This window comes from Balaenoptera musculus, chromosome 12 (genome assembly GCF_009873245.2).
Source record: "Balaenoptera musculus isolate JJ_BM4_2016_0621 chromosome 12, mBalMus1.pri.v3, whole genome shotgun sequence".
Classification (NCBI taxonomy): domain Eukaryota; kingdom Metazoa; phylum Chordata; class Mammalia; order Artiodactyla; family Balaenopteridae; genus Balaenoptera; species Balaenoptera musculus.
In genome coordinates, this window is record NC_045796.1 from 29,240,984 (window position 1) to 29,385,162 (window position 144,179).

Here is a 144,179-nt window from a genome sequence, read left to right on the forward strand (position 1 = left end):
ATTTTTGATCATTTACATTTCATTTCTCTATATGTTAAGAAGTGGCCTTCTTAATATGTGGAGGCAGGGCAATGGTGGGTTTGCATCGAGGAATACTGTTCTGATTTTACATGAGTTATGATCATTCTCAACAAACAGGCTGAACTCCTTGCTGTTGGCTAAAGATCAGGGAGACCAGACCTTCCCAGCAGGGTTGACCTGGAATAAACGGGTCCTTGGCACTTGCTGCATCAGTGGAGCAAAGTCAAAGTTGGAGGCACTTTGAGGTGATATGTTTCTCCAAAGTCAGGGTGTATTGTATATCAGAGAAGCAGGAGAAGGTGGTGGTGTGTTTTTTAGGCACAGCATTCTCCACTGTTGATTGGTTACACTCTTAGAATTAACCATGTTCTATGCCAGTTTCTGCCAAGCATATGCAATATCACCGTGGAAGTGAAGTGAGTCACTAGTATTTTGCACCTAAGGGACATATAGTTAAGTAATGGGAACCTTGAACCTCATCCCTTGATCTAAGTAGAGCTTCAGTAATAGAAGTCTGCCTCTAGACACACAGTTATATAACTTTGCTGCTTGAACCTCTTTGCATGTGATTGTTTTGTTAATCCAAGACATCACCATGGTTACCTCCTCAACTTGGACGTTACATAGAGCTCTGTATGGCAAAGGTGCTATATTACATGTCTTAAACTCTGGGTTCCAGCACTGATTGAATGTTTAGGAAAAATAAAACTGAAAGTTTATATCTCTGCTAAATTTTTATGTTGAAACCTAACCCCCAACGTGACAGTGTTTGGAGATGGGGATGGGGGCCTTTGGGAGATGATTAGGTCATGAGGGTGGAGTCCTCATGAATGGGATTAGTGCTCTTATAAAAGAGACCCCAGCAAGTTCCCTTGCCCCTTCCATCATTGAGGAAACTGCAAAAAGACAGCCACCTATGAACCAGGAAGCAGGCTGTCTCTCACCAGACATCTTGATCTTGGACTTCCAGCCTCTAGAACTGCGAGAAATAAATTTCTGTTTTTTATGAAAAAAATAAAAAAGAAAACTTGAGGAAGCATCTGAGACAGAGAGGAGAGAGAGAGAGAGAGAGAAGACAAGCGATGGCAACAGCAAAAGAAAGTAGAGTAAGAATCAGCACCAGGTAGTTCTCAGTTTATAGACTGAATAGATCCAATCAGACAACTCAATGGAGCCAAGTCACTTAGGGATTTAGGAACATTCCAGGGTTTCTTTATCAATTGGGCCAAACATACAAATTCTTTCCACTTAAGTAAACTGTGCTTATCCCAAGGCTCTGAAAGGCAAGTCAGATTTCTTCCACTTAAGGAGATATACCTCATATTTGGTATATTTCTCTAGTTACATAAATGTTTACTGAAATTCCTTCCAGGATTATGGGTTGAAAACTTGGAGAGACCCTTTATTACGTGACAAGTTGCTACTCCAAAGATAGAAAACTTTACTTAAGATTTAAATTCCTGACCAAAAATGCCTGTAAGAGATAAGGATAGATATATACATTGAAACCACAAATACTAGAGCTACGGTAGGTGGTTTGGGGGAAAGGGTATGGACTGGGAAGAAATGTTTGAGATACTAGAAAATGCACTGTAATGCATTAGCTTCCAGCCCCAACTTTTATTCAGTCTTTCTCGGTATATAAACATAATAAACTGTGGTAGGCTTTAAATGATCCCATTTTGTATTCATTCTTGGTTGAGAGGGCCCTGAGGTTGAGGAAGGGAAAGGAGAAACTCCAAGTCCTCTATCTATGAAACTTGGAGTGGGAGAGAACAATGGGAGTGATCCTGTTCCACATTTCAGACAAAGTCACAGCCTCACAGTTTAGCTCTCTCCTAGGCAGAGGGAGGGATACTCTCCGAGCAGAGTGAAGGGTAAACGAAGGGATGAGGGAGATTGGATAAGGTGGAGAGGGGACAGTTTTCATAGAGCATCACTCTAAATCTCCTCCATATTGGGCATCGTGATTACTATGAATTCCTTCACTATTACCAGTCACATCCAGGACGTGGTCAGATGACCGAATATTTGAGTGTGGACCAAAGCAAAGATAGGGTGCCTCGGTCTAAAGACTCACCTATTAGTATATAACTCAACATATAACTCTCAAATCTCCATGTGAAATGTAGAAAAACAATAAATAAATTGCTGTGGGTGTGTTTTAAATGACATAGTACAGAGCGATACAAGGCACTCCTTTTTAATGATTGGCAAGCCAAAGTGATAAGTAGACAGTAAACCCGTGAGTCATCCTTTACTCCTCCTTTCCTTCCTCCCCCATCAAATAGATGAACTGGCTCTACTAATGTGCATCTTAGAGTTCTGTCCAGACTCTCCCCCCGTCCCCGACCTCCCATTGTTCTAGTTCAGGTTCTCATCACCTCTTGTCTAAACAGTTGCACCACAGAATAACCATTGAATGTCTACCTTGTGTCTTACCCTCTGCCAGGTGCTCAGAGTTAATTTAAGAAGATGTAAATGGGTACCTGCTTTCATGAAGCTTATGTTTTGGCAGGGAAAAGAGAAAACAAGCAACCAATTGCACAATTCATTAATAAAATGTTGACGAATGCAACAAAGGGTAAGTGTAAGGTGTTGGGGAACATCCAAAAGGCCCCTAAGGAAGGTTTCCTTGAGAAACTAATAGATGAGCTGAGCTTTAAGGAATAGGTAAGAATGAACCTGATGTAGATGGAAGCTCCAGACACAGAGAAGAAAGAGCATGCCAGCTGGCCCTTAGGCATGAAGGAGAACTGGAAAAGCTAAGAATGCCATCAGTGCTGGAGCAAGGAGAAAAGCAGGAGGAGGCAAGGGCTAGAACCCAGGAAAGGATGAAGGAGGCAGGGCTAGAACCCAGGGAACTTGAAAAGGATTCTGGTTTCTTCTTGGATAATGCACATCCTTTGGAGTGTAATACATCCTTTGGAGATCAGTTCACATGTCTTCTCCTCCAGGCAGCCTTCTTGATGCTCTCTCTCTTCCCCACCTCCCTTCATTGGGCTGTTTGGTGCCCATGGTTTATCATTGCCCACGAGGTAATGCAATTATTTGCTATGTGTCTCTACCTTGCATTTGATGGTGAGCTTCTTGAGGTCAGGAACCGTGTACTATTCATCTCCATATAACCCCAAATTAAAGCTTTCCCAATATTCCACTGAAAGGAGACAGTTTGGTTCCAGTAAACACATAACTATAGTCCAGGGGGAAAAAAATCATGAATGATAGGAATAATCTGAGGTGTTAAGAGATTGTTTTTAATTTTAATTTTTAAAGTTGTTTTTCAAGAAAGTGTGCACAGGATTTCAGAATTTGTTTTTAAGAAAATATTTATGGGTTTTTAGAATTTTTTTATCATAATCATTCCCTACCCCTCCCAACACACATGGGTATCTAGTAGTAAAGGAGAGAGAATCTTTATGAGTATGTAGTGAAGTAGGGAATTTCTTTTAAATCATGTGACTAAGAAATTGTGTTTGAAAGATAGTGGGTACTAGACCAGACCAGCATAGACAAAGACATTGTGTGAGAGCCTCAGCCCTCGCTATTTGCTGTCAACTTGATAGGCTTCTCCACTTCACCTGTGTGTTCTGTCTGAGTCTCACTCAACACGGGCTTCCTAGTGGCCACCACCAAGAAGTGGACTAAGATGAGACTCATTGATCAATGTGCATAGAGAGTCTGGGGTCATTACTCACATACCTTGACAAAACCCCTGCATTTTCTTTTTTATTTATTTATTTATTTATTTTAAATTATTATTATTTTTTTAATCAGTCATCAATTTTATACACATCAGTGTATACATGTCAATCCCAATCGCCCAATTCAGCACACCACCATCCCCACCCCACCGCGGTTTTTCCCCCCTTGGTGTCCATACATTTGTTCTCTACATCTGTATCTCAACTTCTGCCCTGCAAACCGATTCATCTGTACCATTTTTCTAGGTTCCACATACATGCGTTAATATACGATATTTGTTTTTCTCTTTCTGACTTACTTCACTCTGTATGACAGTCTCTAGATTCATCCACGTCTCAACAAATGACTCAATTTCGTTCCTTTTTATGGCTGAGTAATATTCCATTGTATATATGTACCACAACTTCTTTATCCATTCGTCTGTCGATGGGCATTTAGGTGGCTTCCATGACCTGGCTATTGTAAATAGTGCTGCAATGAACATTGGGGTGCATGTGTCGTTTTGAATTACGGTTTTCTCTGGGTATATGCCCAGTAGTGGGATTGCTGGGTCATATGGTAATTCTATTTTTAGTTTTTTAAGGAACCTCCATACTGTTCTCCATAGTGACTGTATCAATTTACATTCCCACCAACAGTGCAAGAGGGTTCCCTTTTCTCCACACCCTCTCCAGCATTTGTTGTTTGTAGATTTTCTGATGATGCCCATTCTAACTGGTGTGAGGTGATACCTCATTGTAGTTTTGATTTGCATTTCTCTAATAATTAGTGATGTTGAGCATCTTTTCATGTGCTTCTTGGCCATCTGTATGTCTTCTTTGGAGAAATGTCTATTTAGGTCTTCTGCCTATTTTTGGATTGAAAACCCCTGCATTTTCTAAGTGTATTAGAAAAGGGCTCCAATTCTAATAACAAGGCATTTCTGGATCCCATGTCATAGAGTCGGCCATATTTGCCGCTGGGAACATATTATAACCAGAGATTAATTTTCTTTCAAAAACTTTATAAGCAAATTGTGCCTATTTCTACTAGGCTTTACTAAAACTGAAAATATAACAGTTTTAAACTTCTATAATCACTTAAAATATTAAAATGACTTTGGAGCCTCTAATAAGTGTTTGCTAGTAAACCATTCATTCTGATGGTACAAAAGGCTCTGATCTGCTGGAGAGATAACATGAGACACACCACGGGTATGGTTTTACTTCACCATAAATCAGTGTAAAGCAAATGTGCTGGCTCTAACAAGGCGGGTTAATTGTTAAATTCACAAGTTTTTTTGTTTTTTTTTTAAAGACTTGGTTGTTCCAAATACATTTTAAAAGTTTTTCAGAGGCCTGTGAATTAATATCTTCTTCCCCTCCATCCATGTTCACTCTGGTCATCAAAAACATCCAAAAGCATTCCCCTGACCTTAAAACTGGACTTTTCAAATAGCCTTTAGTCCCCCTCTCAGGGTGAATCAATGAATGAGTGAATACAAATACTGAAAATTCAAATGTAGTTCTATTTTTAGCAAAGTCAAACGAACAGCTGAGAAACAGGTCCTGCCTCTAAAGGCATAATCCTTTGTTTTCTTGTTGCCATCTTGTCATCCCTATAGCTGAGTTGGAGGCCTGCTCTGGTCATCTAGTCCTTGGAAGATTCAATGGGAAACTACACTTTATAAGGACAAGATTTCAGAAATCCTGATGTATTAACCTGTATTTAGGATGTGATTTTGTTATAAGGAGCAGCAGTGTTTTCTAAGAGATGCAATTTCTGCCCACTAGGCCTTGATGATTTAGTCTTTTAAAATGAAATATGTCAAATACACAAAACATATAACGATTAACAAAATTAATTGTCTTCCAAAGCCTTAAGAGCCATTTATAATTTTATTGAGGTAGCAAGATAACAAAGCAACTTTTAATTATCTCTGCCCTTGGGAAAAATCAATAGCTATCTTTCAATTTCTTTTTAGACAATGATGTAAACTTGACAATATAAATACTAATAAGCAGATACAAAAGAATGATAACTATAGGGGGAAGACAGAGGAGAGGAAGAAGGGTCACTAGTGGATTCTCTACAAACGGAGCGGTGAGCCCTAGAACTCATTTCCATTTGGCAAGACTGTTTTTTTGTTAAATCCTTGACCATATATAGTCATATATATAGGCTCATATTCTTCGGAGGGTTAGCATGGATGCAAAGTGGCTTTTCACAAATACGGTCTAGCTAGAGCAAAAGAGCCACCCGTCTTACTCAGCTTTTCTGATTAAGATATCATGATGGGGCTTCCCTGGTGGCGCAGTGGTTGAGAATCTGCCTGCTAATGCAGGGGACACAGGTTCGAGCCCTGGTATAGGAAGATCCCACATGCCACGGAGCAACTGGGCCTGTGAGCCACAACTGCTGACCCTGCGCGTCTGGAGCCTGTGCCCCGCAACGGGAGGGGCCGCGGTAGTGAGAGGCCCGCGCACCACGATGAAGAGTGGCCCCCGCTCGCCACAACTGGAGAAAGCCCTCGCACAGAAATGAGGACCCAACACAGCCATAAATAAATAAATAAATAGAGTAGCTATTAATTTAAAACAAACAAACAAACAAACAAAACAAGATTATTGGGCTTCACCCTCAGAGTCTCTGACTCTGTAGATCTGGGGTGGGGACAATACTTAAAAAAAAAAAGAAGAAGAAGAAAAAAAAAAAGAAAAAAAAAAGGAAAAAAAAAAGGAAAAAGAAAAAAAAAGAAAAAAAAAGAAAAAAGAAAAAAAGAAAAAGAAAAAAAAAAAAAAAGGAAAAAAAGAAAGAAAAAAGAAAAAGAAAAAAAGAAAAAAAAGGAAAAAAAAAGAACAAAGAAAAAAAAACAAAACAAAAAAAAATAAATTACTTTAAAAAACCCGTGAAACAAACAAACAAAAAAAGATATTATGATGAACAGCATTCAGCACTTTGGTTACCTGCACTGTCCACATCCCAGGAAGCATATCTTATCTCTGGCTCGCAGTCTTTGTTTGCAACCTTGTCCTGTTATAGAAAAAACTGATCCTTATATTTCCTTGGTTATTAAATAACTCACTATTTTTAAAGGTTTCAACAAATTGAGACAAATATGTCAGTGGACCCTGTGTCCTCTGTGCTTCGATGCTGTGCCACGCTGGTCATTTGAACATGCAAGACAACAGGAGGCTGCCTCTTGGCCTCCATCCCTGTGGCAATCATTTCATCTACTCCACAGTGTTGTCTACAAGAGAGTTGGTTACACGTGGACCTTTAAGGACGTGGTCTCACTGTACAAAACTGAACAATCTTTTCAACTTCCAATGCTTTATAAACAATATATGTGTAGATAGCTGAGCTTGCAAGAGGTGACTTCTCAGCGAGCTTTATTTTGATTTTATTTCACACGCAGGATAGTACACATCCTGATTTGTACCTTAGGAAGACTGTTTCAGGGGTGGCAGAAAATACCGGTAAATGTTCCCTCTCAGAACAGATTGCTGTGCTGGTATCTGTAGATGCCCAAGGCTGAAGTTCCTTTTGTAATTATTTTTAAACGGCTTTGAATTCCCAACCTCCCATCATCCCCATATCTGGCAAGTTCTTAATGGTGCTGTTTCACAAGAAATCCATGATTGTGATGCCGTGTGTATTTGTGAGTGTGTTAGGAAAGGAAAGGAATATATAAAGACAAGAGAAACAACTTATCGTAAAAGATCTTTATTTGTTCTGAAACAATATTTGGATATAAATAGAAGTAATACATCAATCTATTTTTCTTCTAGTCAAAATGAATCATTCTTCCCTGTTGTTTATTGTACTTTGTTAAACCTCTGTTATACTTACTATCTTAGTTGGATTTGAAATATTGTTGTGTGTGTCTTTCTTTCCAGCTCGCTGAACAGTGATTCCTTGGGAAGTAGGGACCAGGTTTTGTGTTTCCCCCTCTGCACCCGTGGGCTACTCACCGTGTACACAGTAGATGCTCAGTTATTGTCGCTTTAATTGAATCCAGCATTTCAGACCTTTTGGAGAAACCCAGCTGCTCGGTAAGACCATTTCATTTTGTTTCTCTATGAAGGGCTGCACTCAGGAAACTGAGATCAGAGCCACAGCGGGAAACTTTTTGTGTTTTGAGACATTTTTGTGTTCACAATGTAAACGAGACAGCATGGTTGCAGCAGTCCTTTCACTCTCTGAGGACACATCAGAGAGGCATTTGATTTCTCTTCTAAACCCATGGTGACACTCATCTCACAGGCACACCAGAGGCCGCCGTCAGCAGGTGGACCCTGCAGTGGCCACGGCCCCAGAACGGATTGCACAGGCCGAGGCTGTGGATGGAGGAAAGGGTGGGAGTGGAGAGGTAGAAACAGGTAAGGAGGAGGGCAGCCAAGGTGTTAGTGTTCCCAGTACTAACTCTTTCATTGTTGTGTCAAGTGGGGCTGCTGGGAATTGTTCCATAAATTCTAGTTTGTGAAATGGCTGGATGCAATGCTATATGGTAAACACATCTCATATGCTGAAGAGTCTTTAAGAAGTAATGTCTGGGGAATTCAACTACTCTCTTTAGAAGAGGGTCAACAGTGATTTGAAGTGTGGGGATATTTTCAAATCTGCACACCATAGCCAGGCATCAAGAGTATGTGCTATAAGCTGTGACAAAAACAAACCCCATCTGGAGATCGTATTGGTCATCCCTTTTGAGTGGAGCCCAGAGGCGGGAAAGCTTCTGAGCCAGACTTTCTCTGGAGTTTGCTCAGAGCTCACTGTGGAGTGCTTTGGTGTTTCACTTCCTCACGTGGGTAGTGCTACGGGTCATCCTGATTCTTCGCCCCCTCCCCCCAAATGATAGCTCCCTGGAGCCATTAAGTAAAGCAGGGAAAGCCCACAGTGCAGTCAATCCAGGCTGCACTAGTGTCCCGCGGGGAGCTTAAAACCCTGCACGCTGATTCCTGAGTTCCACCCCCAAGAGTTCTGATGAACTGGCCTGGGGTGGGGCCTGGACGTCTGTATTTTGTAAAAGCAATGCAGGTGATTCTAGCAGAGCTAAGGGGTCCAAGGTTGAGAAGCTCTATGCCAGAGGATTAAGAAGAACAGGAGAAGCTCAAGGGCATCGGTAGAGCCGAGTGGGGCAGTGCAGACAGCAGTGCGGGGGCATCTGTAGCGACCACCACAGTCACCCCAACAGCAACAGAAGCAAAAATAGAGGAGCCACGCTGGGCTGGGAGAATGCCAGAAAAGGAAGAGGCCGCGCTCATATCCTAGCTCCGCCAGACACTGAAGCATGCAATTACGCCAGCAGTGCACGCCACGCTCCCGGCACAGGGCTGGGGACCGCGCACACGGAGTGAACAAGATTCAGTCTGTGCCTTTGAGCAGGACAGACGGACATTACAGGTGCGCGACGGAGTACCCAGGGGATGCAAAGTTGGGAGTCTCGTTCCACCTGGGGCGGGAGCTGTGTGACAGGAAGACAAAGCATTATCCTCAAGTCCATCAGGCTTGGGCGATCGGGTGTAGGGTGCGACAAGGTGATGATGGTGGTGGCCCGGGGGGGTTGGCCTGGAGGCAGGAAGAACAGCTTGGTGTGTCGACAGAACTGCAAGCACTTAGCGTAATGAGGCTGGAGGCGGGTCGGGGCCAGGTGAGAAAGGGCCTGAGTGTCCCCTTAAGGAGCACCAGCTTTCCCAGTGTGCAGAGGGGCCACAGAAAAGGAATTCAGCGAGGGAGTCACATGGTCAGGGTTTTGTTCTGGAGAAATCATTCCGGTAGATCATTCTGGCAGCAGGATGGCACTGGGGGGGGGGGCCGTGATGGGAAGTTCGGGAGCAGCTGCAGTTGTCCGAATGAGGGAAAGCTAGTGTCTGAATAAAAGCAGGAACTGAAGGTCAGAGAGGAGGGAGATGGTCAGAGAGGAGACATCGAGCCCTTCCCTTTCCTAAGTGGCTTATCAACTCCTCACATTGTCCTGATGGCCAAGGTGCCTGTAAGTACACTTAACCCAATAAGCAAGGAACGGCAAAATGTTCTTCCTCCTTGTTTAATGGTCTTAACGTTCGTGAGTTAATCACTAAAAATGTACATAGAGCACAATCTCTACCCTCCACCAGTTATATCCCAGGATGTTATCATAGGCCACACCCCTAAATACCCAGTCACCCAGACTAAAGAATGCTATCCCCTCTCTCTGAAAAGCAAGCATTGATTGGGTCAGATACAATATGGGGTCAGTTAGGATTAGATTATTTCCTGCAAAAATCCACACAGGAGATATAGAGTGCTGGATTAATTTCACTGCTCTACCCACTAAGTATATGGAGTGGGAAGCAGTGGGGGAGGGTGGGAAGGAGGGCACTAGATGGCGGGGCTTGGGGGCAGGTGGAAGATATGAAGGACTTTGCCAGATACCCACTCCTAGCTGTCTTCACTCTCTGGATCCCTCCAGGTGCTCTGGTTCCTGGGCTTCCTCATCTCAGTCCCAGCAGGTCTGTGTGCTGGCTCACAGAGGGCAGGCTCCCTGCAGAGGCATCTACCACCACCCGGAGGGCAGTGCCCACAGCGTGAGCTGTCCAGGCTCCAGCTGCCATGGTCTGGTTATTAGCAAAACCTCCGCTCCTTTCCAGAACTCCAATGCTCCCCTCCCCCTGCCAGGTCTAGGCACAGTGTAACCGTAGCCACCCTTTAAGAACATCCTTGGGATCTGAAACATTGTCAGGTATAAAGAAAACTATGGCTTGATTCTCTGAGTTGTTGTTTCCTCTCCAGGGGAAGGAGCAGTCAAGGTTGTATCAGCAGGATATCATTTCAGGAAAATCTTTCAATTTCGCAGGAGGAAAGATGTAGAAAAAAAAATGCTAGAAGGTGTATAGGATAACTCTCATTTAGCAAGATAAAAGCCAGCCTGCTAAATGGAAAATAACACATTCTGAGGACTGCAAGGGACAACACTGGATTTGGGCGATGGCTGTGAAAGGATGCTTTATCCTGGTGATGTTGTTCATGGCAGGAGAAGTGGCAATGGCTGGGTATTGAGCACAGACCTGGGAACCTGAGATGGGCGACTCTTACTGGACAAATGATTCATTCCATTAGACCACAATCTCGGTTTCTCTGCTTGTAAAAGTTATGTGGTACTTGCTTAGGAATAAACTTATGGACTATAGAATTAGAAATGATAAATATTTTTATCAAGTTTCTTCCCAACCCCTTAACTTTTAGGGATCCACTGTTCCCTTTGAAAACCAGAAATGGTGGAATGAAGAAGTGCTGTGATTTTAATAGTACTTGTCTTTACCAACAATGTTAATTTCTCTCTAAGGAGCTGGGCAGTTTACATTGTATATATGTTTCCTGACTACAGTCTCTAAGCGGACCATTCAAACTGTTAGACTAAATTCATTACATTGTTGGAAATTTCCAACCAATCCATCATTCAGTAACCTTAGCTGGGTGGGTTCTTAATTTCCTGATCTTACACCACACCCTGAATACAGATCTAATGAGGGAATGAATGTAGCAATTCTTTTATTTGATTTAAAGCTTGTGTTTTGGTTTCCCTTGCAAGAGAAAATATTTTATCATACAGTGGAAACAAGTGATAACAATTTTGAGAGGGACAAGCTTAACACACAGAATATAGACTTCCTGTGTTCATGTAGGGGAGATAGAAGTAGCTGAAGGTATGATTTCTAACGATAACCTGGTTTGATTTGTGATCTGACTGCATCAGTGGCAGTTCAAAGAGTGGTTTCCAGCACTTTGCATCCATACAGTAACTCTGGGATCTTGAAAAAACTCACATTTGCCATCTAACACAGGAAAAGTCGAAGAATATGGATACCCCTAAGCTAAGTATATTCATTGTAAAAATGAGTTGGCTCACTGCAGCATTGTTTGCTATAGGAAAAATTGGAAACACAATATTTTAAATAGTTAAACAATGGTGTATTCATTCAATCCAATGTTATTCAGTATTTAAAAACTGAGGAAGTTTGAGGTATTGACTTAGAAAAATGTCCATGTTGTAGAGAGTGGGAATAACTACAGAATGATATGCAGATCATAATTTTACCTTGGTAAAAACAAATAACTCGATCTACGTATATACTGTATGTTAGTACACGTACACAGACATATATATGTCTACAAGGTGTGGCAGTGTGGTATGTGCATGTGTGCAGGGATGAGTAACTGTGGAAGTGGAACGTGGGAAGACAGGCATTGCATGTTTTTCTTTATTAATTTTTAAAATTTTTTACACAATTTTATTTTTTATTGAATTGTATTATAGTTAACATACAATATTATGTTAGTTATACGTGTACCACAAGTGATTTGACGTTACATACACAAAAAAAATGATCTCTACAATGTCTAATAACCATCTGTCCCCATCAGAATTATTACAGTATTATTGATGATATTCCTTATGTTGTATAATACAGCCCATGACATTTATCTTCTAGCATGTTTTCTTTTCCTTCTTATACCACTGAAGAAATATATATATATATTAAAAAATAAACATCTAATGAAAACACTACCAACCCAATAGATGGGTTTCATCAAATTAAATGTGTTATATTTTAAAACCACCATCAAGTTAAGACTTTTTATTTAAGGCCACTATGAAAACATAACGTGTTTCTGAGTCAGGTCAGAGAGCCTGGCAATGATGACTTGCTGTTTTTAAGATCTTTGTGCTTGTAACTCCAGTTATTTTTAATCATTTAAAGGAATATACCTCAGCAATCTATCTGGGTGGTCTAGAGATTGAAGTAATGTATTGTAGCAGTCCGGAATAACTGTTATCAAGCAATCAGGATTTTGCAGACTATTACATTCTAAGCATGTTTTCATTGCCCTGTGTAAATATTTTGATGATTGCCTATGTGCACTAATAGCACTTTGCATAACAAAGAATAACAGGTGCAGCGGAAAGGGAATCAAGTTCGAGGATGCATTTTTAATTTATCGTGTGTGTCTTGACTTTTCTAAATGTATAATAATAATAATAGCAGCTATCGTGGTGTAATTAGTTGCTATGGATAACCTATGACAATGAAAACCTTCTTTTGGGGACTTCCCTGGTGGTCCAGTGGTTAAGACTCTGTGCTTCCACTGCAGGGGGCATGGGTTCCATCCCTGATGATCCCTGGTCAGGGAACTAAGACCCTGCATACTGTGCTGCGTGGCTAAAAAATTAAAAAAAAAGAAGAAGAAGAAATAAAGAAACCTTCTTTTGGAGTAAAGTAAGAAATCTCCCCAGATGAGTTCAGAAGATCATGGAGAGGCACTCTGATCAAAACCTCTGCTTCCCAGGGGTGCAGCCTTCTTACGGCCTGGGGTGATCGTTCCCTGGGCTTTGTTGAGCCTGCATGATGAATGGGCAGGAAGAAGTAAGGAAGAAGTAAGGACAGTGTCAGGAAAACACAAACTCAGGTTTGTCCATCCAATGCTCAGAGGCAGTGATAACAAGCAGCTGAGCTCGCCACCACCCACGCAGATGGAGGAGATGTGAGCACCGGCTAATTTAGAAAGGATGAATAACGCCTGCCGTCAGCCAGGGCCAGAGGACCAGGCAAACTCTTTGTGGGAGGCAGAATTTTTTTCCTTTTAATGGATATATTTGGAAATCTAGTTTAACGTGCACTTGTGGTTAGAAGAAAAACTGTCAAACGTCTTTCCTACCGTGATAAAGTTTTTTGGAATTCAAGGAAGGTGAATTCCCCCTCCCTCCAGAATTGTCCGACTACAATTTCCTATAAGATATGTAAACTAAACCCATATATTTCATGCTATTCTCATCATGTGAAGTCAGCCTGAAAACAGAATTTAAAGAAAAATCAAGACTAATACAAAAGGGTACAATCCAAAGTCCTTTTCAGCTGTCTTGGCATTAAAATCATGGGCAGAAAGCAGCGTCTCTGTTGTAAAATGGAATAAAAATTGCTGGAAAATTAATACAATAATACTTCTGTGAATATCTACAGAGAAAAAATATCCAAATTCATTCATCCAACATAAATGAAATACATTGGTTCTCCCTCCCCCAACTTTTGAGGTTACTTTTGGGGATGTTCATTTTACATAGTTTTATGAACATGAGATTAATGTAGCTTTCTGATGAGATGCAGGCTTATGGTTCTCTCTCTGTCTCTGTCTCTCCCTCTCTGTTTCTCTCGCTCTTTCTCTCCCTCTTTCTTGGTATAAATCACTTCGTCTCAGTTACCCTAAATAAGAACTTTTTAATCTTCTCAAACACTAATTTTTAAATCCTAGTCTGAAACCAAGTGAAAAGCTGGCACTTTAAAAATACCTATCAATCTAATCTCTCTCCCTATGTAATTCTAGTTCATCTATACTGGAGTGTGCAAGGCAAGTTATTAAACACTAGTATTTCATTCATTCACTGAATCCTCTCTTATAATAGACATGAATGTTCTATTTCATGGCTTTCATTACTAGGTTCATAGGCTCTTATAATTGTTTAATAAAATTTTAAAGTGTAACACAGTTTGCTGTAAAAAATACCCCATATTTCTCCTGGCTGTTGGGTTATGGATCCTTAGCTCTGATTTAGACCACTCTCGCCCTTCAACTTTCCTGTATTATTGGTGAAACAAGAGTAATGGAAACTCCAACAAGAAGATAAAATGGCAAACAGCATATCAGTGGCTGACTGAGAACACAGCACTACACATATATTAAGAGTTCATTACATATTGAATTAATGGGGACAAGTATTCAGGGTTTTTGGATTTCAGTTCTATGGAGTGTGCACTCAGTTACACCAGGTTTAGTGAGGCTGAAAGAGAAGTCAGTTTCAGGGGAACTAAGTCATCTCTGTAATAAAGAGAGCAGTAGTATGTACCCATTTGGCAAGGAAGGTTACTATTAATACATTTCATCGATTTAAGAGAAATCTATTAATAAAACACTATGTTTCAGGCAAGTGAGGGCTTACAAAGTTAGTATGACATAGGCATTTTCCCCAAGCTGTTAACATCAAAAGAGGGAGACAGACTTCGGAATATCTTATCATAACACAACATAATCCGTGCTACAATCAAGGTCAAATTGAGGTATGGAGAGAGAAAATAATTCATCTTAGATTTATAAAAATTTTCCATTTTCAAAAACAAGATTCTTTCCTAATCCAGCATATGTTAAATTTTTGGATAAAGTATATTTTTTAAAATGTTACTTTAATGCAATTTTTACTGGTAAGAAAATATGGGAATTCCTTGAAGGCCAGTAAAACATCTACAGGGGTATAGAAGTTGACTTTTGTGGGGTTATTGGCATGAAACTTACAGTTTTTAAACACACATGGGACATTTCTGGAAGTCAACTGGATACATTTGGCCTTAAAGATCTCAATTTGTTTTGAAAGATTGGTAACATACCTATCACATTTTCTTACTATAATGCAATAAAAAGATCACTGAAAATGTTCTATACACTGAGAAAGGTTAAAACACACTTCTAAACCAGTCAAGGAAGAATTAATTAATAGAAATTAGGCAATTCTTAGAAATGAATAATAAATAAAATACTATATGTCAAAACTTGTGGGATGTAGTAAGATTGTGCTGAGAGATAAATTTGTAGCCCTAAATGCTTATTTTAACAAAGAAGAAATGCAAAAAAAAAAAAAAAAAAATTGACCTAAGCATCCAATTTAAGAAATCAGAGGGAAGAACAAACTCACTTAATAACCCAAAGAAAGTTGAAGAGACAGAAATAAATGAAACAGAAATCAAAGATACAAATGAGATTATCAAAAAAGTCTGCTTTTAAAAGAGTAATAAAAATGGCAACTACTGTCAGGCTTTGTCAAGGAAAAAAAAAGGAGAGAAAAGAACGTTACTATACACGTAACATTACACGATTAGTTAAGTGAGAGAAGACAAGTTTATGCCCCCCAATTTAAAAACTTATAAGAAATAGATGTGTTCCTAGGAAAATAAAAATGATCAGAACTGACTCAAATAAAATAAAACCTGACGTGCTATCACCATGAAAGGGATTGAATAAAAATTTAAAATCTTTCTGTCAGCAAAATCCTAGGCCCAGAGTATTTTTATTGATGAGTTCAAGGTGTTAGTAATTCCAAACTTAAACTCCTTCAGAGAAGAGAAAAAGATGAAGCACTCCTCAACTCATTTTTTAAGTCCATTACAACCTTGATACCAAAACCAGACAAGAATGGTATGAGAAAAGAAACTTATTAAAAGAAATTATTAAACATAGAGGCAATTTTCTGAAACAAAATACCAGCAACCAAAATTTAGCCATCGATTAGAAAAAAATCACAGCCAAGCTAACAAATCTAGGGCCAACTTAGTTAGCAGGTTAAGGGGGTGTGGGAGGGGAGAGAGGAATATGGTTACTTTTACAGTCATAGAACAAACATTTGATAAAATTACACACCTAATCATGATTTAACAAGTAAGCAAATACAGCTTCTGGCAATAGGAAGATCATCACTACCTTAACTGGAAGAAGTGAATCTAAAAAATTGTATTTATTTTTCAGAGATCTGGAAGGTAACTAAAAATTAGCTTTCTCCCTCCATAGAAAGATGAGGAAAGGCTGTTAATATTTAAACCATTTTTTTGCCCCATTACATATATAAACGTGTGTGTATGTTTGTACAAATATAAATATATACAACCACACAGAGATTTATTGCATAGTAATTAAGAAGGTGAGTTCTGGAGGAAAATTGCTAAATTAAAATCCTAGGATTGTATATTTTGGGGCCAATTTTCTAACCTCCCTGTGCCTCAGTTTTCTCATCTGTAAAATGGGTGAGGAAAACACCTCATTGGTTTGTTGTGAGAGTTAAATAAATAAATACATGTGAAGCATATAGGAAAATGCCTGACAGATTGTAAGCACTCAGTATAAGTATTAGTGGCTATGGTGATTTTCTTTTTTGGTACTAAAATGTTTCCTTTATATTTTTTCTGTATTTTCCAAATTTTCTACAATATTTTACTTTTGTAAAAAGAGCTATTTTAAACACACACACAGACACACACACCTATACTGCTCACATGCACCCCCTGCAAAAGCCCTTTGATCTGAGTTGCCTCATACGCTTCCCTGGAAGGTTGAGTTGTGGCGAAACATCACTTCTGAGAGCTCTGCCCTCACCCTTCAGGGCACCTCTATGTTCATTGTTTCTCCTAAGGCAGGATGGTTGAAGCATTGCTCTGACCACGTGTTATCAACCCCGTGACAGTCCACTGTGAGCCCTGGTGACTCCAGAGGCCAAGGGAAGGCTCTTTCTGATCATGCTGAGACAAAGATGCAGCAGAATCACCCATGGGACTTCCTAATCAAGGATGTTCACACTCTGCCCCTGAAGACTGTGATTTGGCAGGTCAGAGGGTACTTGCAGATTAATGACGCTGATGGGCACCTGGGTTGTGATCAGCTGCTTTATCCTGTTTTCACTCAACCTTTCCCCACATCCTGACACAGGCAACCCTGGGCTGGTGGGTTTGAATGGTATGCAGTACTTCCCAATGAATTTTAATTAATTTTCAGAATTGTTCAGGAAATATTCTAGATTAGAAAAAGGGGATGTGAAGGAGAAACTAACAACATTCCTCATTCTCAGAAGTTTAAATTTTCATATAGGAAGACAGAAGTAAACATATAGGATAATTACAGAGCATAATAAGAGGACTTAAAGGAGAAAATAAATGGGGTGATATGGCAGAGTGATGGGAGAGGGGCCTTGAGGCAGGTGCCCAGGGATGGCTGTGCTGAACAGGTGATGTTATAGTGGAGAGTTTGAGATGAGAGGGAGCAGGTTATGCTCAGAAGAGCAGTGAATGCTTTCTAGGCAGAGGCAACAACCACTGCAACAGGAAAGAACTCAGCATGTTCAAGGTTGGTGTCTGGAATATCATGTGTAGGAGGAAATGCTGGGGAGGTCAGTGCATGGAGACTTGTTCAGGCCAAGGACTTTAGGTTTTATTCTAAGTGCAGTAGAAGAGCACAAGCTCTTCAATGGAGTATGGCGGAGGTGACGTAGGAAATCGATGTTTTCAAGGATTACACTGGTTTATATATGGAGATAGATTGGTGGAAAATAATAGCAGAAGCAAGGAAGCTTTCGGGAGACTATTGCAATAACCTAGGTGAGAGATGATGATTTGGGGGGGGTAGCAGAGGGATGGCGAGGGGTGAATCAAGTTGGGGTCTCTTTGGAGGTAGATGGCAACTAGGGTATTTGTGGCAGATTCATGGTTCTGATTGGCTCTATGACAGTTGGAGATCAGGCCATTGGGTCAAAAGCCACTGCAAGGCCTCCTTCCCAGGAAGGTAAATGGAGAGAATGCTGACTGGTCTCACAGGTTCAAAATCCAAGCTCCCATTTGTCCTTTTGGACCATTAGAATAGTTACACCGTGGCTATTGTAAATGCCTTACAGTGTCAAAAGGGTGAGACGCTGCTTTTGCCGGGGTATCAGTTTTCAGCTGCAGAACTCCATATTCTGGGCAACATTTGGGGCTCACTCAATTATCCTCCTATGTCAGAGGTGGAATAAGTCTAGGCTTCAGTCCTAAGAGTACCAAGATGTAGGGCAGGCCCCAGGCATCTAGTTCCATGCTGCACCGAGGAATCCCTGAGGAGTTCCAACCTCATCTGAACCTTTGGGACCTCCCTCTTGAGAGGATCAGAGCTAACGTGCTTCTCGGAGGCTGATTCTGAGCTGGAGCCAGTCCAAGTGCAGGACAGCGTCCTCCCATTCTCTACACTCTCACGCAACGTGACTGTGGTCTACGTGAGTTCACCCCAGCCCTGCTCAGCCCCTGGGCTGGCTCCAGAGAGTCTAAGGCTGCTCATGAATTGGGGGATGGGATGGGAAGGAAAGCGTTACTTGCTAGCCATTGTGGGCAAAAGCAGAAATGGAGTTAGCAAATGCCTTACTTCCCCATTTCCTATCATGAGAAAATGGTGAGATGTTGCAAAACCCACAATTCTCAGATGGCTTATATACGTGTGACACGGTGGAACATTCCCAAAGACACAGCTTAAAGAAAATATAAATAAACCAGTGTGTAAGCCAAATGACACACTGATTGCCCTCAGCATGAGGAAAGAGTTTTGTATGCATATTAGCTACAGGTTACAAGGGTGTTCCCAAGAGTATGATTCAAATTCTTTATCTCATCCCCAAACAAATTTTATAAAGGACTTGGACCCTTATGCTTATGGCACTGTGTGAGGGGTCAGGAGTAAATTTAGAAGCAATTTGAAGACATGAGAGCTATAACCATATATTTTACAGCTTAAAAATAGCAAACACTAATATGGATATAAATGCAGTAAGAGTGGTAAATATTGTGTCAAGAAATTATTTAGGTTCTCTTGAAAAACAAGTTTCAAAACAATAAATCGAACATGAACCATTTAATTGAAAACTGAAAAACTGTGTGTTTCATTGAATCTAAGAAGCTATCAAATGTAAGCCAGCTCAATTTCAGAAATGTTAATATGTGAGCACATACACATTTTAAAGTCAAAAAAGGTTTTTATAAATGCTTTTTATAATTGTTTTTAAATAAATGTTTTTAAAGGCATAAAGAGTGTCAGAACAATATATTCTAAAATGTTAATGGAGAAATATTATACTTTAAGATGTTCAAAATATACCTCTGGGGGAGGGGAGTGGGATGGGATAAAGGACCCTATATATTATTCTATACACTTTTACATTATTTGAACTTTTTATAATGAGTATGTATTGAGAAAATGTGTGTGTGTGTGTGTGTATAAATGACACTGATTCATATGGGTAAAGCTACATGTAAATTTGCCAGTCAAAAATTTTTGTGTGTGGAGAAAATAGGCTAATAGATCCTGATTTTATTAAGCATGGCAAACGCTCACATAATTCAGGGAAGGTCAAAGAAATTTTCTGTTTGTGCTTCAACTGCACATTCCTACCTGCTGTGAAATAAACCCAGCCTTCCTGCCAGGGTCTGTTGATTCAGCTTTGCCGTCTGGAGCAGTCTAGCATTCACAGTCTGAATGGAATAATGCTGCTTTGGTCAGAGGCTCTGCTGGGAGCAAAGTTTGCGGTAGGTGGTGTTAATTACATTCTTTCCATAAAATAGCAGGGCTCTAAGCATGGAGCCGGGTAGAAACTGTGGAGCACGTGTGGCAGCCGAGATTTAGGATATAGGCAAAGGTCTGTGGGTGAGAACACCAGGCAGGCAAGGCCATAAAGTCAGAGAAGTGGCTGCCTCATTATTCATGAGTCCTGTTGCTTCTGAGAACATTCTGTACCATGTGCACCGTAGGCTTAGGGCACATTCCAAAGCCATTTTTTATTATCGTTTAGAATCTCATTTTCAGAGTAGGTAGATAAATAAGCTGATAGTTAAACATTTGTAAACCAATACATTCCAACAGGATCTACCCGTTGACCATGGGACCAAAGGACATCACAGTGCTTTAGAGTCAGTGCATAAAGCAACCTTCTCAGGTCTACTGGAAAAGAATATTCATTCATTTCTTCATTCATTCATTCATTCATTCATTCAAGAAATGACTTGTTGAGTGCCTTCCATGTGCTGGAAATACACACTGATGAAAATGGAGAAGTTCTTGCCCTTGTAGAGTTTACATTCCAGTGAAGGTGACAGATAATGAACAAACAAGACAGAAATAATTACAGAGGTGACAGTGCTATGAGGAGCATGAACAGAGTGACGTGACAGAGAGTAAGTGGGAGTGAGAGTGAGTGAGGGGCTCTTCATACGGTTTAGGGTGCAAACGAGACCTTGCTGGGGAGGCATCACTGGAACTTATTGCTGAAGGATGCAAAGGCAGCAGTCGAAGCTTCAAGAAGAATCCTTCCCTGAGCATCAGGAGACCTGAGTCTAGGTGGGCAATATATTCCTCAAGGAGCCGCCTGGCAGTGAATCTAAATAATCACCAATCTGTTAACTGAAGAAGAATAATTTTTATGTGAAAATACTTTATAAACTGTAAAGAATGTTATAACATTACTTCCATTCAATGTTCATAATAGCTCTTCTAAGTAGGTCAGATAAGGATTAAAATTAGTTGGATGCTGGCAAGTCCAGCTACATAATTGGCAGTGCCCAGTGCAAAATAAAAAAGCAGGACCTCCTGTTCAAAAATGATTAAGAATTTCAGGGCGGCAACAGCAGAGCTTTAAACCATGAAATTTCTGAGCGCAGGGCCCTGTGTGACTGAACAGGTTGCCTGCTAGTGAAGGGTTGCCCTGGACACTTTGCTGTCATCAGATTTGGTGGTGAAGGGGAGGGGAGGGGGTAATTTTTTGCTACATTTATATCCAGGGTTACATATGTTTGCAAAATACTAAATTGTCAGATACTAGTTTTTATTAATGTAACTGTACCATTGAGCTTATTCCAAGAAATCTGGTCTGTTTCTTCATTTGATATTTTCTACCCTTTTCTTTCAATAATTTAAATATCTGAGAGAATGCTTAGAGGGCCAATATCTTTTCCAAAAATCTGTAGCAGTTGAGTTGTTTAGATGTAAGTTGTCTTGAGAAGAACGACTTTTGTGCAGTAAAGAGATCTTGGTTTGCAATAAGAATTCCTGAAGGTGAGCCCTGCTTCTGCCATTTAATGTTTATGTGATCCTGAGTAAATTGCCTAGTCTCACTGAACTTTAGTTTCTTCTGCAAAATGGAAGAAATTTCCCTTTACAAATGAGTCCAAATTGTTGGTAAGGAGTCAGTGAGGTCATGCTTGCTGACCTGCAATGCGTGGCTCCTAGAGAAAATGATCCTTCAGTGGTTTTCTGCTTGAAGGCCAAGAAGGGCTGACAGTCAGCTGGCTTGCACTAATTGTTAAAGGGAGGTGTCATTTCTGATTGGGGGCTTGTGTTCCTTGCTGGTCATTAAATATCTTGAACATCACCCTTGTATGATAGGATGTGTGCCATACTGATTTGCAAAAGAATGCTGTTTATAATTTTATTTAGTGTATTAATAATATCTCAATGGGAAGACATGCAATTTTTGAAAATTGAGGTCAAATTCACATAACATAAAGTTAACTATTTTAAAGTGAACGACTCAGTGGCAGTTAGTACCTTTATAATCTCATCTAATCATAGTACATTTATAATCTCATCTAATCATCATCTTTATCTAGTTCCCAAGCATCTTCATTGCCTTAAAAGGAAACCTGGTACTCATTAGCAGTCACTCCCCCATTTCCCCTTTCCCTTAGCCCCTGGCTACCATTAATATGTTTTCTGTTTCTATGGATTTACCTATTCTGGATGTTTTGTATAAATGGAGCCACACAATATGTGGCCTTTTGTGTCTGGTTTCTTTCACTTAGTGTGTGTTTTCAAGGTTCACCGAATTGTAGTGTGTAACAGTACTCACTTCTTTTTATGACTGAATAACATTCGACTCTGCATATATGCCACGGTTTGCTTATCCATTTATCTGTTGTTGGACATTGGGCTTTTTCCATGTTTTAGTTACTGGGAATAGTGCTGCTATGAAAATGCAAGTGCGTGTATTGATTTCAATACCTGTTTTCAGTTCTTTAGGTGCATACCTAGGAGTGAAATTGCTGGGTCATATGGTAATTCTATGTTTAACTTTTTGAGGAACAAATCATGCAATTTAAAGCCAAATAGGTAATCAAACAGACTATTTATTATAAAATATAATAATAGAAAGAAAACACTTCCATTGCTTTTCTTGCTTTTCTATCCCAGCTGCTGGTTCTTAAACTCCTGCTACCATGAGAATGACCAAAATTGAGGACTTGGATTCCAGAGCCCCTGCTTTTGACCGAGACACCTCCCAGGTAAGAGCTTGAATTAATAAGAATGTGTTAGATCTCGGTGCTAGAACATATGAGCCAAATTGCATTTCGTGTCTCCGTCTTCCACTGTCTATTTTGTAAGCCTGTTGCTTTTAACAACACCTGAGTCAGTCTAGTGAAGAGAACTATTAGCCAAGGTTAATTATCTTCACTGAAATGTGAGTAAATGAAAGAAAGTGAGTCATGCACTAAGGTGATTTTATGGCAGTTTATGAGAGAAGGGTAAATCAAATGTTCAAATCTAAACTACTGGGAACATTTGAGTGGGGCTGAATCATACGTTTGAGTGGATATATATTTTATAGCACATGCCTGTAGATCCTTAAGGTGATTTTCCCACTGCTGTGGTCAGACTGTTCTCTTCCTGGAGGCCTAGCGGTGACCTCTCCAAACCCATCAAGTGAAGCCCAGGACGCCTCACATGGGGACCACCCATATTGGGCAAAAAGAAAACAGAAGGGGAAGAAAGAGAGCGGCAAAGTCACATTTCTTCTTCAGAGTTTCATCAAGAGCTAGCTCTCATCCTGCAATTGTTTATTTCCCCTAAAATTCAGACATTTTAACAAATTTTAGCACAGCAGCCTAAGGAAAGTAGCACGCAGGGAGTACATGGGAATGAAATGACCAAAGAGAAAGGACGGTGTTTCTCCAGCCCCATCACCACCAATGTGTGTATCACAGATGCATTTTTGCTGTCTAAGCCTAGATGCCCTCATGCCTTCTTCACCTATTTGTTATTCATTTATTTAGTTAATGATTTGACTTCTAAGTCTGCCCCAGGCACTATTTTAAATGTTCTCTGGAATATATGCATGACTCAGAGTGAAATCTGCTCTCAGTAAGCTTGTGGGTAGAAGACAATGTTGGGCGTGGAAGCCTCCAGCCTTAACATGGTAGAAGGGGTGTAGGGGAGGGGTTAGAGCATGGACTGTGGTCCCAGCTCGCCTTGATTTGAATCCTGTTCCACCTTGGCAGAGTGGCCTCCTATCTCTGTCCCTTAGATCCCCATCTATAAAGTGAGGATAATACTAGGACATGTCACACGGGCTTGTTTTGAGGAAAGCACTGGAACAGTGTTGGCACTAGGTAAGTGCTACAAAAAAATAAGTGACAAATACACTAACAGAGAAATGACTGAAGTGCCCTGGGATTCAGAGGCAGACATGTGCTGGGAGACTAAGAAGGCTAAGGGCAGAGACTGCATTTGATCTAGGCCTTGAAGGCTCAGCTGAATTCTCTATCTGATGTTCTTTATTTACCTGTCCATCTGAGTCAGTGCTCTCAGCATTAGATAAGCAGAACTTTGCCCAAATTTCTCTGTGCATATCTATTAGCATGTAATATACACCTGGCTCTTGAAACATGCTTTCTGAGGGCACTGAGAAAGCAAATTTTTTCTTACATAAGAGTTAGTTATTTGTCCTTCAAATAATCAGACCACTATTTGCTTGATTTTGAGTTAGTCATCTCACCTCTCTGGGACTCAGTTACCCCATTTGGAGTAGTAAAGGTCTAGACTCAGGAAGCACTATGGCTTTTAAAAAAAACTAACTCTAAATATTATGATTATTAACAATATTGTTGGGAGTTTTAGCCTTGTACCTCATTCACATTTTTTGTGAAGAGTTGACTACAAATCTTGTAAGCCCTGGGCCTGAGTTTTTTAGTGATTGATTTGTCTCTGAAGTTTTATATGACAGAATCTCCAAAGGAGCTTTCCAAAACCACAAGACTGCCAAAAATTTTATTTGACTAACAAAGTTTACAATGTTTACACCTATATTTATAAATTCCATCCTTATCCACCCCACCCCTCTCTCTGTTTCCCCTCATTTTACCTAGTTAAGGGAAACCAGCTAGCTTACTACTGCAATAAGGTCAGTGTTCTTCCTACAAATACAGAAATCTCTAGAAGGAATAGACTTGTTGTTTGTTTTTTTTTTAGCTTGTGATGTAATTTCAATTAGACCTACTACCTAATTTCACTCTGCTTTGGTTTATTCATACTTGTTATAGATCCACGTACTGTATTGCCCAAGAGAACATAGAATTTTGGTTTGTTTTCTGTGGGCTAGAATCACTTTGGGGTGTAATGGTTTCCTATAGTCAGGATAGTTAACAGAATCCACTGGACCTAGTTTAAGAAAAAGGGACTTAATTCAAGGAATGGGAAGTCAGAAGCAGGTTCTAGACTGAACTTTCAGGAACCACCACTGCATTGGCCTACCTGAGTAGCTGCTGCCTTTAAAAGAAGAAGGAAGGAAATTTAAAAACCTGAAGTTGTGACTGCTAGCTCTGGGAATAGTCCACTATGCTGTAATGTGCATCATCAATATGGATGCACCCCTCTCCCCATTCCCTGACTCTCAACACCCACAAAACTAGGGACCAGACCTGGGACCTGTACTATTTTTCTACAGCTGCTATAACAAAGTGCCACAAACTGCTTGGCTTGAACAAGAGAAAGGTATTGTGTCACAGTTCTGACAGCTAGGAGTCCAAGAGCAAGCTGTCAGCAGTGCTGGCTCCTCCTGAGAGCTGTGAGAGAGAATCTGTGCCATGTCTCTCTCCGAATTTTTGGTGGTTTGCCAGCAACTTTTGACATTCCTTGGCTTGTAGATACATCAGTCTGATCTTTACTTTCATGTTCACATGTGTCTGTCTCTGTGCCCAATTTCCCCCTTTTATAAGAGCACTAATCATATTGGATTGGACGCACCCTAATGACCTCATCTTAATTGATTGTCTGCAAAAACCCTATTATTTCCATATAAAGGTCACATTCACAGGTACTGGCGGTTAGGATTTCAACATTTTTCGGGAACACAATTCAACCTATAACAAGACCTCTGCAACTATTGTTGCAGAAAAGACAAGAAAACCAAATGCCACCACTGCAATGATGCTACTAGAAGTAGCAGGGGTGGCAGAGTGGCCTCTGCCTTCCAAATCCTGGGTGGTTAGGTTTGCTTGGTGGAAGTTCGACCTTGGAAGGAAACTAGAGCTGTAAGGAAATCTGGCAAATGACAAAAGGTCTGTAGCTCTTCAGTCTCTGGGATGCTAAGTGGGGTGGAATGGAGATGGATGGGCCACAGTAGAGTTGGATGAGCCGATCTGCATTACCTTCCACTTAGGGAAGTGGAGACCTGTAAGAGACACTGTGTAGACTAATGAGGTAATGAGTGATGGAGTTAAACAATAGCATCATTCGTTAGTAGTGAATCACTACTTTCAGTCCCAGGACACGATTTATTAAATCTCTTTTTCAACCACTACAAGCTATTTATTCTTGGACTGGAAATTGTACGTATTTAAAAAGGCGAGTGATTTATTTTCTTCTGACCAGCAGGATTATCTTTGGGCCCAATATCTTTGAAACCTGTCAGAGCCTAGGGGACATGTAGTATATAAGTACAAAGGAAAGAACAAGGAACAAAGGAAAACTTTGACTTTTGCTGGGCTGGTTAATAATGTCTACCTACCTGTTCTTCTCAGTTAGAAATCTTAGGGACATCTTCATGCTTCCCTTTCTCTCACATCCTACCCCAATTTTTTCATTGCCGAATCCTAGAAATTTTGCCCTAAAATGAATTTCAAATTTGACCATCCCACTTCATTCCTGTGGCCACTCTCTGAATTAATCCCTCACCGCCTCCAGATGGATGTCTGCAGTAACCTAGTATTCCCACCTCTATATTCTTTTCCATTCCTTCTTTCATGGTATTGTCAGAGTTATTCTTCCTAAAAAGAATCTGGCTATGTCCAACCCATTTTTCAAGTCGCTGCTCTCCTAATGATTGTTATTAATAACTATAGTAGAAGCAACAAACTTGTTCTTTTGATTTTGTAATTTTCTCGAACTTTTCCATGAGCTACATTATATTTTTAACTGTTTGCTTGATAGCTCCCGCTGTATATCCTATGAGTGTCTCAAGCCCTGAAGTGACATGCTCTGAACTGAATTATCATCTACTAATCTCCTCTCTGGAGGTCAGGGTGCTAGCATGGTAGAGCTCTTGTGAAGGTCCTCTTCCATGTTGCAGATGGCTGACTTCTCCCTGTGTTCTCACATGGTGGAAGGCGCTAGGGAGCTCTGTGGGGTCTCTTTTATAAAAACACTGATCCCATTCATGAAAGCTACACCCTTGTGACCTAATCACTTCCCAAATGCCCCACCTCCTAATACCATAGCATTGGGCATAGGATTTCAATATGTGAGTTTTGGGGGGACACAAACATTCAGACCATAGCAATAACACTGTAAGCCTATCCCAAAGGCTGGAAGCTTGAGGAGACCACAGGAGCTCCGGTTCACCTTGACCTGGCATCCTGTCATCTAGCATCTCTTCTAAAACCTGTATTCTTGTGTGAATCTCAGTGTAACGTGGTAAGTACTCATCCCCTTGTACTTGCTGGTCTAAATCTTTTTTTTCTTTTCTTCCAAAGCCCATACCCTCTCCCCCCTCTTCCAGATATCATTGTGAACATTACCCCTTCAATCTCGACCAGCTTCTTCACAATCTTGAGAGTTTCACTTTAGAATAAACTGATGACATTGGTCTTGTGTTGATTATAAAAAAAAACACAGGTAGTAGATGCAGGGCCTTAAGTTTTATTTAGCCCAGAAGACCAAGGGAAGGGTTCAGAATCTGCTAGTGTATATGTCCATGAGAATGCACATATCCTTGAGAAATGTGGAAAAACAAGCCCAATTCCTATTAATTGCCCCTGGTTTGGTTTTATTGTTTGGAATAACATCTATATGTAGTTTTTCATAACTAAGAAATATGAATTATTTTATTTCCTGGTTGCATAACATGCAGTAAAATAAGAAAAAAAAAAAACCCTGCAGGCTAGTCTTTTTGGTCTTTACTTTCAAGGCTTCATTATGCATATATTCAAGGACTGAGTCCTCAAAGGGTCATTATTCTGATCTCTTGTTCACAGACAGCATGACCTTAAAAAGAAAAAGCTGAATTAAATTCTCTAGCTACTGAATGTGAGATGTCTTTTAAATTTTTTTTCCTTCCCTTTTCTTTTCTTTACCCCCCTCCCTCCCTTTCTTTCTTTCTCTCTCTCTCTCTCCCTCTTTCTCTTTCTTTCTTTCTTTCCTTCTTTCTTTTCTTTCTTTCCTTTTTTCTTTTCTTTTCTTTTCTTACTAGTGTCAGTGTCCAGACCACCATTCTTAAATTATAAGGCATGTGACACAAACTTAAAACCTTCCTTGTAATTCTAGTTCATTTTCTTTACATGGTATCAGTAAAGATGAAAAGCCTTTATACTCTTGTAGGATAATAAATCATAAGCTTGAAGAATGATAATAATTTTTATCTACCTAAAGTTAGAAGAAAGAACGGAATCTGCAGTCCAACGTGCATTTCAGGCCATAGTTTAGAGGTTTTTATCATACTCCCCCCATCTCCACTTGCTGACATTCTACTTTTTTCAGCCTGTTTCAAATGCCTCAGTCTTCACAAAGGCTTGCCTGGTCCCAGGTAACCAGCCAGGATTGCTTTCTTTTCCCACCCTTTTCAGGTCTTTGTTTTGCTGTTATCACACTTTGATATTTTAATCTGTATTGTAGTTACTGGGGGCACACGTGGTATAAAAGGGAGAGCACAGACTCTGGAGGTGGACAGATGGAAGCTCGACTGTGTTTATGTCTCCTGGGCTGTGTGACTCAGATATGTTGCCTCCCTCGCCGAGTCTCAGTCTCCTCGTCTTTAAAATGAGGCTAAGAGTAGCTGCTTTGCAGAACTGCCGTGAGAGTTAGAGAGAATGCCCTGCTGGGAGCCCTCCCCGCTGCGCCTGTGCGCGGTAGCGGTGGAGAGCCTGGCCTAACCTGCAGCAGCAGCACATTTGCTTCTCCTGTAAGGCACCGACTCTGTCCTCTTCTGTGGATACTTTGCAGGGGCTGGAAGCACCTGGAACACAGGTGCTGGAAGAATCTTTGTGGAATTGGGAAAAACTGGTCTTTTCTCCAAAACAAACATTATTCCAGCTTTTCCTGTAACTCCTTTTTTTTTTTTTTAACTACACATTTATTTATTATGGCTATGTGTATTGAGCAACATTGTTAATTATATTCTGAAATTTGAATATTTGGGATCATGAAATCAGATGATCAGTATCTTTTACAAGATACTTAAAAGTAAATCAAATCTGCAGATAGTTAGAAGCAGAATGTGTATGGTATGGTATGTATGAATATGTGTGGGTGTTTCCGTGGGTATTTACCCAGAATTGGGAGAAAGTTTGCTGTCCCTTAGTCCTCAGGGTCTGAGTCTGCAGGCCAATGGCCTCTGAAACAGCCATGCAGAATAGGGTCTTGTAAACAAACTGTATAAAAGAATTTAAACTTTTCAGTGCTCATCCTACATGAAGATGAAGCCTCATCTACATAAATATGGGTTTCCCTGACTGTATATTTTCCCTGGGTATCTTTTGGTCAAATTTCTCTACAGGAGAAAAAAAACCAAAAACATTTGCTATGCTGTACTGTAAAGTATATGATTAGCTCTTTGTAAGTGGAAGGTCATGAGTCCTCCCCTCATACACCTCCTTTCCTCTTGGGAACCTACAGGCGCACTCATGCTTCTCTTCTGCTGTTTGAGTTACAAAACTGTGACACGGGACAGATCCTTGTTCCCACCCAGCCTTCCTGGGCTCCCGCGCTCAGCATCAGTGCTTCACTGGCTGCCCTTTTCTCCCACAAGCGTGTCAACAGAGAATAAATACCAGCAGCAGATTTTTAGGAGGACACTGAGTACTATATTTAAGAATTCTTACTTGCCTTGAATTTTTCAAAACAAAACCAGTAGAAATAAAAACCAAGACTCTTTGGTCAAGGTCCTGAGGGCCAGAGTGCCAAAGGGCAACATTAAGGGAGTTCAGAAACGAGGGGACCAGCCTTCTGAATAAAATCTAGGTTTCTGGAAGATTGTGGGTATTCTTTTATGAGCTCTGACTGTTACTAACCCATTTTGGGGAAGGGGAAAATGTCAGAAAGCTGTACTGTGTCTTCAGCCATTTGTTTGTTCGTTCATTCAGGACATCTTCCTTTTTCCCTGCTAAGAATGTGACATATTTTCTAACAAAGGCCACAGGCCAGTTATAAAACATTCATCATGTGACAAAGACCCACTACTATCACAGTAGTTCTCCTTCCATCTCACTGTCAAAACCACATAATGAGAATTTACTGCTGGCTCTCTCCTTGATCCTTTGTTTTGGGAGTGCAGTATCTGATCCGGCAGTCCCTCATAGAAGGTGGGACCTATAGCTCTCAGCACTAGTGCCCTTCTATGCATATGCATACAGTTATACTTCATATAATCAAAGAATTTAGGACTGAAGGTCATGAGGTCCTTACCACCGAAGAAATTTTCAAATTTCTCAAAGCCACGAGGTCTAGGTTATTTCCTAGAACCTAAGTGTACCTTTTCACTGATCCCTATTAACATTTAGACCTATAATTTCAGCATTTCAAGATCTTTTTAAATCTTGATCTGTCTTTTGACATATTGTTTATTCTTCTTTGTCTCATGTGCAAATGTGATTAATCAATATTTATCAATTCTCTGTGAATTATTCAATTTATTATGAATTCACTAACTGCACTATCATGTAGCTGATTCTATGAAGATATTAAAGAAAAAGTTGCCAAGTACCTTTAGAAATGAATATATACCACATTTATAGCATTTCTAAACTTATACTCTAATAACTTCATCATGAAGCTAGTTGACCTTGACTTATTCTTGGTCAACCAATGGGAGCTCTCTTTGGTTGGCACTTCCTTCGGTAAGTTCTACGTATCATCTGTTTAACCAACCTAACCTTTGTAGAACTTTGTTAAAGATTGATGTCAAACATTCGTCAGTAATTTTTGGAAACTGCCTTTTAAAAAAATTGGGACATTTGTCTATCTCTAGGTTTCCAGCATTTCTTTAGTTTCTATAAATGCTGAAATTATAGAAATAGGCCGTTTGATCACGATATGGATCCTTTCAGAAACTTGAGGTAGTTCATCTGAGCCTGGGAACTTGACCCTGGATAAATAGGGCAGATTTTTAAATGCATTTATTATTTCCTCCACTATTTTGATCTCAAAGCCTTACTATGTTCTATACTTTCCAGTTGAAAGATACTCTCTTTCTAAGGCAGAAAGAAAATAGGAGAGAATTCGTTCATCCTTTCTTGTCTGTTAATTTTATGCCATCTCTCAAGCAGTGGGCCCACCTCTTCTTTGTTTTTAAAAAAGTCTTTACTTGCCCTTGGCAATTTGTGCAAGTGCTTCTGGGCTTTTAGCCTTTTATTTCAACCTGTGTTGTATTTTCTCCTCTCCAACCTCCCCGCCACACCCCAACCCTTTCTATTTGACTTACTTGCACTTTTTTTCTTGTATATTACATACTTGTACTTTTAATACCAAACCCCTCAGCTTATTGTGAGGCTTGAGTGTGCGCAAAATTCCATTGCTAGCAAATCTTGTGACTGACTCGCTTGATCTCTCAGAGATTTAGTTCCTTCATCTGTAAAACTGCAGGATGAAAATATATGACTTACAAAATAGTTGTGAAGGTCAAGTAGAATGGTAACTTCAAAAGCTTTTGGTAAACTCTAAAGCACTATCAAAAATGTAAGGTTTTATAATCTAGGGAACCAAGTTGTATTATATAGAAACATATGTACATAGACTATTAATACTGGAAAGGACCTGGGAGTTCATCTAGTCCAACCCTCTCAATGAACAGATAAGGAAACAGATCAGGAGGGGCGATGGATCTCGCCAAAGCTCCCAGCTGGAGGCCGCATGGTAGAGAGTTTAGCCAACTGTGGATGGTGACTCATGATCTCAGATGCTGCTGTCCAAATCTGATGACCCTGGTTCTAGTTCTGGCTCTGTTGCTAAATATTTATGACTTCCTTAGAGCTGAACTTGAAATTACCCGGGCTTATCCCCCACTCCCCATTGCATTCCATTACCTTACCTTTCTTCTCAACACAGACAGTCAAGACCAACCTTCCCAAGACAGCCTGGCCTGCTTTAGATTCTTCTTTTCTTTTCTGCTGAGGCTCATTTGTTGTTCTATGGTCAGAATGGTTTTTGTTGCTGTTTTTCTCTTTGCCATTTAGTGGCAAACTGATTCCAAAGATGTCAATGAAATTAATAAATAAAGCACGGGAAATGGAAGCTCTGGGGAAAAGCTGGCATAACGTCTTTGTTTTGAAGAAAATATATAATTAAACAAATTAACAAGTATTTATTTAGTGCCTGCTAGATATGAGGTCTGACAGTTTACACAAGGCAATATATTAAAGCTCAAGGAGTTTAAAATATTCTAAAGGATATTTTATGTATCCATTATATAAATAATGCTGCTTTCCCCCAAGACTCCTGATAATAGCTACCACTTTTGAAGTATCTACAGGTTGTGTGTGGACTTGATGACATATTTTGTCTTATTTAGCACTGCAAAGAAGCACTATTATTCCCATTTTATGGATGAGGAGACTGAGACTCAGAGAGTTTAAGTTCCTTGCCCTGGGGCACATAGGCCAAATGACATAATCAAAATTTGAACTTACATTGTCCTGACTTTGTGCTTTTTATGAAAGTTTCAGAAATGTACTTCCTGTTGTAAATTACATGTCTGACTACACCCAGTATTATGAAGTCTGAGATGACATGCTTATTTTCTCTCAAATTTGATTCATCCAAATAATTAGGGATAGAAGCAAGGAACACTTAATTTTAGAAAATCAGTCAATGGCCAGATGGAATTCTGCCAAGAACCATTTCTAGCCTGGCAGTTTCCTATCCCAGATCTGGGCCTTTCCGTCCTCAAAATATACAGATCAAACACTTGCTTTAAATGTACTTTTAAGGTACTAAAGAACAATAGAATAATTAACTAAACCAGAATCTATATAACTTTATTGAAAATTTACATATACAACTAGTTCCTACATTTCTTTTTTTTCTTGCCAGTCAACAGATGTAATTTATTTTATATGGAATGCACTGACTTGGCCAGATTTTCTGAACTAGGCACTCTTTATTCTGTCGTGCTTTAGCTACTAGTTCTTTTTTGAATAAAGGCCTCTCCCCTTAGGCCTTTTCCAGAAGTATTCAGATTGCAATATCATTGTAATTCTTTTAATGGGAACTGGGAGCAGTAGTATAAACATTCATCCCAAAGCTTAGTCTTGAGGTTGTACTGTCCTGACCTGTGTCCTAAAGAGGAGAAGGGGCCGGAAAACACTTAGAACATCCATCGTGTCCCTGAAGACCAATAATGAAAGAAGATGTTAGTATGTGTGGGTGACCTGGGTTTAGTCTGAGAGGTTTGTTTGTTTACTTGTAGATAGTAGCATTCCATCGATGTTCTTTTACCGTCAGAGGAATTAGCAGATTTTTTTTCTTTAAAGAACTAGTATCCATTCACTGTTTATAAAGATAAAATTATTTCTGATGCTGCTAAATCTAAACAGCTGCTAACGTAGGATCTTCTCCAGTATCCCTGCCGCTTAAATCCAACACGTGTGAATTCATGTACCTCTGTTCAAACAAGTCAGGGGTTTTTAGTTGACTGTATTGATCGAGCAAGTGATAATAAAACAAGACTGGGCATCCATTAGCCTCATCCTCTTTGTGGTTTTGTTCACAGACATACTATGAGAATTTGACCTTTGGATCTATTTACCTGTCTGAAAAATAACAATGATAGGCACTTTGGTACTACCTACTTGTCTCCTTTTTTGGTGTACTGAGGATTTAACAGTTAAGCTCCCTTAGTTATCCAAATGAAGGGTTTGGCATCATCACCAACTGTGATTAAGGAAATGAGTAAAGTGACAAGCATTCTACCACCAGAAGGTATTTCTGGAGTGAACTAATTTCACCTCTTGGTTCTCCATCATCAAATCCATACTGGGATATGGTTTAATATAAAGCAGGTGGAATAAATTGCTTTTACTGTTCAGGCTCTACTGACAAGCTTTACTTAATTAGGATTTGGTTTGGAACAAGGGGGTAAAGAGGTATTATCAGTGATTACTCCTGACACTTTAAAATAGTTTTTTAGTTCTTAAAATGCACCTAATTCTGAATTTCAAGGAAGAGGAGGAATGATGGGGTAAAGGTAAATCAGAAGGGATTATGTTCTTCTTGTAATTGCAATGTATTGTGCTTTAACAAAACTCTTTACTCTTTCTCTAGCTCCTGAGTTAACTTTTAATCTTTTTATTGGAAAAAAAAATGCAAGTAAGATTTGTTTAATTTTTTCCTACTTGTTCATGGTATGTCAGAGGAGGGGTAATCCTAGGAAGTTTACACTAAAGTAAAACACTGTGGAAAATAAGGTGAAAAGATAGGGAGCACTTATAAATAAATGTTCCTCACAACGTTTCCTATGGAAGAATTTTGCACTAAGATGTATCTTTATGAAAAGCAACAATAATTGGTTCTTCAGCTCTAGTCCTCTGTAACTTTAATACAAGAAACATGGACCATCTACTTTGTGTAGACACTGAAAACACCGTGTAGACACTCAGGAAACATGGAAATGAATAAGCCATAGACATTACCTTCAACGTTCCTTCTGTCTAATGGAGGAGAGTGAGGTGTAAGCACTAAGTAGAAGATGGATTCAAGAGTCTGAACAGAAGTAGGACAAATGATATACATGGAGAGAATAGGGGAAGAAAAGATTAAATGTGACCTGGGTGGTCAGAGAGAGATTTCGAGATGGCTTTGCACTTGGTTGGAGTTTTGGGCAGATTTGGGGAGACAGCATTTCATGCTAAGTACCAACAAAGAAATGGGGACACAGAAGAGCCTGTTTGGGAAGTGATGAGAAGACTGATGGGGCTGGAGAGTAGGATGTAGTGAGAGAAGAATTTGGATGGTAGTTTGGGGTCAGGTTCTGGGGGAAGATGAATGCTCTTCTCTGACTACCAATTCCTTTTGGAACAAAATCTCACATGAAACTGCAGAGACTCTTCTTCAATTGCCTTTCTTCAAATGCACCTGCTGTTTTGAACAAGCAATACCTGTAAACTGTCTCATCAAACAATGTTTTTATTTTAAAAAACAAAGAAACACAAACAGAAAACAAGATCTGTTAAGGCACCCAGGTGTTGCAAAGTCTGTGTCACTTAGCAATGGGTCATAGCTATGAAGTAGCAATTAAAGTTAGAAGCAGCCATAAAAGTCACCTAGTGCAACCTTGTATTAGTTTCTTATGGTTGCTATAACAAATTACCACAAACTCAGTGGCTTTAAGCAACACAGATTTACTCTCTTACCGTTCTGTAGGCCAGAAGTCCAAAATCAGTTTCACTGGGCTAAAGTCAAGGTGGCCGTAGGGTTGGTTCATTCTGGAGAACATGAGGGGAGATTTCGTTTCCGCTTCTTTTCCAGCTTCTATTGGACACCTGTATTCATCGGCTTGTGAACACTTCCTTCATCTTCAAATCGCATCACTCCAATCTATGTTTCCATCATCGCCTTGGCTTCTCCTCTGACTGACTTCTTCTGGGTCCCTTTGATAAGAACAGTTGTGATTATCTCAGGTCCACCTGTATAATGCAAGATAATCTCCCCATCTCAAGTTCTTTAACCATCACATCTGCAAAGTCCCCTTTGCCATATAAGGTAACACTCATAGGTTTCAGGGACTAAGATGTAGACATATTTGCAGGGGGAGGGGGCATTATTTAGCCTGCCACAAACCTCCACATTTTATAGATAAGAATGTTCAGACCCAGCTTGGTATAAGGCCATACAAGTAGCTGTTGACAGAGCTGGGCTTATAACTCATGGTGCCTGATTCCCAGTTCTTTCTATTGCACCATGATGTCAGTCTTTCATGCTCTCAGTGAGGAATTGGTGGTGCTTTTGGAAGGCAGAGACCCCAGCTAGCTGAGACTGGGACTGAACAGGAGTACCCAGAGTAGCCATTTAGGAGTGGAGAAGCCTCTTCATCCTGGGCAAGGACCAACTTGAGAAAAGAGTAAATGCTCTTTTTAGGACCAAAAAAGGCTGGGGAATTGTTCTTTCATTGAGTGGAGAAGAGATTGGGGGAAGGAAAAGAGACATGTGCAAGGAAAGAGAAGAAAAGAGAGGGCGGTATGCAGAGAAAGAGAAGCTATAATTGAAGTGGAGTCAAAAGGAAAAGAGAAGATCATCATGTGTATCCCATAATAAAGCCACCCTTCTGTGTATATGGTCTCTGAAACCAAGTGTATCCTGCAACACTTTCTCTTCATTAATGCCTAGACTTTATTTTCCATAACAACTGTATTATTTTGTTTATGTATTTTTTGCTCACAAATTATGTCCTTTACTGATTCATCCTCCTCAGTATTAGATTCTCTAGAGAATAGCAATAATTTCCATTGCTTTGTACACCACTGAGCACAAAAATGTGCTTTATAACAGTTTTAATCATTTTAATGATGATATACAGAGTGCATCACACTAATGCTATCATAGCATTTTTCTTTGAAAAAGTTCTGGAAAAATTCCAAACTAATTTTGTACTTTAACTGAAAGAAGAGCTTGAGGCTAATATAAAGGGCATATTGTTTTTGAAACTAATAAAGAAAGTGAAGATTACCAAGAAATAGCAAAGACATATTGCAATAAAATTGGAAAAGCAATGCAAGAGATGAAATGGGACCTTTGAGAGGAAAGGGAAAGTTTAAAAATGATTTTTAACTATAAATGGGATAAGGAAATGAGAGTATAAAATGTTTCCCTGTTATTACAGGAGGAAGCATTGCTGATTGATGATACTAAAATAAAAGCTTAAAAAATGTTCATCTTTATCCAAAAAGTGATCTACAAGAAGAGTCAGTCTACATGTTAATTAGCAGAGAGGTGCATCAAGTTGAAAGAATATGGAAGATTATCAATATATTTACTAATAAATATTGAGTATTTTTAAGTTAATGTTTCTATGTCTTATAATTTCCTAGCTTCCCCAAGGTAGACAAGTTTTATGCTATTGTTGTAATTTGTCCTATATCAGTTAATAGATTTCAATAGACAATGGGTACTTAGTAAATATGTGATAATGATTACTAATATGAATTAAAGCTGTTGACAATATCCAAAAACTTAAATATTTGACTTGGAATATTTATTTATGCTCATCAACACAGAATATATAAAAATGAAAATAAATCTAGTACGACATAATTTTTATTTTGAGCACTTTCTTTTGGGAAAATGCCTGAAAAACCTACTCAAGTGCTCTTCACTCCTGCCCATGGAAATTTCACCTATTCTTCAAAGCCCAACTGAGTGACCACCTCCTTACAACACCTTCCCTGGTCCCCTCTAAGTCATTTATGACTCTTTCAAATGTCTACAATACTTTAGGTGATTCACATTGTCCTCATAATTGCACATTGACTTTAATTAAAATTCTTTCTATTAAGTCTATATCATCTACTAAATAATAATTCTTCAGAGGCAAAGACTGTCTATTCATATTTATATGCCTAGTGCACTGGTTATCTGCAAATGAACAATATAGATAAGTATGAATAAATCAATGAAAGGACTGTTCTATCATAGTAACTCAGAATTACCTTCATGAAATCCTATGTACTCTACCTATTGAGTCACTTCTTCTAGGCATGGGAGTGGGATCTTCAATTTTATTATTTTTAACAGACTGCCAAAGTTATTCACATATAGCCAGCTAGGCACCTGGCACCAGTAGCATTTAGGGATCATTCATCAATAATTCAGTCGGATAAAGTGCATCTTATTGTGTACCTCTGAGGTATGGTCACCATGAGTATGGGTAATTACCAGAGAATGGGCAAACTTTTTTCGAGGGGAGATAAGAGTAATGGAAGGTATCCAAAAGCAAGTAATGGAAGGTATCAACTGGAGGTGAGATGGGTTGGTAATTCAGGTAAAGCTAATCTTCTGAAGACAATCTGGGTTTGCTCTGCCTAGTTAGTCCAGTCCCATTCATACCCAATGGAGAGTTAAATTAAGACCACTAACTAGGCTCTAGAATACTCTTTCTTGTTCTCCAAGGGCTATCAGAATGACTATGAGCCATTCTTTTACATCAAGACCTGTTACAATAACTTTATCTATGTGTCTACTCATTTAATTTTACAGTAAATATAAAGGCTACCCTTCTAAGTACGAAGTCTTCACTTTTCATACTGTCAATTGTTACCTAAAGGGAGTTTTTATTAAGGATGACTACTTAAATTATTCTCAACTGCATAATAATATGCTAGTAAAGAGAAGACTACAAAGCCTCAAAGACAAAGAAAACAGAAGAAAAATCAGGAGATGAAAGATCTCAACCTTTTTATGAGACACAAAGAAGATGAAGAAGTGGTAAGTGGCTCAAAAGAGGGGAGGAAGCTATAACTTACAGGACCTCCAAAGTAAAGTGCTAATGAAAAGTGAGCTTATTGCCATCACAGAATCCCTAAGAGACTAGAAGTAGAGTGACTGGGCTCTTACATCTCTTTCTGCGCCAAAGATAGCCTATGGTTAACCTACACTCTTGCCAGGGGCAGGAGATTTGAGATTTAGTCTCAAGCAGCATTAAATGGGGAAAACTTCAGGCATGGAGGCATGAAGAAGATGTATGAGATATGGGCTGATCATAGAGGGATTGAAAGAGTCTGCATTTGAATAGTAGGACCCCTGTCCCTTTTCTGCTCTGTGTTTATCTTCCAGATATTTATTTCTCAGGCAGAAGACTCTTCTTTGAAGAAATGAATGTCACCTGAGAAGAGATTTCCACATCCCGATGTCTGAGAGTCTCACCCAAAGTATTTGACTTCCATCTTGATTATTTCACAATGAGTCTCATCAGTTGATAACCTCTGTGCCTGCACACAGAGCTTTCAGTGCCTTGTTCTTAAACGTTGATTGGTGGCCAAGGATCATCAGATGTTCTAGGAAAGCCTCCAACACAAAGGAGAGATCAAATATACTAACAGAAAAGAAGAAACTCAGATATTCAGATCGTTTAGGGTATGGCTTAATTTTTCCACTTCCTTTCATTTACTGAATTCCTCTGACTGCTATCCCTGCCCCAGTTCTAATAAATGGATTTTTGCCTCTTTTTTTTTATGACCAAGCTCTCCTCTTGTACCTCTTCTGGGGGTCCCTGCCTTGTTCCTATGCCCAAGACAGCCTTGATACCCCACCCAGTACTTATTCCTGCCCAGCCTTATGGTCTTCCCTGCTCTTATTCCTAGCCACTCAAAGGTCACTTCTCACCAGTGTACTCAACTCAGCGCTTGTAGGTTTAGTCTTGTTCCCAGCCCACCAGTCGTTTCTGACCTGCCCATCTGCTTACCTGCTTGTGAGAGTTTAGACTTCCCATTGCCTTGCTCTGCCCACCTGCTGTAATACTTGAACTTCTCTGGCCCTGCTGATGTCTACTGGTTGCCTATGCCTTCCCCTCTTTCCAGTCTCTAACCTGTAGGACAAACTGGTCTTCTCCCATTGCCTACAGCTGCATCTGCTCCCTAACAACCTAACCCACTTAGATGGATATGTGTTCTTTTCAATTCCTGGTCCCTCTAAGGCTGAGCCCTCCTAATGAATCCTTAACTAAGTACCAAAATAGATTCGGCACTTAAGAGTCATCTACTGCACCCTAGCCCAGGGAGTAAGTTGGTCCAAAGTTGCCCATGAAAAGGACACTGCGCTTTGGTTGAAAGAAGAAAAAACCTCTATTATTCTTAATTCCTTTACTGGGAGCTGAAATCCTGATTGCTTGTGTCACTCTGTGACATAGATTAGCAGTGGTAGAGACCTGCCCTTACTATCTGCCTCTACCAAGTAAACTGTGCTCTGCCATCCCAGCTTCCACAGCTGTAAAGCCCTGGCCACATGGGCTTTACCTGGTGCTGCCTTCTTCCAGCCCACCTGGGTGCTGAGTAAAAGTTCCAGAATTCCATAGTTGAATTGCTGCAGCTCTGAATATCCTCTAAACAAAGAAAGTTTTTTGGAGATGAATTTTTGAACTTGAAAAATCTCAGAATGATTTAAATGAAGGCTGATGCATGAAAATACACTCCCAAGAGATATCTTCAAGTAAGAGTCTTTAATTCTCTTTTAGGTTCTGGAGGAAATAAAGGAGATAAAAAACACTTAATTTTTTATACTTCTTTCAGAAGTAAGCCTTCTATTTGATGCACCATTAAATGCCCAATAAGAGAAATGCTCTTAAGGTGTAAATTGAAATAGGGAAATCTTCTAGATTCACTTACATTTTTTCATTGTGCTTTCTTCCAAAGTCTAACTGAAGTGTAACTTGCTTTCTCGTAAAATTGAGTTTCAGATTTTAGCTCCTGAATATTACCCACTTAGTCAAATATTATAAATCCTTCAAAAATGGTAAAGTATTGTCTTTAGCAAAATACATTGTAATCATGCAAAACACATGATCATAAACCAGAACACTGCTTTAAAAACTTTAATTTTAATCCACCAGTTAATTGTTTTAGTTATGGTTTTATTTCCCAAATGCAAGCTGGTGTCACTCATGGTATGGAGGTGATTTTCAGAGGGGCATAGTAACAAGGAATAGTATTAAGTGAATTACATAGAGGGAAGGCTATGTGTTATTAAAATTCTTTTCAGTCCTTCTCCTTAGTCTGGCATTTTTTTCAATTCTTTACTTTTGTTAATTGCCATCTTTAAAAAAGAAAGCAGGCCTCAGAAACTGAGGCTTTCCTACATTCCAGGTAGAGTTACAATCACATTGTTATGTTTTATTGCTTTTTTAAAATAATTACCTCTTGTTTATGACAAATGATGTTGGTATTAAATTTATGATTGTTTTATTCCAAGAATTATTAATTTTGTTACAATGTAGGCAGTACGCAGATATGGTACATGGGCAGTTGGTATGTGAACAATAGAATCTTAGGAAACATTGGTTTCTGGGAAGTTTGAGTGTTTCTCAAGCTTGATTAGTTGGTTGATTTTTTCTTCACTGAATCAACCAAGTCAGTTGGTTGTTTGATGTAAGACAGACATAATCACTGGTGACTACAAACTTGCCATATATTAATAAAATGCAACTGTGTTTAGATCTAATGGTGGTTTTTAAAGGAGATCAATTCTTTCAGCACCCTCTGAAATAAACATCTGTTGGTAGCTCATCTACCTTTAACTTGAGAGAAGTCTCTGAAAATTGGAATAGATTTGTTGACCTCAACAAGATCACAAACACAGTGCCATTGAGAGCAAGGAATCTTGTGATAAGACTTAGTAAAAAAAAAAAATCATAAACACTAAGGATGTTTGTATATTTTCAAAAATCATAAACACCAAGGATGTTTGTATATTATCTAAAAAATATTTTCAAAAATTCTTATAGAACTTCTAGAGCTAACCACAGAATACGTACAAGATCCCCCTTCACCTAGGATATTTGAGAAATATTTGGCTTCTCAAACACATTTGTTTAACTATTTTTTTTCTAACTTCCTACTCTCTAAAGCTAAGAATCCACAAATAATATGACCCTAAAGCTGAAATGAAAGAGAAACAACTGATTATATACACACACATACTAGCAAAGCACACTGGGAGTTGGTGCCACACTGTGAATTGGAACAGAGCCACAGAATAGTGAAACACAGGCTTTACCAAAGGAACCCACAGGCTAGTTGGGGAGAGAGGGGCGGGGAGGGCAACAGTAAGACAAGACAGGATATGAACGACTTAATTGCACAAATCAAAGTTATGGGGATTTGAATGAAGGAAACTTCTCATCGGTAGGGAATAACAACAAAGCCCTAGAAGAGATAGACCCTGAAGAGTGAGCAGAATTCAGACAGAGTGGGTATTCTAGATAGATCACCCTCCAACTTTTATTGAGAATATTCTCTGCACTAGGGCTGAGGGCACAAACAATAATATAATAATGATGTTGATGATGATGATGATAATAATAATAATCTGTTATAGAAAAACACCTCAGTGGAAGACATGGGTGCAAATTTTTACCACACAGTGTATTAACTAATGTAATAGAACTCTTTAGAAGCAACCAGGGAGGAAGAAATTATTTCTACCTGCGGAATTGAGAAAGCATTTATAAAGGAAATGAACTTTGATCTGGGCTTTGAATGATGAGTGGAGCTTTACCAGATGGAAAAAGATGAGAAATATATTCCAGACAATGAGCACAACATATGATAAACCATGAAGGCATAAAAGAACATAATGTGTTTGGGAAGGGTGAGAACCTCCTATGTGGTTAGAGTGTCAGGGGAGGGGGTGAGGATGGACATAGTGATTAATAGAGAAAGTGCCTGGAAAGACATGTAGAATCTAGTTTGTGAAAGGCTATGTATGCCATGCAATGGAATTTAAACGTCATTAAGACATTGTTTTAAGTAAGACAGTGTAGTTCAGATCTCTGTTTTTAGAAGTATCATTTTGGGGACAGGATAGAGGTGATACAGGAGAAGTGGTGCAGGGGAGGTAAGAGGAGGTGCCCTGAAAAGACAGAGTCTTGCATGGGAATATGGCCTAAGAGTAGGGGAGTTTGGAGTGAATTGTAGAGTGTCTTGGAGGCCATATTGAGGTGTTGACACGGAGTTCTCTAACAACAGAAAACTGCCAGTGCTGTACTTTATGAAGACTGATCTGGAAAGTGTCTATGGAACCTATTACCATGGAGAGACTTGAGGGCCCAGCTCGGGCATAAGATGTGGCACATACCACTGGTTGCTGATCCAGCACCTGTTCTGTCCCTGCTTCTTCCTTCCTAACTGAATCCTGGTTTTGTTCCATTATCTTCTCTCCTCTTCCTAGCCATGGTCTTCAGAAGATGAGGCCCTATTCCCTGCCCAGAGGATGAATCTGCTCTAGGATAAGACTATGGAGTCCATTTCTAGCCAATGACATGGGAAGAAAATCCTCTAGGGGCCCCTAGGAAATGTCTTCTTTTTTTGAAAAAGGGAAACACAGGAAGAGACAGTCTCTTTTGCTGAAAGTTGTCTCCATGTGGCACTTGGAACTGCCAGGCCACCATTTTGCTGTGATAAGAGGAACTAGTCCATGGACAAAGCAAATATTCAAGGAACCTGATTCCTTGATGATGTTAAGAGCCACTGATTTAAACAAACTTGGAACTGCCTTCCCTTCAGACATCTTAAAAGATGAGCTGATTTAAGAAAAAGGCTAATAAGCCAGATTTTATACATTCATATTGAGCGTGAGGTGAAGATGTCTACAGAGGAAGTTCAGGGTTGGCATGTCGGGGAAAGAAACCAAAAGCCAAATACAGTTCTTTCCCTTGCCATAGGCCTGGAAGAATTATAAATACTTACTCCTTGCTACATTGTCTACTATTAATTATTTCTGTCTTCATAAGTATAATTAATGCAATTTATATCAATAGCAGTAATGGATAACACATAATGTACTGAACAATTTCCTATTTGGGAAATTCCATTAGTGCTTTCACAACACTAATGTTGGTGAAAGGCTTCTGCTATTACTTCAATTCATAGGAATATGTACGTGTGCAGTGTGGCAGAAAGGAAGGAACATATATCTGGGCTCAAATAGCTGCTCCTCCACTACGTTACCATCTGGCCCTGGCCAAATGGTTTAATTACCGTAAACCTCAATTTGATTTCATTTTAAATAGATTTCATAAAACTTACTTCGCAGGGTTTGTGCTTAGTAATGGTGATACAGTATGCACCCACATTTTCAAAATTTTCAATTTTAAGAATTGAAGTACAGTTGTTTTAGAATGTTGTATTAATTTCTGCTATACAGCAAAGTGATTCAGTTATACATATAGATATGTTCTTTTTTAAATTGCATTTCCCTTTGTTCTTAAAGTTCTTAAAACTGTCAGTTATAGATTATGATCACCTATTCTTGATTTCCATTTTAGTTTTCCCCCTATCAAGGTCACTGCTAGCTCAAGAAGCCTCAGGTCCCAGGAAGGAGGAGTTACATATCTGTTTGTGGAACTCAAGGACACAGATGCAGGCATGCCAATTGTCTGGCAGGATCACTGCATCAAAAGTGCAGGCCCAGTCATTTTGCTTCCTCTCTTATTGTAGCATGAACTTTCAGCACTCAGGAGAACTCATCTCCTTGGACTCCACAGTCAGCCTGTGGAAAGTCTGGGAATTAGAAGTGGAGCTGGGCTCATGGCGGGCTTGAGCCTGCAACATGGGCTCCAGTTCAGCCGGACAGAGAGGCCATTATTGAGATATGAAGATCTCTTGCAACTAATATTAAATATGTATTTTTATTGTTCACTTGTCCTTGTTCCTTGTGTGCATAGCTCTCTCGGGAACCACAGTAAGAGTGGATCAGGCCAATCCAGGATTTAGATATTTTTATTGTTGTCAGCCACTGGCGGGGTTTAATGCGTTTTGACTAAGCACCAATCTTGACAGTGTCCCTGGATAATCTGAACACTTGGGTTCATTCCTTTTTAATTTAGTGACCACTTAGCCCTAGTTAGGACATGTTCTTCTTTACCTTTTATTGTGTGTGTGAGAGTTACCTGATAATTATGGATGTCAGTTTCCCTTTGATAATTGGGAACAAAAATGTTTCCACTTCACTTGTGAAACTCAGACGTTTGCTTTTATGGCAATACATTCATTATATAAACTCCAAAATCCATCAGAAATATTTGGTCATTAAATGATTCACTACTTTTTTTTTTATAACCACTCCCCCAGGGGCAGGACTTGGGGAGGGGAGAACATAGTTTATTTTCCTCTTCCTGGGAGTAGCCCAGTAAAAAAAATATATGTAGCGGACACACTCATGTATAATGAAGGAAAAAAAAACTTCAGTGTTTATCTCCCAACCTGCACTTTGTACTTTCTAGGTGAACTTGAGTTTGCCTGCCTTCCCTATTACACATACAATCGGAGTTCGAACTTGAGTAAAGTAGAAGAAGATGAAACTGAGATATACATCTGATTTATATGAGTTCATTCTCTGTCCACCTGTGTTCCTCCCCCTTATAAAAAACCTATATATAAACACCACAGCTACTATATGAAAGTAAACAAGTTTAATAAATGCATATCCCATTAGCATAGAGATATTCTGAGCTGAGTGGGATTCTTTGCATTTTTTAAGCCAGGGTTTCATAATGAATGTTGATATTTTGGAGCAGTGCCTGGAAAACTGCACAGAAGCAAATCTGCTCCTATATTTTATAGAAAATTTGTATTTCTATAAAATCCTAACTTCTTCCTCTAGTCTACAAGGTCCTGTATGAGCAGGCCTAGCGTCTCCCACTCACTCTTTTCTCCAGGCACACTGGCTTTCTGCCTTTCGTTTCTAACTCACCAAACTGGTTTCCACCTCAGGTTCTCTGCATTCCCTTTGCCCCACCAGACCTTCCCATGACCTTCAACCGCTACGTGTATTATCACCTCCTTAGACAGCCTTCCCTGCCCACGCTGTTGACACGGGGCTGCCCAGTAGACACATCAGGTGAGACAAATGGGAGTCAGACATGTAATTGTACAATTCCTAGTAGCTACAGTAAACAAATTAAAAAGAGGTAAAATTAATTTTAATAGTGTTTTGATTTAATCCAGTATCTCTAACATATCATCATTTCAACATACAATTTGTATAAAAAATTAATGAGATATTTTATATTCTTTTTCTCATACTAGGTCTTTGAAATCTGGCACTTTTCTTCAGGACATCTCAATTTGGACCAGCTACATTGTGACCGGTGGCTACTGTATTGGACCACACAGACTTAAAATAACACCCCACCTCCAGCCACTCTCTACCACATTACTCTGATTTATCATTATTGGAAGATTTTTTTTTTTTAATGTTTATTTATTTATTTATTTATTTATCTTTGGCTGTGTTGGGTCTTTCTGTGCGAGGGCTTTCTCTAGTTGGGGCAAGCGGGGGCCACTCTTCATCACGGTGCGCGGGCCTCTCACTATCGCGGCCTCTCTTGTTGTGGAGCACAGGCTCCAGACGTGCAGGCTCAGTAGTTGTGGCACACGGGCCTAGTTGCTCCGCGGCACGTGGGATCTTCCCAGACCAGGGCTCGAACCCATGTCCCCTGCATTGGCAGGCAGATTCTCAACCACTGCGCCACCAGGGAAGCCCCTGGAAGATTTATTTGTGTTTGAAATCATCCTATTTGTTTATTTACTTGTATATTATCTCTCCCTCCATCCTTTATGAACACCCTGCCCTGAAATGAAAAGTCTAAAGGACCAGGGGCTTCTTTTTATTCTTCGCTGTATCCACAGAGCTTAGTATATTGCCAGTTTTCAGTTAAGTATTTGTTGGAAGTTTGATGAATAAGAAACTGATGTGCTGTTAAAACAATGAGTCCGTGTGGCTTTTGCTTTTTGAGTCTTCCCTCCCTCGTGCTAGGTTTCAGGTCAGTGGAATAAATAAAGACCACACCTTGCTGTCCCTTTTCCCCTTCCCCATCCATGTCCTCCTGTAACTATCCTGTGTTGTCTGTATCCCACCAATTTTCTGATACGGGACTGTTTCCTTAAGAGAAAGCATTTTCCAGTCCACCGTTAAAGCTGCTCTCAAGTTAGCATTCAACTCATACTAAGCAGGAGAAAAAAAAAAAGCAAACATCTGGACTTTCTCTTCTTTCCCCTACTAACCATTACAAGATTTTCTCAGAAGGTAGTCAGGCTGTAACTTGTATTTATTATACTTTTAGTCAATGGGAGGAAACCCTGGATCTGTGATTAGCTGTAGGCCTTGTGGAAACTGCCCTGAGGCCCGGAGTTCTGGAGGTTTCCTTCCACTGCTCCTCTAGATGTGACCCAGTCTTGCCTGTGTGACAGTGGTCAAGGGCTCCAGATTTGCCTGTGCTCATTTCCTCCATCTGTCAAAGGAAAGTCACAATTATTGCTTATTTCCAGTATAAGACTATAAAGAAAAATCAATTAAAAAAAATTTTTTTAAAAAGGCTATAGAGAAAAAAACCAGAAAGTATATTATGCCCAGTAATGAAAAGCATTGTTGCTGTTCATACAAAGCAATGGGCACTGACCTGGTACCTAGGATTCTGCTCTAAACGCAGGTATCACAATAAAAATGGCTAGAGTCTTAGAGACTGGGTCAGTATGTGAGGTAAATGGTAAAATGGAAGTGGGGTTTGAAAAGAATTCTTACCCTTTCTACAGTTAGAGAAATTTGTGGAAAGAGAAAAGTTTCTGCAAGCTTGTTTTGGCATTTAATTACCTTGGCATACAACTACTCCTGGGTGAAACATAATGAAGAGAAGGTTGACCCAATTCAGCCCATCCTCTACACACCTTTTTCTCTCTCCCTCCCCTGGGTTATTGAAATTGTGCTCCAGAATAAACTTGGCTATGGTTTATTCACAAAACCTAAATAAGTGTTGTCACATTTAAGAATGTTGAGTTCTCAATTCAGAATTCACTCATTCATTTAAAAAAATATATACTGTGCACCTACTATGTATAAAAAAAGTTGAAATGCAAACCTAAATAAGACCCTCAGGGGGCTTCCATTTTAGCAGATAATACATTCATTAAACAGCAATTTCTGCGATTAATTATTCAACTGCAATCATAATGAGTACCTTGAAGGTGGTGTGAGAAGATTTAATGGAGTCCTGATTTAGTCTTCCCCCCAAAGTGTCTGGTCAGATAAATCCTGAGAGGAGGGTTTAGTGGGCTAAGGGGGTTAGGGAGATTTTCAGGCAAGCAGCAGGTATCAATGTACTGAGGTAGGAGGAACCTGGCAGAGGCACCAGAATAAGCAATGGCCAGCTTATTAATAAGCAATGCTCCCCCAAAGGGCTCCCCAAGGAGGGGCTAAGAGAGCAACAAGGCCCAGAGCCCAGAGTCTCTTCTGTTCTCCCCAGCAGGGCCGACTATAACCGATTGAGTGATCCTCTCTATTCATTGACCTGATACTTAGCTTTTTAGCACCTACTTCTTATGTTAAGCCCTCAAAGGTTGTGGCTTTCCCATGAGCCATGAGCAGATGTACAAATCCCTCTATACTCCTGTCTGGAGGATTCCTGTGCTGAGTCATCTGCTGCGGTAGCAGACAAGAAGCACCAGGGCACAGAAAGCCTTCTCCTCTGTTTGCTTTGGTAGAACACAGCATGATGAAAATGTACACTAATTTGATCTAAAGTGTTGAATGAATTAGCAAGTGTGGCTACTACCAGGTTCTGCGCTCACTGCCTCTCTAAACTTGGCCGAGCATCACACAAACAAACAAGCAAAATTATTAGTGAGTTTACTGAGTATGATTTAATTTGCTCAGAATTAAGCCAGGAAGCTTAACTAACATGTCTTAATGACGCTGTGGCAGACACATGATGATGGTGAAAAAAACAAACGATCAAAGTCCATTTGAGGGGACTTCTGAAAACCTGGTACCAGGAAGCAAAAAAGGTCAGTTTTCAGCTCTCTTTCAAGACTGCTTCTACATCGGAATTAGGGTTGGGAGGAGACCTTAAGAGAGATGTAGAAGGTTTTAAATGTGCAGTTGGTTGGGCCATTGCAATTCGAGAGTTGCTATGCTGTTAATAGGAACACAATGCACCTTCCACTGGATGGAAGTTATATTCAATCTCACCAGGTTTATGCTAAACTTCTGGCAGCTATGTTTCCAACACATGATACCAATGGGGAAAACAGAAAAATAGACAAGGGTACTCATTACTACAAATAGGTCATGGACTGGGTAGCATTAGCCTCACACTGATCATGTCTTCCTGATTGCTGCAGAGGGAAGTCTCATGCCAGCCACGAGTCAAACCAAATAATTAGCAGATGTCACCAATGGTAATCTCCTGATGTTTAAAAATGGAACAAGTGAATCAGCAAAATATTTAGGAAGGGAAGCCCACGTCAACCATTCCATCCTCAAAAGTCTTGTATGGACGAGGCGGTCTCTATAATCAAGGCTCCTCAGCATGACCATGAAAAAGAAAATGGAAGCCTATAGCTCAAGCATAACTATAAACGCTGACTGTGTTATAAATAACATATTATGTAGAGAGTAAAAAAAAAAACCCTCAAAACAATATTTAAAACTAATCACTAGGGCAATTCCTCCCTGTTATTATAATCATTGCCAGTTATTCAAAAGCAAATGGCACTGTTGAAAGTGAGGCATGATCTCTTTTCTCTGGAAGAACACACTTTGATAATAGAATACTAATATGCATGGATCTAAGAAACACACCACATGTATGTTTATACATGCAACTAATATGGAAAAGCCTAACACTGGCACAACTGAAATTAGAAAGAATAGTATGATTTAGGGAAAGTTAATAGACATGCTTAGTATGTGACAGACATTGTCCTGGGCACCTGTTAAGCATTACAATGTGTATACTTCAAACTAACCCTGTTGTGTTGGGTTTACTATTATCTCCATTCTTATAAGAGATTTGGGGGAGGGAAGCAGTTCTCTTCACAAGGAGCAGGGTCAGGTGTGGAAACAGCTCTGTCAACTCTGTGGTGGACCTTTGTTGATGGATTACCCAGCATCCATCCCCTCTTCCTCTCAGCATCTCTGTTTCTTTTGGGGGATTTACTTCCCACCCATAGTGGGTCGTCTTGTTAGGTCAGAAAATTCAGATAAGCTCTTCTTTAATGGAGGCAAAGAGGTTCCAGAAACATCCTTTGGCCACATTCTTCCTCTGGGAAGGATTTGAAGGGAAGGCCTTCTAAGATCTAAGCCTGGTCAGCTGGACTTCCTCTCTTTGATTTTTCTTTTAGCCTCACTTTGCGGCATGCGGAACTTCCCTGACCAGGGATTGAACCCATGCCCCCTGCAGTGGAAGCACAAAGTCTTAAGCACTGGACCACCAGGGAAGTCCTCTCTCTTCGATTCTGATGCAAAGAGGGAAGAAACTGCCCCTGCCAGGAGGCCCTCCTGATTTCTGTCCCATCTCTAAACCTGCTTCTTCAGACTTCCGTCAGCTTGGTCCGTTGTGCTCACCAACATCCTTCTAATAAATTGAACCAGAGTTGGCATTTGTTGCCTGTAACCAAAGAACCTAACTAATGCCTCAAGGAAAGTGCACTTGTAATTCCTCCAACCCCCAACTCTGTCAAGAAAATGCAGTTTTATCTTTATTTCAAGTACTGAAATAACTTCACAAATAAAAGATTAGGTAGAAGTTCTTATCATAAATAGAATAATATGCAAATCAAAACAATGTTGACTTTTATTTTTATTCCAATTGGTATTTATACATAAATTCAACATACAGAATTCGTTATCTCTGTGTAAACACAGCTCACCTTCTAGGTAGATTAGAATTATATTCTTTTTTTTTTTAAATTTATTTTATTTATTTATTTATTTTTGGCTGCATTAGGTCTTTGTTGCTGCACGCGGGCTTTCTCTAGCTGCAGCGAGCAGGGTCTACTCTTCGTTGTAGTGCTCAAGCTTCTCATTGTGGTGGCTTCTCTTGTTGTGGAGCACAGGCTCTAGGCACGCAGGCTTCAGTAGTTGTGGCTCGTGGGCTCAGTAGTTGTGGCTCACAGGCTCTAGAGCGCAGGCTCAGTAGTTGTGGCGCACAGGCTTAGTTGCTCCGTGGTATGTGGGATCTTCCCAGACCAGGGCTCGAACCCGTGTCCCATGCATTGGCAGGCAGATTCTTAACCACTGAGCCACCAGGGAAGCCCCTAGAATTATATTCTTACATTGCCATTTGAACTCTTTTCTAGCAAGACCACTTCCCTTTGTCATATAAAAGTAAACTCCAGCTGATGTGCCCAGATCAGGTGAATTTTGAATTTGTGGGTAATGCACAGTAATTATGCTTATTAACTGGATCCTTACCAAGTGCTGTGAACTCCGCTCAACTCTTTACAAGGAGTAATTGTGTGCGGTAAAGGTTATCATTCCCATCTCACACATGAAGAAGCCACGGTGTGGAGAAATGAAGTGAAGTTCAAACAGCAACATATGTAAGAAACCACGAAACCAGCCCTTGAACTTGGTCTGCCTGAGGCCAAAGCTTCACATATTCCTGCTAGGGGAGACTTCTCCACTGCTCAGTGGAAAGCCCAGGTCCCTCCTCCTCCCCCTAACCCTTCAAGGTGGCCTTCTTTGTCACCAAGTCACAGAGGAGGAAACTGAGACTAAGAGAAATTAAGTGCCTGCCACAGTTCACAGAGAAGAGGGCTTTGTCATTCTAAAGCCATCACTGCCCTGAGCTACCCCCCTGGGAGGTTTCATGGTATATAGCTTAAGGAAAAGCAGAGTCACCACATGTTTATAAAATGAGTACAATTCTCCCAGTGCATTGTGTGTTTCCAAGAATGCAAAGCACTTTTACCAACCACCTGGATTCTCTTAAACCAGTAGGACTTAATAGCAGATAGTTTGAGAAATCTGTGCTGAGTCACTGGAGCCAACCTGTTAAAACATTAGTCCTCATCCAATGATTTTTGGCAAAACACAGAATCCTGGAGTGGAAAGGGAATTTAGAAGTGACTTAGCCTAATTTATTTTATCTCAGTGGGGAATCTGAGGGCTAAATAAGTTCAGAGACCTGCCCTCAGGCCCAGAGTTTCTGTGCTGCAAACTGGAAACTGGGGAGCTGGTCTCTAGATGCCCAGGGGAGTGTTCTTTCCACGATGAGCTATTTCCTCCCCTGGGTACTATTTAAAGGTAAAGTACAAACTAGCTTAAGAGAACATCAAGAGCCTGATTAGATAGTCAAGTTTCCATTCTTTAAAAACCTTTTCCATGCTTGGGCATTTGCCTACGGAACAGATCCTAGCTAGATGGAACCAGATGTATTTTCGTTAGCCTAATTCGGAGCATGAATGCTTCACGGTGAAATAATGGATTTTTGCAGGCAAGGAGATAGTGTGGTGCTAGGTGCAGAAGAAATGCAGGCTGCCCACTCACACTTCCACCTCTCAACATTCTCTAAAACTGCAAGATATTCCCCTAGTGCTCAGCGCGCTAAGTGATCGCCCCCTCTCCTCTCCCTCTTCCTGCTGAATCATCTGAAGGAGATTTCGATTGGCAGCTTGCTCCAGTCTTCCCACACAGTATGTGGGGCTCCCACCTCCAGCCCTAAAATACAGTCGCTCAGCTCTTGTGTTCAATATCTCTTATTTTTCATTGCTTGCTCCCATTGAGATAGGAGTTTTGTCAATTCCGAAAGGTCCGTGTCTTTGTTCTCTTCCTTGTACAACATCTAAACATTGTGACAATCAGAAGCTGAGGATGAAGGGAAAGCAACAGGACACAGGCCTATACAACAGCCTAAGCATCAAAATTCAATCTTCACTTTTGAAAATGTGACTACCATTAAATATGTCAGGTAACATGGAAGGACTACCTGTTATTTTCTTTTTCCCTAACATTTTTTTCCAAAGTGGGAAGCCTGTGAAATGCAGTCCGTAACCCACTGCAGGATGGATGGGGACTTGGAGTGGCCAGATACAGGCTGTGTGTGCTCTTTAGACCTGGGACAGGCACACAGCAGCTGGATGGGGAACCCCCTGGATGACAGCCAGCTGGTTACTTTTGCTGATGCTACCGGTAACGCGGATCCTCGTGAGTGCCTGTCCTTGTGTTTTCCTGCCCTTTCTTCCCTGCCCATTTTGGAATTAAGATACAGTCTTTGGCTATTCTGGCTCTTCCTTCCTTACTTTTCTCAACCATCACATAGGAGATAATGACACTCAGATGGCACTGGCTCGCCACCTATGTAGAACTGCCTCTGGCTTTACGCCCAGACCAAGAGAACCTTAGAACTGGAATTTGGGGATGATGGCTTTTGTTTTGTGCTGCCCAATAGCACTCACTAGAGACTAGAGACAGATGGTTTGCAACTTAGCACTGCAAGCAAAAGTTGCCTGGTTTTGCATTTTGGCCATTGACTATCAGGGCCTGGGTTGAGCCAAGAATTCTGAGCCGGCTGTTGGGGCTGATTTGGTTCTCAGAGGTCTCCTAATAACTGTGGAGCTATGGACTCAACTTCAAAGACTAAGTCCTGGAAAAGTGGCCCCCAATTCCCAAGTTCTGCAGTGGGAGAGGGGGAAATGCTCATCACACCAATCTTCGATGCAATGTTAATTAATTGTTTTGCATCCAGATGTTTTCATTCTCAACGCCAGAGGTGAAGAGTCTGAGCGATCGTGTTACAGATGTTAAGGAATTGTCCAAGTTCATATAGCAAGTGAGAAGCAGAGCGGGAGATTATTGCCACATCCAAGCTCTACTCACTATACCACTTTCATTCCACTCCTTTCAAAAAATAAATATCAACTAGCCAACTCTGTTCCCAGCATGAAAACACTAATCTTTTCATGTGATTAGATCTTATGTCCCCAGTTAGATTATTGGCCCTCTGGTAGGTCGTAAGTCTAATATTTTGTTCTCATTCTTGCAAACAATAAATACTCCAGGAATAATTGCTGATTAATATTAACAGTAAAGTGGTTTTAAAGATATGTTTTCATCCCTGGCCACCTTGTAACTTTTTTCTTTATTTTTTCTGCTTTAAAAAATGACTTGACTAAGGCGATACCTGCTCATGGTAAAAAGATACGGTATATAAAATAATCACTTCCCCATCTCAACTCCATTCCATTTATCTGAAATAATCAATATTGTTAAGTAGGTAGCCTTTCCCATCTATTTCCACGCACATATAAACACATGCAAACATATGGACAGACATACCGTTTTCCTCTTCCTTATCTTTAAAGCAAAATAGCATTGTTATCCTATATATTACTCTGCAGCCTTGTTTTTTCAGTTAAGTGTATATCGCAAATATCTTCCCAAATCAGTAAATATAAAGCTTACTCATTCATTCTAATAGCTGCACAATAGTCCCTCTAATGAGTGGATCATAATTTACTCATGGTTATTCAAGTTCCCACTGTCTCCTAAATAGCTTACAATCTGACCACTGTGCTGTGTGGCATCTCACGCACACACTCCTGATTTTATAGCTGAGGTCAATTCATGTCTAAAACTATGTCATTCACTCCTTGGGCAAAGGCCTCCAAAGCTCTAGGGAATTTGTTTTCTATGAATTAAAATAACCATATTAAGGTATCCCTTCTGTTCCATAATTGAGGGGAGAGTATGCCTTTTCCGTACACTATTATTTAGGTGATGTATAGTATATAGAGAATATATGATTCCCATTAGAAAATGGAATATTTTGAGTTTACAAAAGAATCTTACATCTTTTGTGATAGCTTCAAATATACATGTGTTTGTAGCATATAATTTCTACTCCACTTTAGTTGTAACAGCAACAACAAAAAGGCTTTGAGGCTGTTTTCTTGACTTTTAAAAATCGTTAGTCCATCGAAATGTAAGCTCCACAAGAAAGAAACTGAACAAAACGTAGAGTACAATGTATCCACAGTGTGTAGTGTGACGCCTGATGCACAGAGCAGGGACTGTTTCTGCATTAGTTGAATGAATGAAAATCTGTTTTAAATTTCACACACTCTGAATCACACTCTGTTTGGTCAGAAAAAAGAGTCATGTTCTAACTCATGCTGTAGTTTTCCTTTTCCAAAGGACGACAGGGTACTTAGGTCCCTGAGCTCTATTACTTTCTGACTCAATTAACTACCAGAAGTTGACTCCTGGAGACTGTGAGTTGGCCAGGGGCAGAAGCACACATTCAGACACCAGCTGAGAATACAATTTCCAAGACAACTTAGAAGCGGAAAGGTGGTTTAAAAGCTCAAGCTCTAAAGGCATTAGTTTTCCTGTATATCCATACATATATGCCTCTATTGGTTAAATAAATCATAATACAGGGGAGTACTGTGCTGTCATTAGAAATAACGATGTAGGAGAACACTGAATGCCATGGGGAAATGGGATATATAACATCAAAGAGAGTATGATCCCATTTTAGCTAAAGAAAATATAGCCAGAAAGAATACAGCCACCCTGAGAGACCATTTCTGATAGCTGACATCCTGCTAGAGTGGCCCTAACTGCATCCTTTGGGCATGGTATAAAGAACACTGGGGCCTGCACAGCCGCACTGAGACGAACACCAGCACCGAGAAGAGAAAGAGTGACCACACCGACGCCAAGGCGACCACCAGAGGGCTATCGGTTACCAGGGTGTAGTAATTCTCTACAGATGGCTTCAGGACGAAGGGGAGATCATCTTGGATGGAGCACACCGCCTTTGCATTCTTCCCTAAATCTCTGTCTCAGATCCTAAAAACAGCTTTGACTGTCTCAGATACCTATAGATTTTTCCTTCTTCTCTTTTTGTGAGTGTGTGTGTGTATGCTTCTTTGTGTGATTTTGTCTGTATAGCTTTGCTTTAACCATTTGTCCTAAGGTTCTGTGTCTGTTTTTGTTTGTTTGTTTGTTTGTTTTTAGTATAGTTTTTAGCACTTGTTATCACTGGTGGATTTGTTTATTGGTTTGGTTGCTCTCTTCTTTCTTTTTTTAGACTTTTAATTTTTTTTATTTTTAATAATATATATTTTTTACGTTAATAACTTTATTTTATTATTTTTTTCTTTCTTTCTTTCTTTTCCTCCCTTTTCTTCTGAGCTGTGTGGCTGACAGGGTCTTGGTGCTCCGGCCAGTGTCAGGCCTGTGCCTCTGAGGTGGGAGAGCCTAGTTCAGGACATTGGTCCATCAGAGACCTCCCGGCTCCATGTAATATCAAACAGTGAAAGCTCTCCCAGAGATCTCCATCTCAACACTAAGACCCAGCTCCACTCAACGACCAGCAAGCTGTAGTGCTGGACACCCTATGCCAAACAACTAGCAGGACAGGAACACACCCCCACCCATTAGCAGAGAGGCTGCCTAAAATCATAATAAGGTCACAGACACCCCAGAACACACCACCAGATGCAGTCCTGCCCACCAGAAAGACAAGATCCAGCCTCATCCACCAGAACACAGGCACCAGTCCCCTCCACCAGGAAGCCTACACAACCCACTGAACCAACCTTAGCCACTGGGGGCAGACACCAAAAACAATGGGAACTACAAACCTGCAGCCTGAGAAAGGAGACCCCAAAAACAGTAAGTTAAGCAAAGTGATAAGACAGAAAAATACACAGAAGATGAAGGAGCAAGGTAAAAACCCACCAGACCAAACAAATGAAGAGGAAATAGGCAGTCTACCTGAAAAAGAATTCAGAGGAATGATAGTAAAGATGATCCAAAATCTTGGAAATAGAATGGAGAAAATACAAGAAATGTTTAACAAGGACCTAGAAGAACTAAAGAGCAAACAGTGATGAACAACACAATAAATGAAATTAAAAATTCTCTAGAAGGAATCAAGAGCAGAATAACTGAGACAGAAGAACGGATAAATGACCAGGAAGATAAAATAGTGGAAATAACTACTACAGAGCAGAATAAAGAAAGAAGAATGAAAAGAATTGAGGACAGTCTCAGAACCTCCGGAGCAGCATTAAACACACCAGCATTCGAATTATAGGGGTCCCAGAAGAAGAAGAGAAAAACAAGGGGACTGAGAAAATATTTGAAGAGATTACAGTTGAAAACTTCCCTAATATGGGAAAGGAAATAGTCAATCAAGTCCAGGAAGCTCAGAGAGTCCCATACAGGATAAATCCAAGGAGAAACACATCAAGGCACATATTAATCAAACTATCAAAAATTAAATACAAAGAAAAAGTATCAAAAGCAGCAAGGGAAAAACAGCAAATAGTATACAAGGGAATCCGCATGAGGTTAACAGCTGATCTTTCAGCAGAAACTCTGCAAGCCAGAAGGGAGTGGCAGGACATATTTAAAGCGATGGAAGAGAAAAACCTACAACCAAGATTACTCTAGCCAGCAAGGATCTCATTCAGATTTGACGGAGAAATTAAAACCTTTACAGACAAGCAAAAGCTAAGAGAATTCAGCACCACCAAACCAGCTTTACAACAAATGCTAAAGGAACTTCTCTAGGCAGGAAACACAAGAAAAGGAAAAGACCGACAATAACAAACCGAAATCAATTAAGAAAATGGTAATAGGAACATACATATCAATAACTACCTTAAATGTAAATGGATTAAATGCTCCAAGCAAAAGACATAGATTGGCTGAATGGATACAAAAACAAGACCCATATATATGCTGTCTACAATAGACCCACTTCAGACCTAGGGACATATACAGACTGAAAGTGAGGGGATGGAAAAAGATATTCCATGCAAATGGAAATCAAAAGAAAGCTGGAGTAGCAATTCTCATATCAGACAAAATAGACTTTAAAATAAAGACTATTACAAGAGACAAAGGAGGGCACTACATAATGATCAAGGGATCAATCCAAGAAAAAGATATAACAATTGTAAATATTTATGCACCCAACATAGGAGCACCTCAATATATAAGGCAGATGCTAACAGCCATAAAAGGGGAAATCGACAGTAACACAATCATAGTAGGGGACTTTAACACCCCCAATTTCACCAATGGACAGATCATCCAAAATGAAAATAAATAAGGAAAAACAAGCTTTAAATGATACATTAAACAAAATGGACTTAATTGATATTTATAGGGCATTCCATCCAAAACAACAGAATACACTTTCTTCTCAAGTGCTCATGGAACATTCTCCTGGGTAGATTATATCTTGGGTCACAAATCAAGCCTTGGTAAATTTAAGAAAATTGAAATCGTATCAAGTATCTTTTCTAACCACAGTGCTATGAGACTAGATATCAATTACAGGAAAATATCTGTAAAAAATATAAACACATGGAGGCTAAACAATAAACTACTAAATAACCAAGAGATCACTGAAGAAATCAAAGAGGAAATCAAAAGATACCTAGAAACAAATGACAATGAAAACACGACAACCCAAAACCTATGGGATGCAGCAAAAGCAGTTCGAAGAGGGAAGTTTATAGCAATACAATCCTACCTCAAGAAGCAAGAAACATCTCAAATGAACAACCTAACCTTACACCTAAAGCAATTAGAGAAGGAAGAACAAAAAAACCGCAAAGTTAGCAGAAGGAAAGAAATCATAAAGATCAGATCAGAAGTAAAGGAAAAAGAAATGAAGGAAACAATAGCAAAGATCAATAAAACTAAAAGCCAGTTCTTTGAGAAGATAAACAAAATTGATAAACCATTAACCAGACTCATCAGGAAAAAAAGGGAGAAGACTCAAATCAATAGAATTAGAAAGAAAAAGGAGAAGTAACAACTGACAATGCAGAAATACAAAGGATCATAAGAAATTACTACAAGCAACTCTATGCCAATAAAATGGACAACCTGGAAGAAATGGACAAATTCTTAGAAAAGCACAACCTTCTGAGACTGAACCAGGAAGAAATAGAAAATATAAACAGACCAATCACAAGCACTGAAATTGAGACAGCGATTAAAAATCTTCCAACAAACAAAAGCCCAGGACCACATGGCTTCACAGGCAAATTCTATCAAACATTTAGAGAAGAGCTAACACCTATCCTTCTCAAACTCTTCCAAAATATAGCAGAGGGAAGAACACTCCCAAACTCATTCTATGAGGCCACCATCACCCTGATACCAAAACCAGACAAAGATGTCACAAAGAAAGAAAACGACAGGCTAATAACACTGATGAACATAGATGCAAAAATCCTCAACAAAATACTAGCAAACACAATCCAACAGCACATTAAAAGGATCATACACCATGATCAAGTGGGGTTTATTCCAGCAATGCAAGAATTCTTCAATATATGAAGATCAATCAATGTGATAAGCCATACTAACAAATTGAAGGAGAAAAACCATATGATCATCTCTGCGTCTTAGAAGCAGAAGAACTTTTGACAAAATTCAATACCCATTTATGATAAACACCCTCCAGAAAGTAGGCATACAGGGAACTTTCCTCAACATAATAAAGGCCATATATGACAAACCCACAGCCAACATCATCCTCAATGGTGAAAAACTGAAACCATTTCCTCTAAGATCAGGAACAAGACAAGGTTGTCCACTCTCACTACTATTATTCAACGTAGTTTTGGAAGTTTTAACCACAGCAATCAGAGAAGAAAAAGAAATAAAAGGAATCCAAATTGGAAAAGAAGAAATAAATCTGTCACTGTTTGCAGATGACATGATACTATACATAGAGAATCCTAAAGATGCTACCAGAAAACTCCTAGAGCTAATCAATGAATTTGGTAAAGTAGCAGGATACAAAATTAATGCACAGAAATTTCTTGCATTCCTATACACTAATGATGAAAAACCTGTAAGTGAAATTAAGGAAACACTCCCATTTACCACTGCAACAAAAGGAATAAAATACCTAGGAGTAAACCTACCTAAGGAGACAAAAGACCTGTATGCAGAAAACTATAAGACACTGATGAAAGAAATTAAAGATGATACAAACAGGTGGAGAGATATACCATGTTCTTGGATTGGAAGAATCAACATTGTGAAAATGACTATACTACCCAAAGCAATCTACAGATTAAATGCAATCCTTATCAAACTACCAATGGCATTTTTCACAGAACTAGAACAAAAAATTGCACAAATTGTATGGAAACACAAAAGACCCTGAATAGCCAAAGCAATCTTGAGAAAGAAAAATGGAGCTGGAGGAATCAGGCTCCCAGACTTCAGACTATACTACAAAGCTACGGTAATCAAGACAGTATGGTACTGGCACAAATACAGAAATATAGATCAATGGAACAGGATAGAAAGCCCAGGGATAAACTCACACACATATGGTCACCTTATTTTTGATAAAGGAGGCAAGAATATACAATGGGGAAAAGACAGCCTCTTCAATAGTGGTGCTGGGAAAACTGAACAGCTACATGTAAAAGAATGAAATTAGAACACTCCCTAACACCATACACAAAAATAAACTCAAAATGGATTAAAGACCTAAATGTAAGGCCAGACAGTATCAAACTCTTAGAGGAAAACATAGGCAGAACACTCTCTGACATAAATCACAGCAAGATCCTTTTTGACCCACCTCCTAGATAAATGCAAATAAAAACAAAAATAAACAAATGGCACCTAATGAAACTTAAGAGCTTTTGCACAGCAAAGGAATCCATAAAAAAGACGAAAAGACAACCCCCAGAATGGGAGAAAATAGTTGCAAATGAAGCAACTGACAAAGGATTAATCTCTAAAATTTACAAGCAGCTCATGCAGCTCAATATCAAAAAAACAAACAACCCAATCCAACAATGGGCAGAAGACCTAAATAGACATTTCTCCAAAGAAGATATACAGATTGCCAACAAACACATGAAAGGATGCTCAACATCACTAATCATTAGAGAAATGCAAATCAAAAGTACAATGAGGTATCACCTCACACCAGTCAAAATGGCCATCATCAAAAAATCTACAAACAATAAATGCTGGAGAGGGTGTGGAGGAAAGGGAACTCTCTTGCACTGTTGGTGGGAATGTAAATTGTTACAGCCACTATGGAGAACAGTATGGTGGTTCCTTAGAAAACTAAAAATAGAACTACCATACGACCCAGCAATCCCACTACTGGGCATATACGCTGAGAAAACCATAATTCAAAAAGAGTCATGCACCACAATGTTCATTGCAGCTCTATTTACAATAGGCAGGACAGGGAAGCAACCTAAGTGTCCATCAACAGATGAATGGATAAAGAAGATGTGGCACATATAAACAATGGAATATTACTCAGCCATAAAAAGAAACGAAATTGAGTTATTTGTAGTCAGGTGGATGGACCTAGAGTGTGTCATATAGAGTGAAGTAAGTCATAAAGAGAAAAGCAAATTCCGTATGCTAACACATATATATGGAATCTAAAAAAAAATGGTTCTGAAGAACCTAGAGACAGGACAGGAATAAAGACGCAAACGTAGAGAATGGACTTGAGGACACGGGGAGGGGGAAGGGTAAGCTGGGACGAAGTGGGAGAGTGGCGTGGACATATATACACTACCAAATGTAAAATAGATAGCTAGTGGGAAGCAGCAGCATAGCACAGGGAGATCAGCTCAGAGCTTTGTGTCCACCTACAGGGCTGGGATAGGGAGGGTGGGAGGGAGATGCAAGAGGGAGGGGATATGGAGATATATGTATACATGTAGCTGATTCACTTTGTTATGAAGCAAAAACTAACACACCATTGTAAAGCAATTATACTCCAATAAAGATGTTTAAAAAAAAAAGAGAAAATATATAGATGTCTATTTGTACATGTACGGAACCAGAGGATATACACTAAAGTGCTAGCAGTATCTCTAGGTGAAGTGATTATGAATATATTTAAAATATTTTCTTCTCTTTGCTTATTTTTTTGTCAAAAAATATTTAAAAGATAAACAAGAATTGGAAGAATTGTTTCTGTGAATATTACGTAACTCTTATTTGCCATCTTATCAAATCAAAGCAGTTGTTTTCTTTTAACTAAAACTTTTTCTACAACACAATGCTTTAAAAAAAAGAGGGAAGGGGTAATCTATGTTCCCAAAGCCAGAGAACTAGCAAACAAGACTCTCATTACCAAAGGAACTAGAAAAATAAACCAGGTAGATTTTCTCTCCGTGAAAGTGTTGAAAACTGTGATCCACCTGGCTATTATGCTGACAAGCTCTAGTTGCAGAGAAATAGGTGTAATTATAAGAATTTTTGACAATTGTAGTTTCCTTCACAGAACTGACCAGTTTTGTGTAGAAATATTTTACTTTGCTTAGAAATCTCCGGCTGGTATAGAGGAGTAGCTGCATATTGCATGAGCATTTAGATCAGGGACAAGCAACACGGGAACGAATTTTGCAGCATTGAAATCACATGTATCTTAAGCTGGTCACGTGTACTTTAAGTGGCTTTCCTAGGAGCAGCAAAATACAGTTTGCTGAAGTGCTTCATGGTCTGCCATTCTTACTGCTTTGTAAAAGTAACTAAACTTTTAGTTGTTACTTCTGGCTCCTGATCATTACAAATTATGAAGGATTATAGTCTGGAACTTCTGGTTTGGTGTAAAGGGTCAGATTTGCCCCAAAGGGTGACATTTAATTAGAAATAGCAGGAGAGGAGCTAGAAAATGACTGGGTTTTTGCAGCTCTAGCTTAGGAGACCACGTGCAATTAGTGACTTGAGAAAAATCCACGTCCCTAGCACAGAATTGACAGCTGGACATAGCACAATCCCAGCACAAAAAAGTTCCCAGTAAATATTTGTTAAATGAGTGAATTTGTTGTATAGATGTCCAGACAGAGGACCACACTGCAAACTCACACTTTCAATCTCCCCTAGCCCATTTGCTTCATGTAAATTAACTAAAATTAAGCCATCTTTCCAGGTAGTTTCTATATAGTTCTGCCGAAGATAAGTCTCAAGTTTCTGTTGATCTCTAGAAAAATGACTAAGAATTTAGTCTCCAGATATTATTTCCTTAATTCTAGTAGCAAAATAAAAACGAATACACAACAGTCAACACAACACACATGCACACAATCTTTTGCAGTTAAACAGCTTAAGAGCATAATTCTTGTAAAAAGGTACACACACGCTTAAGAGCATAATTCTTGTAAAAAGGTACACACACACACACACACACACACACACACACACACACGGCATCTGAGCATAAATAGCAAACCTCTAGAGTCTGTAATAACCTGTCATGTCTTTGGGGATTTTTAAATTATGTCTGAACTTACTAAAATAATTTTCTTTGTTCTCCTCCTCCTCTGCTTTCTCACTATTTTTAAGCAACTACTAAATAAAACTTATACCTAGAGAAGGTGGTAAAAGAGGGCAAGTAGAAAGAACCTATTATTAAACATCTCTCGTGTGCCAGGCATTACTTTAGGCATTTTACATATAATATTTCTTTTAATCCTCAAAAAGCCCTTGCCAAGTAGATATCATTAACACTATTTTATGCGACAGGAAACATATTCAGAGAGAATAAGAGACTTGCACAAACGCAAGCACCTAATAAATGATTGAGCCAGCCTGGAACTCAAGTCTTTCTGTCTGACAGGCTTTTGGAGTTTTCCCTGCACCACTGTCAATAGTATGGAAATATTCCTGCTCCCTAACAGAAGATTACTGATGACTTGGAAGGCCAAAGGTAGTAGTCATTTTAACCTGTGATGTCTTCCCCAGCCTCCTCCTATTTGACTGTGGTGTCTAATTTTGAGCAAGTGACCCCCGGAGGTTGAACAAGAAAAGGACTGTGGTGTGGAAACCGCACTGGTTGACTCAATCCTTGTCTGGGGCAGCATTCTTATTTAGTTCCCTTCCTCTTCTCAGTTTCAGGTCCCAGCCTGTGTCTGTGTCCTTTGCACAAGGAACAGGTGACCTTCCACGCTTTCATGAGATGACAGTCCACGATGTTTATGGTGATTCGTCTCACGCTGTCCAGTACATTTTTTATTGCACCAGAGATCAACAGGAACTTGAGTTTTATACACAGAGGTGAAAGATCTCTCTGACAAGAGCTGGGCACACTCTCAGCATTTCCTTTTACCTGGTTGCTTTTTTATTTGTGCTCCTAACAGATGTCCTGGATTTAAATAACTTGTTTATTTTTCAGTTAAACTTCACAATAGTTAACATTGTTCCTATGGTACAGAATTAATTTTGATGAGGTGATGATATCAGGAGGACATCGAGCTCTTCTTTGATTGACTCCCTTTTGTAAAGTTCATAAAAATGAACTTTGATTCACCTATTTACTCTGGGAGTTAAGAAGGTGACACTTACTGATATATTTTGATATCTGTAAAAAATATACAGCCTTTCTGATACTCATGTTCCTGGTTTTCAGGGCTCACAGAGTCAGGAAATGGAAATGGGATGCCTCTAATGGTTCATTATCATCACCACATTTGTCCAGTTTAGCCAAACAAACTGTCTACTTCAGGTCCCATCCTTCAGGGGTATGTAAGATGTAATCATATTTTCTCTATCATATCCATGTTTATATATGGATGTTACAAAATTGACATTATTCAGTGTTCCATTCTATATCTCACATTATTCTCTTAAATGTATTTCATAACTATTTCCCCCAAGTCAATAAATATTTTCCTGAAGCATAATTTTTCTAGGATGTGTTCTATTCCTTTTCAGTATGTGACATAATTTATTTAACTAATCCCCTGTCATTAATTTTTTTGTTTGTTTCCAATTTGTCTTTGCTATGAAAAAGGTTTAAAAAAGATTTTTGTGTGTGGATTTTTGAACATAGCCCATATCTTATTGTAAATTTCTATGAATGTGGAATTACTGAGTAAAGGTACAAACTCATTCTGAAAAATGAGTGAAAAAACTCATTCTTTTTCATTCTGAAAAAGTGTGATGATGCCAGTTTTATATGCTCCACCAGTTTTACTTCCTCTCTTTCTCTCTTGTTCGTCATTTCTCTGTTGACCTTAAATCTCAGCACATGATTTGGGTTCCTTTAGAAGCTGGGAGCGTGTTGTGTTCATTTTCCCCACTCTGCTTACTCTGCTGAACACCTACTTTTGTAAGTTCCTTAAAATAAGCATTTGTGGAGTCGTAAAATGACTGTGTATCTTTCATTTGACATATGAAATATCTGTGTCAAAAGTCAGACAATCCCTTTTTGAATTATAGTTTTCTCCAGATATATGCTCCAGAGTGGGATTACAGGATCATATATGATAGTTCTATTTTTAGTTTTTTAAGTTTTTATCCCAATCCTGGTCATATATCCAGAGAAAACCATAATTTGAAAAGATACAAGCACCCCAATGTTCATTGCAGCACTCTTTACAATAGCCAAGACATGGAAGCAACCTAATGTCTATTGACAGATGAATGGATAAAGAAGATGTGGTACATATATACAATGGAATATTACTCAGCCATAAAAAAGAATGATATAATGCCATTTGAAGCAACATGGATGGACCTAGAGATTATCATACTAAGTGAAGTAAGCCAGACAGAGAAAGACAAACGTCATATGATATCGTTTATATGTGGAATCTAAAAAAAAAAAAATGATACAAATGAACTTATATAGAAAACAGAAATAGACCCACAGACATAGAAAACAAACTTATGGTTACCAAAGGGGAAAGGTGGGGAGGAGGAGGGATAAATTAGGAGTTTGGGAGTAACATATACACACTACTATATATAAAACAGATAACCAACAAGGACCTACTGTATAGCAAACCATACTCAATATTTTGTAATAACCCATAAGAAAAAGAATCTGAAAAAAATAGATATATATGTGTGTGTATAATTGAATCACTTTGCTGTACACCTGAAGCTAACACAATATATATATATTTTTTTTTTTTTTGAAAGCAGTAAAAGACACCTGTCTGGATGCATTTTATTTAATTGTTTCTTTTTTTTTTTTTTATTCAAACAGAAAATCACAAAAATTATAATCATCCTCATCAGTTCACTCAGTCCCATGTAATTAATTTTTTTTTATCTTGATCTTTTGTTAGCACTTTTATGAGTTCATCAGTTTTCCATTAGAGTTCTGAAAATGCTTATTCATTCAGTTCAGCAGTATAGTCAGTTACCAGAAACCTGTACTTGTCAGAGTCTTTTCCATGAATTCCTTGAAGATGAAACCTTTTTATAGGAACATTTTTCCAAAAGCATCAGAGTACACCCAGAACTGTCTGTAAATGACAAAAGACTTAAAAATGACCATGGTTAAAGATTTGATGAAAGGTCATAATAATGCAATTGACAAGGAAATTTAGTTATTTCTGAGATATACATTTTAAAGTAATAACAAGAATTATGACTTATAACATTATACCAGAACATATAAGATTTTTAGAAATTTCATGTAATGTCTGAAACATTTATATTAACATATTTCCATACAAATAACCCAAAGAAAGTTTAGTATTAGCTGTTTTTGTTTGTTTGTTTGTTTTTTATACTGCAGGTTCTTATTAGTCATCAATTTTATACACATTAGTGTATACATGTCAATCCCAATTGCCCAGTTCAGCACACCACCATAACACAATATTTTAAATCAACTATAGCTCAATTTTAAAAATGTTAGACAATCCCACATGTGTCAAATTGGTTATTTATAGCTCTTTGCAAAGCTCAGTAATGTGCCAGAAAGATTCTGTGGTTGATCATAGATAAAATTTCTCTTCCAAGGAAATTTCTCATTCTTCTATAACATGAATGTTGTACTTTTCTTCAGATAAAATTGATTAAACAAAACATATAGAAGTATAATTTTGGATATGTGTTCAAGATTCATTAGTAATAGTTTTAAACTTGTTTTTTCACCTGAAAATGTACTGGTCTTATATCCATTTATCAGCTGGGATAGCTGTGCATTTAAATACAATACTAGTTCATTTCTTTGTCTTGGAATTTCTGTATTTCTTGGGCAAGTTAAAGGAGTTCAGATAGTATTTGTATTGGAAATATACAAGTGTGCTAGCCACCAAGTTAACTATAAACACATAGGTCTTGGCATTGGACTAAGAAAATAAGTCCTTTCATTTGGTGTATACACAATGTTCTGAACAACTATTATGATTAATTAACTTTTCCATGTTTATGTGTGGAGTTCTACTAGCTCTTAGAAAACTAGCTCCGACTAGCTTGTCATCTGATCACATACAGAGAACAAGTCAGGTGAAAATGGAAAAAGCCAAGCAACTAATCCTTTAAGAGGCAATGATGATTTTTCAAAAAGTCATCTCAGTCTAGTTAATAAATTGTTACCTCTCTCCCTGAAAGGAATCTTATTTTACAGTAGAATTAAACATTTGAATATTAACTTTTAATATGCTGTGTTTTGCTACTGTCTGTTCATATGTTGCAATCTCGGCCTCAGACAACCCCTTCTTTGAGCTCTTTATGGAGGGTCTGACTTGGGAGATATTTGCTTCTAGCCATGCCATTGCGTGAGAGCAAAACTTAATTAAACAGAGCTTGTTTTTTCACTCAGTTGAAAACCTTGATACCTATTCAGTGATGATTGATGCTAGCAGCTTGAGTTGGAGTTTCATAACTATAAACACTTCCATGTTTCAAGCACTTATTATGAGCTAATACTTTACATTTGCTATTTAATTCTTATGACAGTCTTGCAAACTATTTGACAGATGGTAAAACAGGCTTAAAGTTCCTAAGTCTCTTAGTCAGGGTCCTACAACTAGTAGGTGGCAGTTGGGATATTCAGACTCAGCTCCTTTTTACTCCAGAGCTGTGTCTTTTCCATTGTCAGACACTTCTGAATGTTTTCATGCATCTGTATGTACTACTGGTATGTGAGACACAACAGAAGAAATCTCAGGGGAGGAAAGGAATTTGGGGTTCATGTAGCTGCCACCTCACACCATGCTTCTGGAAACACACGCTGGCCAAGAAATGTCAGCCTTTGATAGCATAACTGATCCTCCCCTTCTCAAACCAACACTGAAGAAGGAGCAGAGCCTGAACGTAGGGAAACTTTGCTTTTTATTCCACACAGGTACCTTTTGGTCAGCATTCCTGAGATATAATACATAGAAAACTGAGAAACTACAGGAAAATTAAAAATAGCACAAACACTAATTCTCACATGTGCACACCTCACAAGCACACATGGAAAACACATTTGTCTTGTGTGGCACAGTTAATGGGAGTAGGGACAATAAATAAGAATAGTTTTTTAAAAAATTCAGACAATCTAAAATTTACCTGTGGTTTCTTCAGAATGTTGGGAATGTCATGTGGCCTCATAGGTTGAATAATGGCAAAAACATATGGGCCTTCAGAAGAACATTTTTTTTAGCCACTGACTTTCTTTAACATTCCAGGGGAATTGCTCATTTCTATATATTTTAAAATAGTTTGGTGAAGCATTGCAAAGACTATTTTTAAGTTAAATATTTAATATCAGTCATAATTTTTTGGTAACTGCTGGTTCTCAGTTGCCTGTCCCCAGCAAGAGCTATTTTAGATACAGTATTGCCTAAAGAAGTCAGGATGGGCTAGACTATTCCAAGTTTCCCTAAGATGATAGCACAGGGCTAAGTACTTCTATTTTCACCCTCTTGAGGTAGGTAACATTATTGCACCCAGTTTTCAGATGAGAAAACTGAGACCCAAAGGATATTAACTAACTTGCCCACTAACGTGGTAGACAGATAGTAGAGTTAGGATTCAAACCCTGGTGGTTTTGTGCCAGCATCCGGGTACTTCATCTCCAGGCTCTACAACTCAGAGAGAGCCAGGCTAGTCATTGGGAAGTTAATCTTTCAATGATTACTGCTCTGTGTTCATTCAAGGTTGGAGAAAGGGCTCTAACCAAAGCTTTATCAGATCACCTTGAGCAATACGTTGGATAATAAACCAAAGAAAGAAAAGGAAGGAAACTGCTTAGGATTCAGGCCTGGGGATCTGTGAACTCCTAAAGACCTTAGGGGATTGAGTGCCCCTCAGAGGGCATCATTTCTGGCACAGAGCCAAGGAAAGAGATGAAAAACACATCTCTGGGTGGAAAGTTTATTTAGATGTCATGAAAGGGTCATCCTGTCCTAAGGGAAGACTGGTGCTCATTGCTTGGTCTGGAGCACATGCCTAGGGTTTGAAACGATTCTTGACTTTGGCCCCTGGCATACGCAGAGCAAAGCAGCAAACGCTGGTTACCCCCAGCATGGATCTATCTCACACGCTGTGCTGCCCCTGTGGGCACATCCACGTGGACCTCCGGAGCTTTTTCTTTTAAAAACATGTAGGACTTCACAATTCCTTTGCCTTTCTTGGCCCACCCCCTGGGTGGGGCTGTTTGCTTCTCAAAGCAAAATGGCTTCTACCTTTGGGAGGTGCATCTAAAACAGGCAAAGCTACTTTATTTATAGGCTAATCATAAGGCCATAATTGGATTGGGTCTATCTGCCAGTCACCCTGAGATATTTATGGCATGTGCTTTCTCCAAGTCTGTCCCTTTCCATTGTCCAGATCAGAGGGAAAGTAAGAGAGGAAGGAGGTTAAGTTACGGGGTATTGCTTAGAGGTGATTCACCAAGGGTGTATTTTAGCCCTGGGTTAGACATATAGAGTGTTTGCAAAAAGAAAAAAGAAAAGAGTAGCATTTTGTGATGGGAATCAGGTACAATTAATCCTTCCTACCTTGCTATTTCTTCTGAGTATATTCAGACTAGTTTAAGGATTCTCTGGATTATGTATTGCAGTTTTTTAAAAATTTTATTGTTTTAATTTGGGGTTTATTTGTTTTAGTTTATGGTTATTTTATTGTTTATTTCATAGGCTTGTTTTTACTTAGAGGAACCACCTTGGACAGAGAAAAAACTTTAGAATAAGTGTTATGTGTTGAGATAAGATAAAAAGAGAAAGGGTGACCTAAATCTGAGTCCTGACTGTCAAGCAGCGTGATTCTGGGTGAGCCATATAACTTTTCCATTTGTAAAAGGTTTTGGGTCGTATCAGCGATTCCCAAGCATAACTGTCCATCACAGTCACCTAAAGAGTGTTTTAGAATGAGATGACTGCTATAAAGCATGCGGGGACTTTTTGGGGTGATAGAATTTTTCTACATCTTGATTATAATGGTAGTTGCATGCCTGAATACGTTTGTCAAAATCTGAGAATTGTACAGTGAAAAGGATGAATTTTACTGCATGCAAATTATCTTAATTTGAAAATTTAAAAATATTTTTTAAATCTCCCGAATATTGATACATTGAAAAAAAAAAAAGCCTGGGTCCCATTCCAAACCAACTATCTACTGAAGGGTATCTATTCTTTTTTTTTTTTTTTTTTTTTAATTTTATTTATTTATTTATGGCTGTGTTGGGTCTTCGTTTCTGTGCGAGGGCTTTCTCTAGTTGCAGCGAGCGGGGGCCACTCTTCATCGCGGTGCGCGGACCTCTCACTATCGCGGCCTCTCTTGTTGCGGAGCACGGGCTCCAGACGCGCAGGCTCAGTAGTTGTGGCTCACGGGCCTAGTTGCTCCGCGGCATGTGGGATCTTCCCAGACCAGGGCTCGAACCCGTGTCCCCTACATTGGCAGGCAGATTCTCAACCACTGCGCCACCAGGGAAACCCGGGTATCTATTCTTTTAACCATCTCTGTACTTGTGAATCTGATGGGAATCAACTCAAACATTCTAAGTTTTCATGATCCCAGGTTCAGGTGTTGGTCAGCCGTGGCCATGAAGTCAAGAGTTGCATAGGTGGCAAGGAACAGCATGGTGACTACAGTCTCAGCGTGTCCAGACAGGCCATTTAAGTCACATGGGGAATGGAGGGAAAATGTGTGGCTAAGCTCTTGAGTCTACTACTCAGTTAGAGCAACCTTCATGATCAATGAGCCAAAAAGGTGGGCGCAGCCCGGTACTGATTGATATTAGAAACCAGTGTGAAGATGGAGGATGTTGAACTTAGAACTGTATATTAATAAAAGCTATGATTTTCCCCCTAGCATTACAAAGGAAAGAAACAGTGCTTTGGGATGAGTCTGACCCCAGTCACATGATGATAGCATGTAAGTGTCCAGCAGAAACAGACTCGTTGATTAGGACCATGTGGATTTTAAGAAGGAAGAGAATGCATCCTCAGGTCTGACAGATATTTTGGGCCCAGCATCAACCTCTGAGAGTATTCCACTTTAACACTAAAAAAGATACATGAGACCCTCAAAATTAAACGTGTTTGCTGATAGCGTTAACAATACACTGGGCTCCTAATAGGAAAATGGGATGTTGAAAATAGCTTTGTTTAAAGTTCCTGAAAGAATGTAGTAGGTAGGTTATGGGGTGTGTCTCTTTCAAAGTACACTTCCTTAGGATCATCCCTCCCAAAAACCCTTCTGAAGCTGGAGGATTAGTTGATTACACATCTACAGTGTAGCCACAATCTCTGGCTATAGCTGATGGAACAGTAGCGGGCACCAATGGCAGCACGACTGGGGATACTGCATATAGCAAGACCAAGATGGTTCTCTGGGGAAACCAGAATGAAAGGTCACTGAGGAAGTGGATTGCAGTTGTGCGTGGGAAGCCAAAGCCACAGGCAAGCTAGCATGAGAGGGAAGCAGTAACTGCAAGTAGTAACAACAATTACAACAACAAGAATAGTAGCTAACACTTACGAAATGCTTCCGTGTGCCAAGCACCAGGCGAGAATCCTATCAGGTGGGTAACATCACCATCTTGATTATAAAACGAGGGAACCAAGATTTGGATGTGATGACTTTCCTAAGGTCACACAGCTGGTAAGAGGCAGAGCTGGGAGGCAACCCAGGTAAGGCCGTTCTTAAGCGAGTTCACACAGTCTCTGTAAGCATTGGTCTGCCTCTTAGGAAGCCCAGGAGGCAGCTGCAGTGAGGAAAATGGAAGGGCTGTGCAGGAGAAGCAGACCCACGAGACAAGGCAGTGCAGGGGGAAAGGGCAGAGCAGCGGCCCCATTCCTGAGGGCTCCTGTGGTCCCAGCTCCAGTCTGCACATGACCTTGCTGTGCTTGGCGGAAGGTGTTCTGTTTTAGGACCTTTGCCCTGATTTCTTTCATGGAATTACTTGTCCATTTTTTAAAGGTTTTACCCACCACTTGGTTCCTCACCCCACTCGTCACCCTTCTCTGATGAAAGGCACCATTTATAAGGACGCCCACAATCCTGAAGAATAACGAGTTGGCATCCTAAACAATGGGCTGGGGTCCTCAGTATATTTTCATGAAGAAGCTGTCTTATTGTGGAAACAAAATGAGCTGACAAGCTCCCTCAGTCCCTTGGGTTTGCCAGGGAGGATCAGACTGAGGGATCGTCTAGGACCCCAGGAGCAGGTGTGCTAGGAGAGTTTTTCTCTCAAAAGCCTCTGATGGAGGTCAGCAGGGCAGACACAGAAACTCCCAGGAAGAGAGGATGCTCAAACTAAATGACAAACTGGCCACTGTGCAAATTTCAGAGCTGTGGACTCATGGGGACCAGTCTGTAGTTTTCAGCATCTGGAGAGATGGCTCATTTTTTCAATTACAGTGAAACACACCAGCAAGGGAAAGATCTCCTCTGGCTCGCCTGTTTGTTTATTCTGCTCTCCTGTGACTTCCCAAAGGGTTTTCTTAATACTGTATGACTTCAGCTCTTTGACCCCCTGAAGAGAAGTTCGGGAACTGATGACCTTTCTCTCTAATCTTACCTTAGTGTTCTTTCTGAACTGAGCCACTGAGGACTTCCTGTTTGAGGCTGAAAAATAGTTAAGCAAGCAGCTCCAGCCGGTTTGATGCAACATCAGAGCTGTTGCTAGGCAGGGCATTTTAATCTCACGAGCACCAGCCTGGGTTGCCAGGTTGGCACAAAGTCACAGGTGACCTCACCTGTCTTCCTAGTTAATCTTGTTATCCTAATGGGGGTGATTTCCCCACTGTGGGGACTTGATGCTCTTGGCACCTGGACAGCGCCCAAGGCTTGACTCAGAGGTGAATAAGAACTTGTCGAGGACTCAGCTGTTGCCAGCAGAGGCTGCAGGTGCTCCCTGACCCGCGAGTGGTCCCAGACTCACAGGAATGTGCACACTAGTAGATCGTGAAAGACTTGCTCCAGGAAAGCAGCCTTGGATGAAAGGAAAGGACTTGGAATCCTTTGGTCCTCAGAACATACTTCACGTTCTTTATGGCATTGTGGCCTCTTTTCCTTTCCGAAGGGAAGCGTGCACTTTTACATTTGTGTGGTGCCCTGCATGTGGCATCCTAGCTGAAGCATCATTACATTGCTGTCTGTCTGAAGAAGCTTGCTCTGTAACAGGAACTTGCTTCGTAAAACATTTAGGGAACTCCTAGTCTCAGCAGTGCATTATGGGAGAGGGCTGGAGAGCTAGATTTAGGTCACTCCTCAATCACGTGGATGGAGCAGCCCCCAGTTACCCCAAAAGGCATTTATTAATTTTCCTGCTGCCTGGGTGGGTCATCTGTATCTTTAAAGAGTGGTGGGCCTCATCTGGCAACTCCACATTGCCTGGAAAACCTGGGGATTTGCCATTCCCTCTTTGTAGAGGTGTTCTACCAAGTACAGGAAGAATCCATTATTATTATTCTTGGCTTCATTTTTAATCCACAGAGTACCTAGGAGACAACTCGCCTGTTAATAAAGTTTCATTTTCTGATCTAGGAAAACAAAACGAATCAAGAAGCTTTGAAGCACATTTTTGAATTGTGTTGACAAAAGTCATTTCCAAACCTTTGAAAAGAGATTCTGCTAGACCAAAAAATAAAATAGAATAAAATAAAATAAAAGAAGCTAAAAGAAGCAGAGTTCTTTTTGTAAACTAGCTAAAGGATTTATTCCTTGAGGGGTGGGTTAGAATCCTAACTCCATCTCTTTCTAGCTGAGAGACCTTGGGTAATTTACTCAGGCTCAAAAAAGCTTCTTCACAGGATTGGGTGCAGACTAAATGAGACACATCTGTACACTGGCCGGCCCAGTCTGGCACATAGGAGGCCTACATAGAGCATACAGACTCCTGTCCAGGCTTTGTGTTAGAAGTTATTAGCCATTCTTCCGAAAGAGGCATCACAGAATCAGAGTGTGGATTGCTTTTCCATAAGAGCCACTTCAAACCATAAGAGAATAAAGAGAGAGTCAAGAAAAGACCTTCCAACCCTTTACATTAGGGATACTTAAAAAAAGCCAGCCTACTAAAACCTCTTGTCACTTATTTTGCCCATTATGGGCTCTAATATCCAAAGCTTTGGGAGCTATATTAGGATAAAGACACACACTCAAAGTCCTGGAACTTGTTGCTCCCCTAAAACGTCTTTGAGGAAGGAAATTGTGGGAAGCCTGCATGGATGGCCATGGTCACGGACTCATGATGTCACTGAACGAGAATAGTTGTCATTCTGGGCCATGTTCAAGTTAGGGGGAAGCATCACTCCTGTCATATTTCAGGTAGCAGCCATTTAGCTAGGGCACAAATGATTAATATATTCACACAGATGGAAGTGTGTACTTCTCTTATTATAAAATGTTTGGGCCCACCTATTTTTGTTTAAAAATATATATATTTTTAATAAAAGCAGCTCTCATACATATGAAGCAGACGCAAAACAGAAATAGACTCACAGACATAGAAAACACACTTATGGTTACCAAAAGGGAAGCGGGGGAGGGATAAATTAGGAGTTTGGGATTAACATATACACACTACTATACATAAAATAGATAGCCAGGGCTAGTGTGATTGGTGGGGGGAGGTGAGATAAATTAGGAGTTTGGGATTAATGTATACCCACTACTGTATATAAAATAGGTAAACAACAAGGACCTACTCTATAGCACAGGGTACTATACTCAATATCCTATAATAACCTATAAAGAAAATAATCTAAAAAAGAATATATGTATTGTAAATTAACTACACTTCAATAAATTAATTAATAAAATAAAATAAAAGCAACTCACATCTGTGTTCCCTGGGCTACCTGAGCATGCCCTCGAAGTAGCATGAATCACCCAGGACTCTCACCCTGTTTCTAATGTGTTTCCCTGCTAGACTCTGAGCTGATCAAGAACCCTGCGTTCAACTCTTAGTTATTTCTATTACTAGATGTCCGAGCTTGGCATTATTTACCCACCTTAGCCTCTGTTTCATCTCTGAAATGGTGGTAATAATAGTATTGATAGTCTGTCATCTTTTTTGTTTGTTTGTTTGTTTTTTCTGAAGATTAAATGAGAGCAGAGACCTTAACCCATTGCTTGACACATATTAAGAGTTCTATAATTGTTATTATTATTGCTGTTGTTACTATTGTGATGCCACTTCCAGCACTCACTCACATGAGACTAGAAGAGTTTTAAAAAATTGATTTATTGTAGCTAAACCATAGTCCTGCTCATCTAGCTTTGGGCATTGACCTACAGGGCTGGATGTGGTTGGAGAGGAACGGCAACAGCGTTGACTGGCTTCACGTTAAATTCCTGACTGTTGATCTCAAGTGGGCACTTGACGCTGCCCAGTAATCACACAGTATTTCTCTGATCTAATCATCTTTTCACTCTCTAAGGTGAGGAGTTCACACTCTCTTCAGTCTCAAACCTCCCATTCTTTCTCTTAGCTAACGATCATGCTTCTATTTCAATGACAAAAGGAAAAAGATGCAATCAGAGGAGATAGCTCCTATCACCTCCACATCTTCTCACCACCCCGTCTAGAAGTCTGTGTAACATTCTATATTCTTCCTGTAACCACGCGTGGACTGCTGTGCCCTTGGCTAAACCACGTCCTCCTCCCAAGCACTACAATCCATCCCCTCTTGCCCACTCAAGGTCATTGTTGTAGCATTCTCCCCTCTTGGCATCCTTGGTTTTTCTCTTTCTACTGATCATCCCCATTAGCATGCAAACATAGAACTTTCTCTCCCACCTTTAAAAATCTGATTTTGACCTTTTTCCTCCTTCAGTGATACCCCCATTTCTCTCCTTCCCTTTAGGATTAAGTTCTTTGAAAGAGTTGACCATCATATCATCCATCTCCAATATCTCTTCTCCCGTTCTCCCTTGAGTCCATTCTAATTAAGTGTGGCCCCTGTCACTCCACTGCGGTTCTTGCCAAGTCACCAGTGACTTAGGCACTGCTAATTCCAATGGTCAGCTCTCAGTCCTCATCTTATGTGACCTGTCAGAAGCACTGGAGGAGTTGATCACTTCCTCTTTCTTCCAGGACCACACAAATACCTAGTTTGTATTAATTTTCTTCATTTTTATTTTTTCTTTATTTTTAATTTTTAAATATGTTTAATATTTATTTTTTTTCATACCTAGTTTTTAACTTACCTTCTGGCTGTTTCTCCTCAGTCTCCTTTGCCCAACCTCTAAATATTGGAGAGACCCAGGATTCAGAGCACGTATCTCTTTTCTTCACCCCTTATGTCCTTCCTACTCGTGTTGGGAACCAGCAACTTGACTTGGTAGAGTGTTAGAAATGCCCCACACCCACACCCCCAGACTTGCTGAATCAGAATCTGTATGTTAGCAAAATCCCTAGTAATCCATTTGCATATTAATATTTATGATCACCATAAGTGATCCTATCTAATTTCAGGGCTTTAAGGCTACCTATTTGCTGAGTTGACTACCAAATTTATATTTCTAGCCAAGAATCTCCAGTGAAATATAAACTCATTCATCCAACCACTAGCAGCTTTCCTACGTGGATGTTTTATAGTCATTCCCAACTTAACCATCCAAAACTGAGCTCCTGATGTCCCCACTCAACCAGCTTCTCCAGTGTCCTTCCCTCTCTTCATTAATAACAACTCCATCCTTCCATTGCTCAGCCCAAACCCTTGGCATCATCCTGGCCTCTTTCCCATGTTTGGTCTGTCAACAACCCTGTCAGCTCTACGTTTGAGATGTAGTTAGAATTTAATTGTTTTCATCACCCCCACTATCTCGGACCAACTCTGCTTCCGTTCTTTCCCTTATTCCATTCTCTAAATATCAGCCAGAATAAGTTTTGATAGATCTTGCCACTCCTCTGTTCAAAGTCTCCCAGCATTCCCACCTTACTTAAGATGTGACCCACAAGATCTCACCTGGCCTGTTTCTTTCTTCCATTACCTCTTTGATTCTTCTGCTGTTTCTTTCTTCTTTCATTACTGTGCTCCAGCCTCACTTCCTTTCTCACTGTTCCACAACACCCCCCTTCCCTCCACTTCATAATCCCCTTTCCCTTATTTATTTATTCATTTATTTATTAGCAAATCTAACATTCTCTCCTTTTTCTCTCTCTCTGTTATTAGTCAGTGTTCCCCAGAGAAACAGAACCAAAAGGATATGTAGAGATTTATAGAAAGTGACTTATTATGAGAGATTGGCTCCCGCTATTATGAAGACTGAAAAAGACTGCGATCTGCCATCTGCAAGCTGGAAGCCCAAGAAAGCTGGCGGTGTAGGTCCAGCCCAAGCCTGAAGGCCTGAGAACTAGGGGAATCAATGGTGTAACTAGGGGAATCAGTGGTGTAAGTCCCAGTCCCAGTCTAAAGGCCCAAGAGCCAGGAGCTCCAATGTCTGAGAGCAGGAGGAGATGGATGTCCCAGCTCAAGCAAAGAGAGCACATTTGCCCTTCTTCTGCTTTTTTGTTCTATTCAGACCCTCAACAGATTGGATGATGCCAACCCACACTGATGACAGCAAGCTTTACTCAGTCTACTAATTCAAACTTTAATCTCTTCTGGAAACATCTTCACAGACACACCCAGAAATAATGTGTTAACAGCTATCTGGGTATCCCTTAGCCCAGACAAGCTGATGCATAAAATTAACCAACCTTCACATGACTAGTACCTACTCAGATGAACGGCACTCCCTCCAAGAAGACTTCCCTAAAACCCCTAGACAGGTTCAGGCATCCCCTGAACTTGTCCGTAGCTCCCCACATTTGTCTACTCAAACACTTAGCAGCTGCACCATAACAGTCTATTCACTTGCCTAAGATCACAACTAGATTAGAATCTTGTTCACTGTTTAACTCTATAGAACAGGTGATTTGCTTACTATCAAGGAATTTGTATATGTGCCAAATATCAAGTGTATTATACTAAATTGCCAGGACCCCAAAGATCCATTTATAATAATATATAACCACATGTATTATTTGGATTAAAACCAATTGTTCCACCATGCTGCCTAATGGAATCTTTTATATTATATATTACTTTTTAAGGCAGCATTTCTCTAATTGTGTAATGAAAAAAGACACAAGGGATGAATATGTGTACATGATCAAATTGTCCTGATCCTGTACCCTCATACTTAGCTTATAGGATCTAGTCTCTTGGTATCTGGAAACTTTCTTGTCCAGGCCCTTTTTAAAAATTATCTTACACATTTCTGAGTGTGGTGTAGGGCTGGCCAATTACCCGGCCAATATGTTCTGTCTTAAACAATCTAATAATTTGGACAAAAAGATCTTTTTCCTTAAGACCAAGTATTTTTTTACCTCAGTATCTACATATCAAATTCTTTACTTAACAATGCTTATGTTATGATTGTTCAAAACGATGTTATATAATATTGTTATGAGCTGAATGTTTGCCCTCCCCCCAAGTTCATATGTTGAAGACCTAAACCCCCAAATGTTATAGTATTTGGAGTTGGGGTTTTTAGGAGGTAATTAGGTTTAGATGAGGTCATGAGGGTGGGACTTTCATGATGGGATTAGTGCCCTTATAAGAAGAGGAATACAGAGCGCTCTCTTTCTCTCTTTCCCTCTCTCCCTCCACTCACAGGTACAAAAGAAAGGCCATTTGAGCACAGCTAGAAGGTGGCTGTCTACAAGCCAGGAAGAGGGCTCTTTATAAACCTGACCATGCCAGCACCTTGATCTTGGCCTTCCCAGCCTCCAGAACTGTGAGAAATAAAATCTATTGTTTTTAAGCCACCCAGTCTATACTATTTTGTTATAGTAGCCTGAGATGACTAAGACACATATATTCTTCAAAATGCTTAAAAATTCTATGTAATGTGCCCCTTAATATTGCTAGAAAAATGTACCTAATGTAACTATTTGAGAAATTATATGGACATACTGAAGATCTCATCAGTAATTGAAGAAGGTTTTATTCACTTGAGTGTTCCGGTATTTACCATTCTTGACCACAAACATAATTTCCTTATATGGCAATAGGTCAAAAGGTGAAGTGTTGTAGTGATACAGATTGAGACTGATCTTATAGGGCTTTTATTTAACATAATATACATGAAATATTGGATGGAAACTCTTAGAAAAACCCATTTTAACATGAATTACTAGCATTCTACAAGCTTTTCAGGACTAGTATTGCCCAAAGTTACCTTGAATAATAAAAAATTGACAACAGCAACTTGTCATAAAAGGATGATATTTAATAAATATATAGAGATAATGAAGAAATATATTAAAATTATTTTCTTATAACTTTTCTTATACTTACTCCTACCACCACCAAGGAACCAAATGTTTCCTTTATCCTTAAAGCAATCTTGTACATTTAGGTGGTGTCTTGAAGACTTTATGTCCTATTGATAGCCCAAAAGATATTCAAAAGAGGTTTCAAGTATCCTGTGTATTTGGCTTAAGTATTATAATTGAAATTGAAATAATTTTAAACTGATGAATGATCTCCCCTTCATTGACTGTGACAACAGGAAGATGAAGTCTTCAGCTTCTACTTCTGGGACTGGTATGTAAGACACTGGGAAGTATATACATCAGCAGTGTTTAGTTAACTTAAGTATTTGAGATCGTTAACTTTCAGATATTACTTATTAGACACAAGGGGCCTCAGAACTAGAGGAGACATACTCTTACACTCTCTGGAATTTTGTTGCAGTTGTATCAGGATGGGCTTAGTAATATGATAACAAGAAAAAAGTTCAATGACTCTACATAGTGAACATTTATTTCTCCCCCATATTCATGTCTAATGCACATTAGCAGAGAGTTCTGCTCCCTACGGTAATCCAGGGACTAGAACCAAAGAAAAAGAAAGAGAACTTGGTAAATGACTGCTCTTAATACTTTCCTGAAGAAGCTACACATGTCACTTCTCTTCACATTTCATTGGCCAAAGGAAGAAAAAGGATCATACTTTACTTTAGTTTAAAGGATAAAGAGACATGGAAGTTCAATTCTACAATGTGTCCAGAAGGGCATGACATATATTTGCAAAAGTTCATATATAGAATTACAACAGTGTTAAGAAAAACTCTCCTGTTTTCCTTCATTGTACTCACAGCACTACTCTGCACTGCAAATGTGTGGGAGTGTTCCCCACACCAAGCAATTCTCAGGTTTTACAGACACCAGCTGGGTATTCTATAATTTAACTCAATTCTGACGCTACATACCTGGAGATAGTGTCAGATCTCACAGATCCTACAGGGTAAGGGCTCAGTCCCATAAGACTGGAACCCCCCCCTCCACCACCACCAATTGCAAGTCCAGGTTGTTACCTGTGTTTCTGACCAATTGCAAGTCCAGGTTGTTACCTGTGTTTCTGACCAATCAGCTCTCAATTGGAGGTTCCCATGACCCTCTCCTGGGGTTTGATTAATTTGCTAGATAGGCTCACAGAACTCAGGAAAACACTTTACTCACTAGATTACTTATTTATTATAAAAGGATAATACTCAGGAATGGCCAGATGGAAAAAGTACATAGGGCAAGGTATGTGGGATGGAGTGCAGAGCTTCCACGCCCTCTCGGGGCACACTACTGTTCCAGCACCTCCACATATTCACCAACCTGGAAGCTCTTTGAACCTGCAGTTCAGGGATTTTTATGGAGGATTCATTATGTAGGCATAATTGATTGAATCATTGGCCATTGGTGACTGATTCAACCTCTAACCACTTTCTTTTCCCTGGAGGTCGGGAGGTGGGGCTGACAGTTCCAACCCTCTAATCAGACGGTTGATTGGTGTTCCCCTGGCAACCAGCCCCCATCCTTAGGGGCTTTTCAAAAGTCCCCTCATTAACATAAACTCAGAGGTGATTGAAAAGGACTTCTTATGAATAACAACAACAAAAACACCTGTTTCACCTTTATCACTCTGGAGCTATTTCAAGAATTGAGGACAAAATGAAATATTATAACAAAAGGTGCCACTGTTGCTCTAATTTCTTAGGAAATTACAAGGGTTTGGGGAGCTCTGAGCCAGGAACACAGACAAAAACCAAATATATATTTCTTATCATAAATCATAACATCACAAACAGTAACAGAAAGTTAGAACCGACGTACAGAATACAACTATGTCAATTAGAAATTTGAATATGTAGCCATAAAAAGAGCCATAAATCAGGTTATTTGTTTTTAAAGCTTCATTCTGCTGAATTTGTGGAGATAAGTCTTAGATTCTGGGGGACCCACAGCAGAGCATTTGGAAGAAGTTGAGTAGCAGGTGGAAGTGGAATCCTGATTCCACTGAACACTGATGTTTGGATGAGCAAAGAAGGTGATGAGAGAGACTGAGAAGAAAATGTAAGTGCTTGAGAAGAACCAGAAGAGTCTTAAGCCAAGAAAGTAGAAAATTTGCGGAGATAAGTAGTTAACCGTGTCAAGTGCAGCAAAGCCCTCCAGTAACAGACTGAAAAGAGACCACGGAAGTGGGCATTGTGGAGATGTTAGTGGCATATCCACATAGAACCCCAATGCACCTCAAATTCAAAGTCATAATTCCAAGTTCATCATCCTTGTCTCCAATCACACTCTTCCTCCTGCATTTTCTATTTTAACTTTTGACGTCTAGACACCAAAGCTAGAAAGCTGAGAATAATTATATGCTCCTAGAACACCCACATCCACTCAATTTCATGCAGATTTCTATTCCGGAATATTTCTCAGATCCTCCTCTCCTTTCCATCTGTACCCCACAGCTGTAATTTGGGCCCTTGTTAGCATTTGCCTTGACTGTTTTATGACCTCCTGACCAGTCTCCTTGCCTCTGGTCTTGTTCTTGTAAATCTGTGCTAGTTATCTATGTCTGCATAACAAATTATCTTATACTTGTAACTTAAAACAACAATAAAAACATATTATCTCTCACTGTTCCTGTGGGCCAGGAATTCGGGGAAAGCTCAGCTGTGTGGTTCTGTCGTGAAGTTGTCGTCAAGATATTGGCTGGAGCTGCAGTTGACTGAACCTTTGACCAGGGCTGGAGGATCCACTTCCAAGATGGCTCCCACGCATGGTTTGTAAATTGCTGTAGTTGTTGGTGGAAGGCCTCAGTTCCTCCTTGGGAGTCCTGCTTGGTAGTCCTCCTCACAGAATGGCTTGAATCACCTCATGGCCTGGTAACCTAGCTTCCACCACAACAAATGATCCAAGATGCCAAGACAGAGGCTGCAATTCCTTTTATGACTTAGCCTCAGGACTCATCTGCACCATAGCCTGTTGATCATGCAAAGTCTGTCGGAGAGAGGAGACCACATAAGTGCATGAATAGCAGAAGGTGTCAAGAGTTGAGCCAAGCTACTCCATGGTGCTGCTGCCTTAGCATCCATTTTGTTTGGCCAAGTGGCCTGCAGGGACCTTAAACTGACACTAGCCCCCTCATGCAAGCACATACCCCAGATAGCAGCCTGCAGAGTCACAAGCAAACGTAAGTTCCTGACATGACTTGCCTAACAGCCCTCATGATCAAAGTCTCCCTTGCCTTCCAGCACCTGTATACTTTATGCACCCCTTAATAAGACTCCCATGGGGCTTACCTGTGCTGCAGGTCCTGCCCCTCTCTTTCTGTCTGCACTCTGCCTTGACCTTCCCATGTGATCCCTTGAGGTGTGCCCTGTACTTCTTCTAGGACCTGTGAGTAATAAACTTTTCTATTTCAATTTCTTCTGTCGTCTGTGGTTGAACTTCAGCTTACCATCCAGCATTCTGTGCTCCACTTAACAGATGTTAATTTAACAAAGTTATAACAGAAGGCCAGGATCACCCAGATCATCTTGGAGGCTGGCTACCTAGACATTCTCTTCACTGCTATTAGAGTACTCTTTTAAACTTGTACGTACCAAGTTGAAGTGCAAGTGGTGAATGTACAGTGTGGGTAGGGAGACTGCACAGAATGATAAAGGTTTGGCCCAGTTGCAGAGAATGGGAGAGGAAGCAGTAGATTACAGTGGACAAGAAAAGAGATGTGTTGAATGGCATTGAGAGTTTGGCTGAAGATCATGAATCTGTAGTGGCACCAACCTGATTGTTCAGAACATTTTCCTTGCAGTGCTAAATGTTCTAGCCGTAGAAAAATAGAGCACAGATTTTGGTTGTGATGCAGTGTTGGGACTTGAACAGGAACATGGAGTGCAAGAAGGGGAGTGCCTGGGCATTGTGTTGCTGGTGAAGAATTCTAGTCATTCACCACGACACCCAGATTGAGTAGGAAAGTAAATGGGTTTAGGAAGAAGCTGATAAGTTGAGAGAAAATGGGGTTATCAGGAGAAAATGGAGTAATGGGGGACCTGAAAGAGACATAGAACAGTACGGGCAGATTTAAAGGCATCAGTGGATGTGAAAAACTTCAAAATACAGGAGAAAGATCAGAGTGGGTATTGGAGTTCAGGGTGTCACAGGAGGGAGTATTCTGGCTTATAGCATGTCTATGATGTGGCCATGGATGTAGGAAGCTGGAGTTCAGAAGTTCAAGAAACTGGGGAAGCTAGAGTTTTGGAAAAGTCATCCACTTGGACATTGAAAGGTGTCAGTGTTATTCAACATAATAGAAGGACATGGGATAGACAAGTGAGGTACCAAGGTCTAGGATGAATGTCAAGTGGCTGGTAGGGGACAGCAATCTGGAGGGTAGAAGGCAGAATAGCCAGATGCCATGGCCAGATGCCATCTTTATGCAAAGATGAAGGAACAAGAGTTTGGAAGAGGCATTGAGGAGCTGTGAGAATACTGATACTGCCTTGTGGCCTCACACTTGGTGGATGGTACTGTTATTTGGCTGGGTTCTGCTGATGGGCAACAGGGAAGAATTAACATCTTCCACTAAAGGTTTTCTAGGGAGACGGTGACTTTGTAAAGAAGTTGTCTTTTTTTTTATATATATATATTTATTTTATTTTATTTTATTTATTTATTTAATTATTATGGCTGTGTTGGGTCTTAGTTGTGGTGCATGGGATCTTCATTGAGCATGCGGGATCTTTCGTTGTGGCACACAGGCTCTACGTTGTGGTGCATGGGCTTCTCTCTAGTTGTGGCGTGCGGGTTTTTCTCTGCTGTAGTTGTGGCATACAGGCTCCAGAACGCGTGTGCTCTTGTAGTTTGCGGCACACAGCCTCTCTAGTTGAGGCCCTCGGGCTCAGTAGTTGTGGCACTTGGGATTAGTTGCCCCGTGGCATGTGGGATCTTAGTTCTCCGACCAGGGATCGAAACCGAGTCCCCTGCATTGGAAGGCGGATTCTTTACCACTGGACCACCAGGGAAGTCCCAAGAAGTCTATTTTTTAAGATAAGTCTCTTATTTTAGATAAGAAGATGAAGTTACCATTCTGTGAAGGCGTGTTTAGGATGTGTGTGTGTGTCTGTGTGTGTGTGTGTGTGTGTGTAAGAGATTTTAATTACCATGAAACAGGAATTTCAGAGAGTACACTTGAAAAATTTGGAGAAAGGAAGGAGTGGAAAGGTGGGCAGGTGAAAAGGACACACCACAGAGGTATCTGAGGATGAGAGTATGGAAAAACAGATGAGAAAAAGTGTGTGTTTCAGACAGTGACATGTGGGGACAGGATTTGAGGCAAGGTGGAAATAACTGTCCTTGTGGTTTCAAATGAAATCTGGCAGGAAGTTTTGGCAGAGACCCAGCAGAACTGGCTTTGAGATGGTGAGTTTGTGACAGCAACATTTGAGTAGAATCTCCTTGATCAGGGGTCTCTGAAATGTTCCAGGTGAGTATTAGGGGCCTTAGCTTTACGTTTCCAAAGAAGGAAAACTCTTTTCTACCTAGAAAGGGCCTGGAAGTTTAGGGAGCTAAGGACAATTTCAATCAATGGGCAAAAAGTGTGGGTTTACATATAAAATAGATAAACAACAAGGATTTACTGTATAGCACAGGGAACTATATTCAATATCTTTTTTTTCTTTTTGATGTGGACCATTTTTAAAATCTTTATTGAATTTGTTACAATATTGCTTCTGCTTTATGTTTTGGTTTTTTGGCCCTGAGGCATGTGGGATCTTATCTCCCTGACCAGGGATTGAACCTGCACCCCCTGCACTGGAAGGTGAAGTCTTAACCACTGGACCACCAGGGAAGTCTCTTCAATATCTTATAATAAAGTATAATGGAAAAGAATAGAAAAAAATATATAGATATCTACATATATATGTATATGTATAATCAAATCACTTTGCTGTAGACATGAAACTAACACAATATTGTACATCAACTATACTTTAAAAAATTTTTTTTTGAACTTTTAAAATGTGGGTTTAAATTTGAATCTGGTCTGTAGTCTAGTTAATGATATTGTACAATTTTAACTTCCTGGCTTTGGTATTGTACTATATTACATAAGATTTTACCATTGAAGGAAGCTGAATGAAGGGGACACAGGACTCACTGTATTATTTTTGTAATTTTCTGTGAGTTGATAATGATTTCAAAATAAAAATTAAACAAAAAAGAAGGATATAAGGCATAATCTGAAGGGACCTAAGTCCCAAGAGGGAGGAAATGAAGAGTAATGCACATTGTGAGATGAAATGGGAGGGTGCGTGTGGTTCAGGGAGATGGTCCATGACTGTTTCCAAGTGACTGGGGCCTTGAAGGCTGTCCTTCAGATCTCTGTGGATGTAATGCATAGGAAGCTTACTCTGTGAAGCTCATTAAATGTAGAACCAAAGCTCCTTGTGGACAGCAACTTTTTGCCTGCTTGGATGACTGCTGAAGCTTCAGCATTTAGGACAGTCAATATTTGGTGCATATAGGTTTTCTTTGGTTGAATGAATGAATGAATGATATCTCAGGGACTAATACCATGGATAGGTTTGAAAGGGTTATTTATCTACTTATTCCTCAGCTTATTTTTCAGGAACTCAAACTTACCCAATATGACCATTATTCTCTCAAGAAAGATGAATAAATGACTTCTGGAGACCATCCTCAATGTTTTAGAGAAAGAATAGAAAATAATTTTTGTGGGGGAATAAGAGTTTGCTTAGGAAGTAAAAGAGATACCCTATTTTTAATGGGGCTCTAGTGTTCCTAAAAAGCTCTCTAATAAAACTTTTTAAAAAAAATTATTTATTTATTTATTTATTTATGGCTGCATTGGGTCTTCGTTGCTGCGCACGGGCTTTCTGTAGCTGCGGTGAGCAGGGGCTACTCTTCGTTGCAGCACACGGGATTCCCATTGCAGTGGCTTCTCTTGTTGTGGAGCATGGGCTCTAGGCACGTGGGCTTCAGTAGTTGTGGCACACGGGTTCCTCATTGCAGTGGCTTCTCTTGTTGTGGAGCATGGGCTCTAGGCACGTGGGCTTCAGTAGTTGTGGCACGTGAGCTCAGTAGTTGTGGCTCGCGGGCTCTGGAGCAGAGGCTCAGTAGTTGTGGCGCACAGGCTTAGTGGCTCCATGGCATGTGGGATCTTCCTGGACCAGGGCTCGAACCCATGTCCCCTGCATTGGAAGGCGGATATTTAACCACTGCACCACCAGGGAAGTCCCTCTAATAAAACTTTGATTTCCTATTTAAAAGAGAAAGCCACACAACACTATCTAGAAACATCTTAGCTCTTTACTGGGGGGTATAAAATAATAGCTACCATTTACTGAGCACTTGTGTGACCTGGCATTGTGATAAATAATTACATACATCATTTTATTTAATTTTCCCAACAACTCTTTGCAGTTATTAGCTCTGTTTTACAAGTTAAGAAAATTAGACACAGAAAGGTTATGCAAACTCTGGTCACATCGCTGAAATGTTGAGGAGCCAAGTTTAGGTGCAGTCTGATTCCAAAGCCTGGACTGTAAAAAAAAATTTTTTTCTATTAAAGAGTAATTTACATACAGAATAATTCATCACTTTTAGTGCCAAGTTCTGTGAATTTGGAGTAATACATGCAATAGGATAACTACCACCACAATCAAAACGTAGAATATTTCCATCACTCCAGAAAGTTCTCTCATGCCCCTTTGTAGTCAACCCCTCCTCACACACCTAGCCTCTGGCAACCACTGATCTTGCCTCTATAATTTTGCCTTTTCCCGAATGTCATATAAATGGAATCATAGAGTATTTACCTTCTGAAGCCTGGCTTCTTTTACTTACTATAATGCATCTGTGAGCTTCATCCATGTTGTCTCATGTGTCATAGTTCCTTCTATTGCTGAATAGTACCCACTGTATAGATGTATTAGAGTTTGTGTGTCCATTCACTAGTTAAAGGACATTTGGGTTATTTCTATATTTTAGCACTTATAAACAAAGCTGCTAAAAACACTCACATTTAGGTTTTTGTGTGAACATAGTTTTCGTTTTTCTAGGTTAGGCTTAGGAGTAGATTGCTGGCTCAAATGGTAAATGTATGTTTTATTTTATAAGAAATCCTGCACTTATGACCACTGTAGTGGTTCAAGTCATTCTCCTATAACCGTTTTGGAAGGAGCTAATCAGACCAGTAATTGACAAGTTGGAGGCAGATAGATTAAATGCTGAACTCCAGAAACCTGGCTATAAATCTTATATCTTATTATATTGTGCCTTCTTCAAAGGAGTAATAATAAAAGAATCAATCCCTGTGGGTGCTTTGTAGACGAAATTGAAAAATATATTGATGAAGTTTCCTAAATGATGCATCTCTATTGACCCCCAGCCCCCCGGTCCTGGTTTTTTTTTTAGAAATAAACATTTAATATTCTACGGACTAGTTTACATTAGAGTACATCAGCATGGGGAGAAAAATCATGTAGTCATTTTAAAAGATTACCATGAATACTATAGAAACACGGGAAAATGCTTTTGACATGTTAAGTGAAAAACAGCAGAACCCAAAGCAATATGTGTACCATTATCTAGAGCTTGGTGTGAGAGGGCGCACAGGCTTGGAACACACAGTACCCAGTTGTAGCGCTGCCTGCAACTTAGGAGCTGTGAGACCACAGGCAGGCTTTACCTCTGTTTTTGGTTTGGGTTTTGTTTGTTTGTTTGTTTTAAGATAAAAGGGAGACAATAAAATTGACCTTACAGGGTGACTAAAAGTTTTCAAATACCTGACACAGAGCTGAAGTTCAACTCCCCACCACCACTCCCACCATGTATGAACCATAACTCTGGATGAAATTAGGTTTCTTCAACAGAAAAAAAAAGCACCCTCAAGACTTAAGATGAGCTTCTTGAAGGCAGAGACTGTGTCTTGCTGACTGCTGTGTCCCCAGACCTCAATAAAAGCAGGATGAAGGTGAAGGGATGATGGGTCGTTTATTACTACCACTGTCTACAGTTGTTAAAAAGGCAGTCCAGTGAATAATCTGTCCAGTGAATAAATTTATATTATGTAACTGCTCATGAGGGGGTTGGCTGGCACAGGACAGGAGAAAAGAGTGGCATTCCTGCAGGACCGGTCTCTTTACAAGAGATGCTACAGGGCTATGTTTACAGTTGTTCTCTTTTCAAAGTTATTTCTTTCCTGTTCTTGAATAAGTTATGAAAAATAATAAATTAGAAGTGATGTATAAAGCAATGAAAATCCAAAGAAAACTAAAAGAAAGATGATAATGAAAAATCAAATACTAGGGTGAAATGAGAAAGAGGAAATAAAAATATAAAGTGATAGAAAACGAGGAAAAATAAACTAGAAGGAAAATAAACAATAATTCAAGAGTACAATGAACACACATTATTGTTCTAAATAGGAAAACTGATAAGTTATTTTTAGGGACTCTGGGAGGTTAAGGAATAAAGCCAGATTTAATTTTTATTGCAATAAGGAAGCAGACCAAGCTGAAAGTTTACCACACTTGTATTATTTTGGCATTTTGCCATACTTACCTTCTCCATGGCTTGGGGTTCCCTACACATACTACTTGGGCAGGGCTCCTCTAGACTGAGCTCAGGGCACAGGAGAGACCCCTGAGCTCTCCCAGAAGATTCTGTTCACCTTTAGTATTTCTCTCATTTTAAGGTATTTGTGTTGCAGATAATATGCTGTGTCCACTTAGCATTTGTTAAATTAGGCAACATATCTCACCTATTTGGACCCTGTGAGCTTTCACATTCATTTGGGAATATAATCACAACATATCAAGAGCAGTATGTCTAGACATGCTGATCCTTGGTCCAAACGGAAGGCTGTGAGAGTCCTGGACTTTTGAGTCAGATAAATGTGGATTTAAAGTATAGCTCCACTACTAACTGCACTGTAATTTTGAGCTGGAGCTTGGTAATATGGAGCAGAGATCCACCCAGGCTAGCTCAAGTCAAGAGCATTTATAGTAGATTTGTATCGAAGTGAATCTCAGGGGAAAACCAGGGGCATAAACCACATGGTGCTGGGTCTTGTTGAACCTGAAACTGGAGCTGTGTTGGATTGGTGTAGCTCAAGAGACCCCTGTGGCTTGTGGACCTGTTATCTTATAGTTAATGTGACTCTGGTCCATTTCGCAAGTCTGCTCTAAGTACAATACGTCTCTGACTTCTCATTGATTAAGATTATCCCCATTCCCTTCCAGTTTTTCTAAAAGGAATGATCAGGTTGGCCCAGGTCATTTTGTGTTTCATAGCAGTCCATAAGCCAGGGGTTGTTGGCCAGTCTGTGGCTGCTTTTTCCCTTTATCCATCCTTGGTCTAATCATCCATGGCCAGACAAAGAGGGTCAGGGGGAAGCAAGATCATGTGACACAAAATACGGCCCCACAGCCTGCAACAGCTCTGGGACTGGTTGATAGAAGGGTCTGTGGCCACACAGTTAATACAATATGTCTGGCACTTTGAGCCTCAGTTTCCTCATCTGGAAAATCAACATACTGACTTCTGGTTTCTGTTGTGTCATAGGAGGAGCTTGGAAGTTGCCGCTCTGTTGTAACAAGTAAAAAGCTGAACAAACTGAAAGGTCTACAACTCTTCTTAGATCCGTAACAGAAATGAGGTCACAGGGCAAACTTCTGCCCGCCACACTGGAGGTACAGACAGGTAGATACAGAGAACCACAACTTATCTGAGCAGAAACCCAGAGCAGACAGGTCACAGACTAGGAGAACATATTTGCAAAAGACATATTTGATAACGGGCTGTTATCCAAAATATACAAAGAATTCTTAAAATTCAACAGTAAGAAAACAACCAATCTGATTGAGAATTAGACTAAAGACCTTAACAGATACCTCACCAAAGAAGATATAGAAAGATGAAAAATTAGCATATGAAAAAATTCTCCACATCATATGTCATCAGGGAGAAATGCAAATTAAAACAATGAGATACCACTCCATGCCTATTAGAATGGCTAAAATCCAGAACACTGGCAATAACAAATGCTGGTGGGATGTGGAGCAACAGGAACTCTCATTTGTTACTGGTGGGAATGCAAAATCGTGTATCCACTTTGAAAGACAGTTTGCTAGTGTCTTACAAAACTGAGCATACTCTTACCATATGATCCAGCAATAACACTCCTTGATATTTACTAAAAGGGATTGAAAACTTATGTATACCCAAAATCCTGCACTTGGATATTTATTGCAGCTTTATTCATAATTGTCAAAACTTGGAAGCAACCAAGATGTCCTTCAGTAGGTGAAAGGATAAATAAACTGTGCTATATCCAGACCATGGAATATTATTCTGTGCTAAGAAAGAAATGAGCTATCAAGCCATGAATAGGCATAGAGGAAACTTAAATGCATATTACTGAATAAAAGAAGCCATTCTGAAAAGGCTACATACTGTATGAGTCCAACTATATGACATTCTGGAAAAGGCAAAACTAAGGCAACAGTAAAAAGATCAGTGGTTTCCAGGGGTTAGGGAGGAAAGGAGGATGATTAGGCAGAGCACAGAGGATTTTTAGGGCAGTAAAACTATTCTTTATGATACCAGAATAGTGGATACATATCATTATACATTTGTACCAACCCACAGAATATACAACACCAAGAGTGAACCTTAAGGTAAACTATGGCCTTGAGACAATAATGATGTGTCAATGTAGGTTTGTCAATTGTAACAAAAGTACCATTCTGGTGGGGATGTTGATAATGTGGGAGGCTATGCATGTGTGGGGCAGGGGATATATGGGAAATTTATGTACCTTCCACTAAATTTTGCTATGAACCTAAAACTACTCAAAAAAACCAAAAAAAGTCTACTTGAAAAGTAACCCTAGCAGATCAGAAAACTATATATAATTCCACTATTCAAGAGGCAGTAGAGCTTCATGGATAAGAGCAAAGTCTCTTGTACCAGATTATCTGGATTTGGCCTTGACTGTGCAGTTTACTGGATGCAAAACGTTGAGCACTTTCCTAACTTCTCCCTACTTCGGCTTCCTCATTTATAAAACAGGGTACTAAAAACATTGTTGTTGGTTATTATTGAGTGAATATATATGAACTGCTTAGAATAATGCCATTTAAAGTTTGGCTGTTATTGTTATTTCCTTTCAGAATCATTGTGAAGATTAAATGACACATAATAAGCAAAAGCACCCAGGATACAGTACGTGCGCAGTAGAGGTTCATGTCCAAATAAACTGCCTGCCTGCAAAGCTTTGTCTTAGGCTCTGCTTTCAAGGGAATCCAGATTCAACCAAGCACCTACTATGTGCCATCACTGTGCTTTCATGAAAGAGAAGCTAAAGAAATGACAACCTAATAGAAACACGCAGCACTCTACTCCAAAGACCTTGACTCCAGAATAAAGTGTTGTCTTAATCACAGCTTTAGTTCTTCAAACCTTGACTTTAGGATTAATAGCTCACAGCTCTATGTTCAGAGACATATGGTACATCCACCATTAATAAAAGTGAAGCTTCCTTTGGCACAATTATTTGGAAAGTCCCAAATATAGTTGATGTGGATAGACGTCACTACACTGGCAAATGGGAACCCATCAAGTATCTACAAATAAAAGGTATGACAGGCAAAGTGGGAGAATGAGGGAATGCTGACTTCTCTCCTTCAAAAACCCAGGACTTCGGCAAATTCCCAAATCAGTGGCACTTGCTCAGTAAACTCTGCAGACTTGAATTTAATCTGAGAGTATTTCCACTTCTGCACACCATATTATTTTTTGCGTGTGTGTGTATTTACATAATATTCTTATTTTAATTGAAGTATGGTTGATTTACAATGTTGTGTTACTTTCAGGTGTACAGCAAAGTGATTCAGTTATATATGTGGGAAAAGAGTCTAGAAAAGAGTGGATATATGTATGGTATGTACAGCTGATTCACTTTGCTGTACAGCAGAATCTAACACAACATTGTAAATCAACTGTACTCCAATAAAAATTAATTAAAAAAACCAAATCCAGTGAGAAAAAAATGTTAACCATATATATATATATATATATATATATATATATATACATATATATATTCTTTTTCAGATTCTTTTCTCCTATAGGTTATTACAAAATATGGAGTATAATTCCCTGTGCTATAGAGTAGGTCCTTGTTGGTTATCTATTTTATATATACTAGTGTGTATATGTTAATCCCATACTCCTAAATTATCCCTCCCCTCCCCTTTCCCTTTGGTAACCATAAATTTGTTTTCTACCTCTGGGGTCTATTTCTGTATTGTAATTAAGTTCATTTGTGTTTCCTGTTTCGTAATTAAGTTCATTTGTATCTTTTTCTTTAGATTCCACATATAAGTGACATACTAAGTGAAGTAAGCCAGACAGAAAAAGACAAATATTTGTCTAAACACCATATTTTTTTTTTCTCTCCTCTGTCAAGTGACCAGTGGTGAATCGATGTGTTGTCACTCTCAACAGCTAACGGAAGTGTCTGTCAACTCCCCATGCCAAACAACTCAAAAATAGTCAAGGGCTTAGCACAGGCTCTAAACGCAGAGGCCTGTGCTAGGATGGTCGGCACTGGGCAGGCAGTACGTCACTCAGTCTTGGAGCTCCTTCTTGCTCAGCAGTACAGTCACAATCAGAGGAGTCCCCAGGGGTGCTACAAGATGAATTACCGTCAGAAGCCCTCTGGCTTCCCAAGCAAACTGACCTGTGTGTCAGGCTGAAGGCACGGATCGGGAACTGAGCTGGAGGTTTCACTCCCAGGATACCTCGCTCCTTAGAGTCAAATTCACAAGCTGCCCATGCAATGCCATCAACCCCACTGCTTTCTACTTCATGCTACAGAATGAGCCCACATAAGATGCCTGTCCTTGGGAGAGCAAGTAGTTTCCCAGCCTGAAGAAGGGCTGCCAGAAAACCACCCAGCAGTAAAGGAGGGAAGACCCATGTCTGATAGGGCACGTGCTGCCATCTCTCTTTCCTGGCCCACGTGTGGTGAGGCCTCTGTGTCCCAGTAGAACTAAGGGTCTCCTGTACTTGCCTTCAGTGCTGCCCTTGGGACCACTTGGTAGTCTAGAAAGACAGAGTGCTGGTCCAGCAGGCTCAGGTGTATCCCTCTGTGGTAGCTCCTGTGGGGTGGACTCATTTATTAAGTGGCACTCAAAACACTTGGGTAAGCTGAGCAGGGTCCCTAGTCTGCCATCACTGCTTGACCTTCCACCTACCTGACCTTCTAGTCTTTGATTGCCTGGAGCAATGTTACCCTGCTTCTCACACACTCTACCATGAGACCTGGCCGGTCTCTCACATACGATTGTGTTGTTGATCACTGTGTAAAGAGGCCCTACAGAAAGGACACACGGGGCTAAAACCCAGCCCCAGAGTTCCCAGCCAAGACTGCTTCCACCTGGCAACATTGTCACCTTCCAAAGGCTTCATGGCCATGGGGTTCTTCATGTATTTAGGCAACACCTTTACCTCTGCTTTGCCTGGCCCGTCAAGCCCTGCCCTCCTCACCACCCCCCACTCCTGACCCAGACAGCCAGAGACAGGGAGTCAGGTCTGTGGTAGGAGTACCACTCTCCCCCATAACCACAGCCAGCCCCTCCACGGCACAGGTGAGAGGGTGACATGAGAACCCCCCTTCAAGAAAATTGTGTTGGATTTCTACTTTTAGCCTATATTCACATTCCAACTTTGTCTCCTTTTCTTTTTCTAACTTATTCAACACTATATTTTTCCACTTTATTCAACACTACTGAACTCATGTTACAGACAAAGATCTCAGTGGGGCCCTATGTGTAACACAAAGATGGAGAAAGTAGATGCAGTGCCCTAGGAACTCACCAACTGATATTTCTGAAAAGTTAAATAAAAATGCATCTTTTTCCACATCACTAAACCTGATTTGGAAGCTGATTTATTCGAATGGACTAGACTTTGAGGTCAGCTATGAATCAAGCAGGTTCTTGAACACCCGAATTGACTTTCTATGAAGAAAGAGAAATCTTGGCACTACAAGGCCAACTGAACTACACAAAATAAATTTTAAGTTGTCTGATTTTTATTCATCTAAACATAGCAAAATGTTACCAGAATTTTGAAAGGGTGGAATAACCTGGAAACAGGAAAATATGCAAAGGACAAAAAATTAAAAGGGGAAAAGGGATGCATGCGTGGGATTTTCAGGACTTCTATTCTCCTGTGATAAAGGTCTATTGACATACAAATGAATCCTACCTACGTAAAATAGGATTAACAGCTTAACAACAAAAAACAAAAAAGATAAGTATGATGTTTAACTATAAAAGCCCCAGTATATTATAGGACCCCTCACCCTGAAATGTTTTCCGTTTCAGACCACAGGCAGCGCCAAGCGGTCTGCCCTTCCACATCACACGTATCCCTGCTGTGCGCATCTTGGCTCACAGTCACCGAGCTGGATCAGAGCTGACTGATGTGACATTATCTGCTTCATCTCAGATTTTAGGGCGCTTACATTCTCTCTTGGGATGAGCAATGGGCTCTATGTGTTGATTTCAGTTTGCAAAGAAAAGAACCTCCTGTGTCTCCATGCTGGGCCTGACCTCACAGATGTTTACTCATCAGTTTACTCAGGAGGTCAGCAGGCCTCCAGCCTCCTCCTACTGCTTGTTTGTATGAGACCATCCAGAATGTCCTTTTTTTAAAAAAATTTAATTTAATTTATTTTTTTTATACAACAGGTTCTTACTAGTTATCCATTTTATACATATTAGTGTATATATGTCAATCCCAATCTCCCAATTCATCCTACCACCACCCCCCCACAGAATGTCCTTTTTTGACCAGAACATCACTCATTGTGTTTCATCTTCCCGACGTAAATTCTGCCAATTTAGTGATCATGTGTATGAGTTGGTGCGGAACACTCCTACGTATTTTGGCACCACTCCCATAGTCTCCTGTGCCTGTTGCCACAGAACAGTTTTTAAATTAATGATGTATCTGCTGCCCCTCCTTTCTTTACCTGTAGCAAGACCAAACTTGAGCTAGTACTTTTGAAGTAAAATTCGGAAGAATAACAGGTCTCATTTAATTGCGTTTGATTTAAATACACACACACACATATACACACACACACACACACACACATGCAGAAACCAGGTGTGTCTAGCATTTATCTCTCTGGAGTTGACGGGTTTCAGTAATGCTCTCAGTCTGAGGACATCTCACAAATAACACGTTACCTCCACCTTCCGGATACCCTGCAGCTTTGTGATTTATTATCTAGCCTTGCCTTTCTCACCTGTTCCAATCCCTCTTTTGAGTCCTGTCCATGAAGAGATTTCATTGTTAGGATATGTGATGCATAAAATTAAGAGCAGCAACTCTCTTCTCTTTTATGAGCAGGTTTGGTGGTACTTAAATGCCCAAGGCCAGATACCTTTGATTTTAGAGGGAGGCATAGTGATAACTAGAAAGGTCAAGAGGAGGCCTAGCGGAGTGCCTGGAGCTGCAGGGTTTCTGCTCTGCACCCTGAAGACTGCTGCTCAGGGCTCTGTACACCTCCTCCCTGGGCCCCAGCAGGAGGCACAGGTCAAGAGTTCAGATTCTGCATGTTTTTCCCAAGGACTAAATACACCGCAGTCATCATATCAACTTTCAGCTGAAGGATAGGGGGAGTTGATTTTTCCATGGTAGAAATGGTTCTTTGAAATGTCAGCAGTGGGGAATTGATCGACTAAATTGTGGTATATCCACCTGATGGACTACTATGCAGGCTTTGAAAATGAAAATTTTAAGACTATGAAGTCACCTGGGAAATGTTTATGATAAAATGTTAGTATAAAAATAAAAATGCCTAATTTCATCAACACTGTGATTGCAGCCAGTAGGAAGGAATATGGAAAAGACATTTTTTTTAAATTAATTAATTAATTTATTTATTTTTGGCTGTGTTGGATCTTCGTTTCTGTGCGAGGGCTTTCTCTAGTTGTGGCGAGCGGGGGCCACTCTTCATCGTGGTGCGCGGGCCTCTCACTATCGCGGCCTCTCGTTGCGGAGCACAGGCTCCAGACGCGCAGGCTCAGTAGTTGTGGCTCACGGGCCCAGTTGCTCCGCGGCATGTGAGATCTTCCCAGACCAGGGCTCGAACCCGTGTCCCCTGCATTGGCAGGCGGATTTTCAACCACTGCACCACCAGGGAAGCCCGAAAAGACAATTTTTTAATGGGCAATTTGTTATATGGGTGGAACTGGGGATTTGTTTCTTTTAATATATTTGCAATTTTTGATCTAATATGATTGCATTGCTTTTAAAAATGGAACCTAGTCATGAATGATTTTGAACCTAGTCTTTAATGATTATATCATTAAATACTTCTTTTTTCCAAAAATGCTGTGTATTGGATGGAAGGGTAAGATCCCTGAGTAATGTAACCCCTTTCCACTCCCTGTTTCTCTCTCTTCTTTTTAATCTCCAGAACCTTTAAGCAAGATGAGCTAATGAAGTATCATAACTCCAGAGAATTTACAAGAGAATCTTTGAAGTGCAAACATAGCAGATCAGAACTATCATATTAAAATTTCTTATAAAAGTAAACAAAAAGAACTCTTTTGTGTTCTTTCAAGTAGTGTTGACTTTTCAGATAAATTTTATTTGTTTAGAACAGCATCAGATTTACAGAAAAATTGGAAAAATAGGATATAGAGTTCTAATATACTCTGTAACCAGTTTTCCCTGTTATTAACATCATACATTAGCATGGTATATGGCATATTTGAATTATTGAACTGATATTGATAGATCATTATTAATGAAAGTCCATACTTTATTCGTATTTCCTTAGTTTTTACCTGTTGTCCTTTTTCTGTTCCAGGATTCCATCCAGGACACCACATTACATTTAGTTATCATGTTTCCTTAGGCTCTCATGGCTGTGACACTTTCTCAGACTTCCCTTGTTTTTGATGACCTTGGCTGTTTTGAGGAATATTGGTTAGGTATTTCCTAGAATGTTCCTCCAGGGTGATGAATTGTCTGTTGTCTCTCTTGTCATTAGTCTAGGGTTATGAGTTTTGGGGAAAGACCACAAAGATAAAGTGTCATTGTCACCATATCATCATATCAAGGGTACAGACTATTAACATGACTTATTCTGTTGATGTTGACCTTGACCACCTGGCTGTGAAAGTGAAAGATGCTTTTAAAGCATTTACCAACTTGAGTATCTGCCAAGGAAAAGAGTTAAAGTAAACATGGCAAAAAACCCCAGAACAAAACCGTAAACAACAAACAAACAAACATGACAAGGCTTTGTTGACTACCAGGATTTATTAAGAAAACATCACTCTTGGGCTTCCCTGGTGGCGCAGTGGTTGAGAGTCTGCCTGCCGATGCAGGGGACACGGGTTCGAGCCCTGGTCTGGGAAGATCCCACATGCCGCGGAGCAGCTGGGCCCGTGAGCCACAACTACTGAGCCTGGGCGTCTGGAGCCTGTGCTCCGCAACAAGAGAGCCCGCGACAGTGAGAGGCCCGCGCATCACGATGAAGAGTGGCCCCCGCTCGCCGCAACTAGAGAAAGCCCTTGCACAGAAACGAAGACCCAACACAGCCAAAAATAAATAAATAAATAAATAAAAATAAATTTATATTAAAAAAAAAAGTATCTAGAAAAGAAAACATCACTCTTCACATGAGCCTGTCTTCTCTTCCCCATCTGCTCCAGCCCTCCCTGCCTTGGCACCTATATGTGCTTTTATTTATATCTTAGTGAGATATTCATATTTATATCATTTCAGAGATTAAAATGCCACAGACCCTATAGAAGGCTCTCGTGTAGAGTTTTGTGCCATGAAGACATAAGCCTACTTTTATGTAAAGGGGGATATTGTACACATAAAGACATCTTTCTTTCATGCTGACAAAATGACTACATTTCATAGAGTTGTCAAATCAAAAATGTGCTACTGTGTTGAGGGCCAACCGCCTGAACCTCTGTAGATCTGGGGCAGGTGAGGGGGGTAGGGGTAAGATTTGCAGTGAAGGGAGCTACTGGGGAGCAAAGGCTTTTAAGTAGCCTCACTTTCCACCTCACATTGTCATTTTCCCCTATAGCTGACTCACTGAAGTTACTTAATAAAGATGTTGAATGAATAACTGAATATTTGAATAAAGAGCTGAGAGGATATAAAAAGTGAAGTGTCCTGGAGATATGGGTCACTGACAGCACGACTGAAGGCCTTTCTAAGGAATGGATTCCAACCATGGCCTTTGCTCCATGAAGTCTTTGCTCATTCTGTCAACTGCACCCACGCCTCCACTCCAACACACACACAGAGATTGGACAAGCCTGACCCAAGAGTCTTTCCCTTGGAAATTCAGAATAAGAAAAAAAGGAATGAATTGCCAGCAAGAAATTTTACTGGAGTTGTCAAATTGCCACAGGCTTGAGAAAGCCAAAGCCATGTGCAAGATGAAATTATGAAGTGGCCTGAAGAAGAGAGAAAAAGCTGGTCGGGAAAGAATGACCTTGAGAGAATCTGAGTCAGAGAGAGGCCAGGAAAGGGGACGTGAAAGGGACCAAGGGAAAAAGATCAGTGCTTAAAACCAGGTAACATCCAGGGCCTTGTGGCTGCGATCCATTCTAATTTGTGTGAAAACTTCAAATAATACCCACGTCTCTTCCCTAAAGTCAAGTGAGTCTCTGTTCCTTAGGGTTCAAAGAGCATTGATGAAAACAGTACGATTCTGTAGACCCCTGGTCCAGTAACAACCTATTAGGAGATTTTTCAAATTTGTACAATTTTCCTTGCCAAAAAACCCCCCTATTTTTAATGTCTTATAACTGTGTATCTTACAGTCAAAATTCCCAGTTTACTGTTTCCTAAAAGGTTTATTTAGACATAGTGCAGGAAAGAGGAAGAAGATGGAAAGCAAACAATGGCCACACCCCCACCTTTCCCAAAGCTGACCTAGAGCTCTTTTCCCAGGCCACACCCACATTCTTCCACCTCCTTCTGAATGGAGCCCATTGCAAAGCTTTGAAGTCCAATTTGCAAATACACCTGGGTGATGCAAAAATCTGCTTGCTCCCGGAAGTTACTGGGCTGCTACCTTTAGTCATAGTAAAGACATGCATCTTTCCCATTGTTGATGATGTTTTTATGAGATTGGTTATGTTATGCACTTGTTGAGTAATAATAACACTGCATTTGTTATTTTATAACATGACCAAAGAGTGTATTAAAACATGCCACGAGTGTTATGTACAGCAACAGATTTATGAAACATTAATTAAAAGATGATTGTTATTTAGACCAACAAAATCTTTAAATAAAAATATTTGAATAATTATGCTTCCCTTGAATGTAGTCTCTGCTTCTTTTCCATAGTAATTTATTTGTTCCCTTTAAAGTACATTTATTGATACTTTCTTGGAGTTCAACTTTCTAATTTAGGAACCGTTTTTAAAAAAGCAACATTTAAAAGTATAATTGTGATGTCTTCAATTAATTTTTAAAAAACAACAGTTCTTTTTAGTAAAGGACAAAATTTGGTACTTTCTATGCTTCATGAATTTGCTGAGTATGAAAATTTGAAAAGATTTTATTACTACAGTTGATCCTCAAAAAACAGGGGGGGTTAATCTGAATATAACTTATAATCACCCTCCTTATGCAAGATTCTTTCACATCCACAGATTCAATACTAAGTATTTACCATTGAAAAATAGCCATTTGTAAGTGGAACCCCGCAGTTCAAATGTCTATTGTTCAAAGGTCAACTGTACATCTAAAAGAACAGAACATCTACATGTCTTACCAGGATGACTCCTGGAATGGCCCGTAGTGTTGAATAGAACTTTCACTCGATATTGCACATGGATTTGAAAATGTAAGGGGAGTAGGGTAGCAGCAAAAGAAAATAGGGCCAGGTTTGTGGACTTTGCAAACCATCGAAGTCAACAGCCACTTTGGTTTTTTTATTTTCCTTTCTTTTTTTTTTTAATTAATTTTTTAAATTGGAGTATACTTGATTTACAATGTTGTGTTAGTTTCTGCTGTACAGCAAAGTGAGTGAGTTATACACATACATATATCCACTCTTTTTTAGATTCTAGTCCCATACAGGTCATTACAGAGTATTGAACAGAGTTCCCTGTGCTTACAGTAGGTTCTTATTAGCTATCTATTTTATATATAGTAGTGTGTATGAGTCAGTCCCAATCTCCCAATTTATCCCCCCTGCCCTTTTCCCCCTTGGTAACCGTAAGTTTGTTTTCTACATCTGTGACTCAAATTCTGTTTTGTAAATAGGTTCATTTGTACCCTTTTTATAGATTCCACATATAAGCGATATCATATGATATTTGTCTTTCTCTGTCTGACTTACTTCACTCAGTATGACAATCTCTAGGTCTAACCATGTCACTGCAAATGGCATTATTTTGTTCTTTTTTATGGCTGAGTAATATTCCATTGTATATATGTACCACATCTTCTTTATCCATTCCTCCACTGATGGATATTTAGGTTGCTTCCATGTCCTGGTTATTGTAAATAGTGCTACAATGAACACTGGAGTGCATGTAACCTTTTGAATTATGGTTTTCTCTGGATATATGACCAGGAGTGGGATTGCTGGATCATATGGTAGCTCTATTTTTAGTTTTTTAAGGAACCTCCATACTGTTCTCCATAGTGGCTGTACCAATTTACATTTCCACCAACAGTGTAGGAGGGTTCCCTATTCTCCACACCCTCTCCAGCATTTATTGTTTGTAGATTTTTTGATGATAGCCATTCTGACCAGCGTGAGGTGATACCTCATTGTAGTTCTGACTTGCATTTCTCTAATAATTGGTGATGTTGAGCATCTTTTCATGTGCCTCTTGGACATCTGTATGTCTTCTTTGGAGAAATATCTATTTAGGTCTTCCACCCATTTTTTGATTGGGTTGTTTTTTTTTTTTTTTTTGCTATTGAGCTGCATGAGCTATTTGTATATTTTGGAGATTAATGCCTTGTCAGTTGCTTCGTTTGCAAATATTTTCTCCCATTCTGTAGATTTTCTTTTCGTTTTGTTGATGGTGTCCTTTGCTGTGCAACAGCTTTTAAGTTTAATTAGGTCTTATTTGTTTATTTTTGTTTTTATTTTCATTACCCTCAGAGGTGGATCAAAAAAGATCTTGCTGTGATTTATGTCAAGAAAGTGTTCTGCCTATGTTTTCCCCTAAGAGTTTTATAGTGTCCAGTCTTACATTTAGGTCTTTAATCCATTTTGAGTTTATTTTTGTGTATAGTGTTAGAGAATGTTCTAATTTCATTTTTTTACATGCAGCTGTCCAGTTTTCCCAACACCACTTATTGAAGAGCCTGTCTTTTCTCCATTGTATATCCTTGCCTCCTGTGTTATGGATTAGGTGACCATAGGTGTGGTGCGTGGGTTTATCTCTGGGCTTTCTATCCTCAACAGCCACTTTGTATTAAATACTTTCATTATGTATTCAATGGTTCCCTTACACGGGGATTGTGAAAATTGAACTTGAGTTATTCCTGTGACCTATAATAGTAGTTCCAACTCCTTTCATCCAAAGAATGTCTTAGTCTGTACTTGCTTGGCTACGCAAAGATTGACAGACACTTTATTTACAGGGGGCATGCATAAGCCTACCTATTTGAATTGGTGAGGGTTACACATATTGGGCATTGAAGTCCTAAATGAATAGACCCAGACCCTATAGCTCCTTTTTTAGACACACACACACACACACACACACACACGTGTGTGTGTGTGTGTGTATGTATGTGAGAAAAAAATATACATATATTTTCTTGGAAGATGCTAATGGGTTAAAAGCATGTCTTCTCCTTTCCTTGGAAGCTACCCACAGTGCCCGAGATAATGTTGTATCTACAGGCATGCTTCAGTGAACATTGTGGTCCCCAAGAGATGATTACACTATTTCTACCCCTATAAGAATATGGGGGCTTCCCTGGTGGTGCAGCGGTTGAGAATCTGCCTGCCAATGCAGGGGACACGGGTTCGAGCCCTGGTCTGGGAAGATCTCACATGCCGCGGAGCGACTAGGCCCGTGAGCCACAACTACTGAGCCTGCGCGTCTGGAGCCTGTGCTCCGCAACAAGAGAGGCCGCGACGGTGAGAGGCCCGCGCACCGCGATGAAGAGTGGCCCCCGCTTGCCGCAACTAGAGAAAGCCCCCGCACAGAAACGAAGACCCAACAGAGCCAAAAATAAATATAAATAAATAAAAATTAAAAAAAAAAAGAATATGGAAAGAATAACCAACTTTCTTTTATTTGTTTCAAATCACGAGGTTGTGTGTTTGTTTCTGTTCCAACTTTTTATAAAATGCATATTTTTGGCTCTCACATCAGGAGCTCCTTCTTTTATTTTCACCTTTTAATTCTTCTGACCATTGCCCTCAAATTATAAAAGTAATGAAGAGTGCTATGAATATTTCTGTGGAAAACAAGATTAAAAAGTCTTGTGAAGCTTTACTTTCACACAAATGGCACTTGTGTTTTCTTCTTTGGTGCTTCGTAGAATTTTCCACCAAAGTAGCTCCAAATGGCAGAAGGTCATGAACACAAACCCAGAAATTCCCAGTCTTCAGCTAGAACTTGAAGCAAGCTCCTATAAGCTCAATATTTCTTGGATGTCTCCTATTTTTTCTTATTCATTTGTCTTTTTGCCTTATAACAGATGTTCACATTTGAGTTAATATATCAATAATGTCCTCCAAATCTGTATATAAAAGTAGATAATCCCTAGAGATATATCTTGTACTTCCTGTGAGTTGGCTACACATTCACAGTGGTGTGTACACTCAAGTTTAAGTATGCACTAAGAATAGAAGATGAATTCTTTTGCTATGATTTAAAGAATAAGCTACTTCATTTATGATTTAAAGCATTAATTACATGTGATATAAATATACAAACAGAATTATCAAGTTTATGGCATCCTATAATGAAAGATTATGACTGAATTTTTGTTAAGAAATATGTGATGATCTGTTTTTGTAAGCTTTGCCTAAAAAATTATTAGAAATAATAATAATAAGGTTTTTTTTTAATGTAGCTGTCTTGATTTTCCTCCTTGACAGGAAAGAAATGGCTAACAACATTTTATAGGCCTCAACTGGCTGTCTGATAAAGTCACCTCTGGCAAGATCTAACAGTATTTTGTGTATCTTTCAAAGGCCGCCTGGTGAACTTTGCTAAGTAAGCTGGAAGTAGTAAATGTATCCATTAACCACAAATTTCTCTAGTTGGCCACTCAGGGTTCTTTGCTTTTTCTGGAATCAGGGAATCCATCTCTGGAAAGATGCTCTCTTCACTTTATAAGAATGCAAATCCGATTTGTTCTCTGCAGAACCATGGTCCAAGCCTCCCTTTTCCAGGACCAAAACCAGAAATAATAATAATTTTTAAATCATCATAAAGGCAGTATTATGAGTAGTGAAGGGCAGTCTCTGGGGTCAGGTTTGAGTCCTGGCTTTATTCGCCTACCACGTGACCTGTGCATGTCACTTCACCTCCTGTGCTCAGTTTCCTCACCTATAAAATGGAAACATTACTACTTACAATGTCAGGTTGCAAGAATAATTAAATTAGTAAATATATGTAAAGCGCTGTGAACGTCAACTGGTGTTACAAAACAATTGTATAAAATTTATATACATAAATAAAGTTGATCATATATTGAGATTTATTTTATTAAAGGAGTGGCATCAATGCAGGGTTAATTTTAGAGGGTGGAACTCAGGCCCTGCACTCCTATGTGAGTTAGAACAGCAAACATTGACCTGTCATCTGCCACCCCCATCCCCATCTAACTGTGACAACAGTTCACAGCCTGCTATCTCCCCTAACTCTCTGTCCCAAAAGATAAGCCATGAAGCCATTGGAAAGAGGCCATCCATCATGACATCACTTGATATAATTATTCTTTAGAAACTCGGTTGTTAGCCTGAGGTGGAAGTGTGCTGGGCAGGGCTGTCAGGAAACAGCTGAACAGGCTTTGTCTTTCTGGCGCTGTCTTGTCTCTGCAGAGTATTGTTCCAGCGTATACATTCTTTTGTTTGTTCCCACATCTGGACTGGCAAACTTTAACCTTTATTAAAGACAATGATGAAGACGCTTATTGACATTGACCTCAGAGACCACCTCTTAATGGAACCACTGGCAATTAATTTTTTTTCCATCACCTTGGTCCCTTATTATCTTTGGTGATAAACCCAATGTGGGTATTTTTCTTTGTGCTGATAGCTTAGCAACCAGACTTTGGGAACACATGTTTATATTGTTTACAATAAACCCAGTTAGCTTAGCAACCAGACTTTGGGAACCCATGTTTATACTGTTTACAATAAACCCAGTTTTCAGTTGAATCTACTCCCACTATGGCACGGAGATAATACTTCAGAATGAAAAGGGACTCATTGTGGTTGTAAGAACATGCAACAGAAATAGGTTTCATAAACAAGAACAAAATATAGGTATTGTGTATGTAAAAGAACAATGAGAACAAAGCTCTCTTGATGATGTTTACACACATTGAACCTCTAAAGAGTGAGAAGAATCGGAACATTCAGAGTTCAAAGAGCCTATTTGGCACAAGAATGGGATTCACATCTGAGCAGGAGGTCATCATGTGACTGTTTCTGTCCACTGGCTGATTACCTGTCCAAGGTCTGGAAACTGTAAGCCTAGAGAGGTCTTCTCTTAGAGTACTTAAAGCACTTGTTCTTTTCCCACTGAGCTCAGACAGGTAGAAGTGCAACAGAGAATTTATAAAATGGTGGCTGAATGACCCGTCTATTAAAAAGAGAGATGAATGTGCAGTCTTTACAGCAAAGGATCAATGGTTATTAACATTATCAAACACAAATTTATATTGAGCTCCTTGAAGTGTTAGGTCTCTATTATCAAAAGTTAAAGTACATTGGGGGCAATGAGAGGGAAAGGAGCTGCTGAAATCTGCATATTGGAACTTAGGGACTGAGGAGGCAGGTATTTCAAGAGAGTGTTAAAACTAGTATGTGGCAATGAGTACAACTATGGGCTTCATTTCCAGACAGACCAGGGTTCAAATCCTAGCTCTCCTACTTAATGTGTAAGATTTTTCTAGCTTCTTCCAGTCTTGATGTTCTCCTGCATAAAATAAAAAACTTTAGACTATTGTTGTAATGTTTTAAAAAATAATGTATGCAAGGTTCTTGCATGATAGATTTTGAATAAATGATGGTTATTATTTAACTGTTAATTGAAGAGAATGTAAGAAAAATATACTTTCTTTAATAATATACTTTGTGATTTGATTTAGTAGCTACAGATATAGGTTACATTTGGTACAACTCTCCTGAATCAATCAGTTAAGAAAGCATTTCTAAAACTTCTACTATGTGCCATATCCTTCGTGGGTATTGCAGCAGAGAAAGGAAGAAGCAACAGCAAGCAAAATTAAAACTTATTAGCCTGTGTTCTCATGGGGTTGTATCTGATTTATTTTCAAACGTAAAGATCCTAACATGTAGTGGATATTTATGAATATTTATGGATAAGTAAATGAGCCAATGAATTTATAATTTAAGAAATGGTTTCTGCTCTGAAAGAAGCGTACAGTTCAGGAGAGGGAGATACATGTACACAAGTAACAGTAGGGAGAAAGACAGGAAAGGGCATTGTACCCCATCTCCAAGATTTCAACCAAAATGTTGTTTTAAAAGCCTAACCCAGTGTAGTGATTATGCTTGTGAATCCTTCAGGGAAAGCCTGCTAAAATATCAAACCAACATACCTTTATTGATGCCTGCTACAGCCTAAGCCTAGAGCTAGGCTAAGAAACACAGAAATGAATAATGTTTAATTGGGGCTCTTGAGGAACTCATAATGTACTAGAGCTGATACTGCTAAAGTCTTCATATTGTTACACTGAGCTAGACATAAGCTTTACTGGATAGAGGGCTTGCTTTGTATATTTCCAAGTGTAAACAAAATCATGTCATATACCAAAATATGCTTAATGAGTGTGGTTGATAAAAACTAATTTTAGGAAGGTACCATATCAGGATAATACCCAGATAAATATATGCTAATAGAGTTATATTTAATAACATTGAAATTGCATCTTTTCACATTTTTAATCATAATGAAGTCTACATGTTTGAGATTAAATAAAAAGAAACACTTTCAATCTTTTTCCCCCTGAAAATTATTTTCTTTTCTAACTTGTTAGTTACTAACACAACCCATTCACCATGATTCAGAACTCATCCAGCTACCATCTTCCTTCTGGTTATTTTGTTGGGTTCCGGCACCTTTAGCACAAGTTTATAATAAAAGGAAGCAGAAGAAAAACTCAAATCAGTGATTTGTCATGTCAATTTTCTGTTATCCTGAAAGGTTATATACAGGATAGAAAAATGAAATTGTTAATTATTTTGATTGTATTTTGAATAACCAGAATTTGAACTTCCTTGACTATTTGAGGATCTAACTATTCCCACCGTAGGCCATGTGACTCCACACTCCCCTTAAACAGTGACGACAAGCCTAAACCAGTCCATGCATCTCAACCTCCCTGAACTCAGTTTTTATTTCAGGGATTGGCACATAACCCAGTTAAAGCCAATGAGATTTTTCTAGGTCTTCTGGGAAAGGTGTCCTAGACCTTCTTCACTGAATGGATCTAAGAGGATAAAGCAAAAGATTCCACTGCTGCTATTTTGTAATTTAGCTGAGACTACAGTAATACAGCTGAAGGCAGAGCTGAGGTTTCTATGGTATCATTTTGGGCCTGAATGCAGACATGCTGAAACCGTCCTCTAATCCTGAAAATCACAGTAATAATAACAGTATCTTTTCTCCTAAGCCATTTTAGCTGGATTTTGTGTCACTTTCAAAGAAGGGTCTGCACACATTCTGATTCTCCAGAACAGTTCTAATTTTAGGTAACCTTCTTCTTTTCAATTAAGACAATTAGTTAAGTGTCAGCTGTAAAACCCAGCATGCCTTCATTTTAATACTACTGTAAGAATTTTTATATAAAGGACTGCAACAAAGCCCCCTGCCTTTTTGCAAAATTTTGCTCTCTTTTTGGTACAGAAAATATTTCTTTATCTGTGGCTATCAAAGATGATTCTTACAATCTTGTTATTTTCCGAAGTTGGAATTATCAAAGTAAGACATTCAAGAAAAACAGAACACCAGATAGGAATTCCCTGAATGTCTCCCTACCAAACCACCAATCCAATTACATCTGTATGCATCACCTCTGTTTTTCCTGTTGAGAAAAGACACAACCCTTTCTATGAAAGGCCAATTTCTCTGCGCATGCATTGATTTTCAACCTTTCTTTCCTTCAACAAAAAGGCTTTCTCCTCTAAAAAAAGGAAACAGAAAAGACAACCGCCCTCCTATAACTGTATCTAATCAATAAATGAATGAATGAATGAGTGGATGGATGAATAAAACCTCTCTCTCAGTTCTACTTACTCTCATCATCCTGCTTTTCTTTCAAACTTCTCAAAAAAAAAATCTTTACTTATCTCCATGTCTTAATTTTTTCATTCATTATCCACTCCAAGCTGACTTTTACCCTCTTCCTTCCACCAAATTCCACTCATCAAGATTATTAAGATCTCATCATCAAGAAATCCTGTGGTCATTTTTCAGTTCTAGTCTTTCTTGTCTTTTCTGTAGCATTCACTTTTGGATACTCATTCCTTTTGAAATACCCTATGTCCTTAATCTTCACTACATCACAAGTACTTGGGTTTTTTTCTAACATATTTGATCACTTCTCCATTTTCCTTTTTCAGGCTGATCTTTCTCTACACAGACATCAAATGTCAGAATTCCTCAAAGCTCGAGCCTACAACTAAAATATATCCTCGCCCAAAGCCATTACATAAATTTGCTTTTTCATTTTGAATACAGGAATAATTTGCTGTCAGGGAGTAATATGATAGTTAATGAAAGAAAGGAATATTTTGAGTTCTCAAGATAAATTTGTTTTCCAAAGAACTTGGAGTACTTTCCAGATATTTCTACCTTTCATGACTTACCTAGGGGGAAAAAAGCTGATGGATTTTGTGTAAGGTCAAGGAATAAACTAGTAAGAAGGACAAAAAGAAAAAAAAAAGAAGAAGAAGAGAGAAGAGAGGTAGGAGAAGAGAAGTGATGGAAATGAGAGTGAAAAAAGTTTTCTGATAAATGTCCAAAGTTCTAAAACCTTTGACTGGGTCTTACAAAACAGATCCAAATGAGTGAGCTTTTCATTTCTCCCCTTTTTCGACTAGATAGTGGGTATGCTGAGGATTTGAGAATGGTCATATTCTAAAGTGTTCCTGATAAGGAAACTTCTGGTGAATGTGTAAATCAAACCCCTGCAACAATCCAGTCTCTCTCCAGTGTCTCCTATTAATGCCATTTCTATAGGTCAATGCAGAAAACCTCAATGCTTGAATGAGAGGGAAAAAAATGATCTCAATCCCTTAATATATTCCTAGTAGATCACTATCATTATCTGCAAAAGTTTTATGTATAATTAGAGGGTTTATTTTTGCATTACAAAACTACCCCTAATTATGTGTTATTTGCAAATTGCTGCAGATCTATATTCATCTTCATGATGAAATGAGGGTCTTGCTCCTCACTGTATTAATATCATTTCTACATTCTTTTTTCTCCTACCCCAAATCTTCTGATTTAGTGACAGGTCATGTTAAAAATCTTTTTTAAAAACATTCACCTATCTTTCCATACGTGTGCTGTGTCAAAACATCTATTCATCACTTGTCTGTCCTCTAGCAGAAGCAGGTGGAGATAAGTCACAATAGACAAAAGCAGACACTAGAACAGGCTTTTATACAAATGTTGTGTTTGCTATGTCGAAGTTCTGATACAGATGCTTACTCTAAGTATTTTCTTGTTTCTTTGTTTAAAAGTGTTCAGCAAAGTTATAATAAGGGATATCCTTTTGGGGTGGACCTCCTTCTAAGGAAAAGAGATTCTTTTTACACTAAACAAATTGGTCAAGGCTATCCTGTGACTGAGTAGAGACAGGATAATGGAAAAGAAGTTGATTGTTTCTTCAAACTTTTAGCACACCTAAGGATTCATGAACCCAGAAGGCGAAAGAAAATTTTTTCAAACAAGAACAAACAGTTTAGAAAGCCAAGGAATATGCAATTAGAGCAAATGATTTCACAGTCTTCAAAATTCATTTCAATAATTGACTAAATTGTTGCCAGAAAATTGTTCTATAGGCTAAACTGAAGTCCTTTATTTTATATCTCCTAACATATAAATCTACAAAATTCTGTCAGCACTGCTAGACTCTGCTCACTAGCAAATGAAAGGAAATTCAAGGGGTTAAAAATGTGTTCTTATGATTATACAAGGATTATGGACACCAAGAATTAGTAAGTTCCAAACATTTGCAAATATTGAGAAAACCATTTTCATTTTCAAATTTAAAGTCAGTTTGAACATTGAGGATGAGTTGTGCAAAAAAGACCAGAATTTAAATTTCCATTCTGATGCTTATTTTCATTAGAAATAGATGGCTCAATAGCAATAAAATCAGTTCTTCATGTTAGTATCCATTATTTAACATTTACTTGTAAAATATGTTTTGTTTATTAAAACAATAATGTAGATTATCTTGTCTCTAGATTATTTCTCCCATTTTCAGCAGTGTAAAAAATCCAGTGTAGTTGAAAATATTACGAAGAAACATCACAGTATGGCATTAAATGATGACTTAGTGAAGAAGTCCATCAGGATACCTGAGGACACAAGTTTTCATCCTCAATATTATTACCAAAAATATTTATTAAGAGCTTCTCTGCACTTCTACTCTCTGTGTTAGGAAATCTAGTACTCTTTAAAGAACCCAGTATGGGTTCAAATATTTTTCAACATCTTCTAATCCGTTACCTTAATCTGCCACTCATATTTGGGATTCTCCAGGATTTAGTATTTGGCCCATATATGTGACACCTTCTTAAGTAATCTCACTCCCTTTGTCACTATTAATTAGTCTCAACAAGTATTATAGTAATCTGAGAGCTAGAATAGCATAATGGTTAAGAACACATACTCTGGCCATGAATTTAGGCTGCCTAAATTCAAATCTCATCTCTCACACTCACAAACCTATTTGAGTCTCAGTTTTTCAATCTGCAAAATGCAGGGAATAACAATACCTACTTGATAGAAGAGTGATGTTTGTATGTGTTAATATTATCAAGTGCTTAGAACAGTCTGTCACGTTGCAAATAGTCGGTGTTGGTTGTTATTATCTTTATGTCATTGATTCCCAAATCTCTATCTCTAACCAGTAACCAAAACTCTAGATCTAAACAAATTCCCTAAAATAAGAAAGTCTTAATAGCCTGCACCAGTATCACCTGGGATGTATATTCAAAATGCAGATTCTCAGCTCTCATCCCATATTTCATCAATTAGAATATCTGGGGATGAGACTCAGGAATCTGTACTTTAACAAATGTCCAGACATTCTGATACAAAATATCATTTATAACCACTTTTTTAGGTTTATATTTATTTTCTCTGAGTTATCTCTACTGGGCTGACCCTCACTCACCTAGAGCTGAACTTGTCCCAAATTGGCTTCATCATCTCACCCTCAGAAGACATCCCTTCGTAGTCATTGGCATCACCTGCCCAACACTCAACATGACATCCCGGAGGTATCCTTGACCTCTGACCCTGTCAGTCCCCATTTGATCCCTATGATTTCCATGTTTTCTAAATATATCCTCCCTCCCTCCATTCCTATTGTTACTGACTTTATTCATTCATTCAAAAATTAATTATTGAACACCTACTGTGTGGCAAGCAAGGGATACGGATATGTATATGTTGAGATTTCAATTTAGTGTAGCTCAGGCCCGTATCATCTCTCTCCTGGACTATAATAACTGCCCACTGACTGGTTTTTTGTGTCTTTAGTCTTGAGTGCTTTTCGAATGAGCACTTCATTTTAGTTAGCAGTGCTTCACACTGCTAACTAAAATGAAGTCTAACCATGTCAGTCTTGTGTTTAAAGCTCTCACTTCTAAAATAAGGTTAATCTCCACGGTGTTGAAAACCACCTTTACCAAGATGTGCTGACATCTCTACCCCTCTTCATGTTACTCTTTCCATCTAGGACCTTTGCTCCAAGAACACTAAGAAATTTGAAGGTCCCTCTCCTACACCACAACTGTGTCAATTAAACACACTTGTATTCAGCTGCTACTCTTTCCCAGATGTGTGTGCAGAACTTTTTTTGACGTATGGCAGCAGAGATGGAGGGCCTTTAGCCCAGCCTTGCAGGGTAAGAAAGTTTCCTGTTTCATGTCTCAGTACCTTTCCTAGTAGTGTTCTTTCTCGAAACCTCTGCAATCCCCCTGTCCCCCTCACCCTCATTCCCTCTTTTCTAGTTTACCTTATTCATCCTTCAAGATTCATCCTTCCCAGTTAATCCCTACATCTTCATGCCAGGCTGGCCTAAGTGACCCTCCTCTGGTATCTCAAAGAATCCTAAATATTATGTTCACCATGTTGGACTAATATTATTGATTTATGTATCCGTCTTTCTGACCAGACTGAAAACTCCTTGAGAGCAAAAATCTTTATCATCCTTGAATTCTTGGCAGCCCAGGGTTAAGGCAACCATAGGAATAGAGGCATGGTCCCAGCCTGACCCTCTGCCCTTCTCTTCTTACCACCAGTTCCCTCATTCTTTATGAGAGTACATCCAAACTCTGTGCAAAATTCCTCCTCCTCCCTCTCACTCGGCAGTCACTCCTTGGCTGTCCTTTGGACCTAAGAGCCAGAATTTCCAGAGTGGCTTCCATTCTATGGAAGACAGACCTGGGAGAGGCTGCAGCATCTCTGGGAGGAGGGTCAGGTCATTAGGGCAGGGAATTCTGAGTCCCAAGTAATTGGAGCATGGTCTGGTTTGGAGGTGGGACCAGGGCAGACATGTTCCCTTTACCTCACGGGGAGGGATGAGGTGGGAGGAGGGTGTCTCTAAGGGGAAGGACCCTGGCTATCTGGATCTAAAGGCAGGACCAACCCTGGGTCTAAAAGCTGAACACAGAGTAATGCCAGGTACACAAGTGAGGCTCAAAATGGAACCTTGAATAATTGTCTGACTCAGCATTTCCCAATCTGCCAAACACAATGTCATGACAAACTCCCATGCTGCCATCAACTGTAACCTGGGTGCCAAGAAAATTTGGGAATTCTCTTTTTTAATAAACAAATGAACACAAATTTAGAGTTGTCACTCTCATGATATCACTCCCACTCGTAACCTGAGCTGCTTTGTGGTAGGAGAGGAAGCGGTGGTGTGAGGGTGGAGGGCTGCTGGGGTGCTGCTCCGCCCAAGCAGCCTTTTCATAGCTACTCGGGAGAGATTTCACTTCTAAAGGTTGTAAATTGTACTTTTACTTTCCCACAATTTTATTTTGGTGGGGGGCTCATCCAAAATTTTAGTTTTCACATGAACTAGACCCCCTAAAATATAAAAGCACTTAAAAATACTGATGGCTTCAAGTTTTAAACACTTTAAAGATAGCAGATGCAAACTAGTATGTATAGGATGGATAAACAGCAAGGTCCTACTGAATAGCACAGGGAACTATATTCAGTATCCTGTGATAAACCGTAACAGAAAAGAATACAAAAAAGAATATATATATGTATAACTGAATCACTTTGCAGTACAGCAGAAATTAACACAACATTGTAAACCAACTATACTTCAATACAATATTTTAAAAAACAGTTTATAGAGAGATGAATTGCTCTTTTTTTAATTTAATTTTATTTTTTTATACAGCAGGTTCTTATCAGTCATCCATTTTATACACATCAGTGTATACATGTCAATCTCAATCTCCCAATTAAAGAGAGATGAATTGCTCTTAATTGGAGATATACATAGTGAAATGTCATGGACGTTGAAGTTTCAGATGTCGGTTCCAATCCGAACTCTAACACATAAGTGGTGTTTCCTTGAAAAAATAACTTCAGCTTTCTGGAATTTAGTCTTTCCACAAAATAAAGGGCTAGAGCTTCCCTGGTGGCACAGTGGTTGAGAATCCACCTGCCAATGCAGGGGACACAGGTTCGAGCCCTGGTCCAGGAAGAACTCACATGCTGCGGAGCAACTAAGCCCATGTTCCACAACTACTGAGCTTGTGCTCTAGAGCCCGCGAGCCACAACTACTGAGCCCGTGTGTCACAACTACTGAAGCCGCACGCCTAGAGCCCGTGCTGCAACAAGAGAAGCCACTGCAATGAGAAGCCTATGCACTGCAACAAAGAGTAGCCCCCACTTGCTGCAACTAGAGAAAGCCCGCGTGCAGCAACGAAGACCCAACACAGCCAAAAATAAATAAATAAATACATAAATTTAAAGAAAAATACTATTAAAAAAAAAAAAGAGCTGATATGTAAATTGCTGGGACTCTGCCTGACCTGGGCTCTGATCGGCATGGGAAGGGTGACATGTGATAGACTTTATTTTCATCTGGTATATCTGTATCAGGGCATGGGATGAAGAAGCAGTAAAACCAAACACAGACAGAACTAGGTGAAAAAAAGAGAAAGTTGGTCTGCAACAGAACCCAAATCAGAGACATTGTTTTGACCATTCCTGATAGATAAAACAAAACAGAATAAAAAGCCAAAACAACAACTAAATTCTTCTTCTATCTGCCTTTTTCAGAATTCTTCAGTGAATCAGAGAACAGGCAGAAGGAGAGCCATTACCTGCACCCAAGGGAAGGGGGTGGCCAGGTAAGGAGGAGCAACTTGGGCATAATCACCGTGGACACAGCCAGGTCAGACATTCCCTGGTGAGGGAGCAGGTGTCATGGGCCTCTGGGAACCCAGTCACAAAGACAGAGCCAGGTCTCAGGAAGAAGGAGGGCTTGTCAGGAATTTGAGAGAGTAACTCCAAATGGACCCAGCCATATAAAGGTGCCTATAGGATGGGAGATCTGCTGTGAAGGAGCCCAGCGGTCAGCAGTGTCCCGGGTCAAGGTCAGCCTGGCAGATAGGGGAGCTGAGACTGCAAATAAGAGCTGAAATTCACTTCCTAGGTCTAAAGGAGTCATTTACGAGTAAGATCTAGGAGTATAGGTGGAATTGAAGATTCTCCTGGGAGACTGAAGAGGCAGAGAATCAAATGAGTGAAGCAGAAGTGTCAGCTGGCAGCTGATGTGCGTATATTCTGATGTACATCAGTTTGCTGAATTATTTTCCTTCAACTAAGCTTACTAAACTCAGCCTCCTTCATTTCTTGTGGAGTTAGTTTTCCTAAACTCACTTTTTTGCTGTTCTTCCAGAATCGTTTGGAGATTGGTAAGTAAAAGTACCTGTCATCTCTGCAGACTCTTTCCTTCTGCCCTTGTAGGTTAATATCTCCATTACAATATGGTGTCCAAACAGAAACTGTTTCGATTCTGGTGGATAAATATCAGAACGGAAGTGCAGTTAAAGAGCATCTTGTCCACTGATTTGGAAACTTTTCTTAGCCATAGGCAAACACAGTTTATACAGAGGTACAATATATAAAAAAAGACACAAGCAAGCTGCTTCGGGTGAAGAAAGAGGATGTTTGCTGGGCATGGGAGCTGAGAATCTGGGGCTCTGCTAGACTGCTTCTCTTCCTCGCCAGCATGCATTCTCTGCTCAGAGAGCAGAGTTTGAAAAATGCCAGTCTGGTCCAGGTACCAATTCCTTACCCTCTTCTTTCGGATTCATGTCACATAGCTGCTCACCTGCAAGGGGAAAAAAAACACTCACTCTCTGAAGCAGCACATTCTGCAATATCTTTGGTCAGTTCTTCCCTTTTTTGTACCACCAAGTTTGGTCTTTCTGGAATGTCCACACATCAGCACCCTTTGGTACCATGTTAAGAAATTTCATCCTGAAATTTTGTGATTTAAATCAAAGGATTTCACAAAACTCCTAACCTATATCTTTAGAATATATCTATGCTTCCTTCCTTACTGCCAACAGCATCATACAGAAAACAGAAAAAAGAATACTATTTTTAGAAAAGGGAAGGTCTGCCAGGAAGCAATCTCAACAAGATTTGGGAAATAAAAAACATGTAAATTAACCATGTGTATATATAAACAAAAGCACAATCCCTAAGATGAAGTATCTAATCAATGTTTCAATGTCAAAACGAAAACAATTGACTAATAAAATTGTCAGTAATAAAATCTTCTTGATTAAAGGGGAAAAAGCCAACCAAATTCAAGTCACAAAAGCATAATGAAGGCATATTTATAAAAAAAGAAGTAATACATTGCTGACCTACAAAATAGTGCAAACAGCAGGCAACATTTTGACTTATCATTTCAAGGTAATATGCATCATTTAACCTCAAAAATAAGGTAACGACTAAAGTGAATGGTGTGATTTTCCTTTGCATATCGTGAATTATACGTAGCACAGGTTCTATATTCGGAATCTGTCAATATTTAACTTATGATTGAAAATAACTCTATCAGGTTGGCATTAGGCTACAGCAAGTTTCATTGTTATAAACGAATGAACTTCCTGGTTGTAGCTGATAAGTTCATTAAGCACCACAGAATGAATGTAGCCACCAAAAAGGTTAACATGATTTTAAACTGGAAATAGAAATATAGCTCTGGACAGCAAAATCGAGGTTTGATATTTAAGACTAAGGATTGGAATCCCAATCACATAGCTGGGATATCTTAAAACGGTGTGTATTCTAAGATGAGTGGACAGAATAGAAACTATATCATACAAAGAATAAAGAATGTGGGAATATCCAATTTAGAGAAGAGATGACTCATGAGAGATTTGATAATCATTCCCAGGATCTAGAAGACTGTCATAGAAATAGCAGAAACACAGACCTACTTCCACACACAGAAATATTCAGAAATAAAATAGACAGTTACAGAAGAATTTAGATTCCTATGATATGGGCGTTCACACAAGGACATTTGGTGGAGACGTTGTAGTCAAGTGTTTTTCAAATGTGATTCAAGACCTATTTGAGAGTTATAAAACGAAACCAACTTAGTGGATCATTACAGTTTCTTGTGAATTGCAGTCCAAAAAAGGGTGAAAGTCAGTGTTCTAGTTATTATCTTCCTAATTCCCAGAAGAAAATCAGGAGCCAGACACATCTGAACTAGCATCTCAGTCACAAAACTTTCATTTAACCTCTTTGTCATTCAGTTCCCCATTTGAAAAGTGGAGAAAATCATGACAGCTACCCCCTGGAGTTTCTTATACATATATTACATTTTAAAAAGATATATCTAAATGCTTTTTAAAGATTAAGTTATCATTTCTGCCCTTAACTTCTTCAAAATTACTTCAAAGAAAATCAGAGGTTCTTGTGTTTTTTTTTTTAACCTCATTCCTTGTTTTCTTCCATCATTGACACTGACGTACAGATACAGGTGGCTCTGATATGATAAATCAATAGGGCAACATCCCTGGGAACAGGTTATAGGGGTGGGAAAGGGTAACAGAGCATGTGCCCAGCAATTTAATACAATAACATTATTCATTCCCAGACACCCAGATGTAGTTCTGTTGCTTTCTGCAAAGACTTTGGAGGGAAAGGGAACCCTTCCATTTTTTTTCAATGGCTCTTTTGCAACTGTTAACTTTGGCTGTTGGTGTCTCCCCAGCTGGGACATTCATGTTATCAGAGAACTGGTCCCTAGTGTGTAAGCCCCATTGTGTGACCAAGGCTTCTGTGCTGGATGCTGTACCATTGGTGTTTATTGCTGCTTGGGTAACAGGAAGAAACCTGGTACTTTTGTACTGTTCAAACACTCATTCTATTCATGGCCACTGTTTATGCCAGAGAAAAATGTTCTCACAGAGAGACCAATAATTTAGAAAATATTTGAATGGGAGGTTGAATAGTTTCTACTGGTGTCTTTATTAGTAATCTCGATTTCTGAATACAATGGAACTGTGTTAGAAAGTGTTCTCTATCACAGATTTGGTTTATTGGAAGCCAAATCTGTTCCCCATGTACAGGGTATAATCTCTATAGCCACAAGACAGTAAACCTATAATATGCATAATTCTTATTCCAGACTTCTGGGATAATAGGATGATTTGTAATCAAATATATGTATGTACGCAGTGCTTATTTTAGAAGATGAACAAACTAAATAAAATAAAACATGAGATGTCATTGCAGATATTTTAGAAAGTACAAAGCTGCTACTATTCATTTAAACATTTAAAAGTTTTCCAAATTAGAGTACTGAACTGGGTAGATGTAAGAGAGATTTAGACTCTAAGGAATATCTAGAGGTTTGTGAGCTGCTGACTTGTCTCTCCCACTTTTTATTAAACTGCTGACTTGTCTCTCCCACTTTTTATTAAACTACTACAACTGAGGAAGACCCAATTCTTTGAAATTTTTTTTTATGGCGTATAATGGGTTATAAGTCCTCAAAGTCAATTGTGCAGAGATAACAACTTTATTTATCTATAAGTTAATCTAATGTCTGGAAGTTCATACCTCTTAATCCCCTTCACCTATTTCACTCTTCCCTACCCCCCACCTCTGCAACCACTAGTTTGTTCTCTGTATCTATGACTCTGTTTCTGTTTTATGTTTATTTACGTATTTATTTAGATTCCACATGTAATTGAAATCATGTGGTATTTGTCTTTCTCTTTCTGACTTATTTCACTTATCATAATACCCTCTAGGTCCAACCATGTTGTTGCAAATAGCAAGATTTAATTCTTTTTTACTGTTGAGTAATATTCCTTTGTGTGTGTGTGTGTGTGTGTGTGTGTGTGTGTGTGTATATATATACACACACACACATATATACCACATATTCTTTATTCATTCATCTATTGATGGACACTTAGATTGCTTTTACATTCTTGGCTTTTGTAAATAATACTGCAATGAACATTAGGGTGTATGCATCTAATGTTTTCGTTTTCTTAAATATTCGCATGTGGAGTTACTGGATTGTATGGTAGTTCTATTTTTAATCTTTTGAGAAATCTCCATATGGCTTCCATAGTGGCTGCACAAACTTACATTCCCACCAACAGTGCACGAGACTTCCCTTTTCTCCACATTCTCACCAACACCTGTTATTTGCTGTCTTTTTGATGATAGCCATCTGACAGGTGTGAGGTGATATCTCATTGTGGTTTTGATTTGCATTTCCTGATGATTAGTGATGTTGAGCATCTTTTCATGTGTCTGTTGGCCATTTGTATGTCTTCTTTGGAAAAATGTCTATCCTGGTCCTCTGCCCATTTTTAATAAGATTTTTTGCTTTTTTGATATTGAGTTGTATGAGTTATTTCTGTATTTTGGAAATTAATCCCTTAGTGAACATATCATTTGCAAATATCTTCTCCAATTCAGTAGGTTGCCTTTTCATTTTGTTGATGGTTTCCTTTGCTGTGCAAAAGATTTCTAGTTTAGTGTAAACCCATTTGTTTATTTTTGCTTCTGTTTTCCTTGCCTGAGTAGATAGATCCAATCCAAAAAATTATTGTTAAGACCAATGTCAAAGAGTTTACTGTCTATATTTTCCTCTAGAAGTTTTATGGTTTCATGTCTTACATTAAAACCTTTAATTTATTTTGAGTTTGCTTTTGTACATGGTGTAAGAAAGTGGTCTAGTTTCATTCTTGAGGCTGTCTTTTCCCCACTGTGTATTCTTGCTCCTTTGTCATAGATTAATTGACCATCTAAACCTGGGTTTATTTCTGGGTTCTTTATTCTGTTCCATTGATCTATGTGTCTGTTTTTGTGCCAATTCTATGCTGTTTGGATCAGTATAGTTTTATAGCATAGTTTGAAACCAGGGAGCCTGATACCTCCAGCTTTGTTCTCTTTCTCAAGATTGCTTTGGCTATTCAAGGTCTTTTGTGTATCCATAAAAATTTTAGCATTATTTATTCTAGTTCTGTGAAAAACACCATTGGTATTTTAATAGGGATTGCATGAAATCTATAGATGGCTTTGGATAGTATGGACGATTTAACAATATCATTTCCTACAGTCCATGAGCACAGTGTATCTTTCCATTTATTTGTGTCATCTTCAATTTCTTTCATCAGTGTCTTATAGTTTTCAGAGCACAAGTCTTTCACCTCTGTGGTTAAGTTTATTCCTAAGTATTTTATTCTTTTTGATGCAATTGTAAGTGGTATTGTTTTCCAAGTTTTTCTTTTTGATAATTCATTAGTAGTGTATAGAAATGCAACAGATTTCTATACATTAACTTTGTATACTGCAATTTTACTGAATTCACTTATTAGTTCTAATAGTTTTTGGTGGAATCTTTAGGGTTTTCTATACATAGAATCATGTCATCTGCAAACAGTGACAGTTTTACTTCTTCCTTTCCAATGTGGATTTCTTTCATTTATTTCTTTCTTTTTTTTCTTTCCTGATTGCTGTGGGTAGGACTTCCAAGATTATGCTGAATAAAAGACAAGCATCCTTGTCTTGTTCTTGACCTTAGAGGAAAAGCTTTCAGCTTTTTACCATTGAGTATGATGTTAGCTGTGTGTTTGTCATATATGGCCTTTTCTATGTTGAGGTATATGTTCCCTCTATACCTACTTTTTTGAGAGTTTTTAATCATAAATAGATGCTGAATTTTGTCAAATACTTTTTCTGCATCTATGGAGACGATCATATAATTTTTAGCCTTCTTGTTGTTAATGTGGTATATCACATTGATTGATTTGCAGATGTTGAGCCATTCTTGCATTCCTGGAATAAATTCTACTTAATCATGATGTATGAAACTTTTAATGTGCTGTTGAATTTGGTTTGTAATATTTTGTTGAAGATTTATGTTCATCAGGGATATTGGCCTATAATTTTCTCTCTCTCTCTTTTTTCTTTCTTTTTTTTTTTGTTGTTGTGTCTTTGCCTGGTCTTGGTATTAGGGTCATGCTAACCTGATAGAATGAGCTTGGAAGCATTCCTTCCTTTTCAATTTTTGGAGCAGTTTGAGAAAGATAGGTATTATCTCTTTACATGTTTGGTAGAATTCACCTGTGAAGCCATCTGGTCCTGAACTTTTGTTTGTTGGCAGTTTTTTGATTATTGATTTATTACTAGTAATCAATCTGTTCAGATTTTCTGTTTCTTCCTGATTCAGTTTTGGAAGACTGTATATTTCCAGGAGTGTATCCATTTCTTCTAGGTTGTTCAATTTGTTGGTATATGTTTGTAGTAGTCTCTTATGATTGTACTTCTGTGGTATCAGTTGTAACTTCCCTTCCATTTCGGATTTTATTTATTTGTGCCCTCTCTTTTTCTTGATGAGTCTGGCCAAAGCTTTATCAATATCTTTTCAAAGAACCAGCTCATTGTTTCATTGATCTTTTCTTTTATTTTTCTTTTTTCTTTTGTTTCTATTTCATTTATTTCTATTCCGATTTTTATTATTTCCTTCCTTCTACCACCTTTGGGCTTTGTTTGTCCCTCTTTTTCTAGTTCCTTTAGGTGTAAAGTTACATTGTTTATTTGAGGTTTTTCTTGTTTCTTGAGGTAGAGCTGTATCACTATGAACTTTCCTCTTAGAACGGTTTTTGCTGTGGCCCAGAGATTTTGGAAAGTTATGTTTCTGTTTTCATTTGTTTCCAGGTATTTTAAAATTTCCTCTTTGATTTCTTCATTGGCCCATTGGTTGTTTAGCAGCATGTTGTTTCATCTCCATGTGTCTGTGTGTTTTTTCCAATTTTTTTTTTTTCAGTTAACTTCTATTTTCATTTGTGGTTGCAGAAGATGCTTGATATGATTTCAGTCTTCTTAAGTTTATTGAGACTAGTTTTGTGGCCTAACTTGTAATGTATTCTGGAGAATGTTCCATATGTGCTTAAAAAGAATGTATATTCTTCAGCTTTTGGATAGAATATTCTGTATATATCTTTTATATGTCTTATTTACCTATTATTCTAGGCTAATATATTCCAAATTCTTATTATTATGTAAAGTAGAATCTTATTTCAATTCTAATCAGCTTCAAGAATTACCTCTAATATGAAGGAATTAGGGAAATAAGCCCCTAGTTATATCTGTAGAAACTAATCATCCTCTTGCCCACTTTTGTGATTTGGATCTTTTAAAGTTCTGTTATATTTTTCTGGAAGTATAGGGAAGAGAATTCCACACAGTAAAATTCTAGGTATGGATGCAATATAATTTTATAACAAGTAGACTTTCCAGTATCCTTCCTAATGAAGCCAGAATGGATAGATCATTTTTATTGTTGTTGTTTCCAGAAAGATATAGGACTGTATACACACACAGTTTGTGTTATTTCTAAAATACTTTCCTGAATATAACTGAGTCTACCTGTTCAGAGAACCACTTGGACAATGTTTGTCACAATCTTAACTTAGAAGTTTGAAATACATCTGTGGTTTTCTTGTTTACTCACAAAACTCTGAGATCAGGTAGGGCATTGTAGAAGAAAGATGATGAGATTTGGAGCCAGAGGTCTGAGTTCTAATAACATCTTTATCCTTACTAACTGTATTATTTGTAAAATATTTCACTTCTCTGAGTCTTAATTTTCTCAGGTATTAAAAACAATTAATAATATTTAGGTCTCATTTTTGAAGGTAAAGAATTCTCCTGCAATGAGTGAAATGTAAAGATTGTTATATATGTCATCTGGAAGCTATTGACTCTTTGAGGTAGCCAGGGAAAACCAATCCATTCACCCCTGCTCTAAATGAAGTTTCTTTAAGCCCAGGTAATATCAAATGGGGTTGTGTTTAATGACACATACTAGAGGTACAGAGCAGTATCCTCTGTGCAGAGGTCAGTCTGGGCAGTTGAAAGATTTTCACAAGAACCTGTGTATGACTATGCAGACTTACAGGAATTCTACTAATTCATTCATTTACCTGTACATCCAGTAAGTTTTTACTGAGCACTTACTATGTACCAAGCATTGTGTTCAGCATTGAGGACAAGTTTGAATAAGATATGATCCTTAGTTTCATAGTCTAGTTGGAAGTGAAGGTGGACAGAAATATAAATTGATAATTATAATTTAAAAATGTAAGTTCCATGTTAGAGGTATGTCTGAAGAACTAAGGAAGCACAGAGGAGGGAGTTACAAAGTCTGACTGTGGCAGTGAGGCAAGGTTTCACAAACAGTGAGCTCAGCTCTTTTCGCCAAGGAAGATTGAAAAAATGGGATGTGTGTGTATGGGTGTGTGGAGGGGTGTGTGTGTGTGCCCTAGGGTGTGGTGGAGAGGGACATGAAGTTTCAGTGTATCTTAATTTGTTAGAGTAAAATTGGCCATAAATGATCCTATTTCTATAAAATGCAATAAGCACCTCTGACTCCCTAAATCCCTTATACCTTCTCTATTCAGATGTAGTCATTCTCTTAATGGACAGTATATTCTTAGAAGGGATTCATCAAGTTGATTAATGGAAGGCTACTTAACATATCCAGAGATCTATTTCAATAACTTTAGTCCTGTTTTTGACACGAATTAATCATTTTTCCCCTTGAGGTTCTCTCTCACACAGTTCAGTTCTCTCTACTCATTCTGATAAGGGTTTTTATAGTGGTAATTATCTGAGATTGTGACAGATTTTCTCTGAGGTAGCTTGCCTCTCCAAAGTGGTCTAAAGGGAATGCAAAAATTCAAAAAGCTATGTTCTCATGTGAAAAAGTGAAGAGGGAGACAAAATGAGATGAACTGAAAAACTTCACTTTGTGGTGCTGAAAAATTTGTGGATACTCAGTGGCTTTGGGACTAGTACTAAATATGTTTCACCCCTCCATTTCCCAATGTTCTCTAAAATGACACCTACCAAAGCAGGTTTCATAGCAGTTAACTGTTTCCAGAATCTATATGAACAACCAAAGAAGGTTCTTCTTCTAAGAAGAACATTGGGAATCAAATAAAAACATCCAAATTCATCAATATATTTTGATAAGAATTTTAAAAAATATTTATCCTTTTAAAGTTCAGGAGGATGTAGTAAGCTAAGCATTGCATTCTGAGTGCCACAAGCCAGTCTATTTTTTTAAGAATATAAAAAAAGTAGACACATACAGATATTCTGAAACAGATGAAACAAAAAGGAGGCTAATGACGCAACGTTTTTGACACTTAACAGTGGGCTGACTTGGTTTTAGTTCCAGGCACAGGCAAAGGTTCAAGTTGGAACTCATTTTATTCAAACTGGTTTTCCCACCATCTTTAGTTACATCGTGACAGAACTCCCACCTCTATGCCTCAAATACCAAACACTTTGCCAACACTTTTATTGGATTAAAGAAAGAGCTCAAGTAAACATGCTATGATACCCCCCAAGAGCACATATCTTTTTTTCACTAGCTCCCCTCGTTCCCTGTTTTTGCTAGACACTTTCACTGATGTGAGGCTGAACTCAGGCAAGACCACACCTCTTTGCTGCCAGCTATTTTTGTAGAGAAGTAATCTGTAAGCACAAATGCACTCAGTTCATTGCCCAGCCAGCTTCCAACTAGACCCAAACCCTTTTAGCTGCAAATCCAATATCATTATTTTGTACAAAACTTCTAACCACTGTCCTTTAAAGTAGACTGTAATCCTTAAAATTTACACAATCCAAGGAATGCCTGTTTATCTGTCATATAAAGGAAGAAAAGTGGCTTCGTCTTGTCTGAGAGCCCTAAGATATCCTATAAAGCCTTCTAGATCTACCAGGCAGTGATGCTGATAGATTAAAGCCATGAACTGCTCTTACCTCCCACAGTAACATGTATGTCATCCTATAAGGTTTATGCAAACCACATAAAACAAACTAGGTTTGTTCCCATGATCTCAGGTCTCTGGGCTTAGTTTTTGATTTGCAAAAGCCCACTTGCACAGGAAAATACAAAATGTGCCTGTTACCAAAATTCTTTGGAGAATATTAACTTTTGCCTCAAGAGTGTCTTAAAGTTTCACCTCACTCCCCACCACTGTTACCCACTTCTATGCTTAGTGTGAACCGCTCCTTCAAAATGTAAGGACTTATATTCTCTTTTCCATCTCTTTTCCATAGCATCAATTGACTTGAACAAACCATGGTTCTTTTTTTTTTAATTGAAGTATGGTTGATTTACAATGTTTCATGTGTACAGCAAAGTGATTCAGTTATACATACATATATATTCAATTATTTATATATATATATAACTATTCTTTTTCAGATTCTTTTCCATTATAGGTTATTACAAGGTATTGAATATGGTTCCCTGTGCTATACAGTAGGTCCTTGTTGTTTATCTATTTTATATATAATTGTGTGTATCTGTTAATCCTAAACTCGTTATTTATCCCTTTCCCTACCTTTCTTTCTTTGGTAATCGTAAGTTTGTTTTCTATGTCTATGAATCTGTTTCTGTTTTGTAAACAAGTTCATTTGTATCATTTTTTTAGATTCCACATATAAGTGATATGATACTTGTCTTTGTCTGTCTTACTTCACTTAGTATGATAATGTCTAGGTCCATCCGTGTTGCTGCAAATGGCATTATTTTGTTCTTTTTTTATGGCTGAGTAATATTCCACTGTGAATATATACCATATCTTCTTTATCCATTCATCTGTCGATGGACATTTAGGTTGCTTCCATGTCTTGGCTATTGTATTTAAATAGTGCCGCAGTAAACGTTGGGGTACATGTATCTTTTTGAATTAGTATTTTCGTCTTTTCCAGATATATGCCCAGGAGTGGGATTGCTGGATTATATAGTAACTCTATTTTTAGTTTTTTAAGGAACCTCCATACCCATGGTTCTTTCTTCTCTCAATAGTAGCTTACATCCCCAAGGATGCCTTCACACAGTTACTTAAAAGTTTTCCACGTTTGAATTGTTCTCAGGCTAGAATAATTTAAGAGTCAATGGTAAAGGGCAGGAACAAAGAGATCCCAGGACAATTGGTACACTTGATGGAAAAGAAGGAGTCCTACTCTGGGCCAGAAATGACTGTTTATGCTTGGAACACAATAAGTACTATGGCAAGTTATTAGCAATGCATCTCAGTTAAGACCAAAGGCCTGATTATAATTACAAAAAGTGCAGAGATTTGAAAAAAAGAACACACAATACTTTAGATAATTATGATAGTTTATTACCAAATACTACTCTGAACAAAATTAATCCAGTAAAGCAAACATGACACAGAGGGCTCAATCAGTGATCAGTTATAATTATTTTCTGTGTACGGTCTAGGAAGGCAAGAAATAGGATTCTGCCAGTAGCATGTCATTTCCTGCCCAGTCATGCTGAAAAGGCCAAATGGGTTTATGTGTTCGTGGAAGAATATGAGTTTGGTCTGATGATGGGCTTTAGTTTAAGAATGAGGATCAATTACATAAAGCTGTTCCCTTCTAAATAAGCATTCTGGAGATTATTACATTACTTAAAAGTGAAGTGTTGCAATATGCTAGCTTCATAGTATTGAATCTTGCCAAAATCTGGAGAGGTTGTACAAACAATGTTCTTATTGGCTTGTTTATGACCCATAGCTTGTCCGACTTCAGTCCTCATCTGTATCATGACCACGGTGTTACATAGATACTAGTTGTCTCTGTATGCAAGACATAGGGCTATACCTTTGGTTAAGTTAAAATGCCAGAGAAGAGATTATGGAAAATTATATATACATGAAGGTAGAGGTGGGTGGGAGGTGGAGGAGTGGGAGGAAGGGAGTGTTCCCTAGTAAAGTCAATTCACACTTTAAGTACATAAGAAAACCATCTAAGAAATATTCTGATCATTGCTTTAATTAGCCCTTGGTTCAAGAGTTTCTGTCTTCAAGACAATGCATTTGCTATGGACCACTTACATGGCAATAAGAGTGACAGAACCATCATTATGTCTATCAATCAATCACATTACCTTCCAGTATATCCTTTGCTGACCAGACTGTGAAAAGTCTTATTCAGAGCAGTAATTCTGGAACAGTTCTTCTCTCACAAAAGGGGATATAAACAAAATGCTATAATGTTGATGAACCTTCAAGGAAATATTAAAGCTGTTCTATTGACATTTTCATAAAAGGGACAAAGAGATACTGTGTTACAGTTGAAATGTCCCAAGAAGAAAGGTATTCTAACAAGAAATGTCAATGAAAATACTGCAAAGAAAATTCAACAATATATTACCTAAATTAGCTATAAAATGTCTGTTCTAATCACTGCCTCCCTAGCCCCCAAAACATTTTTTCTGGTATAGGAATATAATAAACAATAAAGCAGTGTAATTATTTAATGAGGTAAAAGCATAAAATAATATACAAAGCAATTATCAAAAATCTTTAGTAAATAAAAATCTATTTGAAAGATTTTGAAAGTTATTTCATTGCCGCACAGAATACTGTTGGAAAGGGAAGGAGTAAATACCAATAATGAGTAACAATATGTGGGGAGGTCAAGATAGGCATATTGCATGTTCTTTCCTAGTATGAAAGAATCAAAGCAAATGGAATAATTTACCAACAATACAAAGCATTGAAATTCAAGTTGCTCTCAAATCCAGAGACATTCTTTCCATATTATCTGGATGAAAGGTTGAAAATTGAGTTGGTTATTTGAAATGATTTAGCTACTTGACATCAAATATCTAGGACCGGGTGCACAGACAAGAACTAAAATTCAGTCAGGGACCCACAGGAAAGGTGATTCCAAGGCTCCTTCACCTGCCACCGTGTATATTCAGGTTTTCTGATTTCTAGATAACTAAATATAAAAAGAAGTTTCTACTTCATATTTTTCAAGTAGAAAAAAAAAGGAACCCAGGAATATGGACAGACTATTAGTGTTATCCTTGCTAGATATCATCCTTCTTTTCATTCAGCCAAGAATTTTTAAATCATATGGAAATTATTCCACTAAGGTGATCTGAAATAAGAACACTCCCACATAAATGGCTAAAACCTAAAGGCTCAGCTGAAAAATATATTTTGGAAAAGAACATTCCAATAAAATCAAGGGCAAAGGTTAACATGACCAAAAGTCAAACCAACCTTTCTGGAAACATGGAGGCTTCTTAATTGATTTGGAGGACAATAATTATATTTACTTGTCTTGTGTAGGAACCATTCCTAACCCCTTCTAGAGGGGTAAATTTAACATTGTCAAAGAAAGGAAACTCAGCACCTTTCTTAGGGACCTGCTCCAAAATTACTTCGCATTCTACATAGTGGCCTATTAGCGATAGCCTTTGAATCTTCTTTATGCTGAGAACCGCGGTGAGGGTTATTGTGTCCAAAGTATTGATTGTGACCTTAGAGTGATGAGAAAAATACCTGAAGACCCTCATCTGTGCCAAGTGAGAACGTACTTCTCTGTCTGCTTTCTGGATACAAAATCTCAGCTACAGTACAAACACTGGGAAAATGTGAAATCTTTCTAGAGGGAATCCTTAATATCACATTCTAGAACATTAAATCAGCATGTTAAAAGCCAGATATTTTTGTTTCTTCATGTAAATAAAAGATAATAACAGCTATGGTTGATAGATTTTCTGACATTCCTTGTTGTATGTGACACAGGCCCCCCAAAAATGAATTGGAAAAGTTTTCTTTAGTTCTATACCTGTGCTGTCTGATATGGTAGCTACTAGCCACATGTGGCTATTTAAATTTAAATTATTTTAAAATCTATAAAACTAAAAATTCTGTCCCTCAGTTGTGCTAACCATATTTCAAATGCTTGATAGCCCCACATGGTAGTGGCCATCATGTTGAATAGCAAAACTATAAAACATTTCTGTCATTGAAAAAGTTCTATTGAACAGTGCTGCTCTACAGCATACATTACTATTTCTATTGTATTACATTTGCATTGAGCAATCTCATCAGTAGGTTGGTATCACTATTCATATTTTATAAGCCAAAAAAAATGTGATTCAGAAAGGTTAAATGACTTGTCAAGATGACATAGTGAGTGGGGACTTGCAAAAAGCTGAGACGCTCACCTAGTTTTAAGCCTTGTCATCTGAATTCTGTCAAGTGCACTTTAATAGAAACTTCACAGTGATGAACACTTAAAGCAGATCACCAATAAGTTGGTCCCTAACCTCAGTCCCTAAAATAATCTAAATTTCCCATTTAGGATTTCTTAAATGAGATTTTCAGACTTAAAAAAGACTATCATGTGGTTATAAGAATCCATCAAATTCCCTTCTCCTTGCTTCTAAATTGTGTTGTACCTTGTCCTCTGTTTCTTATTTCATATTTTGGATCCTTCTAATTGCGTCACAACTCTACCAACCCTTTATCTTTCATTTTAATTTATCTTAATTAATATTTTACCCAGATGCTCTAGGCCCTTTTCTGGATCTGACTTGTGTTCATAAACTATGACCTACAGAACTTGAATATTTCTCTCAGTCCCAGACTCTAAAGGCAATAGATTACCATGGCTGGGGAAAACAGTTGCTAATGTCCAGGATCACTTGACTCAGATTTTTTTTTAATTGAAGTATACTTGATTTATATTGGCTCAGATTCTGATCTTGCAAACACTATAGGCAAAGAGATGGTCATAAAGTTATAAAATAGCCTATGTGAGAGGTCACTGCAGGCTCAATAAGTTTTGGATTTCTGATCATCAATATGGTCACAAAAATCCATGCTAATTTAAAAAAGATGTGCAGCAACAAATAGTATAAACGGTTTGAACACATCTCTATTTTGCTAACTTCTTCATGGACACAGTTAACACATGTATATTTAATAAGAACATCATCCTAAAAATATGCAGTTTTAGATATTTTATTCAATAACCTAAACTTCTTTATTCTTCCTGACTTTCTGTCTACTTGTTCTATCAATTATCGAGAGGTTGGTGTTGAAATCTCTTACTATATCATGGATTTGTCTATTTCTCTTTACAGATCTATCAGTTTGCTTCATGTATTTTGAAGCTCTGTTATTGGGTGCATAAATATTTACAATTGATATGTCCTTCTGATTAATTGATGCCTTTATCATAATAAAATGACCTCCATTATTTCTGGTAATATTATTTGCTCTCAAACTTACTTTTTCTATTAATATCAGCTCCAACTTTCTTTGGACAAGTTTTAGCAGGGCATATCTTTTTTTATCTTTTTACTTTGAACCTATTTGTTTCTTTATACTTAAAGTAGATTTTTTTTGAGCACCTTGGGTCTTGGTTTTTACCCAGTATGACACTCTGCCTTTTAAATGGTTTGTTTGCACTATTTATATTAAATGTTATTACTGATATGACTGAATTTAAATATACCATCTTGTTCTTTGTTTTGTTTCTTATCAAAACTTTTTATTTTTCACAAGTATTTTCTCAAATGAATTTTTTACATCCAAAGTAACTACTATTAAAAGTTCCTTGGAAGCTTTGTCTGGCCTTCTGAATATTCCAGAATGTAAATGTATTCTTTTTTTTTTTTTTAAATATCTCTGAACTTTTAATTTAGTGCTATTTTTTATTTATTTATTTATTTATTTTTGTCTGTGTTGGGTCTTTGTTTCTGTGCGAGGGCTTTCTCTAGTTGTGGCAAGTGGGGGCCACCCCTCATCGCGGTGCACGGGCCTCTCACCATCGCGGCCTCTCTTGTTGCGGAGCACAGGCTCCAGACGTGCAGGCTCAGTAATTGTGGCTCACGGGCCTAGTTGCTCCACAGCATGTGGGATCCTCCCAGACCAGGGCTCGAACCCGTGTCCCCTGCACTGGTAGGCAGATTCTCAACCACTGCGCCACCAGGGAAGCCCCTGTAAATATATTCTTTTAAAAACTTTTTTTGTACAGACTTTCAGTTAAGCATAGTAATGACTTCTCTCTATTCTCTGCTGAAATCCTTTGGAAGTGACACAAAGAAGTTTTTTAAACACTTTTTATTTTGAAATAATTCTAGATTCACATTCATTTGTAAGACATAATGCAGAAATCTCACCCAGTTTCTCCCAATGATAACATCTTACACAACTGAAATTGACATTGATGTAATGCACTGACCTTTTCCATGTTCACCAGTTTCAGATACACTCATTTGTGTGTGTGTATTTAGCTCGATGCAATTTTGTCACCTGTGAAGATTTGTGTGACTACCACCCCAGTGAAGATCAGAAAATTTTCATTACAAGGATTCCCCGTGTTATCCTCCTTTAGTCACTGCTACCTGCTGAGCCCCAGTCTCTGACAACCATTGATCTATTCTCCATCTCTACAATTTTGTCATTTCAAGAATGTCATTATTGGGCTTCCCTGGTGGCGCAGTGGTTGAGAATCTGCCTGCTAATGCAGGGGACACGGGTTCGAGCCCTGGTCTGGGAAGATCCCACATGCCGTGGAGCAACTGGGCCCATGAGCCACAGCTGCTGAGCCTGCGCGTCTGGAGCCTGTGCCCCGCAATGGGAGGGGCCGTGATAGTGAGAGGCCCCCGCACCACGACGAAGAGTGGCCCCCGCTTGCCGCAACTAGAGAAAGCCCTTGCACGAAACGAAGACCCAACACAGCTAAAAATAAATAAATAAATAAATAAATAAATAAATAAATAAATAAATAAATAAATAAATAAACAGAGTAGCTATTAATTAAAAAAAAAAAAACCCCAAGATTATTAAAAAAAAAAAAAAAAGAATGTCATTATAAATGAAATTATAGTCTTTAACTTTTTGAGATTGGCTTTTTCACTCACCATAATTCTCTTGCAATCCATTCCAGTCTTTACATGTATCAATAGTTCATTTTTTTTAATGCTGAGTAGAATTCATGGCATATATGTACCACAGTTGGTTTAATTATTCTTCCAATGGAAAATATTTGGGTTATTTCCAGAAGAACAAAAGCAACAACAAAAAATTTTCTCTGCTAAAGACTCTATGAAAAGAATAAAGAGACAAACTACAGACCTATAGAAAATATTTGCAAACCACATAACCAACAAAAGACTTGTATCTAAAACATATGAAGAAAACTCAACAGTAAAAAGCAAAAAATACAATTAAAATATGGGCAAAAGACATGAAAAGACATTTCACTGAAGAAGATATACAGGTAGCAAATGAATACATAAAAAGATGTTCAACATCATTAGTCATTAAGGAAATGCAAACTAAAAACATAATGAGATACTACATATCTTACAGAAGGGCTAAAATTAAAAAACGGTAATAATAGCAAATGCTGGTGAGGATGTGGAGAAACTGGACCACCCATTCATCATTGATGGGAATGCAAAATGGTATAGTTACTCTGGAAAAGATATGGCTGTTACTTCCAAAACTAAACATGTGCTTGCCATATGTTGTAGCAATTGTACCCTTGGGCATTTATCCCAGAGAAATAAAAACTTAAGTTCACACAAAATCCAGTACATGACTGTTTATGGCAGCTTTATTTATAATAGCCAAAAATAAAGGGATTTTTAAAGGGCATAAACCCAAAGGACAAAACGCACTGGTGGATTTACTGTGAAGCTAATGAAGCATAAGCTTCAGGGCTTCTCTCTGCTTGCATGGGTGCCTTCCCAGGCTCTGGGAGGTACTCTGGCAATGTGCTCACGTTTTCATATATTTTTGTAAGATTTGCAAAGGTAAGCCTTTTGCTTTTGTTTAATTAATTAAAATTGCTGTGTATTTCTACTCTGACTTCTCCTTCACCAGAGTGTGCCTTGCATTAGATGGTGACTATGGTCATTTTTAAGATCTGGCCAAGGAAGTTTATTTGGTTATACATTGAATTTTGGTTTAGAAAGATATATTTATGCTGCATGCAATCACTTCTGTGTATAGATATGTTATTGCAAGTCATCTTATTGTGGGTCTGGTTCCAGAAATACTTCTGCTACCCAGTTTATCTACACAGTAGGCATCACAATGCAAATACTCAGGGTCAGAGATGTTTTGTGGTATGATTGTTTCCTGTGGCACCAGGCATCAGTGTATCCAAGTAGAGCAGGAGAAGTAAGAGTTAAAATATGCAAAGCCAGAAACTGATGTCTGAAAATTGTTCTGAATACCAGGTAAATAATAAGTAAATAATTTGGTGTCACAAACCATGTATTTTTTCCTTTCTGTTGAGAATTTTCCCAACTAGGATTTATAAGATTTCTTGTGTTTGTAGAACACAGCCCAATATTTTCATGCCTATAGTATAAAATGTCAACTATACCTATGTGTTAAGTCACATCCCAACTCTTGGGGGGGAAAAAAAAAACAACTTAGCCATGCTAGAGAAAAGATTGAAATACTTTCCCACTTTCTCCAAAGAAAGTGATGTTAAAAAATTGTTCTTATATGGAGGTAATCAAAGTATATGTAGCCAGAAAAATTATGGGAAAAACTATTATAGAATCACGTTAGGCCATTAATCAATAAAAATATTAGGCTTTTTAAAATTTTGTGGTATTTGTAAACCTTTTTTGGTTGTTATTTTATGACTTATTTTCTTATTCCAAATAAGTGTTTTTGCATCAAATTTTGTATTCATAATTTTGTCCTTTTTTTCTTAAAGAGAGAACTCAAAATTGCATAAACTTTAGTCCTCATTTAACTTAGATTTGTCCTCAGACAAGAGAACAGAATCAGTAATAAAATTTGGAAGTTGGAATGCAGGAGGATGAGTGGTTGCTAACTTAGCAAACCAGAAGGTGCCCAAGCAAACAGTAAGGGTCCAAAAGCTTACGCTAAAACCTAAGATGGCGGTGACGCATAGAAGCATATATAGAACCCCAGAAAGGCTAGGGTCATCCGAAAACAGGAGCTTATCAAGCTAAAGCCAGAGAGACTGATTAAAGTCTGTTTAAGAATAACTAAGTGTTCATATTATATAACCATTGAATGTTAATTTCATGAACAATTGTCACATTCCCTCAATTCATTGAGAAAACGAAGGAAATGAAGTTATGCATGAAGAGTGGGATAAGGGTGTAAGAAAGTTAAATTCTCATCATCCATAGTATGAAAGTAATGAAAATATCTAAAACTGAAAAATCAAGAAAGAGAAGCATAAACATGTTATTTTTTTAATAGAGGGAAATAGCAAAAAAAGCTATAAAAAAGTTGGAAATTGTTGTATCTCAGGGACAGAATAAGTGGTAATATGGAACTGTTATTGTTTGCAATAAGCCTTGTCCAATATTTAAATTTAAAATTAAAGAGTTTAAATGTACTCAAATGGGACCTTAACAATGCATTCTGTTCTTCACCTTGCCTTTTCACTTACTATGACTTGGCGTTCTTCCTAAAGCAATACATATAGATCTACTTCTTTCTCTTTTTCTTAATGACTGCATAATCATCTGTTTTATTGATATGATGCAATTTATTTAACCAAGCTTATACTAATGAACACTCAGTTTGGTGTCAGATTTTTTAAAATAAAAAGCCTTAGTGGCAAATCTCTCATGGCATATTTTTGCTTGTATATGTTTAGTATAAACTGCTAGCAGTGCATTTTTTAGTAGATTATTTGAAAAAGAGTTTTGTTTCATGTTTTGCATTTTTTAAAAATAAACTTTTTATTTTGGACTAGTTTATTTTTTTAATAAAAAATGTGAAGGTAGTACAGAAAGTTCTCATATACTGCACATTGAGTTTCCCATTTTAGTGTGGCCCATTTTACATTAATGCACCAATATTGATAAATTATAATTAACTGAAGTGCAAACTTTATTCAGATTTCCTTAGTTTTTAACTAATGTCCTTTTTCTATTCCAAGATGTGTGTTTTTTGGTATTTATCCTGCATTTTTTTTTTTTTTTTTTTTTTTTTTTTTGGTTTTATCAGTTTCCTGGATCTGAGGCTTGGTGTTAGTCATTAATTTTGGAAAATCGTTCGCCATTATTATTTCAAATATTTCTTCTGATCCATTCTCTTTTTCTTCACCTTCTGATATTTTAATTACATGTATGTTACACTTTTTAAAAAATTATATTACATTTCTTAGATGTTATGCTCTGTTTTTTTTTTTTTTTTCACTCTTTTGTTTCTTTGCATTTCAGTTTGGGAAGTTTCTATTGATCTAACATTAAGCTAATCGATTCTTTTCTCAGCCCTGTCCAGTCTACTAATAAGCCTCTCAAAGTCATTCTTTATTTTCTATCACAGTGGTTTTTGTTTTCAGCATTTCATTTTTAGCCTTTCTTAGAGAGTTTACACTCTCCACTTACATTACCCATCTCTCCTTGCATGACAGTTCTTTCAACATCTGTGTCATATCTGAATCTGCTTCTGATGTTTGCTTTGTCTTTCCAGAGTGTGTTTTTCCTGCATTTGGCCTGCCTTATAATTTTTTGTTGAAAACCAGACATGTTATATTGGGTAATAAATAAGAACTGGGGTATATTGGCCTCTAGTGTGAGCTTTTATGTTAATTTGCTAGGAGTTGGGCTGTGTTTAATGTCTGAAGTAGCAATAGGTGCCAATGATATTGAATTTCTCTGGTTTTCTTGTTTCTGATTTTCCTCTTGAGTGATGGCTCCCTGCAAACTCCCCACTCAGAGAGAGTTTGCAGATTTCAGCTCTAACTCTGCAGCTCCCAGAACTTTCTCTATTTCAGGCTAGACCACACTCAGACTCCAGCAATGTGTCAAAATTGCCCTGTAAGTGTTCCTACCAGAGTGGCACCTGCTTCTGATAGGCAGATGTGACTCTCTGAATTCTAGATTTTGGGGTGCCAATTTGTTCTGTGACCTCAGTTCTCCAATGAGTCTAAGAAAAGTCATTGATTTTCAGTTTGTTCAGCTTTATCTTGTTGTAAGAAAGGGAGTGACCACTTCCAAGGTCTTTACACATCAGAGCTGAAACTGGAAATCTCCTAGCACAGGAGATACTTGGATAGATATTGACAAGTTGCTCTCCAAAAAAATTTTACCAATTTACATTTTCATCAACATAACTTAAACTTATTTTTAAATAGCTTGACATCCACACTTGCTTGTATTTGACCTTGAGACTGTGAGACAAACCCTATGAGAGTAGATATTGGAGAAAGTCTTAAAAATAACTTACATCAAAATGTAAATGTATTTTTGTTATGCATTCACATATCTTATTAAATTTTATTACAATGGTGGTTGTTGTCTATTTTGATTTCCAAAGGGACTCATTAGTTTGACCTAAAGAAGGATAAAGTAGCGTGAGATGGGTTGTATTCAAATGTATTATAAGTTAAGAATTCCTCCAGTTATGTTCCTTCTTTATAGGTAATAGGCAAGTAATAGGCAAAAACATTGATTTTGCTAACAAACTGATAGGTTTACATGTATCTGGACTTCCAAATACAAAATGTGTCACAATTTTCCATAAGTTAGGAATCAAAACTGAAATTTCTGACCTTGGTCTGGCTTCAGGAGAGAGCATAGCTCAGCTATTGTGTGTATGCAGCTGACTTTTACACAGGAATTAATCCTCAATAGTTTCAAACCCTATCTCTTCTTTCTCCTTTAAAACAGAAATATCCTTCACTAGAATTTCTCTGTTTCCTTGATTATTTGCCAGGAAAATAATGAGTGCTTTTTCCCTTATCTATCCTTCTGTGCAGAGATGATGAAGCAGCAGTGAGTAGATTTTTCTCTTTTCCCACCTGAATGTTATTTTTCCATAAATATTTTTTCTGTAAGTGGAAAATATACTTCAAAATCCAGTAAATGCTTTTTCAGTCAGCAAATGGCAAAATTCTAGCAAACCAATGATGTTTTTTCTGTTGAACACAACCTTTCAACAATGATTTCACCTCACTGAATATTTTATTCTGAAAATAGGTGTTCTTTGCTGTAAGGGAAAATGGATGAAAGAAAGTTGTAATATATATTTCAGAGTCAAAATGAAAAAAATTGAGTCAAATAGTTTTGAATAACCAAGCCATCTTAACTCAAGCTTAATTTACTCCAAAAGTGAAAGAAGTGAAGACAATAAAAGGGCTACTTAACTATTGTTAAGAATCACAGTGTCATTTGTTCACTCACTTTAGTACAAATGTCTACAAATAATAAATTAATTCTATATTCCAAGGAATGTCAAAAGGCTCTCCATCCTTGTAAATAATAAGTTATGGAAAGGAAATGAAATATGAAGCAAAGCCAAAGTTTTTACTGCAGCTTTGTTTTGTTAAGCTCTATACTCATAAGAAATTGAGCCACAGTGAAATGTGACTTTACAAAATGTTATCATTTAATGTCATAAAAAATGAAAAAATAAAACAAGTCATACTAGATGCTGAGGGTGGGACAAACTGAAGAAGTTTCCGCATTTATATGGTAATGCTACTATAAACAGTGTTGAAAACTGTCCAATATTCAAGTTTTTAAAGAATAATTCAGGTTCAAAACCCTCTAACCATAGATGTATATCTATTTTGTAGTTTAATCCATCACCCATCTGGATACCCAGCCAATTCTTTTAGACATTCACCATCTTTTACTAAAACCAATTTTAGGACCTAAAGATTTGAGGTAAATATGAATTATGTTTTTTAAAAGAGATCATGCTGCCAGTAAAAGTGAAATTACCAAAATGAAAGCTTACTATCTGAACATAAGGCTTTTCACTCCCAAATCCCTCTGCTTCTGTTTTAACAGAGTTTCTGAGTGGGAGAATGTACCGAAATCGCCCACTTTACAGCTCACTTTCTAAACCAACAGCCTAGAATTAGAGGAATTTTATCCATGTACAGATAGGCAACAATAGTTAGAATATCTTCTACATTCAGGCATCAGGAATTTCCCTTGCTCTATTATTTTTCCTCAAGTCAAAAAAAAGTTTCTCAAAAGATTCTCATGCTACTAAATTATGCTTCAGTGTTTGTTTATGTCATCAAAATTGTGGCACCTATAATTTATGTGTCTTTTCTTTTTCTTGGTTTGGATAGAAAATATCATTCCAGAGAAAGCGCTCAATCCTAAAAACTTTTTTATCATGAGAGAAACAATACCAAGAATGATGGTGCCATTTAGATGTGTAGCCCTGCCAAATAAACACTAACCCTAAGCTTCTGACAAGAGTCTTGCTGATGAGACTAATCAATTTCATGATGGTTTGGGGGTTAAAATTTAGTTTATGAATTTATAGAGTGGAGACTAACTACTTTCAATAAGTGGAATGTCAACTCTTTATCTGTGGGCTAGATCAGAGATTCATTTTATTCTGAGCAGGCTAGGAACAATGGTAGGAAATGAGAAAGAATGGAGAGAGAGAAGTGGGAAATACAGTTGACTTTTTACTGTTGGAAAATCGGGCATTTCATATTGGTGATCTACTCTCAGATGCAAGAGTGAGAAAATGCTTGCAGTAACAACCAACCCATGTGCCAGTAAAAGTCATGCTAGTGCCATGTCAAGCACATGTGTAGTAAGCTACCAACTCTTTTTGGAGACCCATTACCTCCTCTCTTTTTTCTCCATCAATCTAACTACGTTTCACCTTCTCCAAAAATGTGTTATTGTTCAGAACCAATGGTTTGTTTTCTTTGCCCTCTTTTTACTGGTTTTGCCTTTTTGAGCTCTGATAGCAGCATCCTGCAACAATTTGGACCTAAAAAAGTCTATACAGTTCAGTAATCTGTTTGTTGAAAATGTATTATTCCTAGCTTGTGTGATGCTACCAAATACAGCATCTTCTGGTGCAATGAAGTAGGAGTCAATGTAGAATAATGAGTAAGAGCTCAAGCCCCAATGTGAGAAAGTGTGGGGCTGTGTCCAATTTCTATCACTTTATAGATGAGTGTTCATAGCAAAGTACATTTATTCACTGAGTCCTTGTTTACTCATTGGCAAGTGAGTGTGAAAATAAAAACTTGCTTCGTGGGTTTTGAGTCAATATTAAATGAGCTCCTCGCTGAATATCACTTAGCATAGAGCATGGGATATAATAGACACTCAGTAAATGTTACCATGCAAAAAGTTTCAACAAATGACATAAATCTACTCTAACTGGAAAGAAATTGAATACAGTATCCATACCTTGTTTAAAGCGATTCCTTGGAAATGTGGTGAGGAGTTTAAGGTTGATGGGTATGCATCTTAGAATCATGTGCTGAGTGTGCAACTTTCTGGATTCAAGACACAACTTAGAGGGCATAGAACAGTAGCCGACTGGTTCTGATAGGAGACAGAGCCTAAACGTAATCCATTACACCTAAGGCGTCAAATCTGTGGTATTCTTAACATCAGTCATTCCTAATTCATTTAGATATTAAAGCAAGATTGCATCACAGGGAGAGTTCCTACCACTCAAGTAAGGTCCGAAGGCTTTTATCAAACAAGGTCCAAAAATAGACAGTCCATTTTATGAAGCTGTTCCTTATAGGATGACTTAAAATACAGTGTAGACCTTTAAGAAGCTTCCCTTCTAGAATCATTGAGACTTGACCTTTTGGTTACACATCATGATTCAGACACAGACATGATACATAGTAGGGACACAGACGTAGAGAACAAATGTATGGACACCAAGGGGGGAAAGGGGGGGTGGGATGAATTGGGAGATTGGGATTGACATACATACACTAATATGTATAAAATAGATAACTAATGAGAACCTGCTGTATAGCACAGGGAACTCTACTTAGTGCTCTGTGGTGATCTAAATGGGAAAGAAATCCAAAAAAGAGGGGATATATGTATACATATGGCTGATTCACTTTGCTGTACAGTAGAAACTAACACAGCATTGTAAAACAACTATACCCCAATAAAATTTTTTTTAAAAAAAGAATCTCCGATTATTTCCTAGCCAATTACTTCTTGCTAATTTTGAGTGAATTCACATTTCTATAATAATGTATGACTTGGAATTTAAAAGCTATGTGCTAAGTGATATAAGTGTTCCTCCAAACAATAGGCTCAGTGCTCCAGTTTTGTTCTTTGTGAGCTCCTATAGTTGTATGATATAGTCATGTAGAGTCCAAGTAAATTAGTCATTTTTTTCATAGCAATGTGCAATAGTCATTTGCTTGTTATCCTTTGTTTGTTTATGGCTACCCAACAATGCTCTGATCCAGTCTTTGACATTTATTCTTGCAGGTCAGCAGATGACATAAAAAGAAATTAAACACTGAGTTGTCAATTGACTCTTTGTTAGTAAGTCTGGTGGAAATTTTGATAGAAAAGTGACAGTCAAAAACAACTGTTTAAAATAAAGTTTGTGAATGATGCATGGTTTCCAATAATCTATTCTTTCCTTTTTCTCTTTTACCACTGATAATCAAGATTTGGCTATAAATACCTCTCCAGATGCAGAGGCTAAAACAGCCAATCAACATTCTCTGCAGTGTCTTTTATGAGTTCCTGGATGAGTGCCTTCCCATTTTTTTTTTTTTTTTCTGGTAAGGAAATGTGTCCAGCATGCCTTATGCAGGGTACTTCAATATTAGCTCTTTTTCCTCAGGACATTCTAGTTTAACATACACAAAGTCATAGATGCTAGCTGACATATACAAAAAGGCCATGTAAGATGTTGATGTTATCACCAAGAAATTTCTTTAAAGTGAGCCACATTCTAAGGCAGTGTTCCTCAAAATGATACCACTGCAACTCAAAGGAGGCAAAAGAAGCAACTTTACATACCGTTATGATCTCCTAGGAAAAGCCCTGCAGTGTCCTGGTGTCTTATACCCAATATTGAGGAATCCTAAGGTAACATTTAGCCTATTTCCTCTTGCTTCTTGGTTGACGAGGGAGCCCTATGGGCTCAGACTTCCTCTGCCCAAAATGAAAAACAGACAATGGTCTAGCTACAAGGGTCATTGTTGTAGGATCTTGAGTGAGTGAGGTTAAAATTGGTAATAGTCATTAAGATATTAGAGCAAATCATTTCAATCTTCATCTCTAATTTAATAAAAAGTCTTTGACTCAGGTAAGTAAAGTATTTCTCCATGTGTGTTTCCCTGCAATTGGTTTGTCTTACTGCCTAGTTTCTATGAGGTTGAATTATAGATTGCACTGCTGTTAGTCTTGCTGCCTTGTCTCTGTGGAGCAGAGTTATAAACTGGAGGAGACTTTGCTGATCCCAAAAGATTTTCTGAAATAGCTCTGTGATCAAAATAAGAAATAATTATTGGGAAGAAGCAGTTTCTCTAGACAATAGTTTAAAAAGCTTTAGGAGTATTTGTCCATTGCCCCCAGGGCTGGCTTCAGGGGCATGCAAAGTGCTCAGGAGAGCCTTGGGCTTGGTTTAATGCTCTGCTATTGCCAAATTAAGATTCTTAACTTTATTCTTGAACTTGTGTTTTTTAAGTGAAACCAACAGAACAATGGAACACGTGCATGAGCAGAGAAGATACATACACTATGCATGATTGCTATGATTCCTTTTGCTCCATTCTCATCGAGTGTTCATGATGATCCCTGAGCACAGCAAAGGAATTCACAGCATAGGAATTCATTGAGACTTGAAGCAAGTACAAGCAAGCGAGTTAGGTCTATGACGAAGTAAGGGGGGGAAGGGCAGTCTGGCAACCATGAGAGGCCATGTTTTCCTTTTGAATGAGAACTTGCTTCAAACGTAGATAGAAAACAATGGAGTTCTAAGAAACCTGAACAACTAAGGAACTCTATCATATCCTTTCTTATTCATGTTTATTTCCCTGATTTAGTCGATCGCATGTGCTAGAAATAATGACATAAAGGAAAGAGAAAGATAGTGATCCATTATTACCTTTCCTTTTAGTCCTTCCTTACCCATCTGTAAGTTGAAGGTAGAGAGTGTTAGTAGAATATAATGAATATTGAGAAGTGAAATAAAAATAGTTGAGTTTGTATACTGTAGCATTTCTACTCTTCCACAAAATATATATTCATGTATGAGCTACAAAATACAAATTATGTAATTTTGATGATTCTACATATGAGTTAAGTGCTTTTATATTTGTTTTTAAGACTGGCATGCACAACATAAAGATGAATGGTAAAATTCATGATAAGAATTTAAAATTTTATCTTTTCTCTATTTATAATGGCATTAAATTAAAAATTAATAAAACACCGTAAATCAAGAGAAAGACTGTGGAAGAAAGGAAAAAGCTTTATATCTAATATTTCTGATAGCACATTGTTTTCTGCTTTTTGAATAAGGGGTTCTGCATTTTCATTTTGTTCTGGGCCCTGCAAATTATATAGCTGGCCCTGGTTGCTCCAGAGCTGCCTCTTCTTGATTTTGCTAAGTCATTAAGAGATGGGGTTTGGGAAGAATGGAAGGGGAGGTGAGGCACTGAGGAATCCCTCAAACCTCTTCTCTCCTGAGGCCCTGTGGACTTTATTGTTTTAATGAAGGTCTTTCTTGCCTTATTCTGAAATTATTTTAATAGTAGTAGTTTCTATCAGTTTCCCAACCAAAGAGTGTTCTCAATATTCCTCGTTTCTGACTTTCTAAACACACACAAACTTAAGTCATCTTTGCTTTCATTACTTCCCATAGGGCAAGTTCAAGAGGTTGTATTCAATCATCTACCTTCAAAACCATTTCCTTTTCATTCCATTTTTAATCTCATAATTTGAGGTCACTAAAAATATGCTGTACATATCCTGCAGAGTTTGATCCTCTCCTTTCCCCTTTTTGTTTGTGTTCCAATTTCTTTCTCATTTATTCTTAGGTGCAAAGAACTGCAGTCAGGACCTAGGCCTTTGTAGATGCTGTGTTGGTTTCTAAGGAAGAAAAAAAATGAGTCACGTTGCTAACGCTCTTTAAAGTTCTCCTAAGAGGTCATAACCAACTGACTAAGATGTCAGTAATGTTTTAACCCTGTCTTCAATTCTAGTTGCCTTTCATAACCTTAAAGTAAATTTTTTGATCTTAGCATAGCCTCAGTCTTGCCTTTTCAGTTGCTTTGATCCCAAACCTCACACTGTCTAATTCCTGGAGTCTTAGTATCAGAAAGTGCTAAGAACTAAATCGTCTTCTGATTTCTTTTATCCATATCCTAACAGAAACTTTAAAATCTCAGAACAGTCTTCATACCTGGCCCTTACAGATGTACCCTGCCCCATTTCTGCCTTACTGTCAACATTCCAGAAATACCAAGTTATGATAGTTTTTCAAATGTGCCTAGCGTATCAGATCTCCTTACTTTTCTCATATTAGTCCTTCTATTTAGAATTTCCTTCCCTACCTTCTTCACCTAGATAATTACGTTTCAAGCCTTGAGTGTCATCTCAGGCATTACCTCCTTTAGAAGAATTTCCTGTTCCTTAGTAAGGTGAGTTAGGGTCCCAGTTAAGGCCCATGCTAACCTGGGTATCACTCCACTCAGCACATGCTATATTATACCAAAATCATCTGTTTATATGATTGCCTTCGGACCATACTGTGATGTCCTTGAGGGCAGAGATTTATCTTTTTATTTTCTGAAAGTTATAGAGTCCTGGGCACACAGCAGGTATTTAGCACATATTTTTTGCCTGAATTAAAATGAACTGACGGGGCTTCCCTGGTGGTGCAGTGGTTGGGAGTCTGCCTGCCAATGCAGAGGACACGGGTTTGTGCCCCGGTCTGGGAGGATCCCACATGCCGCGGAGCGGCTGGGCCCGTGAGCCACAGTTACTGAGCCTGCGCGTCTGGAGCCTGTGCTCCGCAACAAGAGAGGCCGCGGTAGTGAGAGGCCCGCGCACCGCGATGAAGAGTGGCCCCCACTTGCCACAACTAGAGAAAGCCCTCGCACAGTAAACGAAGACCCAACACAACCAAGATAAAAAAAAAAAAAAAAAAAAATCAGACTCTTCGGACAGGGGGAAAAGAGGATATAATTCCAAGTTTTGAAAAAAAAAAAAAAAAAAATGAACTGATGAATCACTATGTTGTGTACCAGGAACTAACATAGTGTTGAAGATCAATTATATTTCAAAAACAAACAAACAGACAAACTCATTTAAAAAAATATCAGATTTGTGGTAACCAGAGGCAGGGGATAGGGATAGGAGGAATCGGATGAAGGTAGTCAAAAGTTAAAAACTTCCAGTTATAAGATAAATAAGTACTAAGAATGTAATGTACAGCATGATAAATATAATGAACACTGCTGTGTGTTCTGTATGAAAGTTGTTGAGAGAGTAAATCCTAACAGTTCTCCTTACAAGGAAAAATATATTTTTCTATTTCTTTAATTTTGTGTCTATATGAGATGACGGATGTTCACTAAACTTATTATGGTGATCATTTCATGATGTATGTAGGCCAAATTATTATGCTATACACCTTAACTTATATAGTGCTGTATGTCAATTATATCTCAAAAAACTTGAAGAAATAAATAAATAAAATGAACTGAATTACATGTGCTCTAATCTACCATGTGATATCTCTTCTGGATATTATTTATGTGGTCCTAACCCAAAGAACACCGATATACGTATATAAATTATATGCACCAGCATTATTCTTCCAGGATTTTTAAAGCTATAAAATCTTAAAATTAGGAAGAACCCCAGAATATCCTACTCAATGCAGGAATCCCTTTTACAAAGTTTTGATCACTAGTTATCCATTTTTTTAAAATTTAATTTTATTTATTTTTTTATACAGCAGGTCCTTATTAGTCATCAATTTTATACACATCAGTGTAGTTATCCATTTTATTTTGTCATTTAATTTTATTTTATTCTTTTAACCAGGGTTGAGGGAAAAGGATGATTGAGGAAGTGATAGTTTCATGTGTGTTTTCTATCCAAAGACAACTGCTAATATAAATTCTCTTTTCCATAAACCTACTGCAATCAGGAATGAGCTCTTCAAGTCAGATGTAGAGGAAAGGTCACCAGAAACTTTTGCTATACCTAGATTTGGGCAAATCCTTTCCCAAGAATATCCCAGAGAATACTCCACAAAATTTCCAGGTATTCAAGAGTTCTGGGGACTTCCCTGGTGGTGCAGTGGTTAAGAATCCACCTGCCAATGCAAGGGATGTGGGTTCGAGCCCTGGTCCAGGAAGATCCCACATGCCATGGAGCAACTAAGCCCATGCGCCACATCTACTGAGCCCGCGTGCTACAACTACTGAAGTTTGTGTGCCTGGAGCCCATGCTCTGCAGCAACAGAAGCCACCACAATGAGAAGCCCGCATGCCACAACGAAGAGTAGCCCCGTTCACCACAACTAGAGAAAACCCGTGCGCAGCAACGAAGACCCAGCACAGCCAAAAATAAATAAATAAATACATTTATGAAAAAAAAAAAGAGTTCTGTTGTTAGCTCAGCTAAAGATCAGCCATTTAGAGAGCAGTTTGGGGTCCTCCTCATGGGGTTTAACTAGAATTTTGATTTCTTGGGACTCTTTCGATTCTTTCCTTCTTGGGAAAGTTAACTCCCTGGGTTGTCATTTTCTTGTGTCCTGTGCCACTTACAAAATTGACGTCTGTTCTTTTTAGACTAGAATAAGTACACTGGATTCCAAGAAATAACTTACAGGTTTTTCAAGTTTTCCAGTATCAGTATCTCCTTGTATATCTGTCACATCTACCTTCACATAAACACATAGACATATGTAGGACTTTAGCCCTCTGGTGGTGATGAAAGCCAGGCTTGATGGTCAGATTGAAGACTGATCACCTGTCCACATGTCTAGGGGACCCAATCTGATGAACA

The 144,179-nt window shown here is 38.7% G+C and overlaps 1 long non-coding RNA gene across 2 annotated transcripts; it reads left to right on the plus strand.

The window, feature by feature from the left end:
• The first annotated feature begins 7,622 nt into the window (after positions 1-7,622).
• Positions 7,623-113,397, plus strand: LOC118905393. Of its 2 annotated transcripts, none has more exons than XR_005022215.1 (3): positions 7,623-7,760; positions 22,477-22,568; positions 113,327-113,397. It is a non-coding gene; the product is annotated as an uncharacterized LOC118905393 (long non-coding RNA). The 2 variants fall into 2 exon arrangements; XR_005022214.1 differs by lacking the exon at positions 7,623-7,760 and adding an exon at positions 19,746-19,820.
• The last annotated feature ends 30,782 nt before the right edge of the window (positions 113,398-144,179 follow it).